The 144,179-nt window shown below is 43.6% G+C and overlaps 2 protein-coding genes across 5 annotated transcripts; both read right to left on the bottom strand.

The window, feature by feature from the left end:
* Window positions 1–49,932: 49,932 nt before the first annotated feature.
* On the bottom strand, window positions 49,933–101,299 carry CYLD (CYLD lysine 63 deubiquitinase). 3 transcript variants are annotated; one of them, XM_065898600.1, is made up of 17 exons: window positions 100,648–101,151; window positions 98,743–99,045; window positions 96,469–96,574; window positions 75,279–75,287; window positions 74,221–74,319; window positions 72,533–72,649; window positions 67,417–67,796; window positions 66,354–66,519; window positions 65,093–65,234; window positions 63,693–63,815; window positions 60,924–61,015; window positions 59,698–59,764; window positions 54,814–54,946; window positions 53,796–53,904; window positions 52,657–52,775; window positions 52,161–52,377; window positions 50,313–50,497 (listed from the first exon to the last, which is right to left on the bottom strand). In XM_065898600.1, the coding sequence occupies exons 1-17, from the start codon at window positions 101,149–101,151 to the stop codon at window positions 50,313–50,315; spliced, it is 2,871 nt and encodes a 956-aa protein (XP_065754672.1). The 3 variants fall into 3 exon arrangements, with proteins under 3 accessions (XP_065754673.1, XP_065754672.1, XP_065754674.1); XM_065898602.1 differs by lacking the exon at window positions 75,279–75,287 and adding an exon at window positions 71,562–71,563 and having other exon boundaries at window positions 67,417–67,764; XM_065898601.1 differs by lacking the exon at window positions 75,279–75,287 and having other exon boundaries at window positions 49,933–50,497; window positions 100,648–101,299.
* A 13,758-nt stretch (window positions 101,300–115,057) lies between these two features.
* Window positions 115,058–141,262, bottom strand: NOD2 (nucleotide binding oligomerization domain containing 2). Of its 2 annotated transcripts, XM_065899323.1 has the most exons (12): window positions 141,124–141,262; window positions 139,759–140,225; window positions 137,811–137,916; window positions 132,631–134,446; window positions 128,671–128,754; window positions 128,356–128,439; window positions 126,013–126,096; window positions 124,046–124,129; window positions 123,444–123,527; window positions 121,686–121,769; window positions 118,501–118,584; window positions 115,058–117,021 (listed from the first exon to the last, which is right to left on the bottom strand). In XM_065899323.1, the coding sequence occupies exons 2-12, from the start codon at window positions 140,215–140,217 to the stop codon at window positions 116,949–116,951; spliced, it is 3,042 nt and encodes a 1,013-aa protein (XP_065755395.1). In that variant the 5' UTR covers window positions 140,218–140,225; window positions 141,124–141,262; the 3' UTR covers window positions 115,058–116,948. The 2 variants fall into 2 exon arrangements, with proteins under 2 accessions (XP_065755395.1, XP_065755396.1); XM_065899324.1 differs by lacking the exon at window positions 141,124–141,262 and having other exon boundaries at window positions 116,694–117,021; window positions 139,759–140,968.
* Window positions 141,263–144,179: the final 2,917 nt, after the last annotated feature.

Below are 144,179 nucleotides of genomic sequence, written 5' to 3'. Positions count from 1 at the left end.
GGCTTAGCTTTGCAAATCCATGGGGTTGTGTAAATCCATGGGGTTGTGTAAATCCATGGGGTTGTGTAAATCTATGGGGTTGCTGCAGATGGATCCTCATTTCTCAGGCTCCAACTCAAATGGTGCATCTCTGCCTCCACGTTCTATTGCCTCCTTCCGCTGTGTCTTCCTTTCTCTCGTCTCCTCCCCTACTTTGGGGGACCACTGGAAAGAAGTAGATTAAAAGCTTGAACTACAGTGACAGACCAAGGGATGGAGAGGAGCAAGTTTAAGCAGGGGGGCTTCCCTGGTGGTGCAGTGGTTGGGAGTCCGCCTGCCGATGCAGGGGACACGGTTCATGTCCCGGTCCGGGAAGATCCCACATGCCGCAGAGCGGCTGGGCCCGTGGGCCATGGCCGCTGAGCCTGCACGTCCGGAGCCTGTGCTCCGCAACAGGAGAGGCCACAACAGTAAGAGGCCTGCGTACCGCAAAAAAAAAAAAAAAAAAAAAAGATTAGGCAGGGAGATGAACAGGAGGATGATGGGTGGATGGATGGAAGAGGAAGGGGTACCAACTGTGACTCTGCGTTAATCAAGACCCTTTGAGCTGACTCACAGAACCCGATCCAAACTGGCTCAGGTGAAAAAGAGTGTTGATTGGTTTATTTAACTGGGAGTCCAATACCATCTCCAGGCATAGCTGGATCCAGAGGTTCTATCCTCAAAAACCTGTGTCTCTCTCCAGGTCTCAGTTCTGCTCTCCTCTGTGTCAGTTAAAATATCAAGGAGGCTTGTTCCAGGTGATGGGGAGGATGGTCTTTCCTGGTCTTACAGCTTCTGATTTCACAAGATCCTCTCTCTCCCAGCACCACTACCACTTTCCCCCAGAGGAACTCTGATTGACCCTCCTTGAATCACATGCCCAACTCTGGACCAATCACTGTTTCCAGGCAGGTGAGGTCTCCTGATTAGCTGGCTGGAATCACATGATCTGCTCTGGGGCAGAGAGGCAGGACTGGAATCACGTGGTGTGGGGTGGGGTGGGGGCGGGAAGCAGTCCCCAAAAGACAGAAAAGGGGAGAGGGCAGTGAAGGATAAACACCTGAAGGCCACTACCAGCGTCAGGGTTCTTAACCTGGGAGTGAGGTTTGGGGAAGGAGGACAAGGCTGTCCCTGACGCTCCAATAGGACTCTTCCCACCACTACCCCATTCTCTGCTGCAGCTGTTCCTGCCCTTGACCTGGGGTGGAAGAGGGTCCCTACGGGCCGGTTCATTGAGCGCTCACTCTCTGCTAGGCACTTGAGCTGCATAATCTCATTAGATCCTTATTCCAAATCTGACTTATCCTTATTTTGCAGAAAAGGAGATCAAGGCTCAGAAAGGTTAAATAACCCACCTGGGAGTGCACAGTTAAGGAAATAGTGAGGATGCACCAAACTCTAAACCCTATGCTCTAACCACCAGGCTCAGCTGTGTATAAAAATCTCATATTTACTTACAAATACCTATGCAGTTCATGGTAGGGGTCAGGAACTCTCCAGTGCACTCACTCTACATGCACCACCCCATTTAATCCTCGTGTAATCCCATGAAGTAGATACTTTTGTTACTCCCATTTTACAGTTAAAGAAACAGAGGCACTGAAAACTTAAGCAAATTATACCAGTGCCTGGCCAGGCTCCTTAAGGGATGCATCCGGTTGCCCTCCAGGCCCGTGGTAGCCCAGGCAGGTACTGTGAGTTTTTGCTGAATGGCATTTCTTCTGGCAGCAGAAAGCCCCGCAGAGAATTCAGCACACCAACTGCCCCAAAGCCCTGACATCAACTTTTCTGAAGAGGCCTCTCTCCGTGCCTCAGTTTCTTCATCTGTAAAAGGGCCTCAAACCTGGGGCAGAAATATGTTATTGCCTGAGGACAGGGGCAAAGGGGATGAAAGCCATAAAGGAAAAGAGAGACACAGCACCAAAGAGAGACTCACAAAAAGGAGAGAGAACCGCGCGGAACCTGGGTGGACACACACAGCCCCACTGCCAACCCCAGAGCACAGTGGGGCGGGGGTCTCCTAGCTGAGCAGGGGAGGGAGGAAACCCCAGGCGGGCTCTCTGCAGCCCAGCTCCCGTGCCTTCCCTGATGGCCCACTGTCCAGCTGGCCTTCAGCAGGTCACTGTGGGGATAGATCTCTCTTCAGGATAGAGGAGAAGGGGCGGAGGACAGGGAGTGGTTGCTTGAAGATAAAGACCAGACTTCAGGCCAGCCAGGGGCCCAGCCTCAGTCCCTTCTCCTAAGACCGCCCCTCCAGATCAGAAAAGCCCTTCTTGCCGTCATGTCCGCTCTCACACCCACCAGAGCTCCCCAGTCCCCAGCAGAAATATACACATCCCAGCCAACCTCATGGCTCTTCACTGCTTCTCCTCAACATCCCCCATCCCCCATCTCTACCCTAGAACAAAATGCCCACACCACCCTACTCACCACGGGATGTCTGGCCTCCAGGCCTTTGATTCAGCCTGCGCCCTAAACATAGAACACCTTTCCCATCACCACTGCTGCCCCACAAAGTCTGGCTCAAGTTGGGACTGCAAGGACTTACCCAGACCCTGCCCAGCACGTTTTCTCTCCTCCACTTCCCCAAGCCTAGCTTCCATCACCAAGTCTGCTTCCTCAGAAATCCATCCACCCAAACCCAGCTATTACCTGGGCTCACTCCAGTCCCCCATCTGTGTGTCGGTTTCCACTAAAATTTCATTTCCGTGTCCATCTGCAAATGTAAATAATGACGTCAATAGTAACTGTATCCTCGGGTGATTGTGAGGACTCACATAAGATGATGCACGTGAACTGTTTAGAACAGAGCACGACATTTCGTAAGAACTCAATCAATACTACTACTGTAGCTATTACTGTTATTAGTACTGTGGTTACTACTGCTTCTATCTAGGAGGGGATGGCTGACTGCATTTTCCAAAATATTTTCGGTCCCATGTGCTCTTGAAGAACTTGTCACTTCCCATCAAGGGCTGGAGGGGAGAGAATGATGCTATATGACTAGCTAAGGCTAGGATGTAAAAACGACACAGCTTCTGTCTCTGTCTTTCTCTCTCTCTCTCTCTTCACTCACCCTTGCAACCCAGGCACCACGTTGTAAGGATGCCCAGGCCACATAGAGAGATCATATGGGGGTGTCCCAGCTGACTGCCCCAGTAACATCTCAGCCATCAGGCAGCAGACCCGTGCGTGAATGAGCCTTCAAATGAGACCAATTCCCAGCAGGAGAATGGCTCCCCAAAGATCTCTATGTGCTAATACCAGAGCCTGTGAATGTTTTCCATTCCACGGCAAAAAGAACTGCAGATGGAATTCGGGGTGTGGACCTTGAGAGGAAGAGCAGCCTGGATTACACAGGCGCACCCCCATCTAATCATATGCGCCTGTACAAGCAAAGATTCTTTCCCCAGTGGCTGGAGAGACCTTCAGGGAGAGACTGGCAGAGACATGCAACAGAGGAGGAGGTAGGAGAGATTTAAAGCAAGGCAGGGATGAGCGTGCTGGAAATACCTTTCCATACCTTTGGAAATGGAGGAAAGAGCTACCGGCCAGGAATGCAGGCTGCCTCTAGAAGTTGCAGCCCCCCAGCAAAGAAACGGGGACCTCAGTCCTACAATCACAAGGAACTGAATTCTGCCAACCACCTGAATGAGCAAGAAAACAGACACTCCCCTAGAGCCTCCAAAAGACCACAGACAGCCCTGCAGCCCCTTGATTTCAGCCTTGGGACACTCCAAGTGGAAACCTAGCTGTCCCCACCAGAATTCTGACCGGTAAGAATGTAAGAGAATAAGTTTGTGTGGTTTTAAGCCTCTACATATGGGGTACTTTGTTCTGGCAGCAGTAGAAAGTACAGCAGACTTGAAGTTTTGCTTCTGAGGCCCCAGACGTCACGGAGCAGAGGCAAACTTCCCCATTCCTGTGGGCAAATTCTTGTTCTATGGCACTGTGTTTGAGGGCAGGTTGTTATCATGCAGCCGTAGTAACTGGAACAGAATCTCCCCCACCCCCTTCCCAGAGGGGTCTGCGCTCTTCTCTGAACTCCCCAAGCTGCAGTTTCTTCATCTGAAACATGAGAATAGTGACAATAAAGAGGCAGCTGGTACGTACTGCCACAGGAAGGTACCATGCTGTGTTTCTAAGTGAACAATCGATGACCAGTTTGCATTGTATGTCACCATTTTTGTGAAATTAAAACTTATGGATGCCACAATGAGATATCTTGTCACACCCATTAGAGTGGCTATTATCCAAAAAAACAAAGCCAGAAAATGGGTTAGGAAGGATGTGGAGAAATTGGAACCCTTATGCATTGCTGGTGAGAATGTAAAATGGTGCAGCCACTGTGGGAAATGATATGGCAGTTCCTCAAAAAATTAAACATAGAACTACCAAATGATTCACCAGTTCCACTTCTGGGTAGATACCCAAGAGAACTGAAAGAGGGGTTTGAACAGATGCTTGTAGAGCCATGTTCATGGCAGCATTATTCACAAGAGCTAAAACCTGGAAGCAACCAAGGGTCCATAGGTGGATGAATGGATAAACAAGATATGGTCTATACATACAATGGAACATTACTCAGCCTTAAAACGGAAGGAAATTCTGACACACGCTACAACACGGATGAACCTCAGACATTATGCTAAGTGAAATAAGCTAGTCACAAAAATCCACATACTGTATGATTCCATTTAAATGAATTGCCTGTAATAGGTATAATATAGTAGGAATAATACTAGTCAAATTCAGAGAGACAGAAAGTAGAATGATGGTTGCCAGGGCCTAGAGGGAGGGGGCGAGGGGAGTTACCATGGAGTGGAATGGGTCTGGAATTTCTGTTTGGGATGAAAAAGTTCTGGAAATGGATGGTGGTGATAGTTGCACAGCAATGTGAAAGGATTAATGTCACTGAAGTGTACACTCAAAAATGGTTAAAATGGCAAATTTTATGTTACATATATTCTGCCAAAAAATTTTTAAACGCCCTATGTGTGTATGTTTGTACCTGTATTATGGAAAGCTTAAGAGGATGCATTCTGTATTGTCAAGGATGGGAGCATAGAATGGGAGGCATCTTTTACTTTATATACCTATATGTTGTTTAACCAAGTTATATAAGAAATAAGCATTAAATCTGCAATAATATCACAAACAAATATGCATTTTTAAAACGGTGACAGAAACACCCACTTCAAAGACATGATGTGAGGATTAACAAGCTCGCTGCAGGAAAAGCACCTGCCCTGGGCCTGGCCTGGAGTTCCCACTCAAGGAACATAAAATCCTCTCCCTTCCTTTTCCCTGTCCTGAGCCTCTCCGGGCAACCAGAACAGCCGCCAGAGGGTTGGCACTGGAGATGAAAGACTTGAGCCTGACACAGCTCCGTGCCCGTCTCATTGTCCACAGCAGCCAAGACTGAGGAAGGGTCCACCCCAGGAAGCGCACCCCAAGCCTGGTGATCCCATCTGATCACGACTCCGGGAAACCATCTCCACCTCTGGAATTTAGCAGGAGGGTTGAGTCTTGAGAATTGGAAGGAAAACATGATCCTTTCTAGGGGCCACATCATGAAGTGTAAAAGTTGCTGCCGTCTGGATCATTCTCAGAGACGGCCCTCTGGGTACCTGTTTTCTGTTAGAATCAGAGTCTGTTTCTGGGCCTGTGCAGACTCAGCCTCCCTCTGTAGCTACGTGCCCAGTGGTTGCGAGCATGGGCTCCAGAGCAGGGGGAGGTGAGGATTTGGAAGCCAGTTCTGCCACTTAACTTCTTTGTAATCTTAAGGTACTTAACCGCGCTCTACCTCAGTTTCCTTATCTATAAACTGGGAATAATAATGGTACCACGTCACAGAATGTTCTGAAAGGTCAGTGAATAATACGTGTACAGTTCTTTGGAAACTGATAAACAGCAAGGCCTGAATAAATATTTACAGAATGAATTACATTATTTTTGAAGTGGTCCTAACACGCCATAGTGGATTGGTGACTACTGACAGTTTTACATAACAAACCCAGAAGTACACTATTCCATTGATCTTTTGAACCACTCCAGAATTAAATCTAGGTGATCTTCTGAAGTCTAAAAGCCCCAAAGCTATAAAAGAAAAGTAATTTTTTAATCATCAAAATTTTTTTGATGATATGAAAATTGAAACTTGTTTTTTGGCATCAGATAAAATCAATTTAGACAAATAATAGATTTGGGGAAATATTTGCGATACAGAAAATTGAAGGTTAATATTTATAATATACCAATGAGCTGTTAAAAGGAATTATTTTTCAATTTTAAATTGGGATAAGTACATGAATAAGCAAATCACAGAAGAGCGAGTCCAAAAGGTCAACAAACATATGAAAAGATGTTCAAACTCTGGGCTATGTAAATTGAAATAACAAGAGGATATTATCTTTCAACCATCAGACTGGATTATATATTTTAAGTGATGTAACATCTACTTCCAGGAAGTTGTGAGAAAATGGGTTCTCTTGTTCAAATCTAGAAAATGAGAATTCTTTCAGGCTTTATGAGAATTATTTCCAGAAAAGCCATAATAACGTAAAAATACATATATTCTTTGATGTGGCACTCTCTCTCCAAGAAATATACCTTGTAAAATAAAAACACTGGTACCTAAGAATATATATGTATTTGTCACACAATTGTTCACCATGACAAGACACTAGTTGCCCATCAAATCATCAATGGATGGACATATCCATCTTATGGGGCCATAAAAATGAATGGATTAGAGACGTGGCAAAATTAGAGGGATTGCTTCAGGATACTGAAGAGTAAGGAAAACAAAAGCAGGAAAATACGTATAAAAATAATCCCAGGGGCTTCCCTGGTGGCGCAGTGGTTGGGAGTCCACCTGCCGATGCAAGGGACACAGGTTCGTGCCCCGGTCCGGGAAGATCCCACATGCGGTGGAGATACTGGGCCCGTGAGCTATGGCCGCTGAGCCTGTGAGTCCGGAGCCTGTGCTCTGCAACGGGAGAGGCCACAACAGTGAGAGGCCCGCGTACCACAAAAAAAAAAAAAAAACATTTTTGGTAAAATAAATACAAACTCCAAATTCATACAGCTATGTATGTGTTTATGAAATAAAAATTATTGAAAACATAAATGCAAAAAAGTATATGCTATTTTTAGATACATATTTACACATAGAAAAGTATAAACAAGTTCTGTCTAGAAGATTAACCACCAAAATAGTGAGAATCCTGGTCTCTGAGGAGTTGGGGAAGGGGCAGTTAAATGATATTTAGCTTTATTTGTAATACCTTATTTCTTTGATGAAAAGCAAACTATAAGCATATATGAGAAATGCTAACAGCTGAGTGGTGAGGGTAGGGATGTTTGTTACATCATTCTTTAAAATAAAAACAAGTGAAATAAATCTAACTGTACATTCTCAGTCGATTCAGGCTGCTGTAACAGAATATACACTGGATGACTTATTAAAAATACAAATTTATTTTTTACAGTTCGGGAGGCTGAAAGTCCAAGATCAAAGCACCAGCAGATTCAGAGTCTGGTAAAAGTCCACTTCCTGGTTCATTTACCACTGTAATCTCACGTGGCAGAGGGACATGAGAGTTCTCTGGGGCCTCTTTTATAAGGGCACGATTTCCATTCATAAGGGCTCCAATCTCGTGACCTAATCACTTCCCAAAGGCCTCACCTCCTAAAATCATTACCTTGGGAGTTAGGATTTCAACGTATAGATTTGTGGGGGACATAAACATTCAGTCCACTCCACATTCATTATATAATGAGATGTCATCAAAAGTATCTGTTATGAAGGCAGTCCATAGATCCACCACATACAGTTTCCCCATCTATACAATAGGCATAGTGATAATACGTATAACAGGTTGTTGAGAAGGTCAAATGAAAGTATACTTGTAAGAGGGCCCAGCACTCAGCCAATGTCAGTGAGCCCTGTCTCCCCAGGCACTTGTGTAGATGTTTGCAAAGATACTTTGGTGCCCCTCCCAGGGGCCAGCTGATAATTTGGCCCAAGCATGGGGGCCTTGATGGTTAATCTGAACCCTGGGGTATTCTCAGAAGGCTAGAGGAAGAAAGAACATACAGGAAAGCAAAACTACAGATATCATCTCTTACAAACACGAATCTAAAAACCCTCAATAAAGATTAGCAAACTGAACACAGTAACATATAAAAAGAATTATACACCATGACCAAGTGGGAATTATCACAGGAATGCAAGGTTGGTTCAGCATCTGAAAATCAATTAATGTAATACAGCATATCAATAGAATAAAAAACAAAAGTCACATGATCATCCCAATTGACATAAAATAAGCTTTTGACAAAATCCCATAGTTTTTCTTGGTAAAAACTTTCAACAAACTAGTAATAGACGGGAACTTCCTCAACCTATTAAAGGGGATCTACAAAAAACCCACTGTTTAACATTATACTTAATCGTAAAATATTGGATGCATTCCCTCTAAGATCAAGAACAAGGCAAGGATGTCTGTTCTCACTACTTCTATTCAGTATTGTACTGGAGGCTCTGGCCAAGGCAATTAGGCAAGTAAAAGAAATAAAAGGCATTCAGATTAGAAAGGAAGAAGTAAAAAATAACTCTATTCACTGACGACATCATCTTGAATGTAGTAAATCCTAGGGGATCCCCTAAAAACTATTAGAACTAATAAAAGAGTTCATCAGGTTGAAGGAAATAAGATCAATACATAAATATCAATTGTATTACTGTATACTTGCAATGAACAATCCAAAATGAAAATTTTAAAACAATTATATTAACAATAGCATTAAAATGAATAAATTAACAAAATAAGTACAAGACTTGCACACTGAAAACTACAAAATATTCTTGAAAGACATTTTAAAAGATCTAAATAATTGGAAAAACAACCCATGTTCATGGTTTGGAAGACTTAATATTGTTAAGACAGCAATTAACCAACCTGATCTACAGATTAAATGCAATCCCCAGCAGAATCCCAGATGACTTCTTTATAGAAATTGACAAACTGATTCTAAAATTTATATAGAATTGCAAGGGACCATGGTGGATAGCAAAAACAATCTTGAAAAAGAACAAAACAGGAAGACTCACACTTCTTGATTTCAAAACTTACTACAAAGCTACAGTAATCAGGACAGCATGGTACTGGCACAAAGATAGACACATACAAGTCAAACGGAATAGAATTGAGAGTCCAGAAATAAACCAATATATCTATGGTCAACTGATATTTAACATGGGTGCCAAGACCATCCAATGAAGAAAGAGCAGCCTTTTCCACAAATGGTGCTAGAACAACTGGACAGCCACCGGCAAAAGAATGAAGTTAGACCCTTACCTCACACTATATATATAAATTAATTCAAAATGGATCAAAATCTTAATGTAAGGGCAAAACTATCAATACAAAACTCAGAAGAAAACAAGGGGTAAATACTCATGACTTTGGATTTAGCAATTCCTGCCCTTTCTCATTCTCTCCTCTCTGATGTGCCTTGGTACAGTGTATGGCATGGGGTAAGTACCAAGAGAATTAATGTTGAATGACAGCGTTTCCCTCCAGGAGCAAGATGAATAATTAGAACCCACAGCCCCCGCCCTGACCTGTGCTCTGCATGTATGAACTCAGACAGTCTTCACAAGAGCCTCTAAGATAGGGGCTACTGTTAGACCCACTTTACAGATAAGGATACTGACGATCAGAGGAGTTCAGCAACTTGGCCTGAGTTACACAGCTTTGACAGCTGGAATTTGACTCCAGGCCATCTGGCTCTGGAGCCCCTGCTCTCCAACATCATACTCTACTACCTCTCACAAAAATATGAATCTGCACAGCCTGTCTAGATGCTTGTCCTCCAAGCAAAGAGAGGAGATCAGGGTTCTGGTCTCAGGCTGCCCTTCACACACTAGGCATTCAGAGGAAGTCCTGTCTCCTCACTGGACCTCGGTTTCCCCATCCCAACAGTGAGCAGGTTGGACTGGATAGTCTCAGAAGGCCTTTCCAACTCTGACCTTCTGTGAAGTGGACAGGAGCCCACGTGAGCCTTCAGGGCCACAAAGATCCCTGTTAGCAACACTGTCCCACCTAGATGCTGACTTAAGAGAAACAAAGCTTTGTTGGCAGGATGGCCCAAAGGGGAACAAAGAGGTGCAGGCTAGGTGGAAGTTTGGGCAAACAGGCCCTCTGGGTGTAGGAGGAAATTAGGGCAGTCTGTTTGGAGTACAGTTTTCAGCGTGTATCAAAATGCAAGACTGATTCCCCTTCTAAGTCTCCATCCTACCAGAATGCACTCATCCACCCACCAAGACACACCCAAGGATGCTCACTGCTGCGTCATCATCTGTGATCTTGACCGGCTGGAAATAGACGGAAGGTCCCTCCGTGGGGAAGTGGTTAAATCAATCACAGACATCCCTCCTCTGAAATCCTCTGCAGCATTTCACAAGAAAGGGTGGGTGTGTATGTCCTGACGTGAAAAGGAGGTCATCAACATATTGTTGAGTGAAAAAAAGGAAGAGCGATACGTTTAGTATAATCACATTTGTGTTGGGAAAAAAACTTAAAGACGTGCATGTGTCTATGGATATTGATATAAATGCAGAGAGAAAGGTTTGGAAGGACGGACACCTAACCTCTGGGGCAGGGAGCAGGTCAGAGCAGGTTGCTGGTGGACTCTTTCCTTTGATGGCCTCTACACTACTCCTGTATTGTATGAATTTCTTACTGTGCAAAGGTATTCATTTATTTCCTGTATAACATTTTTAAACAAACTAAAATGCAAAAAGAAAGCAAGGAGTGAGAGCATGGCTGGTGCCTGCTTCACTTTCTCCACAGCGTTTTTCCTCACTTCACATGCTCTGTGCAGAACTTTTTCTTGCCTTAGTTATGGTCTGTCCCCCAACAAGAACATCAGCCTCATGGGGGCTGGCATTTTTGCCTAGGATAAAGCCGGGTATGTATTACACACTTAAATAATGTTTGATGAATGAATGAATGATCTCTCTATCCAACCTCAAATGGAACTGAGACCAACACACACACACACACACACACACACACACACACACATATCCGTCAGTGCTGTGGGCTGAACAAGGTCCTTACTGAAAGCTCTTTCTCTCGTCATCGTTTCTCCATTCCATGGACTCCACCTGACAAGAACCAGTGCAGATGCCCCTCTCTCTGGAAGCCTTCTCCTCTCATCCAGTGATTTATTCTGCAATCCAGCATTGAGCATTGGCTGCAGGCCAGGCCTTGAGCTGGGTGCTGGGGACGCAGCAGACGGCAGGACTGACATGAGCCCTGTGCTCAGAGCACTCACAGCTGTGCTGGCTTCACCCTTTCCCGCCGCGATGTGGATCCTGCTCTGTACATTCAGGACAGCACCTCACACCACCTTCTACCGGAGTAAGCCACAAAGTGGCTGACTTGCCATTTGGCGGGGACACAAAGAGGCCTCCTGTGTCACCCAGCACACGGAGCAGAAGGGAGCAGAGTGAATGCCCGGCCCCCCCAGGACACTCATCCTGGTTTGCTTGCTACTCATTTACCCATACAGGCTAATTACCCATACAGGCTAATTCCAGTGAAAAGATAAAAGCTCATTTCTCCATAACAAAGAGTCCCAAGGTAAAAAGCGGCTGCGGGTGCTGGGGTGGGAATGAAGACCAAGAAGCAGTTTAAGAAAGAAAAACATGGGGGAAGTTAAAAGGCACAATGTTACATGAACCGAGCAGGAAGCAGGGTTGAGTCCACCATTGCTCCAAATGGAGATGGGAAATAGCAAATCACAAGACTCTTTGGGTGAAGGGCTCCAAAGATGGGGAAAACGCTCATCAAATAAGAAAGAAAACTTGAGGCAAAGTTTAAAAGGGGCAGAATTTGTTTCAATACCATTATTCAATCATCTGGTGACTGAGCAGTCACTGAAATGACTCCGTTATATTTTTCTTATGGGGGGTGGCATATAATGTGCTAGAATGTTGTGCTCAGATGACGCATCCTTCCTGAAGGTGTAGGGGGGGAGAGGGAAGAGCCCATAGAAAAGACGTTCATAGCACTATTGTCTGAAACCGCAAAGAATCGGAGAATGTTTAAATGTCAAAAAAAACCTAAAGCCCCTGTAAGCCACGGGGCTTCATCCACTCCATGAAATATATGCAATCTCTAGAATAAAGGTCTCATACACTGTGGAAATGTGTTCTCCTGATAGTATTCTAAACGGAGAAAAAAGCAGGATACAAAAGGCTATCTGGTTGAAAGAACAACTTTAAAAACCATACATTCACAAGGATAGACGAGAGATAGCCTGGAAAGACCCTTAAAAGTTGAGAGATTGTAAATGACTTCTTTATCTTTTATTTCTACAACTGTTGCTACAATATTGTTTGTGCAATTAGAAATGCTGAAATCAAAGTCAAGCCGGTTAAGGCTACCCATAACTCAGATTTAAACAGTCACGCACTGAACCCTGAGCAGCACGTCTCTGACTGGTCCTGAGCTAGGATTTTAGGACCCTGGAGACAGACATGGAGCCTGTGCTTGAGAAACTCACAGTCAGGGGTGGGAAGGGGGAGCTAGAACCTAAACAGATCGTCATAACATAGTAGCAAGGCTTTGAGCATGATGGGCACAAGAAATAATAATGATAATATTAAGAAGAATAATGATGGGGATGATGTCCAACATCCATGTATTAGTCAGGATAAACCAGAATATGCTGCGGTAACAAACAATCCTACAATCTCAGTGGCCAAGGTCTATTGCTGGCTCATGCTTGTTCATTGCACGTTGCCATGGGGAGGAGGGGGCGGCAAGAAGGAGGAGATGCTGCTTATTAAGTTACTAAAAGACCCAGGCAACTGAAGCAGCCTCCATCTCCAAAGCTGCTGGCCACGGGCTTCCCTGGTGGCGCAGTGGTTGAGAGTCCGCCTGCCGATGCAGGGAACACGGGTTCGTGCCCTGGTCCGGGAAGATCCCACATGCCGCGGAGCGGCTGGGTCCGTGAGCCATGGCCGCCGACCCTGTGCATCCGGAGCCTGTGCTCCGCAACGGGAGAGGCCCGCGTACCGCAAAAAAAAAAAAAAAAAAAAAAAAAGTTGCTGGTCACTGTGCTGGAGAGAAAGAGAGTTCAGGGGAGTCTTACGTCTGCAATTAAATACTCTAGCCCAGGAGGTGACACCCATCACTCCTGCAAATAATTCAATGGCCAGAGCTACTTCCATGCACTCATCTTCGGGGGCAGGGGCAGGAAGTATAATTCTACCATGCTTCCACAAGGCAGCGGCCAGAAACCTTTACTAAACTACCTTAATAACTGCCATAAACACTATTTCTGGTACTGTTCAAATGCGTTGCATATGTTAGCATATTTAATTCAGATAACAGGCATAAGAGGTATGGACTATAATCCCCATTATAAAGTCGAGGAAAGTGATGCCCAGAGAGATGCAGTAATACACCCAAGGTCACAGTGTAAACGTTAGAACTGGACTTTGAGCCCAGGACTCTGGCTCTAGAATAGGGCCTCTTAACCACATCACTCTGCTAATGAACTCAAAGGAAGAAAAGCTCTTGGGGGACAGGGGCCGGAAGGTGGTCTGGGGGAGTGACGCTTGAGACGATGATCAAAAAGCCTTGTCATTGCCAACACTCCACAGCCTTGAAGGATGCTCTCACACCATATCGGGTATCCAGCATTCTTGCCAAAAGTGCATAACCTGAACATAATCAGGAGGAAATGATCAGACAGACCCGAATGGAGGGACGTTCTACAAAGCAGCTGCCCTGAACGCCTCAATATCACCGTTGTGAAAGACAAAAAGGGGAGGGAGGGCGGGGGCTGAGGCACCGTCTGGATTAAAGGAGACACACGGGTGAGTGCAACCCTTGCTTCTCAGCCGGACACTGTATTTGGGAGGAAAATGCTTTAAAGACCTTTACCAAGACAATGGGTGAACTTCGAATATGGACAGTATGTTAGCTAACAGTATGCTGTCAGCATTAACTTTCCTAAATTTGATGATTATAGTTGGATATGTAAGGGGAAGTGCCTGGTTTTAGATGTTCCCTGAAATATGCAGGTGTGTGAAGGGTCATAATACCTGTACTTTCTCTCAAAGGAGCCAGCAGCAATCATAAGAATACTATACACACACAGAAGGAGAGAGCAAACGTAGCAACGTGCTAGCAATTGGTAAGTAAACATGGGTGACAGTAAACAGGCACTCACTGTATATTCTTACAACCTTATACAGGCAGGAAACTCTTCCCCCCAAATGTATTTTTAAATAAAAATTGCCATCTGCCTTCTGTCCTGTGCTTGCTCTGTGTGTGCGTGCATGCGTGTGTTGTGTTCACCATCCGGTTGGTGACATGGGCAATCCTCACCCACTGGCTACCCCTTTGAGGACTGACTCACCCTATCCCAGTCGGTCTGAGCAGGTGCTCAGGACTGTGACCACCCAGCTCTGACCTTGTTACTTGTTAGATTGACAGGAGGGGTTGCAAAAATCACGTTGCCCAGAATGGAGGAGAACGGGGACCAATTTTGCAAGCAATTTATCCAAAAGTGTGCGTGCCCCTGGGCCTGCCCTTACGTGCGTGTTTGAAGGCATGGGCTTATGTGAAGTGCACGTACGTGAGAAAAAAACAAACTCTTTGTACTGCATGGTGGGCTTCCCACACTCAGGAATTGTTAATGCCGCCTCTTCTGTCCTCCCAAAACCCTCTGAGAGGCAGAGTCCTGTCACTGGTGGCAGCTCTATCCGGAAACTCCTTGCCCAGACCCAGTGCTTAGCGGGGTTGTAGAATGAATTAACCTCCAGACCCTGCCTGCAGGGTTGGCTCCATAATCTCTGGAGCCCTGTGCAAAATGCAACTGCAGAGTCCCTTATTCAAGACAGTGACAGCAGAGCATTAAACCAAGCATGGAGCCCTGCTGAGCATGGGCCCTGTACAAGTCACATGCTTGTGACGGCAGCCCTACCAGCCAAGCCTCCTCACTTGGCCTGACCCTGGCCACCCCCCCCCAGTGCTGGGCCCACCTTCATTCATTCATTCATTCAGTACAGGTTTATGGAGTGTCCACTCCATCCCAGGGACTGTTCTACATGCTGGGGATGCAGCAGTGAACAGATCAGTCCCTGCCCGCATGGAGCTTACATTCCGGAGTGGGAGACGGACAAGTCAGAAAAATTAACATGTCCTATGTCAGACACTGAGCAGGGCTAAGAAGCAGAAACAAAGCTGGAAGAGACACATGAAGTATGAGGCCGGGCCGGGGAACGGGAATGTTGGTCAAGAGGCAGGATAGTAACTAGAGTGGGCAAGGAAAGCTTCACCACATAGGTGACTCCTGATTAAGGATCTGAAGGAAGTGAGGGACTGACCCAGGCCCGTGGAACTGGGGATGGGGGGACATTCCAGGGAAGGAGAACAGGCAGTGCAAAGGCCCTGAGGCAGAAGCATGGCTGGAGTATTCGAAGAACGACAGGAGGCCGTGTGATTGCGGAGGAAGGAGCCAGGTGGGTAAAGTAGGAGGTGAAGTCAGAGAGGAAAGCGGGAGTGGCACAGATGAGCAGGGCCCTGTTGGTCATGGCTAGGAGTCTGGTTTTTACTCCAAAGAGAAAAGGGAAGCCAGAGGAAGGTTTTGAGCAGAGGAATGACCTGGCCTGACTAATGTTTCAAAAGGATAGAACTCACTGCTGAGTGGAGGAGAGTGGATGGGGGCAGGGGAAGCAGGTTGGGGGGGCTGCCCTTCCCCCACCATGCAAGGTTCTAGTCCAGGCTGTTGGCTCAGTGACCACACCTGTGACTCTTTGTGGCTTCTGCAGCCAGCACTTAGAGGGCAGGAGGTACTGGGAATTACCCAAAAAGCAGCCCTAAGTCAGTGACAAATGAAGCTGTAGATAAATACGCCAGCTTCCTCATCTACGGGTGAGACACTCTGGAAGCTCCCCCTACAGCTCTGCCCCCCCTCCCCGTGCTCCAGCAGGACTGCACCCCAGGTGCCCGTGAAGGTCACCTGCTTGATAACGTACCCCTAGGGTCTTCCTTCTCGTCCCTGCCATCGCTTCCTGGGTCACCTCCCAAAGAAACCACTTGCCCCCAAACCCTTGTCTCTGGGAGACCCTTCACTAAGACGGAAGGACGGCAGGACCGTGGTGAGAGCGGAAGTTGGCCGTGGAAGGGAGGGCATCACAGATGCTGAGAAGGGGTCAGACCCCGGCTCCACCGCGGACAGATTTAAGACTAACAGGGCGTGGGTCTATAGGCGCAAGGTACCTGTCTTCACCCCTGCCTGTGTGTCTTTGCCCCCCAAAACAGGCGCCCAGGCCTGAGGGGGGCTCAGCCTCTGGGGAACCAGGAGGCCGGACTATGGCCTGGACACAGGCCCTCAGTGCCCAGCCGCCTGCCCGTGTCCTGCGGGGCGGAGGGGCTGAGGCTTCGGGAGTTAATGAGGTCCCAGGCTGCAGCACATCCCGCTGAAAATGACAAACGAACAGCATTACAGCCCGTTCCCACAATTACTATCAGTTGGCTGTAATATAAATATGCAAATTCCCTGGGCTTGAACTTTAACACCCTCTGTAGAGACCATTCATCTCTTTAAAGTATTAATTTAAGTTGTAAAAGGGCCCATACATCACCGCGTGTCATTTTGAAAACAAATATTAATCAATTTTACCCTCGGAATTGCTGCGGCGGAGGCGGTCCCCATTACTGCGGAACAAGGCGGCGGCGGGGAAAGATTTACATATTCATCCGAGCTTAAGGAAGCCGGTGATAATGCAAGAACAACCCCGAAACTTGGGCCTCCAGACCTTATCTGCCTGGCCCCGCCGGCCGGCTCCGCTCGAGCATTCGCAGCACCGCCCCGCCATGCAAATGAGGCCCCGAGCTATCTGGATAACCTTGAACGCCGGACCGCACGCAAAGGCCTCTCCCCACTTCTCTCCTCCCAGAAATGACAAAGTATTGGAAAAGGTTGGGTTCGCCCGCCCGCCCTCCCCAAACGGTAAAGGGACAACTCTGGCTTCTGGGGTCCTGAGCAGCTGCCAGCCTTCAGAACCAGGGAACAAGGGTGGCAGATCCCTGGGAGGACGCCCCAGCCTTCAGCGGTGGGGGGTATCGAAGGTGGTTCTTCTGGGGACAGAAAAGGGCTTTGGGGTCATGGAGTCCTGACTTTAAAAACTGATTCTGCATGTCCACGCTGTGTAAACTTGCACGCGTTGATTTGGCGTCTCTGAGCCTGTTAACATCATCTGAAAAATGGACCTAGGTGTTAACGATATCGACTCATAGAGTCGTTGTCAGGATTAGAAATTATCTATGGGAAGCACCTAGCACAGAAATGTATACAGTCAGTGCTCAAATTGCATTTATCCACGAGTATTATTATCCTCAATTATTGTCCCCTTGTCATCAGCCCCTGCTTCCACTTCTCCATGCTTGCCTTGGACGTGGGTTTAGAGAGACAGGAGCCCCCTCATCCCCAACCCTGCCAACTTCCACAGTCTGAGTCTAATAAAATCTCCTGCCACAAGCCTGGATATCAGCCACTTCTTTACAAAAAGACAGGTCCTCCACAAAGTCCCTGGAATGAAATGCCAGTCTCGGTGAAAGGATAATGGCCCCCAGTCCACAAGGCTCTGACCCTCCTCGGCTTCCCCAGGAAGATAACACCATTCTCAAACCAGCCTCTTGAAGTGGGGTTCGCAGGCAGGTGTGAACCCCTGTTCAGCACGAGGCCGCCACTGTTCCCTGGTCAAGCCAGCAGAGGGCACATCACACCTGTCCAGGGGGACCCTCCTCCTTTCCCAAGGTGTCCCATAGTGGCCTGCACACGTGTGTGGGCACCCACTGCATCGCGTGAGTTTACACGCACCCTCGGGCACAGAGGACACCCCCTGTGTCATCCACCTCTACATCACACCACAGAAAACCCCGCCTCCTTTCATCTGCCCTCCTACAAGGTGGGGACAGGTCTTCCCTGATGGACTCACTGCGTGGAACTGTGTACAGCCGAAGGGTTCTCCGGGAAATGTTACACCGGCTAGGAAATATTTTCCACCGCCCTCTGGGAATGCTGCATATCAGCCAACATCAGACATTCGCTGGGGGAGCCACAGATGCTGGCTCAGGTGAGGAACAGGGAGAACTCCCTACCCTCTCCCCTGTGCAAAAGAAGCTTATTGCATCACTTCTAAGCCTGGGCAGGATTCGGGATCACTCACGGATACAGTGAAACTCCCACCTCACAGGTGTCTCTGAACCGCTCCAAGCATGTAACACACATGGATGTCGAATCACATGTAAGCATGTGCACACCGACATGTTGAACCACGCGTGTGCATGTGTATATCGAACCACACACACATACGTGGATTTGCACATGTATGTGTCGGGTCACATGTAAGTGTGCACACATTTGTGTTGGACTACATGAATGTGTGCGCACGTGTATACATCCGTCCCCATGTAAGCATCGCGCATGCTAGGGTGTGTGTTGAATCACAGGTAAGTGAATGTACACGTGTACGTTGGTCTGTGAGAATAAGTGCCGAAAATGACAACCAGAGATAACGGGAAAAAATGAAGCACGGTCAGAGGCCAAAAAATAAAAAGAAAGTAATCCTTATTCAAAACACCCTACAGGGCTTCCCTGGTGGCGCAGTGGTTGAGAATCCGCCTGCCGATGCAAGGGACACGGGTTCGTGCCCCGGTCCGGGAAGATCCCACATGCCGCGGAGCGGCTGCGCCCGTGAGCCATGGCCATTGAGCCTGCGCGTCCGGAGCCTGTGCTCCGCAACGGGAGAGGCCACAACAGTGAGAGGCCCGCGTGCCGCAAAAAACCAAAAAAAAAAAAAAAAAAACACCCTACATTCACATTTTTAATTCACCAAACATCCATCCCACCCCACAAATGTTTATTAAGGATCTAATAAGTTTCAGGTAAACGTCCAGTCACGATTTCCAAGGGCTGTGTTATGAGGAGTAGAGCAGGCAACTGGAGTTTTCATCAAACCTAAGAAGGAGCTCTAGGCTATGAATAAGAGTATGTTTTGATAAAGTCAAGAAATCATAAGCACATCCTTTAGCCTCTGCCCTGCAACTTCAAAATTAACATGCTTATTCCCTGATACTTAAGGAAATCCCAGGATTCTGAAGGACAGTGATAACATAGAGGTGGAAAATTTCAGAAAAGAGGTGTTTTTTTTAAAAAGGACAGCGTGGGTCTTTTTTTCCTAAATAGAGCACTGAAATAAGTTGGCCTCTACCAGGAGATCTATCTTCAGGCACAATCCATATTTCCACACAGGCCCAGAGTCCCTTGTCAGTACATCTCCAAGTTCCAGGAAGTAAATTACCTGATAAGCTGGACGGCGAGGACAGTTACCTTGGACGAGTTACTTCCTGTGCTTCCACTTCCTCACCTGTAAAGCGGGGATGGCATCACTACCTGTCTCACAGCATTGCTGTGAGGATAAAACCTGTCTAAGACAGTCCCTGGTACGTGACAAACACTCAGCAATGTTGGCTGTCATTCACCGTCATCATCAAACGTAATCAAAGCCAGCAGACACTTTATTTTATCGACAGAGCGGGGTTTAAAAAATTTTTTTAATCCAACGCCAACACTAAAAGTTAAAACAGTTGACATAAAAGTTCAGAATTCCGGTTCCTCTTTAAAACTCTAAACCTCTAGGTCTGCCAGGCTTTCATTCACCCGTGGCAATATTCAGCTGCTGGTGAGCAGTGGGAATGCCCTCCAGCTTGCCACAATTCCCGGCCTACTCACTCATCTCCACTGCTGCCTGGCCCCAGTACCAGAGCCTTAACATCCTACTCACTCCCCTCCTAAACAGATAAGAAGACGGAGGCCACAGCTGGGCCCCAGCAGCCAAGTGCACCCACCCAACCCCTGGCTGAGAACCCTTTCCACCCTCCCCTCCTAAATTCTTCTGGGTCACAAGACCAGAGGGAGGCTGAAACCTCAGCTCCAATTTTTCCAAGCTCTAGGAGACCGATTCCCTCCCTCCGTTACTCATTATAATGGGATTTCTAAAGATGGATGGGGCCACGAGTTTAGGGTGGAGCTGGGGTTGTTGCAGGACTGTATGGCTTGTCTGGAGTTTAACGTTTTAGCCTCTCTTCCGCGTTCTTTTGCATTTAACGTATTACCAATATTAAGGCAAAGTCGACCTATTAGACGATTACACAAGGGAGCCCAGCTGCTACCATAAAGCCAATGAAGTTATGACAGCAGAGCCCGGGAGGAATCAAAGCTGAGTAAAACCTGTCGAGGTTGCTGACAAATGATGATAAAGTGATCTCTCGAGCCAGCGCTTGATGGAAATTGACAAGGTGAGCCTCCTCCCCTAATGAACAGATGCAACCCTTGCTCCCAATGAAATGCACGGCAAGTTTAATCTCCATGAGCATCAAAAGAAATTTGCTCCCACGTTTAGAAAGGGACACAGACACGTGGGCAGGAGGCGCGGCGTTCATAGAAGGGACCCTGGTGTGTGGTGTGGGGTGACAGCAAAGGTGCTGGGGGCATCCTCATATACAGTATCGCCGATGCACCTGCCTAAAAATACATCCATTGCCCACCTGTCCGGCTCCCAGAACAGAAACTGAGGCTCAGATGGCACCTACGTCACAGGGACCCAAACTGCTCAGAGAGCAACTGTCTCCAGACTCCTGTTAAACGTACGGAGCTCTGGATTCTTACAATGTCAGTTACAGAACAATACCAGCCTGCCAGACAAGACGCATTAGAGGGACAAGGCGGATGGGGTGGGGGAGGGGAGACCCCCCACACCCCTCGGAATACAATGTACCAGCTGCACATTAATAAATATGTAATGTTTGATTAGAAATATGTATAGTATTTTTCCCTCCCCAAATGCCGGCTCGCCCTTAAGCGGAAGACGGGATCTGGCCCACACTGACGGGTTTCTTTCTTGCTTGCTTTGAAAATACAAACTCAAATGTTTTCCTGTCCCAGCTGTTTCCCATTGTTGCTGTTTATCAGCTTGAAGGATGAACAGTGGAATAAAAAAAAACAGGCTTGCATTTCAAATGTGCCAGTCAGTCACTCCATTGTTCAAAGAAGAAAGCTTAATTGTCTCTGCTGGCAAACTTCTTTTTGGTGAATGTCCAGGTTTTAAGAAAAGCTATTCAGCTGTGCAATTTGTCTAATACATGCAGAGAAAAGCATATAAAATCACACGTTTTCTGGAAAAAAATTAAATAAGGGGAAAAGAGGAATTTGGGGAAAAGAACGAGTTGCACATTGAAGTTTTCCAACTTGCCTGCACTGGGCACAGTTTTCTGCTTCCTCTGGGGAAGTCTTAGCTTCCCCAGGGACACTCCAGGGAGTCCCACCCCGTGGTCAGGCTTGGTGCAGACAAGCGGCACCAGCAGAAGCTGGTCCAAAACCCCACCTTCCCTGCCGATTGCACCAACTTCTGTTTGAACGGCTTCTGCTTTCTAGGAATGAAGTGCAGACACAGCCAGCAATGCTCCTAACTTATCTGGGAACATTTATTCTGGAGCCGTCTCCAGATTTAAAACTACGGAGAGAAAAGGTTCTAGGGATAAGGTTAGTTATGCCCAAAGCAGACAAGGCCCTGTCACCACAGATCAGCCAGATCTGGGTGGACACACAGGTGCAGGCCCGGGTGCCCCCCACAGACACCCACCTAGGGGTTGGCGGAATCTGTGGTTGCCTGAGAGGGGAACCCACGCTGTCTAGAACAGAAATGCCGTTTACAAGGCGGCACGGCCTTCGGCTTGGGTTGAAATTGCTCAGCTTACCTTCCAAAGGAACCCAGCCCCGAGAGGCTTCCACGTTAAAGGAGGATGCCAGGGACAGGAGAACGATTAGAGCATCAGTATCAGTAGGAAGACCCTCTGTGTCCCTTCCAGACCCAAGTGTCTAAGAAAATGCCCTGAAGATGTAGATGACTGATCTGTAAGTGGAGGAAGGAAGAATTGGACATGATGGGGTTGAGGGGACACTAAGGAATTAGGGGAAAGTGACTCAGAGTAGGTGGAAATAAGAGTCAGTGTCACAGTTTAACCAGAGGGCAACATTATTACCCATTGCTATCTGGCTTTTCCCAGATTCAACCTCAGCAATGTTTTTTATACTAGAAAGGAATGCTACGGCTATAAGTGTCATTACAGCCCAATTCACTACAATGTCCCCCGAATTTTTGAATATGCCATGCCATGCCCTGTGTCATTCACAGCCACCCCATGAGGTCAATGTCACCATGACCTCGAAACAGCAGCGAACAAGAAGGGGGACAATGTTCCCAGTGTCTCACAGCTTCCAAGAGGTAACAGGAGGACTTGAAACCAGACCTTCTGAGTCCTGGTCCGCCTGGGTCTGTGAAGAGAAACACAGGTGGAAAAGGTTAACCAGTTCCCTCCCAAGTTCAACAGCTTCCAAACCTGCACCCTCCTCAGAGTGACTGAGGACTGAACGCGGGCAGCGCCTCTGGGCTGGACCTCCGATCCGAGGGCTAGTTCCCAGCACAATCCAGGAAGCCTGTTTCCCCATTCGACTACCTCTCACGCTCTGCACAGCGACGATTTCAAACATTCCCTTCTCCCAGAACCCCTTGGCTGCTCTCTGCAACCCTCTCCCTCTCCCCACGATAACCTCACGTCCTGGCCCTCAAGAAACGCAGAAGGAACCAATGAGAACACAGTTCATGTTCTGCCATCAAACCTGAGGGCACACCTATACCTGTGGCTGCCCTTGACCCACCCTGAGTGTCCGAAACCAACCCCGACCTTTGAGCTCAGCCCCTCAAGCTCCCCACGGGACCGCACCATATCATGTATCACCTCTCCCCTGCATCTTCATCTTTCCTTGCTCTGTCGGCCTCTGTGCCACGAAGAAAGCACATCTCAGATTCTCCTGACTTAAGAAAAACGAACACACCAAACAAGATGATTCAGAAGACAAGTTAAGCATTCCCATCTCCCTGTCCTCCTGCCCCAAATTCCTGAAAAGTCGTATTTTAAAAAGAAAGAGTGGGGCTTCCCTGGTGGCGCAGTGGTTGAGGGTCCCCCTGCCGATGCAGGTTCGTGCCCTGGTCCGGGAAGATCCCACCTGCCGCAGAGCGGCTGGGCCCGTGAGCCATGGCCGCTGAGCCTGCGCTCCGCAGAGGGAGAGGCCACGACAGTGAGAGGCCCGTGTACCGCAAAAAAAAAAAAAGAAGAAGAAGAGTGAATCCATCACCAGGCTGGAGAAACAAGAACTTGTCCACAGTTCCTGGAAGATGGGAAGCAGGTGGGGTGGGGTTGACAGGAGCCGAACAGGAGAGAACAAGAGGCTCAGAAGCAGCCGACGAAACCCCAGTGAAAACCACCAGAGCTAGAGCCACTGAGAAAGGAAAAAAGACCCCAAATAACCTAGGGTTCAGAGGAAATAAACACAGAAAGCAAGGGGTGAAGTGATCGGGAGAGAAATTAGTAAAATAACCGTGTTCAGAATTGGTCTTCACTGGAGCCAATGGAGCCTGCCTGTCCTTTTACATCAGACAGGAGGCTGCAGTGACATTTCAGGTCAAAAGCCAAGGACTGCAGGCTAAAGAAAGTGAACCCACTTCTACAGGCAATCTCACCCTCTAATTTGCCAAGTGGAGGTACAGCCCCTTTCACTCAGAGCTAGAGACATTTCACCAAACCTGAAGAATTCTGTGGTGACGTAAGTACAATCCCAGAGACCCTCCAGGTTCGTTCACAATGCAAACAAAAAATATAAAATACCTGGGAATAAACCTACCAAGAAATGTTCAGGACTATGAGAAGAAAACTATAAAAATTTACTGTGGGACATAAAAGAAGACCTGAATAAATGGAAAGGCACAACCATAGACCTGGATGGAAATGGTCAATATTGTAAAAATGTCAGATCTTCTCAAATTAAACTATAAATTCACTACCATCCCAATCACTATCCTTACAGGAATTTTTAAAGGAACTGGACAAGCCCAAGCTAAATTTCATTTGAAAAAGAAAATGCAAGAGAATAACCAGGAACAATTTGAAAAAGAAACAAAATAGTTTGGGCATTTGTTCTACCAAATATGAAAACAGACCATGACGTATTTTAAAAAGCATGAAGCAGATGGGATTACACAAAGAAACCAAAGAAACAGAATAGAAAGTCCAGAAATAGACACACGTATATAGAGAAAAGTCAGGAAAATGATGGAGTTTTCAATACATGAGATCGTGACGTCTGGCTCTTCATTTGGAAAGAAAAAAAGTCAAATCCCTACCTCACGTTGTGTATAGAAATAAACTCCTACCAGATTAAGAAGCTAAACATGAAATACAAATCTAGAAAAGTATTAGACAATGTCACGTGTCGTATTTGAAATGAATTAGAATGACGTGGTTTTGAAATCACGTAATATGAAAAACAATAACGTCTCAATGTTACATACAAAGTTTGAAACTCCCCTCGAGTAAAACAACCGTGTGGTCAGGCCACTCAAGATGACTGTTCTCTTGTTCTCCGTACATCCCCTGCTGGACCAGGCCCTGCTTCACTCACAGGACTCTCCAATCTTCTTAATTATAGGGCTTAATCAGTAACTGCCTACATGCTTGCCCCTGCCCCAGCCTCTGGTTTCCATGGTAACTGATGAGCCAACCTGATGTCAATTCCCCCTATAAATGGTAGCCTCCTTCTCCCTCATGTAGTGAAGATTGCTGCCATGTCCTGCCTGCTGTCTGCTGTACATGGTGTCACCCTGGGACCTTGCTTCAGATGCCCTGTCCAATAAACCATTGCTGCCTCTCTCACTGTTCCTGGGCTCTTTCTTAGGTCTCCAGGCTGGACAACTACAAGGCTTGCAGGCCTGCAGCCCAACAGCAACAATTAATCAAGAATTGTGGAATTTCAAGGGACTTCCCTGGTGGTCGAGTCGCCTCGCTCCCAATGCAGGGGGCCCGCGTTCTATCCCTGGTCAGGGAACGAGATTCCTCACACATGCTGCAATTAAAAAAGATCCCACACGCAACAACGAAGATCCCAGGTGCTGCAGTGAAGACCCGGGAGAACCAAATAGATAAATATTTTTTAAAAAAAGAATTGTAGAATTTCAAAACTAGGGCAAAGTGAGCTGGAACTACATTTATATTAATGCCACATGGTAATGACTCTTTAGCAGGTAGAAACAAGGGCCTGCTGTCCTTTGTTATTACTTGAGTAGTGGTTCTCCAGTCACAACTTCCAACAGTAAGTTTGATGACTACTGTGCATTACCATTGACATTAACTGATCTTATGATTCAAAATATAGTTTAATCTTTTAACAACACCCTCCAAGCATTTATTAGAGTGGTAGTGCTAGGTTTGCGCTAAAACACACCCCCCCACACACACACACATCTAAACATCAATAACTCTGGGCTAGAGAATGGAGGGGATAAAATTATTTTGAAGACCAAGCAATCACCATGGTGTGCTGTTAATTTAGGAGTGCGTGCTCTGTAAACTATCAGAAACGTTGCTGGAAAAAATTCATCATCATTATAGAGTTGTGCGTTCCAAGAATACAATAGACGCCACCTCGTGGAACAATTAGTCTTAAATGATGCTAGCTTTGAATTAGCTGAGATCTCTGGGATGCAGATTTCTGGACCCCAGCAGCCCAGAGCCCCTTTCTGGACCCCAGCTGCTATGAGGTAGGCTGGTAATGGCCCCCAGTGGCCCCATTTTCTGGAGAATTGCCTTCAGCTGATGGGAGGTCCTTGCCCTGGAAGTTGAACCCCAGCACGCGGCAAGGGCAGCCCATAGCAAATGACTGGCCAAACAGGAGGTGCAAAAGACTCTGGTCTTGAGGGAGGCCAGCTGCAGTGTGATCTATGGGCTAGAGCTCCATCGCTGTGGCTCAGACAGGACTGAGCTATACTGAGGTTACCTCCTTGTCCCGCTCCTTCTCCACAATTATCCTGCTCGATTCCCTCCCTTACAGGTTTTTCTGGAAGAGAACCCTCTTCGTTAATCCTGTGCTCCTGAATTCTCATCTCAGGCTCTGCTTCTAGCGAACCTGAGCCTGCAGAGTTGGGACCAGGAGTGGTCCTCAGAAACAGGCTCAGGGAATGGAATTCTGCAGTCGCGAGCCGACTAGCATGATGACCCCATCGTTGGCGGGAGTGGAGAATCGTCTGGAGCAGCGCGGTTACCAGGACTCCCGCCTGTGGGTCCCCTGGGGCATGGAACACATGTGGATGGGGTTCACTGCCTCACGCAAGAGCCCTGACGTTGCAGCAGTATGGGAGGAAAAGGACTTAGGCTGTGGGACCGGGAGCCCATTGATGAGCACCACTGATGCTCAAAAAGCCAGGTTCGGGGTGATCAGTCACAAGGTGGAACAAACCATGAAAGACTGGGAGCCCCCGCGACAGCATTATGGGCAGAGGAAGCTGACCACCAGGAACTGAACCGCAGAGAAATCTCAGCTCCCAGCCCAGGCAAGTTTTCTACACCAAAGTCGGGACCCTGAAAAGGAAGATTCAGGACTCCGAAACTTGGGCTAGGGTCCTCTGAGTCTATGCACTGGAGAACTTTGAAGCCTCGGCAGCTGCAGAAGTGGCCCACTCCCCCTGGTGTGGAGACTATTGGAAAAGCCTCAGATGGGGCTTATAAGACAGTGCTGGTCTTCCTAACGATCTGCTGACTGTCAGATTTGCTAGGGTCAAATCTCAGCATGACTTAACTGTGCCAGGCCTGCAAAGGGAACGTGGGGTTGAAAAGCCAGAGGAGTTGAAAGACCCCATGAACGGGTGTCAGCAGGACTGGCAAAGTGAGCCCAGGGGTGGATCCTGAGGATGTTGGTTACAACGCTGGATGACATACACAGAATACAATGCTGGTTAAGGGATCGTTTGTTGATAAGGGACGTAGGATCCTTGGGATCTAACACCCTGCGTCTGATACACAGTTGAGATGGCTCTTAAAAGCTTGGAAAAAGTGATGTCTCACATTAAATGAAGTAGAGATGCCAGAACTATCCTTGCAGGTGGTGGGGGAAAGGCCCAAGCAGGCAGTAGCTGAAGTGCAGTTCCTGGGCCAAGTGGGGTATATTTACCAGGGCAGCTTAACACAACCTTGGGTACGTGGTTTGCAGGTTCTGATCTAGCAAATCCACGCTGTGTTAGTTTCCTGGGGCTGCCCTAACAAATTATCACAAACTTGGTGGCTTAAGACAATAGAGGCGTATTCTCTCACAGTTCTGGAGGAGAGAAGTCTGAAACCAAGGTGTGCACCGGGCCGTGCTCCCTCTGTAAACTTCAGGGCAGCATCCTTCCTTGCGTCTTCCGGCTTCTGGTGCCTGCCGGCATCCTTGGCGCTCCTCGGCTTGTAGACACATCACTCCAGTCTCTGCCTCCTTCTTCACATCACCTTCTCCCCGTGTGTCTTCCCTTCTCTTCTCAGGACACTTATCATTGGATTTAGGGCCCACCTGAACCCAAGATGATCTTATCTTGAAACCTTAATTACATCTGCAAAGACCCTTATTCCAAATGGGGTCAAGTTTATAGGTTCCAAGTGAACATATCTTTTGGGCAGGGGCAAGGAGGGACCACCATTCAACCCATTACACCTACCCATCACAAAGGAGGATGCCTTTACATCCAATGAAAAAGAGCATACATTTACAGCCTGGCCCTGGAATATGGTAATTCTGATTTCCGTCATAATACAGTCTAAAGTGACCTAAATTGTCAGGACACTTCCCAGAACCTGACATTAGTTCCCTGTCTCAATGATGTCATGTCAACTGGATCAGGTAAGAAAGAAGAGGCAAGTCTTCTAGATGCCTCATAAGATACGTGCTTTCCAAAGGATGAGAAGGAAAGGATTCAGAGGTATGCATCTGCAAAGTTTTTAAGGGTTATCTGGAGCAGTGGAACATTCCCTCTAAAGTAAAGGAAAAAGGATGGTACCGTGTACCTCCTGTCACTGAGAAAGTAGCCCAATGCTTGGAGGACCTGTTTGGATATTGGAGGCAGCATACTCCCACACTTGGGAAGACGGCTCCTGCCCATCCATCGGGTTATGTGGAAGGAGGCTGGTCGTAAGTGAGGTCCAAAGCAAGAAGGGGCTCTACCCCAAGTCTGGGTTGTGCTACAAGTCCTGCATCTTGTGCCATATGACTCGATGGACCCCAGGGTGCTGACATTAGAAAAAAAGAAAGGTCTCAAATGAATGACCTTAGCTTCTACCTTAAAAAAACTAGAAAAAGGAGAGAAAATTAAACCAAAGTAGAAGAAAGGAAATAATAAAGATTAAGGCTGAAATCAATGCAATAGAAAACAGAAAAACAATTTTTAAGAAATCAAGGAAACGTAAATCTTATAAAGATCCATAAAACCAATAAACCTCTAGGCAGAACGATCAAGAAAAAAGAAACTACAAATTACCAATATTAGGAATGAAAGCAGGTACCTCGCTAGAGATCCTATAGAAATTAAAATGATAAACTGATATTAAGAGCGAATTTATGGCAATAAAGTTAATAACTCAGAGGAAATGGACAAATGCCTTAAAAGACACAAACTACCAAAGCTTATATGAAAAGAAACAGATAATATTCCATAAAGGAACTTGATTTATAGTTTTAAATCTTTCCATAAGCAAAACGCCAGGCCCAGATGGCTTCACCGGTGAATTGTGCTAAACATTTAAGGAAGAGATAATACTCCTTCAGAAAATAGAAGAGCAAACACTTTCCAATTCCTTTTCGGAAGCCAGCAGTACCCTGATACCAAAACCAGACAAAAATCTAACAAGAAGAGAAAACTATAGATCAATGTCCCTCATGAACATAACCTCAAAAATACTTTTTAAAGTATGAGCAAATAAAATTCAGCAATGTATGAAAGGAACACTGCATGATGACTGTGTGGGGTTTATCCCAGAGATTCAAGGTTTGATTAGCATTCAAAAATTCACCACATCAACAGGCTGAAAAAAGAAAAATGGTCATTTCAATCGATCTAACAACAGAGATTCAAAGAATGCCCACGCGTACCGCCTCTATTCAACATTGTACTGGAGGTCCTAGCCAGTGCAGTAAGGAAAGCAAAAGAAATAAAAAGCATATATATTGGAAAGGAAGAAATTCAATATGATCATCTACATTAAAAAAAATCTACCATAAGCTCTACCAAGTAGCTATTAGAACTAGTATGTGAGTTTAGCAGGGTCACAGGATACAAGATTGGTATACAAAAATCAATTCTATTTCTATGTGCTAGCAATGAACAATTGGAAACTGAAATTTAAAAATACCATCTACATGGGAGGGAGGGAGACGCAAGAGGGAAGAGATATGGGAACATATGTATATGTATAACTGATTCACTAAAGCGGCAAAAATTGGTTCTCAGGAGACTAAAAAACGTTTAAATATCACAATGGTATATGTCCCTCCAAAGAGCAATAGTGCATAAACAGATATGCAGTATATCTGTGGCATTAAATTTCTTGGGCAGGGGTAGTGCAGGCATTAGGGGGAAATGTCTAAAAAGGCTCAGGGGTTGGGGGAAGGGTAGTATTCAAAAATATGTCTTGATAAACACTGGATAAAAAGTTTGTATCTAGAATACATAAAAACTCTCTTACAACTCAATAATAAGACAAAGAATCCAATTTTTAAAATGGGCAAATATCAGAACAGATACTACATCAAGAAGATATACGGATGGCAAATAAACACAATGAAAAGATGCTCAACATTATTAGTCATTAAAGAAATGCAAATTAAAACCACAAGAAGATACTGATACGCCCGTACAAGAATAGCTAAAATTTTAAAAAAGACTGACAATCGAAGTGATGGTGAAAATGGGGAGCAACCAGAACTCTCTTGGAAGATATGTTGTCAGTCTTCGGTAAAGTCATAATATATACGCCTGGTTATGAGGTTTCTGCTCCAACCTTACTAGTTACAAATATGAACAAGAGACAGTCAACTAGCTAATTTCTGGGCATCCAGTTTCCTCAGCTGTAAAATGATGTTAATCATACCTGGCTCATAGAATTATTATTCCTACTAAATGAGAATTATGTCTAAAGCATTATTAATAGGGCAAAGTTTTATCTACTTACAGCTTCTTCACTGGACAGGAATCAGAGTTTCCACTTGTCTGAATCTATCCCCAACCCTTTAAACTTGCACAGCAGAAGGCGCCCCTGAAAAGCCAGAAGACACCACCCTCTAAAATGCAAACCCATCAGCTGGCAGAGGACCCAGGAAGCCAGGATCACCCGTTGACACCTCAGCAACATCAGGTTATCTGACAACCCACCATGGCCCAAGGAGGGCGGGATGCCAGTAGGGGGAGAGGGCTCTTTGGGTGGGTGGGTCTCTGATTCAGGCTCAAGAGCGAACTTGCCCACTCCACACGGTACACCCCCACCCCATGCACAGACTTCAGCCCATCTTTGATAGTCACTTGTTCAACTATCACATGATTCACACTCTCAGTCACTCAGGAATTTGTTCATTCATTCATCCTGGAAAGTATTTATTAAAGGGCCAGACATTGTGCCAGACGTCAGGTATGCAGTATTGATCTCTCTGAGCCTTTGTTTTCCCATCTGTAAAATGGGCTGTTGGCAGAATAAGTTGTGTGTCCATGAAGTGCCCTGTATGGTGCCTGGCTCAGAAAATGTCCCTCCTCTTCCCGTTAGCACACCAGGCTCTGAGATTTCCTTTCCATTAAAATGAGACCAGTGTTAGCCTTTCCTGGGAAATAGGATACGTGGACCCTGGCAACCCCTCTCTTTATGTCAGGGGTTGCAAACTCAATTATTTCTGGTGTCCAGGCCTTGGGGAAGGTGACCAGGTGCAAGCAGAGCACAGAGCTTGTCCTCGGTGGTCAGCTTCAGCCCCTGGTTGCCCTTCCAGAAAACAGCCCCCAACATGCCAGATTTCCCAGTGTTTCAAGAAAAGCTGGAGGTCCAGATTTCTTGTAAAAGCTTCTAGTTTTTAAACAAGGGCAGCTTTTCACATTTATTCCAAACACCATGCAGACTTTGAGTCTGCAACCTCTACACAGCGGAGAAAAGGCTGTGGTTCACAGCTTTCATCGCTTCCCCTCACAGGGGTAGAACTTGCAGAGACACAGACCAACCTCATCCTTAAAGGCCAGCCCATCCTCACAGCCTCCTGGGCCCACAGTCCACACCGACCAGAGCCTCTTCAGTTCTCAATATATGCTTGTTATATCCACTGCCACTCCCCATGCCCTCACTCCTGGGTAAGGAAATGTCAGATCCCAGCTCCTTCTGCCTCTGGAGTATGTTGACCAAAGTGCCCTTTCTTCGCTGCAGACACAGATGCAAGGTGCCTGCCACGTGCAGGGGCCACTTACAACAAACAGGACTCCCCTCCCTCCCTGAGGCCCCGCTGCCCTGCCAGCCACCCGCCTGCATGGCCACTGCTCTCCCAGCCACGCTCTTCCCCACCTTGGCCACCTCTGCTCAAAGCGACACACGTGTCTCCCCAGTGACAGAGCTGTGTGGCATGAAAAGACTCAGAGTTGATAAAAAAGACTTTTCCCCTTGATGACCATTTGGCCTCTGGACAGGCTTTCCAGACAGCCTGGAGAGAGCTTATTACATTATCAAACACCTAGAAAAGCAGTTCCTCTCTTGCCATATTCCAATCCTTAAAAAAAAAGAAGAAAAAGCTACAATCTGGAAACAACCTAAGTGGCTACATTAACCAGGGCGCAACCAGACAACAGAGCATTACGCAGCCGTGTGAAAAGCTAAGGAGCTCTGTTATGTGGTTACACGAAGAGAGCAAAGCACAGAACCAAGTGCAGAGTGTGTCCCATTTCCGTCCACAAAATGGTGATATTTAATTGCCTGAGTTGATTCATGAAAAGAATATTTCCGGAAGGAAATGAGAAACTGGTAAAAATGCTAAACTCTAAGGAAGGGAATTGGGAACAGGGAGGCACAGGTAGGAGGGAGGTTTGCCTTGCACTTTTACACTGTTTGACATCTTTTTAACCTTACTGTTATGTTAGTGATTTTTTCACAAACTTCTTTTGTTTGGGAATATTTTTTAGGCTTATAGAAGATTTGCAAGGATGACACAGTTCGCATGTACCCTTTATCCAGTTCCCCTTAAGGTCAGCCTAACACTGGTACATTTGTCAAAGCTAAAAAGCTGACAATGGTACCGTCTTACAGACTTTATCCAGGTCCTACTGGTTTTTACACAAATTTCCTCTTTCTGTTCCAGGCACCCATCCAGGGTCCCCTGTCACATTGAGGTATCATGTCTCCTTAGTCTAAGTCTGTGACAGTTTCTCAGACTTTCCCTGTTTTTCATGAACTTGAACACCTTTGAAGAGTAGTGGTCAGATGTTTTGTCCGGTGCCCCTCAGTTTGGGTTTCTCCTGTTTCCTCGTGGTTAGCCTGGACCGTAGGTGTCAGGCACAAACAGCCCGAAGGTGATGCGCTCTCCTTGCCACACCACATCGGGGTCCGTGCTGCCACGCTTACCCCTGGTAAGGTTAACCTAGGTCCGCTGGTTAGACTGTTTTGTCAGTTTCCCCGCTAACATGGCTGTTCTTTCCTGTCCACACTCTGTTCTTCTGACGGGAGTCCCGGAGTCCAGCCCGCAGGCAGCGAGAGGGGATGCTCCCCCTCCAGACGTGGCAACAGCTACATGTGTTATTTGTACTTTTCTAAAAGAGATATTTGTCCTTTTCCTCCATTTTTTAATGTATTCAATCATTTCTTTATATTAATATGGGTATTTGGGGTGTTACAATCCAATACTGCAGCTGTTCGTTTTGTCATCCAAATTATTCCAGCTTTGGTTACATTTTTTTGTTTAGTTTTGTTTTGTTTTGCGGTACGCGGGCTTCTCACTGCTATGGCCCCTCCCATTGCGGAGCACAGGCTCCGGACGCGCAGGCTCAGCGGCCATGGCTCACTGGCCCAGCCGCCGCTCCGCGGCATGTGGGGTCCTCCGGGACCGGGGCACGAACCCGTGTCCCCTGCATCGGCAGGCGGACTCTCAACCACTGCGCCACCAGGGAAGCCCTACCTTTGTTTTTTAATGGTTTTTGATGATAAAAACCTACAGTCATTTAAGAAGACTGTGATCAAAGATAAGGTTGCTTGAAATCATCAGAAGTTATTCCCGGGCCTCAATCTTCCATAGCAGAGGAGGAAGTACTGGGGAGGGATGACAAGCTCAGGCCCCAGAGTGAGAACCAGGGTTCAAATCCCAGCTTTGCCACTTAGGAGCTGTGCAGCTTTGGGCAAGGGGTGACCTCTCTGTGCCTTAGGTGAAACATTTAAAAATGGGATGATTATGGTACATAATAATACTTCCTACCCCCCAGTTTTTGTGAGAGACAATTACAACAGCATCTGGGAAGCATTCAGAACGCTGCTTGGCATCAGGACAGCACCCAGTAACTGTAAGCCGTGGTTGTCATTGGCATGGTGTGGGGTGCTGGGCGCCGGGTGCAGTTGGGGGCCCCTGCATACTCATCTCCCCCCATCAGTCCTGGTCGTCAGCAAGAGTGGGCAGAGGGCCAGCCACACGCAGGAGGAAGGGAAGGCTTGGCAGAGATGGAAGGGTCGGAGGCAGGAGGTCTGACTTCCAGTGCAGCCCACCTCTGGCTCGGCCGCCGCAGGGGGCTGGGGTGGAAGCTGCGTCAGCCCCGCTGGGCCTGAGTTTTCTCATCTGTGGGGAGGGGGCTCATGAAGCTGGGCTGCCTTTTTCAACAATGGATACATGAGGGCTTTGGAAACTGCCAAGTTCAGGGGACCCAAAGAAGTCGTATTTGGTTGATTCTCAAAGCTGTCTCCCCAGGCAGGGGGTCCAGATGCTTTTCCTAGCCTGTTCAGGGGGTCCTCTTTCAGGCTTCAGCAGCCTTGAAAAACTCCAGCCAGCCTGCCTCCTCTGCTCTGCCCCCAGGGTCCCAAGCAGAAGCTAAATAAACTGTGAGATCCCCATTGCCCACACCTAATTCACTTGACCTGCCAGGCCAGGGTGACAGTAGCTGGGCTGCCCTCCAGGCCCTTCCCCTGAGTGTTGAGTGGCTGGGAGCCCATTTCACAGCCCTAGAAACTGAGGCCAGAGTGAACCACCCAAGTCAACATGGTGAATAAGTTTCCGATCCAGGACTCAACCCAGGTCTAGACTTCCCCCCAGGGATTCCGCTCTGCCCACCGTCCCACCGCAGTCATCGTCCCTCTGGGCTGGGGAAGTAGCAGGAGGCCACTGGAGCGAACCATCTCTTTCCTCCACATCTGCTCTTCCTGCTCTCATCTTGTTCCCTCGGGAGTTAGCCTAGAGCATCCACTCAGTCCCCTCTGGAAATCCAAACCCTTCTCCAAGGCTCCCCACACTACCTCCTCAAGGAAGCCCTACTGACCAGATGAAAATTCCAGAAAGGGTTCTGGATTCTCTTGGACCCGAGTTTGAATTTTGGCTCCCTATTGCTTAGCTGAGACATCTTGCGAGAATTACCTACTTCCCGAGCTGAGACATCTTGGATGAATTACCTACTTCGTGAAATGGAGGTACCCACCTTGTGGGAATGTCACGAAAACTAGCTGAATATATATAAAGCGCTTGGCCTTGGTAAACGTTTAGAAAGTGGTAGACGGTACACTCTTCTCCTTGCAGCAGAACTCACGGAATAGCACCACCTCATCCTGCATCATCCATCCCTCCGTTCATCCATCAAGTCTGTTCTGGGTCAGAGTCCAGGAACCCAGGGCTAAGTAAAGCAATACGGTGGCCCCCACAGAGCTTGCAAGGAGCCAGATGCCATTAGAGTGTCACATGATGCAAAATGACGGCTGGGAGGGTGAACCTTGTTGCCCTGAGAGCCCATACTTGGGGGACTTGGTGGAGTCTGGGGTGGGTCAAGTGAGGCTCCCCCATGAGCCAGTGATGCTTAAGTGAAACCTGATGGGTGATGAGGGGTGAGGAGGTGTGGACCAGACCAAAGACCAGCATCTCAGCTCCTGGAGGAAGGCCCATGTGCCTGAGAGAGGGAAGCGGAGGGGCTGGGCCAGGTGAGCTCCAGGGAATGGGGAGCCCTGCGTTCTGGCCGGGGCAAGGGAAGCCATCGGGAGGTGAGCAGCCGCTTGTGTCCAGAACATTCTACCCCTGTCCACCCCAGCTGCCAGAGGGGAGTCCCCATGCTCCCTATTCATTACCTGACATAACTAATTGCCTGGTGACATTTCCCATATTATAGACAAATGTGAATTATGGGCCCAGCTGTTCCCCTGCTCGTCACCAAGAATCGGTTGATAAATACGCTTACTCGAGGTCAGCCCGGCCTCATCCATTAGAAATATTGTTTTTCTAAACATTACATTGATTTAATTTAACTCTAATCAATTTAAAATGGTTCTGACAATTAACAAAAGCTTCAAATATGACCTTAAAGTAATAGGATTCATTAGCTATGTTTAGGATTAAACTTACCCTAATAGGGCAATTTTTCTTCCGAGGGTATTTGGTAAGCGACTAGTGGTCAGTCAAAATGAAATCAATTATTATAAATTATACAGTTAAAGTTGATTATGTATCCCCTGCTAATTTGTATAAATAAGGGTCTCTGACAATGGGAGTAATTTATTAATAACTATCTCTACCCCAGCCCGGTATCACACTTCATGTAACAGCTGTCAGGGCATCTGTAGCCCATGAAGTATTATTTTCCATGGCTGCTCTCGATGTATGCTAATTAAACCCATAATTAATTGGAACAGTTATAGTTAAGACACAATGCTGGCGCCCTTTGCCCTATTATTCATTACAGTCAACTCATTCAAAGGCAATCTGATCAAAAATTCATATGCTAGCTCGGGCGCCCCTAAAGTAAGGCGATCTTCCTACAAAGGGTGCCTGTGATGTGACAGCTGGCGTGCTGGGGGTGGAGGAGACGTAGTCAGAATCCCAGCCCCGAGAGCTTCTGTGCTTCCCACCCCGCCAGTGCCAGCCAAAGCCCGGTGCAGAAGGAACGGAGGCTCAGAGCGGCAGAATAGAGGGCCTGGGACGGAATGCCTAGGCCAGAGCTCATGAACTGGTGGTCCATACAGTGTTTAAAAACAAACTAGCTAAAAAAAAAAACTCATGTTTTGGTCAGAATTGTACAAATTTGGGAAATCTCACATCTCCTGGAAATTCCTGACTTTGAAAAATCAGAATCCTCTGGGCCTGCTTCTCCCATTCCCTGTAACACCCCCATGCCTTTCCTTCCCTTCTTCCATTACCTGCCTGGTCCCTATAGGCAGTGAGCTTGAGAGCCAAGGTCTAGGATACCTCCCCATTTTATAGGTGAAGAAACTGAGGCCCTGAGAGACAGTCTCGTCAAGGAGAGTGTGGTGACCAGGCTCCAAGCCATCTGGGTATGGCTGGTTTCACAAGGATCTAGGTGGAGCTGGGGGCCCGAGGGGAGGTGGGCCTGTCCATGAGTGGACCCTCTCCCTGCTGTAGACTAGATGGACCAACATCACCGTGTTGGATGTTTGCAGTTGGAAACCACAGACCGAGTCCCTCTAATGGCAGATTCTTTGAGTTGGGCTGGCGAAGGATGGGGGAAATTCTTCCTTACCCCCACGTGGGCTCTCTGAGGCATGTGGCTGAAGGAGGGGACCGGAAGAGAAAAGCCCTGGCAACTAAAATGGCCTGGGCAAAAGAGAATATTCAGCTTGGAAATGCCCATGAAAATGACCTTCATGTGAACCGTCCAGTCCTCCAGTGGACATGGTGTGCTTCCCATTGGGTTGTCCTGGGATGGGTGCTGAGGCAGCAGGGACCATGCAGCTCTTGCCCTCTGGTCGCCCTCCTACCAGAGCCAGCAGATGAATATAAAGCTTTGTGGAAGTCCCAGGAGTCTTGGGAGTGCCTGGGGAGGGGTCCCCTTGAGGATAAGGGAGGCAGAAGTTCTAGAGGTGAGGCTGGGCCTTTCTCTGCACTCGAGAGGTAGGGATGATGGAGCAGGTCTGAGGCCCCAGAGGCTTTGCTGGCAAGGAAACTGGGAAGCTCCAGATGACTGTGAGAGCCCTACAGAGCCGTGAACTAGAACCACGGATATACACAAATGAGTGAAAATCACAGACACCGCACGGAGTGTACAGGAGCCTGTCCCCCTTTACATGGAGTCACAAACCTGGCAAAATGAATCATGGGACAGGAGTCAAAATAGTGGTTATTGCTGGTGGAGGGGAAGGAGCTGCCTGGGAGGGGCAGAGGGAGACGGACCAGGTGCTGGAAAAGCCCCGGAAGTTGACCTGCTGGCTGTAGGGACACGTGAAATTCACGGAACCCTGCACAGAAAACAAGTGTGCTTAAACAAGGTACATCTCAATAAGAAAGGCCGCAGCCCCACACAGTCATGCCCGCGGTGGGCGGGGCATCCCCCAGGCTCCGGGCACCTTGTGGGCCTGGACTCCCTCCCGCGGATCCCTGAATAGATCCCAGTTCAGCGCCCCTAAGCGCTGGCGCCCCTCCCTGGCCGGGGTGATGGCTTGCTGTCTGCAGGCGGGCCAGAGCATGACTCCAAATGCAGGGTCACAACCACAGAGCATCAGACTGAGACCTTACCTGGTTGGCACGGAAACCCTGCCAAGGGCCCTCTGTCAGAGGGGGACCTGGATCGGGCAGGGTCCTGCAGACGTGTCCAGAAGAATGGCAGAAACGAGTGGGACCAGAGGGAACCGTCTTGAGCGGAAGTCCCCCAACCCTACCTCCTTTTAGAGTCAATGCTAGGCCTCTGGAGCCAGGCAGCCCTGAATTTAAGTCCCACTGGCTCTGCCTGGGCCTCAGTTTCCTCATCTGGGAAGTGGGGTGAGGTTCTTGTAAGAATGGGAGAGTACATATAGGAAGCACCTAACCCAGGGCCAGATGTTCACCAGATGGGGAAACTGAGACCCAGGGGACAGACAGACATGCTTCCCTCCATGTGTCAGGACCCTGTGGCTGCAGAGCTCCGAGCTGGCTCCCCCTGCAGCCCCAGTTCCCCCCAGGCTGTTCTGCCACCAGCAGGAACACATTCAATCCTGCGGTTCCTCCCTGGTCCCCTCTTCTGGGTGTCGGGACACCCAGTCCTGCCCACCACTGTCCTTTGCGTTGGCCCCAGCTACCCCATCTCTTGGCCTCCTCCATCCTCGCGTGTCCCTGATGCCCAGCACGCCTCCGCAGCCCTGCCTGTCCAGACTCCTAGCATGCAAGGCCGGAAGAGGAGTGACATTTGGGGGCAGCAGGGCCCCCCTGGGTCTCCCCTCCCACTTTTCCGCAGTGAGCAAGCAGCAGGCTCTGTGCCCATGGCCTCTGGGGAGGAGCTCAGCCTGCCGCTTCTGGTCCTGCCTGCCCGGGAGAGGCCGGCTTATATGCTCGGGAGCACCACAGTAGAAGTCTGTTTAACCTGTAACTCCTGCCAAATCCCCAGCTCCTTCGGCCTCGGTTTCTCCAAAGCGCACCTCTCTATTCTGTGAGGTCAGAGGGTGAGGGTGAAGGCTGTGAGCTCTGGCAGTCACACGAAGGCTTGAATAGTGAGCAGAGACTGGAGCGGAAGGGGCCGGGCACAGCCGAGTCTGTTTACGCCAAACCACCCTGAACACAGCTCTCTTCCTTGGCCACCTCCTGCCTGATGGGCTGCCTCAGTCTCCCCAGTGTGATCCTGGCGGTTTCTGCTGTCCCTTCAAGACCCCCTCACCCAGAACGGTCGTCGTGGCCTGGGAACAGCTTCTGTCTTGATCGGGTCATTGACAGCACCCCCGAGCCCTCGCTGACTCACCCTTCATGCCAGCTGCAATCCCCTCCCTCCCGGGGGTCCTAAACACCCTCTGACCTCCGAGGTCCCTCCAACCTCCCTTCCCTTTCCCCAGGAGCCGTCTTTTCTCCCCAGGACTGCCAGGAGAGAACTTGAAAACCGGTGGACGTGCACCTGTCTTCATCATGCCAAATGACCTCCAAAATCACCGCCCAAACTCCCAAACATCCTAGCAGTATTTGATTTACAGCTCACAGACTTTCCCACATCCATTATCTCCTTCTGATACATGGCCCCTGCCCAGCCACCTCCCTGCATATCCCGTCATTCAGTCAAACACGGGTTTTGATTTGGATAACACTGACAAAGGGAAAAAACGAGAACATCAAAATCATTTGCCGTCACTGTAATCTCTGTAGTCAGTGTATTCACTGCAAACTTTTCAGTACACGCGTACAAACCTTTGTGTAAACAAAATCAGACAGATCTATTATGAAACGTGTTTTATAATCTGCTTTTTTCCACCTAATATATTGTGGACCTTGGCTCATGTCATTAAAAAAAAAAAAAATGATGTTCTGGAAGCATCTTCAACGGCTGCTGAGTACTCCGTAGTCTAGCTATACCAGAAATTGATCAAGGTCCTGCACCCTTAAGCCTCTCAAGTGTAGCCACGTTGTGAACAATGTTGCCTGTGGTCTTACAGCTAATCTTGGGCATCCTTGTGATCATGTCCTCAGAAAGATGTCCTAGCAATAGAATTGCCAGGTAGAAGAAAAACATCAAGGCTTTTGAAAAAATAAGCACACGTGGATTGAACCCCACATGTGGATTGACTCGCAACCTGTGTGTGATTGTTTAGGGTCAGGGGGCTGAGGAGGAACCAAAGCAAGAGGAGTCAGTGGTCTGAGGAGAGGTCTGAGCACATACCAGGCCAAAGCACCCTCAGATGTGAACATGGGGAAGGGGGTTTAGAAAGCAGTGGGGCCCCTGAGTGTCAGAGGACAGCGGAGAGGCTAGCCCCAATCCCCCTATATTAAGGGGTGGAGAAACAGGCCAGAGAGACACCACCCAGAAAGGTGGCGACCTCCAGTTCTGGAGTCTTTCCAACAGAGCCCTGTGCTTTCTGTAAAGCGAGCCCTGCCGGGGAAGAGCAGGCTGCACCTCGGTGTGGGAGTGTGGACTGGTCGTATCCAACCTGCCAAGCAGAGCCAGGGAGAGATGGTGGGTATGAGCCGGGGTCACGGACATACAGTGGCTATAACGAGCATGAGCGCCTGTGATGTGCCAGGCGCTGGTCCAGGCGTTTGGGTCTGTGATGACAAAGTGAGTGGAGGTAGGAGCTATGGCTATGCAAGAGATTCCAGCTCTCGCTCACACAGAAAGCAGTTTATGTGAGCCTTCATCCACATGCAAATCCTTCCTGGATTTTGCTGAAAAAACGTCTTTGCCACAGTGGCAGAGTCTAGGGTAGTGGTCCTCAAACACACACAAAGAGTGTACAAGACTCACTTGGTGGGGGGAGGGGGAGGGGTTCAAAGTGCAGATTCCAGGGCCCCATGCTGAGAGTATGATTCTGTAGTTTTAGGTGGGGGCACTTGAGCCTGCATTCTTTCTTTTTTTTTTAAGTGACGGATGTGTCAGCCCCATCACATATTTTTTAAAGTCTTTATTGAATTTGTTATAATATTGCTTCTGTTTTATGTTTTAGTCTCTTGGCCACGAGGCACGTGAGATCTTAGCTCCCCGACCAGGAATCGAACCCGCACGCCCGCCTGCATTGGAAGGCGAAGTTTTGACCGCTGGACGGCCAGGCAAGTCCCTGAGCCTGCATCCTGAAGGGTCCCAGACGACTCAGATGCAGGTGGGCCACAGACCACTCTTTAGAAAACACTGATGAGAGAGTGGTTGATTTTCATACGGAGACCCTGACAACTTTAGCTGTAGTAAAGTTAGTAGATATTAGGCTCACCCTGACAGTCTTTTCCCACACCCTGTTCCCACCCCGCCCCCAGAAAAGCATGCTTCTAATGAAGGGCGAAATGCATACCCGTTTAGGGGCTTGACATCAGGATCCCATGATTTACCTACTTTCTTCTCATAAAGCTAGGGATTAGTACTCTATTCTTCAGCAGATCCCCGAGAGAAGCGCTCGCACCCGCCCTTACGGCATTCACCCAGCAGATGGCACTAACTCATTTTAAATACCATTTGTAAAAGGAGACAAAGCTCAAGATAGATGGAGAGACAGAGAGAGGGCCAGACAGACAGACAGTGAGAGGACAGTCACAAGCAGAAACGTCCTGAAGTGACACAGAGGGAGCTGAAACCCTCCTGGATGTAATTTGTAATCTGGTGTGCAGCCTTGACTAATTGCCACACTTGTTTTCAAAAATCACCTGCTGCTTCCCAAACCTGGGATCTCGCTGCATAGCCTATTATCACCACAAGATGGCGATGCTGTGCCAGGAGGACCAGAAACACAGGAAAATCTGTCTTAAAAGGCAATGAGGGCTTGAGAATATGTCTTGAAAATAAGATCATGGAGGGAGAAGAGAGGGGGAAAGAGACATGTTGATTAGATTTGCAGCCTGTCTCTCAGAGTTCACGATTATGCTATTACCACGACAGCTGCTGCCACCAGCGGCTGCCATTACTGAGGGGTTACCACGTACCAGGCTGTGATACGCACTCTACATACATACACGGTTTCATTTCAAGTTCATCAAGCCTTACGAGGGAAGTTCCACGATGTCTCCACTTCTGAGAGGAAGCATTATGTGGGACACCAGAGGCTGGGACCTCTTGTATTTTCTCAAAAGAAATGGGGACAGTGATCTAATTCTGGCCACATCAACAATAGTGAATGGGGTGACTTATATGCATAAGGGTTGAGGGTTCCTTCTTTCACTGAGCAGATATTTGAGTGCCTACTCATGCCTGGCCCTGTTCAAGGTGCTAAGGAAAGAGAACTGAAGGAACTAGAGAAAAATCCCTGCTTCTAGTGCAAAGAGACCACAGTAAACCACCAGGTTCCAGGAGGGGTGCCATGGAGAAATTGAAGAACCCCAGGGCCAGAAAGTGCCTGCAGGGGCATTTTAGAGGATGTTGGTGGTGAGCTGGAGCTAGTCCCACCGACCCTCAGAACCAATTGTTTAATTTTCAGGAATTTTGTGAGCCCGGTCTTAAACACATCCATTTTTAATGTTAAATTATATGAACTTACAATTGTTATATTTAAAAGGTATCATTAAATAAGTCATATTTAAAACTTATTCCTTCCTAATTATTTTACATTTTACAATTATCCAATGAGAAGCACACTTCTTCCGTAAAGGACCGGAGAGTAAATATTTTAGGCTGTGCGGAGCATACAGTTTCTGTCATTAACTACTCAACTCTGCCCTTGTATCTTGAAAGCAGCCACAGATATGTAATATGAATGGGCGTGACTGTCTTTCAGCAAAACGTTATCTACAAAAACAGGCAAACAGGCGGTGGGCTGGGTTTGGTCCCCCAGCCGTAGTCAGCAGCCCCCGGTCTGTACTCAGCTATTCCTGTCTGTCGTATCTGGTTGGTGGATATGCTATATATTGATACTTGTGTGCTAATCCTAGCTACATCTCTTCCCGGTGCCACCTTCAGGGATGTCACACTGGCAGCTTGCAATCAGCCGCTGTGAAAGTATTTACATCTCAAAATTGGCAAACGCTGCAGATCAGGGCTTTTTTTTCCTCCCTGGAGAGCTGGCTGTTAAACATTTACCAGCACACCAGCGGCTAATGTGGTCTGAGAAGGCCTCTCTGGGGACGTGAACTCTGCACGGGAACCTGAAACTGCACTTAAGTCTTTCTGTCCTGCAGCTGCCCATCCCACCCACCAGAGGTAACATACAGGACATAGCTTGGAAACAGATCTGAACAAACAGTCTAAAGTTCGCAGAGATGGCCAGAAAGAGTAAAACACACACTTGTTTAAAACGTAGAGATTCCAGTATCATAACCCCACCACAACACACTCCACGGAGCAGCCTTGCTTGTCTGTATTCAGCCACGTAGGACGCACAGCTAAGAAGCCATGCATCGTGCCCCAAGGCCTGGCCTCATTTATTCCACAGGCTGGTGAGACTCTGCCTGCTGTCAAATGGGATTCAATAGGTACAACCTCGGAGGTCACATTCAACGTCTCACAAAGTAGGGAGGGGTGGCAGAGAGGGACTCAGGAGGCCTCCCTGGGGAAGTCAATTTCAATCCAACTCTTCAAACCTGAGTTCAAACTGCTTCGGAAAAGGCAGTATTTGAAACAGACCTGGGTGTTATTTGTAAGGGGATGGTCTGATGTATAAAATTTAAGAGTTTTCATAAACTCCTAGGAAAGGGATTAGGTCAAAGCAGTGGATGCAACTTGCAAATTTCTGTGGCGCTTTTGTAATGGAGGTCACTGCTGGGTAAATTACTCTACCTTTACGATGTCCAGTTCCGTCTTCACTCACCTAATTACTTCAATGAGACCTCAAACTACTCCCTCTTCCAATGAAATTCAGCATTGCGCAACAGCCCTCCAAAAGTGGCAGCTTGCACAAACCTGACTGTCCACAGTTCAGTGTAAAGACTGCCCCCCAAAACACTGAGCCCCTTCCTAAGAGCTTTCCCACCTTCTCACCTAATCAGCCTGGTGGGTTTTCTTTTCTGTTTATGACATCTAAGTTTCTACACACCTTGGAATATTTCCTGAACAGGATAGCATCTTCATTATGCCCCGTGAAGGATATCTTCATTCAAGCCCTCTTCAGAAGTAGTGACATTCACCCTGTTTCCAAATCCTTTCCCTGGCCTCTAGAATACATCCCACATAGATTTCCAAGGCTCTTTCTCAATAGTCTGGGCCATGAGCTTTACAACAGATTTTCTACTTCCCCTTTGGAGCCTGTCCAAGTCCATAGTCCTCTTTATCAGAGCAGAAGTTCCACCAGGGAACGACAGGTGGATTACGTTTCCCTCAGAAAACTCCATTCCCCCTGACAAGTGTCCCCCGATCCCGGCTGCATGTTGGACTAATGAAAGGAGCTGTGAAAAATGCCACGTGCCTGTGGCCCCGTTGTCACCGAGCAGGACCCTGTGGAACCTTCCTGGGACAGATGCCTACCCTATACCCTCTGCTTTAGCTCCTCTCTGAAGCACCTAGATAATAGTATCTGATGCATATTTCCTGAGTTTTTTAGATGTTAAAACCACCACCAAATGGAGGAAATGTACTACTTGATGACCAGTAGCCCCCAGACCTTCTGGCACCTATGGATTGATGACGTTAACCCCTGTGACAACACCTTGTTACCTCACCATCAACCAATCAGAATTGTGCATGAGCTGATCACATACCCTGGGACCCTCCCCCCTCACCTGGCCTTTAAAAGTGCTTTGCCGAAACTCTTTGAGGAGTTGGGGGCTTTGGGGGCACGAGCCACCAGTTCTCCTTGCATGGCCCTGCAATAAACCTTTCTCTGCTCTGAACTCTGTTTCAGTTTGTTTGGCCTCACTGTGCATCAGGCACAGGAACTTGCGTTTGGTAGCACCATCTGCAGACTCCAGTGGGTTCGGATGGGCACAGGCATGAGTTATCTTAAAAGCCTCCATCCGTGAATTCAGTGCGCGGCCAGGGTTGAGAACTGCTGCTGTAGGCAGCACAGCCCTTCTCAGGAAAGTGAGGGACAAGAGGCCGCAGCAAGTCAGGAAAGGAGCAGGGAGCCAGGACCCAGGAGAAGAGGCCTAGAGAGGCCATGGTCCTCTGCCAATCGGGTAGCCTGCCTCCAGCAAGGTCTGACTTTGACTGTCCACATCCACAGGTGGACACAAGCGTATAAACTATCACTGTCTCACTGACACACCCACAAAGAGAAAGAATGGATCTACGAAAAATCATGAAAACCCGAGTCTGAACAAAGGAAAATCTGAGTGATGTTAAAATGGCAAAGTTTCATTATCACCAATGTGTCATTCAGCTATGCATTTCTGAAACAGGAAAGTTCTGGAAGGTTCTATATTCATACGAATATTGCCAACTCAGACCATTCTGGCTTTCTGTAGAAGGCTTGTTGTATCAGTTATCTAAAAGAAGGTAAAAGTTTCGGTCCTTATAGCATCATGTAATCATGCCTCTGGATTATACAGAAAAGTAAACTGTTTAACTGCCTCCTTGGCAGCTGTGAGGGACCAGGACACACTATTCTATAGTGTGTCAACAGTTTTGTGCCCATGTTTAGAGATGAACAACTTCTGGCTGGATTAGAGACTGGTGGATCAGAGCTTGGAGGTACCAGGTTATTTCAAGAAACTACAAGGGGTCATGATGTCAGGAGGTGACCCAGAGGCCACTGGCATATCTCCCGGAACAGGAAAAGTCTGTAAGGTTTTCTAAAACAATTGTGATGATGGCAGAGACTTGAGGAAGACACAGGTGTGCCCGGTACGGCATTTTCCTAAAGCAATCTTCTTTCCCGGCACCACTGCAAAAACTTATGAAGTTGTACTCAATTCTAGTCTTCCCATAACCCAAAACCCTTCCCCAAAGAAATCAAGGAAAAGGAACCATACAAATTTAATTTTAATGATACAGAAATAGTATATAGTACATTTCTTTCCACAGCTGCACTTCAGTCATCTCTAAAAAATTTAACAAAATTAAGGCTAAATCAGAGCAATCTGATAGTAAAGGGATATTTTATGTGGTTTTATTTTTAAAGAATGTCTTCACAAATATAGAATGTTCATCAGGCCAAAAAAAAAAAATGTTGAACGAGATACCAAATATGGGAAATGCAATACAAAATGTGCTCCTTTATACCAATTTCCTAATAACCACAACTTCCCTGGGAGGTTCCAAATGGGATTTTTTTTTTTTTTTTAATGAATGTTTCTGACAGGATACTATGACTTTCTGAAGTACTATAGGCCATTTTAGAAAATAAAACCAAGGACAGTTGAGTCTCCAACACAATCTCTATTGAAAAAATGAAAAGCAAAAGTGGACAGGGTTTAAAAGTGCCGGAGAATTCCATCTGAGACTGCGATGCCCCCAAGGATGATCCCACCATACCTGGCCTTTCCCCCAACCTGTGTTAGAAAGACTTTAAAATACAGTGAAAATAACTGGCACCACTGACAAGACAGAGAGTCAGGAAAGCAAATGGGGTTCTTGAGTGACCTGCTCCAAATACTGATGTTTATTGTGAACAGGAAGAAGGAATGTCCTTCTTCCCCCCTTTTTCATTATCCTTGGCCATATTTGCTGGTTAGCTTTTTACCACCACTTTCTGACTCAAGAAAGACCCTTCGGCTGTTCCAGGATTTAGAGTAAGATGAAGAGTCTTTTTTCCTCTCTTTTCCCTCCAATAAAGCTTCTGAAAGGAAACTAGACAATGCAGTGCTGACTCCCTGCAGGAAGCCTCGCTCTGCAGTCCCAGTCTCTGAGCAGCGACGTAAGCCTGCGAGCAGAGAACCCACCTTCACAGGCTGGGTACCACACCTGGTGGCCTTCCCTCCTCCACCACCCCAACTTGTCTTGGGAAATTCCAGTATTATTTTCACTGAAGGAGAATTGTGGGTGTGTTAACATCACTGACCCCTAGAAAAGGTAGTTTTATTTCTACATTATAAGCCTTAGAGTCCCCCTACGTTAACAAGGACAGTTTACTTTATGACCAGAATCTTCTCATATAGGGTTAAAGTTTTCATTATAAAGTAGCAGCTAGTTAGTTTACTTTTTTTTTCTTTAACTTTGCATAAGAATTTTGTTTTTCCATTTCTTTGGTTCCCAGAGCCTCATTTCCCCCTAAAGAAATTAAATGAAATGCAAATAGCCAGGTAAATAACATCCAATACCCTCTTTAAGTCTTAAGTGTGTTCCAAAGATGGCTAAAACCTCTAGGAAACAGCGGGCTGAGGCATAGATACTAAAATGCATTTCTTATATAAATTCACATGTAAACACAGAGAAACAATACGACAAACATACAATTACCCACGTGAATGTAAAGTAATTAACACAATAACATTCTATGATCACACAATCACATAAGGAGAAGGTATTTGCGAGATCTTTCAGTTCAGTGCTTCCCAAATCTGGCTGATCATCAGGGTCACCTGGTTGGGCCTTTGACATTTCCTAGACCCCATCTGTGAGGAGTCAGATCCAGCATGCATAGCCAGGGACTCAGAAATTTCTTTTTTTCCTATAAAATTCAACAGTCCCACCCTCTTGCTATATAGAGGAGGACACTAAGGCCCAGAGAAGTCAAGACGTTGCCCAAGACTAACAGAGCAAGCGACAGAGAAAGGGCTAGCACCAGCTCTCTTGTCCCCTTGTCCACCACTTTTTCTGTCACACCTCACTGCGTCCCAGAGCTTTCCCCCGACCTGGTACCCTTACACTTAGGCTAAGCAGGCTTTAGTAGACATTCTGTTGTTAGAAGTAGGTGGTAAGCTGCCTGAGGGCAGGGACCATGTCTCATGTTCCTTCTGACACAATCCTAGGTTATAAGCGTCTAAGAAATACTTGTTGGCAGGCAGTCCCTCAGCTAAGGCCTCATTCTGTATTTTCCACTCACATCTCTGTCTGCGATCATCCACATAGATGCAAAATCATCTAGCTGGATATCGAGATCCACCTGAGGAGGGCAGTAACGCCTCTGAATTTATGAAGGTGCCATGTTCACACAACAGGAATTTGAACGACTGTGCAAGTTCCATAAGGATTACCATGCCTTCCCCTTGTTCCTGAATTATGTGAATTATGGAAAAAAAAATAATATTAAATGAACCCATGGGAGAGAAAGAAGTTATTTACCTATGACATTTGGCAAATATGAATTATAAAGATCCTCAGCTAGTCCAGGGAGATGATCCCTAGCAACTCTAACAACTATATTTTATCGAGTTTTGTTACTGTCTCTCTTGGTTTGCAATGTGTATCCCTAGTCTTAAAACATTCTTCTGTGGATGGAGTCAAACTCCTTCATAAAGCTGATAGCGAGGGACTGAACACATTACGGCATGGTTGCTCTCCCTCCCCACCCCACATGTATAAACTCTCACACACACACACACACACACACACACACACACACACACACACACACTTACACGTGTGTACTTAATGGAGGTGGGGGAACATGACTTGTTTTATAAATAAGATGATTCTACTATATTGCCATCTTGATTGTAGATATGATACAGAAGAAAGGATAACAAAAACATTTGAAAAGCCAACAGGAAAATATTAAAGAAAATTTAAGGCTGAAAAGTAAATAAATCAACAGGCACATGGGCCACTGGTGCCACACAGCCCAGCCCTGCCTGTGCCCACCTGACACACGGGCCTCTGCTGGACCAGGAACAAGACAGGACTGCGGGGGGGCAGGGAAGACACCCAGGGCCGGAAAGGACCCCGCTTCCCCAGGAACCACCACAGCAGGCCCTGCCTCCCTTTACTGGGTACTCCCTCCCCAGCTAATGCTAAAAGAACTGTCAGCATTCTTCAGCTAATGCTTGAAGAGTCTGTCCTTAGAAATCATTTATGGATGAGGCCCCTCACACTTGAAAGCGCCTCCACCCGCCTCGGGACACGGCACAGGCACCCTCACAAGTCCTCTTCAAGTCTTCCGCTGCGAGGGGCCGGGCACGACAGAGCTTCCTCAACTTGTACTTTGTTGTAATTTTTACAGGAAAGGCACTGTCTTCTCTTTTTTAACTGTTAAGTCCAGTCCTACCCAGATATAGAGTCCTAGTCACTCCTCCAGACAGTCTTTTCAAATCACATTGATAAGCTCCTTCATCCATTTCCTCCCCAGCACGTACTGATTACACGGTGACTGGACTTCTGGAAGGTTAGGACTGGGTGGGACCGCAGACATCCTGCGTCCCATGCTCCTCACCTGCCCCGGGGTGACAGGGTGGGGTCACCCCCACCCACCGATCTAGGAACCATCTCACCCCCCCACCCAGGCACTGAGCAAGACTTCACGCACAAGTTGCGAACTTCTTCATTCCAAAACTGAAAAAATCACGAGATGAAAGAACTTTTTGTACCTCATTATGATTTATAAAGCTAATAAATATTAGGAAAATGGAATGACAGAACCAAAAAGTAAACGTGACTTGAAAAAGAAACAATTGCAGGGTTTGCAAGGATTCTTTCCCTTTTTTTGGACATTCAATACTTTATGAAGTCATATGCTAGACACACGACAGCCTCTGCCTTTCCGCGCGGTTGGGAAGTCATTCCAGAGAGACGATGACGCCATACAACACATCCCACGACACTTACATTTACAGCCTATGCTTCTAGTCTACAACAGACACACACTACGGATATTAGCTACAAAAACATTCATCTTCTACTTATCTAATCAGGAGGAAGGCAAAGCTGCTGCTAACATTTCAGTAAAATATCTGATTCGTAATGGTCATTATCTCAAGGAAAATCAGATGGAATTTAATGCGGGTACTGATCTAAGTTCTGGACAGTCTTATCTAAAATAGTAGAGGTTTAGATATCCAATACATCTCTTCAGGGAAATTTTAATGAGTGATTCTATATGCCAAATTTATTTTCTTATGAACCATATATATTTGTGTAGGAATATATTTATCACCCCAACGCTTTAATAAAACTTACTGTGCCCTGTTGCATACAATAGAGAGCCTTAAAAAACAAGCTGTTAGCTGACAGTTACTACTATGAATGTAGAGCTTCAATTGCTGTATACGCTAATCCTCCAGGAAAACTACATCCAAAATGGACATTTTATGACAAAATCACTCATTTATATCAAAACCAGAACAAATAGAAAACACCACTAAGGGAATTTAAATACTTTTCTGACCACTACTGCAGAAACACAGAAGCTCAGCAGATTTCAGACATGCAGGAATCAGCACTATACAGGGAAGAATTAACAAATCAAACTCAGCACAACTTCAATACCTGGACTGGAAGTAGACTCTTAATAAGACCAAAATATATCCTCCTCAAGGCAACCATCAGCTACAAAGGAAAAATGATTTCATATCCTTGGTCCATAAAGAAGACACATTTATTTACATTCTTAATGGACTAAAAGAGGTTTTAAACTGTCACAATTAAAATTTTATGCTTCCAAAAATATCTTATGATCAATGCACTTAACTTAAAGCTTCAGGTATTAATAACTTCATTTAGGCATCTTAAAAAACCAACACAAACATACTTTCTAGAGTGCAAAATGCTTCTTATTAAATACTTCAGTAACACAAAAGCAATTTGTTTTTAAACGCAGGAATCCTCTTCTGAAGGATCATCACCACAAAGACATCCATTGCCGGCAATGGACGTTGAACAAATCTGCCAGCTCGCGTGAAATGCAACATTAAAATTGTGCATTGGGTTTCTGCACCTGTCCAGATGACCCCGTTTATTTGTACAAACTCATTGTTGGACTCTGGTACATGCACATGTATGCATCACAAAGAAGTCTTCGTGCACATCCTTGGATTCTTCTGGAGTCCAAGGAATGCAGATCTTCTAGAGACATTTTCAAGTACTCTCCTACTTCTGGGCATGGGGTAACCTGAGGAATGTTGAAGCCATTCTGACCACCTATGGAAAAGAGGAAGAGCTGTATTTAGGGCAGTCAAGTTCTAAACCCTTTTGCTGTCCTGCCCCACCAAAGTAATTTTACAATTCCATAATTTAGTTAAGGCTAATTCCTAGGACCTGAAAGACCTTATTTTACTTCTGATTTCTAGAAGTTAAATCCTCTGTTAACTCCTGACAGTCTCATTTCTTGGTTTCTGAAAGGATTCTGGGACCAACAGTGAATACTATTGATAAAAGGACACATATCCTGAGCAAAGTCCAAAACCTATTTCCCAGGCTTCTCTGTATTCAATCAGGGAATAATGTTACATACACATACGCACACACACTCAACTCTTCACATTCCCAAATCCCTTCCCAGATGCAAGCACCCCTCCCTGTATGCTTTACCATGAGCCTGTCCAGTTTAGGGCAGATCTAGTAAAATGAATACCATTTTATCCTGCTAACTTTAAAATATGTATTTGTGTGATTCTCGCAAGGTTTTGTTCTACATTTCGTTGGACTGAATGAAGATGCTATGAGGCGTGGTCTTAGGGATTCCAGGAAAGACTTTAGCCTCCCAGTGGCTTTTCTAAAATTGCCTGGAACCCTTGTGCTTTTGAGTTACATGGCTAAATGCAAATTTTAACTGGGGTAAGGACCTGTTTACAGCTGGGGCTGTGCTATATCCCTCAACCGTCTGAGAGCTGAGAAAACGTTGAGAACCCTTGGGGTACAGCTTGGGCATCTGATCAAGAGGCTGCCACAAGGTGGCGTCCTAGGTCACCAGAGGGCCACACCAGAAGACTCGGGGTCTGGAGCGTGACAGTGACTAAAGGAAAAATGGGGTATCAGAGAACTGGAGGTACGTGTAAGTCATACTTCACAACCTGGCCTAGGACCAGTCCTAATCTGTAAACTCTATACAGGCAGGGGTACAGCTGTTTTGACAACTGTTTCGTTTTTGAAACCTACTAGAGCCCCAGGCACTTCACACGCACTCATTAGGTATTTGTTAAATAATGACTAAACATCCTAGAAAGCAGCCTAGAAGGTGCAGTATATTCCCCACTTAAGGAAGACACATTACACACAGAATAAGCTTATTTTTCCAAAGGAGACATTTACTTCTATTCTTAGCTTTGTCATCTAGAAGACAACAGAAAAAACATAAGCACTGAGGTCAGAAAGACTGAATTAAATAGAAGCTTTGAGACCTTAGGCACCTTAAATCTCAGCTTCAGTAAGAGAAAAATAGGAATCATTCCCATCTTGCAAGGATTTAGGTATAATGACGTAAGGTACCTCCCTGACAGCTTGGCACGTAGGTATTTAGGAAATGGTGACTATGGTACAGAAAATAAGAGAAGCCTGAAAGTCAAAGACGACAAAGCTGAAAATAAAACCTTTCAGCCCTAAAGAAAGAAATTTCCAGTTCATTTTTTTTTTCTTTTTTTCAAAAGACTCTATGTCTTTTGAAATGTCAAAATATCACAACAATATTATCCCTTCGTTTAGTAGCAGGGCTGTTAATGCATTTCAAGATTTCGGACTACGTCACCAAGATATTCCTGAACGGCTTTTCCCAACACTATTTTATTACTCAGACCAGGCTAGCCCACTATGGCTATCCCACTACAAACTCAAATGTCCCCACATGTAGAAAAGGTCTGGAAAGTACCATCCCGATCAGCCATGCTGTCAAAGAAGAGCCAGGCAGAGTCGTCTTTCCCGTACTTCACAAAAGCGACATAGTGGCTTGTTTCTATGCAGAGGACAGCAAACAACTCCATCTTCTGACGGGGGATGCAGCCGTGTCTCCAATCCCAGTCAGGTAAATCTTTGGGAAGTGACACTGGGTTATATTTATGATTCAGCCTCTTGGGATGAAGGTGGACCTGAAAGGGAACATGAAGAGAATGCCATTAAGAAGCCAAACTCAATGTTTGACGGGAATGAATGCCACCTACTCTAATTGAATACATCCTCACAAAGAGAAACTGAGTACTTGACAGAAGTCCATCAAATCAGCAGAGGAGGCATAAACAATACCATTAATTATGGAATTTTTAAAGTTAATTATGATTCTGAAAACTTTTCAAAACCTGAAATCTGTTTAAACTACAAATGATTCACTGTTTATTAAGAGAATATCCATTAAGTAAAGTCAAACTTACTTGAGTGTTGCAGGTTTTACAAAACTGCTTGATTTTTCCAGCTGAGATGTCAGGGTCTTCGTAGCATTCTCTACACTCATACATTGCGAGCCCTCCACATATCCGGCACTGCCTAGGGGCTGAAAACGTTGGGGGTGGTGGGGAGTTAAGGGGTCTTTAAAACTGCATTCTTTCATTAAAAAGATTAAAAAGAAAAGTTAAGCTTTAAAAAGGATAATGCTCATGGACTCAGTGAAGTCCACCCCTCCCCATCCCCATCAACTTACTGGATTTTCTTGGATTCAGCATATCTTTAAAAACATTTTCTCTGACCAAATGACAATTTTTTAAAAATAATATACTCTAGAGTGTTTCCCCGATAATAAAATTTCTATTGATGAATATGCAAAGATACAAGAGAGTATAAATAAGAAAACCGAAAGCATCTACAATTTCAGTTAGCAAGAGACAACCACTGTCAATACAACTGTGAATTTTCTCAGATTTTATATCTGCACACTCATATAACTCGGCGCACGTGTGTGTGTGTGTGTGTGTGTGTGTAGCTCCTCTTATAGAAAATATCAGCATACTCTCCTTTTCACTTATCATTACATCATGACCACTTTCATATAACATTGATCTTCAAAAACATGAATTTTAATGGCAGTAGTTTTGTTGCAGAGATACACCATAATTCACTTAACTACTCTCATTAACATATAGAGTGCTTCTAATTTCTTACTCATGAACAATTTACATATGAAATATTGGTTTACATGTCTGATTATTTTTTCAGAATAAATTTTTTTTTTTTGCTGTACGCGGGCCTCTCACCGCTGCGGCCTCTCCCGTTGTGGAGCACAGGCTCCGGACGCGCAGGCTCAATGGCCATGGCTCACGGGCCCAGCCGCTCCGCGGCATGTGGGATCTTCCCAGACCGGGGCACGAACCCGTGTCCCCTGCATCGGCAGGCGGACTCTCAACCACTGCACCACCAGGGAAGCCCCCAGAATAAATTTTAGTGTAGTATTTCCAGGCTCTTCAGATACCAAACTGTCCTTTAGGAAACTCGTATCCTGTTAGACTCACATTCACAATTAACGTGAATGACCTGACAGACTATTTCTGAAAAACAAACAAAAAAATCTTATACTTACTGTCTTCAAGTAAATCTGTTATATTTAATTCCAGAGAAGGAAAAATTTTTTTAAATAGTTTAAAGTCTTTTCCAAATCGAGGCATCTGAATAATCAGACATGATGGTGCCTAAAAAAAAAAAACAGATACATAATTTTAGAATCAAAACGCTGAAAAAAAATTTCCCTGAAATAGTTGATTGTCAAACCAAGCAGTGGTTCCACAATAACATGGATGGCTACTCCGTGTTCACAAATGGGATCCACATGTGAAATGGACTGTGAAGGCAGAGCACCACGGAGCCACAAGCCTCAAGTAGTCCAAGATCTATGGACACGTGGACACGGAAGTCAGGCAGTTCAACAACCTTGGGTCTCAAATAATATGATGACCATGCAGAATCATCTACTTTGGGTTTTTATTTTGAAAAGGCTTTGGAAAAACCTGAAGGACACTATTCCCTATATTTCAACAAATAAATAATGGTAGCTATTAAGGTTTTACCAGAACATTCCTTCAGAGATGGATACAATGAAAATGAACCACAAGCATGTACTACTAAGATCATGAAGATACTCAGTAAACAGTAAAAGAAAAGTAATTTAAATCAGTTGTTCATTTACAGTAAGTGAATTTTGTTTTTTATTGAAGGAGGAAAAGTAAACATTTTTTTTGATATAGTTGGATAATATGCTTGGGTAAAATTTTTAATTGGGTAAAATGTTAAGCTGGGTGAAAAGACAACAACGATGAAAAAACACAAATCTTCTTTGCTTTAAGCTACTTAAAAGTTTTCAAGTTACAAATTAGAATGATATTTTCTATGGCACCAAAAATCTAAAAAGTTCAATCAATTCTAAGGTATTTTCTACATGGACAAAGTTGAAGCATGGCATGCTTTTTTAAAATTTGTGTTTTGTTAACAATTTGTGCTCCTAACTGTTCTCAGTGGGTTAAAAGTAATAGTTATAGAAGCTATAGTTGTCTGGAGAACCCTAATGACTTGCATAAAAAATACAATAAGTAATTATCACTAACCTCAGCAAATTTCAGGTTGCTGTTGATAAAAGACCATTCTAATAATTGCTGAATTGTAGGAACTCCAACTTTCTCATTTTTTTCCATAAAAATCTGATAGAAGTAACAATCTTGAACTTTCTGACCTGCTGATCTAAAAATATGCAGAAAAAAGCCAGATAATTTATTTATGAAATGCATCAAAAAGTGAAGTGGTTCCAGAGGCATTTGAGAACAGAAAAACTGTTGAGAACAGAAACCGATGGTGCAACTCTGACCATAAAACCAATGGTGCAACTCTGACACTCAGAACAACAGGGGCAGAGACAATCATTTAGATAAAATAATTAAATGTACTTATGCATAAGACCTTGCAAATGATTTCTTGTTTAAGTTCTCATATTGAAAAGCTGCCTTAGTGATTAGAAGAAAAATAATGCAATAACATCCACAGTCAAGAAGCACTGTGTGAACAATGAAAACCAGAAGCTAACGTCACTTGGTTCAACTTAACCACCGAAGCTAGAAAGGAGCAAACTGCATTTCATGCTTGAAACAGGAAAGTTAATTTGTACATGCCTGAATGGGACAGACCCTAAGAGACCTTCCAGATGCAACTTTTCATTTCTAAAATAAAGGCCCTGAGATCTGGGGAAGGATAATCCTTCCCAGTAACTCAAAATCAGAGCCAGGTATAAAACCCAGGTGTCCTAACAACTGCTTACTATTCTTTGCACTAAAGCATGCTGTCTCTTTAGATGGTCACTCACTTATTCAACAAACACCAAGTCAGGGCCCACTATATGCCAATCACAGTGTTACCCTTATATTGAACATTTTCCCTTCTAAATATTTTACTTCAGAATGCATGAAAATTCAAGACTAACTCTACTAAAAGAATCAATAATCTTTCAATTTACTATTTACCCTTTTTAGCAGAATTTCTGCATATAGAATCAGACTGTTTACAATTAGATTTATAAGTACAGTTCAAGATTTTGAGGGAAAAATATTAACATAGTTTTTCACAATAAAATCTCAGCTATTGAGAGGCCAACCTCAGAAACCCTCAGTTTCCCAAAGCAACTTATAGCCTGAAATAAACACAACTTATTTGGTAACAAAGCAACGATTCTTGAGAAGCTACAACAAAAAAAGAAAAAAATGATAACCAAAAAACCTGAAGGTTATGCTGTACCAATATTTTAATTGGTTACTGATGACAATAAAAGGCCAGCATTTTTCTGGCCAAAAAGCAAAAAAGCATTACCAAAAAAAGCCATTATAAAAGCCAAAAAGCATTAAAAAAAATTAATAGGTAACAGAAAAAATAAGACTGGAAACTAAGAAAGCAGAAAGTAGTAGAGGTCAGTAGTTGCAAAAATTAGAAATAATAATAGTGATGGGGGAGGGGATTGTGGTTGGAGGGAGCATGGAGTGGCAAACACGAGAGATGGGAACCAGAAATGAGGATGTAATACCAAAAGCTTTGGGATACTGGGACAGAAAAACTGGAGGCGGTGAGGGGGGCAGCAACCACTCAAACCTCATACTAAAGTTTTAGAAGGCTAATATCCTAGGGTAATTAGCTGGGCATTAAGACACACATATAAAAGAATCACAACAAAACTGCTGCTGTTGTACAAAACCATGAAATTTACATTGCTGTTTATCACCAAAAACATCTAAGAGCAGAAGGGTACAAATGTTGTATTAACCTTAAAAGAAAACAGACGTCTACAGAGAAGATGAAAGTATCCATGGGTTTGCATAATATTGGTCTATCTACCTTTGTAACACAGACCATAATGGGTAGTCAACTAAAACTTTTTACAGATTCTGGATTATCTAGTACTATGGAATATAGCATATCCATGAATATGCTATCCATGAATATCCAAGAATCGCCAGTTCTATTGTTCTATAATGAGAGGTACTCAGCAATACAACCTGAATATTCCCTTGTATCTGCTTCCTGATGCTGATCTTATTCCGTTATTTTTCTTGTAATGCTTTACCTCCATCCATTAGCCTCTCACATTAGTGGCTATGACTTTAGCTTCACCTTAGCACCCCATACACAGTCATTATTATTACTACTACCATCGTTGTTATTGCTTTTAAGTATGAAGGCTTGACTTACCCACATTTACCAATTTCTTGCTTGGCGTTCTTGTTTCTTGCATACCACTCCTTTATTCTAAATTCAGTTTTATGTTATTAAAGTACACCCTGTCATAAGTCTCTGACTGGTAATTTAGTCTTGGTTCTTCCAGCTCAGGAATTTTGTGCATCTTTATTCTTAGAAATTAAGTTTGTCAAAAATTCCAAAAAATCTTCAGCTATTATCTCTTGAAATATTGCTTCTTCCCTATTCTCTCTAGTGTCTCCTCCTACAATGACAATTAGAATTTGTCTTCCATGCCTCTTATCTCCTCTTTCTTGTTTTCTAACTCTTTATCGCTTTGGGCTACATTCTGGGTAATTTCTTCAGATCTATCTTTCAAGTAAGCAATTCTCTCTTTAGCTGTGCATACTGCGTTCAGTGAGGTACCCTCTCCCAGCCATATATACATATATGGCTATATATATATAACTACATATATAGTTTTTTATTCTATTTTGGGGAGTTTTATTTTTGTTTATTTTTCTTTGTTATCAAATCTGCATTTATCCTCCATAGGTATCTAAGTTCTTCTTTTTTCTCTTAAGCTATTTAAGGATATTCATATTAAGAATATCATTTTAGAATAGTCTCTTTTAGACTACTTTACTATTTCAAGGTTTTAAGGTACTTATCCTCCTATTTGTTGCATCAGCTGACGCTCCCTCAGTCAGGAAGACAGGCTCATGGAGGGGAAGAATGACACTTGGGAAAAAACTGCTAACTTTTAAAGTATTTTTTTTAATCTTTTTATAATCTTCAAACTAGTGATTCTCAATATGAAGAGGCTGCTGAATGGGGAGGAGAGGCAGAGCTTCCCAGGGCCCTCTTCAAACTCCACAAGACCTTCAGACACTGAGACATAATCCTATATGTGACTGACCCTTCTTCACCCACTCTGAGAATCACTGCAGTATTCATCCTATGTACATCCTGTGCACTGCAGTATTCATCCTATGTAACACACCAGGAGTGTATTACAACCCAAGGTGTGTTGGGCTATGCAAAAAAAGAATGAAAACTGTTTTAATCATCTGAAATTTATCTCTTCAAGATGAAAAACAGAAGTGATTTTTTTCCTCCCAAATTGCCTGGCAGATTTCCTACATCATGTATTCAATATATATTTCCTTCCTCCTTTGTGTTTGAAGGTCGACTTATAAAATACTGAACTACCACATATAGTTAATTGTATATCTGGGCTTTCTATTCAATTCTATCTATCCAATTTCTAATTGTATACCAGTATCACACGGTTTTAAGTGTCTGTTGTTTTGTCTTTATAGCTTATAATAGAGTTCTTAAAAAAAAAAACTGCAATGTTTTCACCCATTTCATCTTGTAGAGAATTCTAAAATCATTTTACTAAGTTCCAAAGGAAAAAAAAAAGTTAAGATCTTGATTATGTACAAGTTATTTTGTAAACATTAACATCCTTAAGTTATTTAATCTTCCTACCTGGAACACAATCTTTCTCACTAATTAGTTAAATCACCTTTTAGCTCTGTGCAAGTCTTCTTTAAAAACCTATCTCAGTAAAATTGATTTCTTAGCATTTTATACTTTCATGAAGTATGAAATTATCTCTTTTTCATATTTGTTTTTTCCTGCATGGTCAAATTACAAATTCTTGTGTTAATACTAGTAGTTTCTAAACAATTCTCTAGGATTTTCTGGGTATACATATAGCTATGACCTTATTTGAATAGATAATAAATATATCCTATCTTATTTCATTAGCTAGAACTTCCAAAATAATATCAAACTATAACTTCAGTACTGTCCACCCTTCCCTCCATCCTTCTTACTCATCAATTTGACACTGGCATCAAAGAACATCACTTAAGACACTGAGATGAGTAAGAATACTTGTCCGTGATTAGGTTTTAGGGAAGTAAATAGTATATAAGCAAGATTTTTCAACAAAGAAACCCAAACTAAAATGTAAAAAGGCCCAGCATTCAATCTGGAAAGTTCATCAATTTAGAACATCTCACTAAGAACTTCACTGTATTAGATTCAAGGCTTTCATTGAAGATGGGGGGAAAAAAGACCAAGTTATAAAACTGAGAACAAGAGAGCTAATTTAGGGCTAAATTAATTCTTTGACTAATGGGTAGTCAAAAACAGTGCTCCCACGGTGTTTGATAGAGTTTGAATAATATTCTCTTAAAAGGATTCATTAATTTAAATTACAAAAATATTTACAGGGCTTCCCTGGTGGCGCAGTGGTTGAGAGTCTGCCTGCCGATGCAGGGGACACGGGTTCGTGCCCCGGTACGGGCAGATCCCACATGCGGTGGAGCGGCTGGGCCCGTGAGCCATGGCCACTGGGCCTGAGTGTCCAGAGCCTACGCTCCGCAACGGGAGAGGCCACAACAGTGAGAGGCCCGCATACCGCGAAAATATATATATATATATATATATATATATATATATATATTTATATATATATATATATTTATATACAGTTTTATAAGAAAACGATTTGCAATAGTGCTTATTACTGGGGTTAAAATTAAAAGCACAAACTGACACTGGATTTGTTCCTCAAGTTAAGTATGATACTATGGCAAAGATAATGATTTAAATTAATTTGCATTGCAGGAACCTAACATATTGAGATCCCTAAATACATACAATATTAAGTAATCATTAAGGAAATCATTTCTACTGAATGATGGCAGTGGAAATGAGGACTGTCTATTTTTTCCAATGCTTCTGTAACAGTTTAAAATTACCTTATCTTTAACAATGGTTCTACCCTTAAAATATGATGAAACAGAATATTCAAGAATTCTTCAGGATCTAGGAGAAAATAAAAAATCAAATAAGTCACAGACAAGATTTTTAAATCATTCTATCTTTTCTTTATAACAGTCATATTCCTATACAGAATTCAATTTCATAATCAATATTATTTCCATTAAAAGCATAGTTCTCAAGTTTTCCTAACAAACTACAAAGGATATTTAAATGATATGATAAAGTATTACGTGACAATTTTGTTATAACTTTATTATATTTCAAAGGGTATAATAATTCACATATAGGGAAATAATTTTAATTTCTTTGGGAGGGGCTTAAGATAAGTGTAATAAAACCTGATGTATGATCTTATCTTTCCTGTTATTTAAATAATTATCAAGTCTGTAACTATTATAGCTAGTATGCTGTTAATACAGTCAAAGTCAGGAGTTGAATCTCTGAGTAAATTCATTAGCTATGAATAGATTAAAACACTGTCTCTGACCATAAACTTAATCCTAATCAGCCATTTTTAACGCCCTTTATAACAAGGAAAGCGAAGTGAGAAATGTGGATGACTCAGTGCAACACTTCACCCCTGAAAAGAAAACAACTCCAAATATCATCGCTGGACGGAAAGATCTCCTTATTTATTCATAATATACTAAAACCAGCCAGCTTCTTAAAGGGGTTCATTATTCCACATATCACTCACTTTTAGAAGAGAGAAAGCATTTACAAAAAGAAAATTGTACATCACATAGAAAAAAATTGTATTCTAAAATATAATCCCCAAAACTACACAGATATAACATTTCAGCCAACTATTTAGCATTTATGCTTTCAAGTTATTTTTAATGCCTATCCTATAAATTAAAACAGTCACCTTGGGCTTCCCTGGTGGCGCAGTGGTTGAGAATCTGCCTGCTAAGGCAGGGGACACGGGTTCGAGCCCTGGTCTGGGAGGATCCCACATGCCGTGGAGCAACTAGGCCTGTTAGCCACAACTACTGAGCCTGCGCGTCTGGAGCCTGTGCTCCGCAACAAGAGAGGCCGCGATAGTGAGAGGCCCGCGCACCGCGATGAAGAGTGGCCCCCGCTTGCCACGACTAGAGAAAGCCCTCACACAGAAACGAAGACCCAACACAGCAAAAATTAATTAATTAATTAATAAACTCCTACCCCCAACATCATCTTTTAAAAAAAAAAAAAAAGTCACCTTTTTCTTCAGAGGTAAATCCTGATGCAGCCTCAACTTTTTCAAGTATTTTCCTCAGTTTCATAATCTTTGTTGCACATACGTATCCATATCTATGTTAGTAAAAAACTATTAATATTAGCAAATATATTAAATTAATAGAACACATTTTTTATTGAAGGACAGTTGGCTTACAATGAACATAACACATTTTGATAATCAAATATTTCTTATGTAACTCCAGTGTGTCATAAATTAGTAAGCTTAATAAGTATTTCAGAAAATACAATTATAAGCTTCTTCTTGAGGTTTGAAAATTTTTAAATCTATTGTCAGAATTATCTCAGACACTATGATAACCTAAAAATAACTATCATATACTAATAAAAGAAAAAATATTTTTCATTTATGATGACTTTTTTAATACTTAAGGAATTAAAACATGTACTTTACAAAACAGGATATACAATTTTGAGAGAGAATCCTTTTAATGTTGTACTAAAGGATGAAATAGCTACCAAGGGGGATGGAAAAGGGCAGTGATAAGAAACTGAAATTCTAAAATCTGCAAACAAACCAGTCATCATAACTGTGACACTTTCTCTTATCTTTCTCTGAATACAGGATACATTCAATAAGCTTCCTGTCAATCCTTGACAAAATTCTAATTCTAAAAATGGCTTCAGAAGACAGCTTAGAGGCCACCATGGGCTTCATAAGAGCAAGTCAGAACCACCTAATCTTATATCTATTTTTCATATCGGCTGTCCACTCACTCATTAGCTCTTTGCAGCCAACATATATTGAGCATCTACCACTTACATAGTAATCTAACCTTTCAGTCACTGGGAATACAAAAATGAATAAGGTGAAAAAACAGGGTCTCTGCCTGCGAGAAGCTTGAAATGGAGAAAGCACGTGTTTCAGTACCAAGTAAAACCAGTCAGCTATAATCTAGATATGACTGCTGCAGACACAGGGAATCTTGATCAAAACAGGGCATCTGACAAGCTTCTTGCTGTGGACAGGGTGACAAAGTCTGACGAACCATGATTCTTGACTGGTTGGACAACAGTATTCAAAGAACGTTTATTAACGGACTTATGGTGTTTTGGAAGGAAAGAAGGAAGTGGTGACATGCCTTAGAGTTTTGGATTTAATCTGTCTTGTTCTAGTATCAATCACTTGGGGGGAAAATAGACAGTATGTTTAAATTTTGCATTTATACAAATATAATACAAAATAACTGATGTAAAACTCAAGATTCATAATTATCTTAAGGGGGTAAAAACTACAGTTATTTTCATCATTACAGAATTCAAAGAAAACAAAAGATACAAGTGGGAAATTTATTCACCTATAATATACTTTCCTAGTCATGTTATATAGTAGGTCATTCCAAATGCTCATTAAATTTCAGTGTTCTGCATTTTGGGGTCAAAATCTTATATCAAACTATTTTTTATTTTAATTGTTAAATAATAAAAGTATGTCACAAAATTTAAATTTATCTTAATATGGACTTTAAATTACATAGTTTGCTCCCTATATTCCTAAAAGAACAGATTTGTTTTGTGATCTATGGCCCTGACTCTTCATAGTTTAAATTTTACACTGTGACATTATCACACAATCCTCCTACCACTTAACAAAAGTCCTTACTAGATGTCTTGTACTTATACCATTACAAATTGCTTCCTGTGGCCAAAGAAAGACATACTTATAATTCTTAAACTAGGAGATAACCAAAAACATCACCTTTTTAAGAGAAGTGGAGGGAGGCCTAAATATCTTCCTTTAACCAAGAAATGTGTTAATAAATTCATCTTATTTATTTCTAACTATTTCTAACTATTAAATACTTGCTACTCTATAAATAAAAATTTCCCTTGCTGCTATTCATTCAGATAAAATTAAGTTTAAGAAGCCAGATCATACCGATTAAACTAATAAGCATGATTACATTAGGGGTAGTATTGAAGATAAGAATCCCAAATACCTTATATCAGCTTTTATAAACCTACTGTAATTGCTGAATTGTAGTACACTCTACCAAAATGGTTTAATCACTTCATGGCATACACTATGTGCTACACTTTGGCCAGATTTAAAATGTTAAAGAAGTAAAGACAGTACAACGGGACTTCCCTGGTGGTGCAGTGGTTAAGAATCCTCCTGCCAATGCAGGGGACACAGGTTCGATCTTCCCATCCGGGAAGATCCCACATGCCACGGAGCAACTAAGCCCGTGCGCCACAACTACTGAGCCTGTGGCTCTAGAGCCGGCAAGCCATAACTACTGAGCCCGCGCACTGAAACCACAGAAGCCCGTGTGCCCTAGAGCCCGTGCGCTGCAACTGCTGAGCCCACACCCCGCAACTACTGAAGCCCGTGCACCTAGAGCCTGTGCTCCGCAACAAGAGAAGCCACCGCAATGAGAAGCCCGTGCACCGCAACAAAGAGTAGTCCCTGCTCACCACAACTAGAGAAAGCCCGTGTGCAGCAATGAAGACCCAACGCAGCCAAAAAATAATTAAATAAATAAAAAAAATAAAAATTAAAAAAAAAATAAATAAAAGTAGCAACAAAGACTGAACAGAAATCTTCTTAAAAAAAAAAAAAAAAAGACAATACAAGGACCGAAAGTTAAAAAAGGTGTTAATACATCATCGAGCGAACTAATTCTCTCCCATTTCTCATTAAAGGAAAGCAGGGAATAAATTAATTACTGTACCAAAAAACAGCACCTAGGATACCACCTAAAGGCAAAAATAACTATCTTCTACTTACATTCTCAGAGGATTAACGATTTCTGTCCTCAGCAGCTCTTGAGTTTCACTATAATATTCTACATCATTCTTTTCTTTGGGTCTAAGTAACACAGTGTCCAGAACAGAACTAAAAGCAAACAAGCTGCAAAATAAAAAGAATATTTTTCCTCATGCTGTAAATGTACTAATTTTTGAGAAACCCATACTAAAAAGAATATGAAGTGAAAAATCACAAACTCTGGAGAACAAATAACATACAAATTAGTGTTTTTTATTAATACAGGTAACCAAGACCCCTGTCAAGGTTCCCATGGTTCAATCATCAGGGCCTAGAGATCCTTAAGGAGAATACTAATATCAGGAAGGCAAACTATAGATTGACAGTGTTAAAGGATTAAAAATACGCCTTCAGTACACTGGAAAACTTCTTTGCAAAAGCTGAAAGAAGGCCTACAAATCTGAGTCAAACTACAACAGAGGAGAAAGTTTGGAAACTAATTTCCCAAGGCAAACACATAGCCAATATGTAACCCACTCTAGATATTATACTTCTCTCTCTCCACAGCCCTTTGCAGAAATCTGAATTCCTTTAAATGTCAAAATCACTTATGACTAACAGCAGTGACTTGCTGATATCAAAGAAAAAGAAAATTTGGCTAAACAGATTTTTATCAGAAAATCTGAAGAATATTACATCAATTCTTGCTTTTGTCAACACCTCTGAGAGACAAAGTATTCTGCCCCAAAAATGGCCCACCACTTTTATTCTTCTCCCTTGTCTTTAAAATTTTAACATCCCATTAACTTCCTAATTCTTAAAACGTGGCTGTACAGAGCTGGCAGGTTATGCTCAGTTTAACTGGCGATGTTCTTGGTTCAAGCTTCAGAGTGTAAAAATTCTTGCCATGTTAAATTGTTCTACTTTGGAACAAACTACGTATACGAGGGCAACTGTGATTCTACTGAAAATACTTCTTTAAAATAAAGTAGTTTTATGATTGCCTCTGCCTAGTAAAACAAACACACAAGCCAGTCAATGGCTTATGACAAGTTATTTGATTTGTGCACAAAGATCCTGTACTTATTCTCTTCAGTCCTATGATTTCCCACATACCCTCAGAATATCTGTACCACCTGTAACACTATCATTCACCTCTTATCCATCATTCACTGCATTATTTTTTATATTAATTTTTTGGATACAGACACATAAGGCAACATTCAGTAGCTTCCAAGGAGTATATAGTGAAATACAAATCTCCCTTTCTCTCCTGAACCCCAGCCCCCAGTTTCTCCACTCAGAGGCAATTAGCAGTTTCTTTCTCTCTCTCTTTCTCTCTCTCTTCGACACACACACAAAGAAACACACACACCTGCCCCCATGGCACTATATTCCTACTGCATTAATTTTAAACTTACCAGAATAAGGTTGAGTCTAAGTAACAAGAATTGTAATGACCCTGGATACCTTTCTTCTTTCCAATCATTATCTCTAAACCTTCTTTTTCCATTTTTGGTGGAGTATTTTCTTCTACTACTTCACTTAAGTAGCCTCCAAATGCTGCAAAGATAAAGATAAAAATGAAAATAATTCTTTTAAACTATTATAGCTACGTATTCCCATACATATTTCTTCACTTAAAAATATCTTTTGGGGGCTTCCCTGGTGGCGCAGTGGTTGGGAGTCTGCCTGCCGATCCCACATGCCGCGGAGCGGCTGGGCCCGTGAGCCATGGCCGCTGAGCCTGCGCGTCCGGAGCCTGTGCTCCGCAATGGGAGAGGCCACAACAGTGAGAGGCCCGCGTACCACAAAAAAAAAAAAAAAAAAAAAAAAACTTTTTGTATTTTGATGCACAATTTATTACCCAACTCAAAACTAAGTTAAAGGTAGGTTTTGGTTAATTGTTATTCAGCTTGGCTTATAAAAAAATGTTAATGTTCGTTTTCAACCTTACTTCCTCCACAATTTAAAAAACATTTTAGAGTATTAAGTAACGTAAAAAAGCATCTGCCAAGTAAAATATTTTGTTCCCCAGATATCTTATTTGTCTGAAGATGTTCCATTTTCAAATTGGAAAAGAAAACAAAAAGTTCCAAAGCACTACTTCACCTGTAAGAAAAATTGTTTTTCATAAAGATGGTTTTCCTATTTATACCTGTTTAACCCTCAAGATGTTTCACCACGATTATCCAAAACTGGAAAGGAACAGTATCAGGAAACTGCCACCTGCTATAAGTGATGAGATCTGTCGCTCATCAAGCAATTAAAACTACTTCTTAAAATAATGCTGACTTCTTGATAAGACATGCTTATTGATGTACTTGAACAATACAGAGAGGAAAATCAGTGCCATAACGAAGGCCACATTTCAATCTCTACTTCCTGGGTTGTTGAAAATTAAATGTCTGTAATCAACAGGAAGGGGAAAATAAATCCCACTATTTCTCAATTTTTAAATCTCAAGCATGGTTTCCTGGCTAATACTTTTTCTAAATGTCCCCTCTTAGGACAACTGTAACTTTCTCATGCACCAAGTAATAATTTTTTTCTGATTTAAAAGCTTGATGAACACTGGCAGGAAAGAAAGAAACACTGTTTACTACCAACTACTGCAAAATGACACGAGGTTAGAGCTAGAGTCATTCCAGATTGATGAATAAATGAAAGGCACACAAATACCTAAAGAGTTACAGCGTTCGATCTGATTGGAAACTGGCTGCAGGGACGCAAACCTAGAGTCTGGCCGGCAGCTCTTCAGTTTAACAAACAGTGCCTTCTTCAGGGCACAGGTGAAATACCGAGTACCCCTAAAGGTTCCATCTGTACAGCCTGCACACTCGTCTTCCTGAAAAAGAAAGAAAAAAAAAAAGCTTAAACATGCATTATTCTCCATCTTGCAAAGATGGTATACAAAGAACTAAGACTTGTTTCAAGTTTACCCTTTCTTAGAATTCTGCTGTCACACCTGTACTGAGAACTCCATCAGGAAAAAGGGACTGACTAATCAGTGTTTCAGCCCACAGCTGACGATTTGAGAAATTAATGCCTTATTCCAGCATAAAATCCTCAATGTATTTCCCTTCAGAATACATGTTAAACCTTCCCTGGTTAACTGACTTCCCTGCATCATTTCCAAAAGCATTAAAACTAGTGGGGACAGGAGGCCAGAAGGGGCTGTTTATTTTAACAACCCAATGAGAAAAATAGCATTCACTGGCCTGTAAACCAACAAATAAAAAAGCAAGAAATATATTTAAATAAAAGCTAAATGTACTCAAATTCTCTTTCTGATTATGAAATGTCAAACAATTATGCTTTCTAATCTCCAAAATCTTTCCCTCTACCAAAGATCTCAAAAGGTCACTAAAAATGGTGATTAATCTTAAAGTCAATGATAGAAATATTAGAACTGATTGCAGGAGGGAGGCTAAAAAAAAAAAAGAAAAACTGATAACAGTTTGCTTTCCTTACTGCATTCTGTTTAATATAATGAGCCTAAACATATTAGCCTAAAAGTCTACTTTCATTCCTTGAACATAGATCAACTAACATTAAGAATAAGTGGATCAGATGCTTAATGGGTGGCAAAGGATGTCAGGCAGCGTGGTAATAAAATTTTTTTTTCTCTAGTGATGGCTTTGTGGATAAATAAAATATTTCACCAAAAAGCAAAGAATAGGGAAAGATCTGTACAAAACCCCAGACAGAAAAGAAATGCAATTTTTAGGTGAAATTAAATTACCAGTTCCAGTCCAGCCAGTACTTCATTGAGTCCTGGCGGCTGACCAATCCAACGGATTACCCCATAGAAAGGAGGATTCTCTTTAACCTCGGCCAGCGAGCCCACTTCCAGGCCGTGTGAGTTACCAGAAGATACGGCCAAGGGTGGACTCTCCTGCACAGGTGCATTGTTTAGCTCTCCCATCACAGACTGAACTGACAGAGAGAGCGGACTGTGGCTAATACTTCCATTGGTGTTGGGCATCTTTGTCAGACTAAATGGTAAAGAATGAAATCTGTTCTCGCTGGATAGTGAGTTCATGGAAGGAGGTTGCAGTGGTGGTGAAGCGTGTCCAAAGTCTGGAGAGATCTCCGTAAGCGATTTTGCAGGGTCTTCAGCAACTATAAGAAATTATTCTTAATTAGAGAAATTTATTCAAGAATATTAAATATGCCATACCTCTCTAAAGATTAATATATACATAAGCCCAACTGCCCACCTGACCTCTTCTAGTATGATTCTTACTACCTCCAAGTCAGTGTTCTTGATTCACATCCCCACCTCCAAATTTTTCTTCTTCAGTAAATGGCACCCAATTATTCAAACCAATAAAATATGTTATTGATTGGAATTGCATAGGTTATATTCTTTGTCCAAAATACAATTAAGTTACAAAAACCAATACAAAAAAGAGAGCAAAAAATTTAAGAAAGATGCTTCTAAATAACAAATGAATCAAAGAAGAAATGATAATGTAAATTTTTAAAATAAAGAAAAAAACACTTGAACACAACTAAAGTAATACTTATAAAAGAAATGTATAGTTCATTTTAGAAAAAAAGGAAAGGTAATTAATAAACTCAGCATACAACTTAGCAAGTTAGAAAAACAACAGAATAACCTCCCCAAAAGTAGTCAAGAGGAAAGAACACAAAAACAGAAATTAATGAAAGAGAAAACAAACATCCAATAAAAAGAACCAAAGCCAAAAGCTGTTTCATTAAAACAACTAATACAGTTGCCAGGCAGGTACTGCAAATCAGTGTGGAAAGAACAAACTTCTTAATAAACGGTGTTGAGATAATCAACTATCCATATTTTTAAAAAATTAAATTGGACTCCTCTGTCACACTCTACACAAAAACAATTTCCAGATGTCTTAAAGAAAAATGTCAAAGGCAAACCTACAAATTTTGCAAGAGAATATAGAAGAATGTTCTTTATGACTTTAGGGTAGAGAGAAATATCTTAAACATGAGTATACAAACCAAAAAGGAAAAGACTGACAAATATGACCACATTAAAATTAAGAGCTACTTGTCCATTAAAAGGCATCATAGCAAGAGTAGAAATATGAGCCACAAACAAAGAGAAAATACTTGTAATCCTTATTTCTGACAAAGGATTAGAATTTGAAAAAGGTCTATAAATCAATCTTTTTAAAAGACCAGAAAAAAATAGAAAAAAAAAATGGGCAAAAGACTTGAAAAGGGAGCTCACAGAAAAAGAAACCTAAATCACCAACAAATCAATGAAAAGGTTCTTGCCCTCACCAGTAAATACATAAAAGAAAGTCAAAATAAACATGAGAGAGCATTTCAAAAGGTAAAGGTCTTAGAACATTAACTGCTGGTGAGGATGAGGAGTCAATGATACCCTTACACAAAGCCGATGGGAGTGTGAAGTGGTATTAACTATTCCAGGAAACAGTTTGGCATTATTTAGTAAAGGAAAGATGTGCATATCCCATGTACATCTAGTAATTCCACTCCTAGGTACATACCCTAGGCATGGGTAAGAATGTTAATAGCAGAGCTGTTAATAATAGCAAGAAAATAAAACCAATTCAAATGTCCATCAGTGGTCGAATGGATAGTTACATTGTGGTATATTTAAATACCATATTTCACAGAAATGGAATGGAACGCAATGCTATACAGCAACGAAAACAAATAAATCATCACATACTACAACTTGGATGAATCTAGAAACATAATGTTGAGGGAGGAAATTACACAATATACATACAGTCTGATTCCTTGTATATAAAGCTCAAAACCATGCAGAACTAACAGTATGCTGTTTAGATGGACAAACTCATAAAGCGATAATGAAAACCAAGAGAGTGATAAACACTAAATTAAAGATGATGGTAGCTCAGAGGAGAGTGAAAAGAACAACACCAGGAAGAAGCGCTGAGGGGATTTCAAAGGGAATGATAATGTTCTTTGCCTTAAAGTGAGTAGTGACTCCATAGGTGTTCACTGTACTTTATACCTTATCCATTTAAGATTCTTTACTGATGATATTTAATCTAAAAATTTTTTTTTATTATTTTCTTTCCCAAACCCTCAACCCCCGCAAGCCCAACACTCAGTTCCACAGAGCAAGATCTGTTGCTTCTACTTCCAAAATATACCTCAAATTTGTCCACCCCTCTTACCCTCTACCATCATCTCCCCAGTCAAAGCCACCATCATCTTTCACCCTGCAACCAGTCTCTTACCTGGACTCTCTGTCCCTCTTCTCGCCCCCCTCCAATCTAATTACCATACCACAACTAGTGAGATCTTTTTAAAGTTTAAAGATCTTACGTGATCTTGTATCATTCCCTTGTTTAAAACCTTCAATGGCTTTCCAGTACCTTACAATAAATACTAAATTTCTTACCAACACTTACTAGGTCCTAAATGATCTGGCTCCTACCTACCCCTCCAAACTCATTTCATACACCTCTTTTCCTTGCTTACTCTGCTGCAGCCACTCTGGCCTACTTCCTGTTCCCCAAATATAATTTCTCACCTCAGGACCTCTGCCTTTACTATTTCCTCTGCCTAGAATGCTCTTCTCAAGCTCTCTTTCTGGAAGTTTCATTCACATCATCCAGATCTCAACATAAATATCATTTCCTCAAAGACTCTTTTCCAAACCACCTCTGGAGCCAGCTTCCCACCAGCTGCTATCACCTTGTTCATTTCCTTCAATGCACATGTCACAGTTACCTTGTCTGTCTATACATTTATTGTCTATCATACCAACTAGAATATAAGCTCCCTACAACGAGGAACTTTGTTAGTCTTTTCCATGGTTGGATCCATAACACTTGGTATAGCCACTAACACAAGAAAATACTCAATATTTGTAATTAAAAAAATTGAATAAATGAATCAAATGTTATAAAGAATAGCCTTTAAAATGTGTAAGTAAAACAACTACAGATATGATGTTCTTTTACAAGTAAATTGCTTCTATTTTCTAATTTAAGGATGCAGGCCTATTCCATACAAATTTCATTACTTCATATGTCTTTTTGGACCAGTTAGAAGGTCACTATATTAATCCAGACAGCAAAAAACAAAGGAAAGGATCTGAACTAAGGCAGTGGTTTCAGAAATGAAGAGAGGGGAAGGATTCTAGTGATATCAAAGAGGAGGAAATCCCTAGGACTTGGTGACATCTGGATGTGACTAATGAGAGAGAGAGAGGAGGTCCAGGATGAAGCAGAAACTTACATTTTAGGCAACTGGACTCATGTCTCCATCTCCTCGCTCCGTAAAAACATAACTCACAAGGCCATCAGCGACTGCCACTGGCTAAATCCAATGGGTTTTTGTGTGGTCTTTATCTTATTTGCCCTCTCAGAAGCATTCGACACTGGTGTCTATTAGCTCCTTGGCTTGTTGGCCCAATAACCTCTTGTTTTGCCCACATCCTCTGGTTACCTTTTCTCTGTCTCCTTTGAAGACTTCTCCTCCTCCCAGCCATTATGCTCCTCAAGGCTCAGACTTCAGCCACACCCTCCATCCCTACTTTCTCCATAGGTGATACTACTCACAGGATTTTAATCACCACATACGTGAAGGCAAACTACAAATTTATTTCTCCAGCTCTTAACATCTCTTTTAAGCTCCAGATCTGCATATGCAACTGCCCGCTTGACAAATCAACTCTGGGAAGTTTAAAAGGCTCCTCAAACTCAACATATTCAAAGCAAATCCATCACTTTCCTCCACAATCACCTAATCCATCACCTTCCTCCATCACCACCTAAGTATGCAGGCCAGAAAACTAGGAGTCATCACTCACATCTCTTTCTTCCTTACCTCTCACTTTCAATCTATCTGTGAATCCTGTCAATTCACTTCTGATATCTCATAGCCATCCACCTCTCCCCATCCCTTCCCCAACAAGTCTAGCCCCAGCAACTATAATCTACGGCTGAGCCTATCAGCAGCCTTCAACGGTGTTCTTGCATTCACACAGCCCCTGCTTCAGTCCACTGTCCACCCTGCAGCCACAATCATCTTTTCAAAAGGCAAACCCTGCAAACCCCTTGCTGAAAATCCTTCAGTGGCTTGCCATTTCCTTTTAATAGGACACACCAGGCTCCACGTGCCCTGGCCTTGTTTGCCATTCCATTCTCATCTCATAAAATGTTCTATCTCTCTGTTCTGGCTACTCTGGTTCTCTTTAGTCCTTGGCAAACACCAGCTCCATTTTACCACAAGGCCTTTACATATGCTGCTCTTTCTGCCTAAAACATTCTTCTGCCCCATTTCAATTTGTTATCTATCACTCCCCTGGTAAATCTAAGCTCATGTCACTTCCTCCTAGAAATATCCCTGAGCCCCTCAAGTAAAAGCATCCCTTAATATACTCTCAAAGCATCATATGCCTTCATTATACCCATCAAGACTGCAATTCTTCATTTGTTTCTGGCACACAGTAAGCATTCGATATATACTTGTTGAACAGATGAACAAAAGAAAAAGAATAAACCAGAAGAAAGTGATGTCCCAGAACCAAGGGAAGGTAGAGTTTTTTAAAAGTGGTATCAAAAAAAAGGATATCAAGATAGTAAAGTCTTTAAATGATTCAACTGATTCTAGAGATCTTGTACCTTAAACAGATCAATGAAGTGCAGAGAACAAGCTGCTAATACATTTTCTAAATATTATATTAAACTTAACAGCAGTGTAGCTCAAATTGTGTATAATATTTTAATTCAGCAATATTAATAAAGGATGGTCTACTCATTCTGTTTCCAAAAACTATCTATATTGGTGAAAAAGCCATTTTTTCTCTAGTGAGTTAAAAGGAGAGAAACATTATAAAGAACACTAAAATTATAGATTACCTTCATCAATATACCATGAATTTTTTGATTTGGATTGTGGTTGTGAGTCAACAGAAGACCCATTTAAGGTATAAAATAATTCAGATCTGTTTCTATTTCCAGGGTCTGAGGTAGATCCTATGGAACAAGAAAAGTTCCTTTTAAAAATAAAGTCAATATGATGTGAAAGTTTTTCCGTAAGAGAAAATAATATGTATATGGTGTTAACAATTATTTACACAACCAACAGATGTATACAAACACAATATATTTTATTAGTGCCTTCAGCTTTTAAAATTTTGGTAACCATTTCTGCAGTGTCAAAAAGATTCTTCAGCCCAAGAAACAATACAAGAGGAGAACAGGAGTTAAGTTAAAAGAAAAGCCTGCTTTTTTTTTTTTTTTTTAAACAAACTGCTTTAAAAAATCATTTCACGTACTATGGCTTATTTCCAAATGTCAAAATCACCATTCCCCAATTTCATTTAACGAAGCTCTTGGTTCACAAACTTAACATATTATTTTAAAACGGTTGCCCTCAAAAGAAGGCAGTCTTTGAATGTATATAAATAGATGCATAAACTAAGTTTAAAAGATTTAAGGTTTAAACATTTTGGAATTGTTAGTCAACAAATCCCTTGCTGAATTTCTTCATGTCTCTGAAAAAGTGAAGCAGTATTATTTCTTATACATTAGATTTATTAAATGTAAGAAAATTTAGTGTAGCTATGCCACAGACACATCAAGACATTCCCCTGCCTCATTACTAAAAGGACATGCTATCGTTGAGAGCAGTGGGGTCTCAAGAACCTACAACAAAATCTGATTTCTTTTTCAATTTAAAGCAGATAACTTTACACTTCATACCTATAACTAAGATCTGCTACAACATAAGTAGTACACATATCTTAAGAAAATCTTTAGGCTATTCATATTTAAGTGAGAGTAGCAAATTGGTGCTAACCTATCTAGATCCATAGGTTAACATAAAAAATACTATCTATCACTTATATATTCTATTTAATTCTACATCTCCCAGGGTCCAATGTCACATAAAATATTTCTTAAAGTACAATTTCCTTTTAAATAAGCTTGAAAAAGTTTTCTTCACTAGATAATTGAGGAAAAAATATTCTTTTCTTAACCTACATCTGAGTTGAAAATTCTTGCAGCTTTTTAAATTAGCTGTTTAGCTTGTATAACTACCACCCTATACATCTATGAAATATGTGGAAGCTAACCAAAAAACAACTAAAAACTCCACATGTATTGTAAGGGAGTCTCTGGAAGAAAGACGAAAATTTTTGCTTAGTGGTTTGGAATTTAATTTGTGCCACCTCTGTTAGCAAAATCCACATAATCTCTAGTATATTTTATCCTACAAACATTATCCATAAATGATTATTTTGTACAGTGTGACTCTAAACTATATATACAAATGTTACAAGTAGGGAATTCCAAAAACCAGCGTATATGGACCAGAAAAAGACACAGGTCCCCACAGGAAACTTTTCAACATTTAGAAAAGGTTGCGAACCCTTGGCTTAAGCAACACCATCTATAAACATTTTTTAGTAAAATACTAAAAATGTTTGCAAGAAGAAAGTCTACATATACATTAAGGAGTAATACCTTTTAACCTTTTTTCAATGCTATGGCAAATAAAAAATCATGTAAATAACTAAGAACTGTATTCTATTAATCCATACCTGTAGCCTTTGGTTTATTATGACTGGATGAACCTTTGTCCCCAACACCTCTTGACATAAAGGCTAGTTTGGGAGGCCTCCTTTCCTGTGTAACGCTATCTGAAACAGTAAACATGTTTTTTAAAGATAAAAGCAAATTCTTATAGAAGAGAAACAACTGAGCAAATAATGACAATAACAACAACAATCCCTTTCCAATGAAAAAACAGCATTTTCAGAGTAGTTTTACAAATTCGTCAAGGCCATAAAAAGTACTGAAAAAGATCATACCAAAAAAAATCATTGCTGTATTTCAAAACATAATTTCTACAAGATAATACACCCCAAGTACAATTCAGCTATGTGCTTTAACTTCTTGAAAATTTAACCACTTTTAATCAATTTTATTTGATATGTTGAAACACCACCAAGAAAACCTTACTCAGTTTTTTGCAGGATTTCCCAAATCGGTATCCCCAGAACACCCCTGTGTGTTATGAAGTGTCCCACTCTCAAGTATCTCTAGAAGATGCTGAGATAAACAGACTTCTTTACTGCATAACCCCAGAACCTTTAATATGCTAATATGCATTGTGAATCTCTCAAAAAGGGATATAATAAACTTATTTGATAATGTTTTTTTGTGCCACTCTACTTAGCATCTCAGATTAATATATTTCATGGGACACAGATTGGAAAAAGTCTGGTTAGGTATATGTATCAGTTTTTAAAAATATATATATATGTTAAGAATAACACAAACACATATACATATAAGAGAAAAAAACACAGAGAAATACATGAATGAAATGTGAATGTATTGAAATGAAATGAATAATGCAGAAAGCCAGAGATAAATGACAACAATATTTCTGAAGAAAACACTTAAACTTTTTTGAAAAATTGGTGCAGTAATTTTGTTTTTGATACAAAGACTACCTTAAACCTTAAAGGCCAGTGATTTTCATAAGATATTCACAAAAACTGATCAAGCAAATGTAGAAAAGTCAGTCTGGAAAGTTTTCCCCTGGAAAGTTCAACATATCCGTGGAGTCCAACATGACACTTAAGAGTCCTACCTGATAAAGCTATGTATCAGCAAAAACAATATCACCCACAGTGGATTTTTGAGAACAGAAAGAGAAAAAGAGGGAAAGTTTTACATTTTAAACACAAGGGCTATTTTTTTTTAAGAAAAAGGAAATAATATTGAATTAATTATATATAAATGATGCTTGGTAACTTTTTTCCACAGTTGGAGGGGGAGAAGAATGCATTATTGAACAATATCTTAACTGTCTCATAATGTGATCAAATGGAATATTATTTTAGTTCAAAAATTATACTGAATAACCATGTGTTTAACCAAGTGATATAGTAAATGAAAGGCTATTTATCAATATTTTTATGATGTTACCATTCCAATATCTCTAAATACCACATGTGACAGCTACTGTGAAAGTAAAACTTCTTAGTCACTGGCAAAAGTTTCCAAATTACAGCATACAAATTGACTACAGAAAACTAACTCCCACTATTAACTGTAATTAATTGCATGTAAGTACATTTTGAAAAGATATTCACATGTATACCATAATCTATATACATTATACAGTTAGTGGTGATTATAATAAAGGCAGAAAATGGTCTTAACTAAGGCTGCCTGGCAGTACCAGAAGGCCAAATGGATGAGCTGGTGGTGACAACTCTGATGGTGATGCTAGGGGAGAGCTCCAAGGGTTAGGAATATGCAGGGCACTGGAGTTGGAAATGGTGGTTATCTTCTGCCAAAGACTTTGTCATGGGGGAGGTAGGGGCTCAAATATCAACTCTGAGGAATAGGACAGTCCTGCAGCATTCTATGCAGATAAAGGGTCACATGCCATATCTAACTTGCCCTCCAGCAGTTACATACCAACTAATTCTTCCCTTATCACAACTGTATTCATGATCCAAAATCAAAGTCTTCCATCTTAAATGAATTTTAAGAGATTACCATCTCAGGAAAAGGCAAGTATGAGAAAGTAAACAAAGTAAGGAATAAATTTGGCAGGCAATTTTGTGAGATTAAAACAATCCTGCTTAAAAGATATTAAAAGAGATAGCAAGACATGTCCACCAAACGGCAAGTATAAAATGTTCATAGCAGCCTTATTTGTAATAACCAAAAGCTGGAACAATGCATTCTACAGGAGAATGGATAAACAAACTGTGATCTGTTCATGCAACGGAATATTACATAGCAATAAAAAAAGAATAAACAACTGATATACAAAACACCATGGACACTGTGTTGAGCAAAGAAATGAAGCCAAAAGTACCCATTATATATACACAGCAGGAGTGCATTCAAAATGGTAAAATTAGAAGCCTGCCCATCACTCTTATTGATCTAATCAGAAAAAGAAAGATCCCTGGAAGAAACCTGGGTTGGAAATCATAACAATAAGCCAGTGAACAATAACAACCACAAGGGATGTGTGTGGATTTGAATGACCACTAAATTGAGAAGATTGCTTAACTGGTGTGCTGCTTAACGTCACCGGCCACAAGAGCATAATCCAAACCCAGATGAGAAGTTAATATCCATGGAGAAATCTACTGAAGAAAATGTAAGTTCACTTGGGCAGAATGAAGAATTGTAAGACCCAATACCAAACATACTATACACAACAACACAGCAAAAACCTCCTTACAGTGAGACTGCTGATCAGAGCAAATATCTTCCTTAGATTTTAGACAATTTTATATGAAAAACTGTTCAAGAAATCCTGGAAGGTCCATAGAGATAACATCAGGGTTGCATACTGTGATCTAGTGCTTCAAAATAACCTTTTGGGCTCTAATTGTCTCATATGAGAGGAGTCCTGCATATACAGACAACATTCAGGGTGATTCAGACTGACAATCTCTACAGAAGGTCACTTGGCATTATCTATCAAAATGTAAAGTACACATACCCTTTGACCCAGCAAGTCCACTTCCAGGAAGTTATCTTTTTTTTAAGATCTTATAAATATTTTAATGTAAATATGAGTATAATATATCCCATTTAAATACTCAGAAAAGTATATTGATGGCACACAAGAAAAATCTACAGATGACATGATATTGAGAGAGACAAAACATGAAAGGACAGAATTAGTATCCAAAATGATCTGAAAATGGAAGACTGGATAGCTCTAACGACATGAAGTTAAACAGGGACAAATGTAAAGTCCTGCCATGTGTCCCCCAAATCAACCATACAAATATAGATCAGAAGCAGAAGTACATGTGAACAAAATTGGGGATTTAAGTCAAGCGTAAGTTCAGGAATCATTAATTCATTCGTTTATAAGTGCATTCATTTAGTCAAGAAATACTACCAACTCCATGCAAGGAAGGCATTACCATGTCTCTGGGAATATAATTCAAACTGTGACAGGGCAGTCCCAAAATCTTTTCTTCCAAAGTCCTGTTCTATTGCAATAATTAGTCTACATACAGACTACGGTATTCTGTTCCCCTCTAGGTGTCCAAGTGTGAAGGTGTCTTTAACAAACCAGGTCTTATTCAGAATATCTGGAAGGCATGCCATATGAGAAATGGCTAAAATGACTCAAACTATTTAGGCTGGAGGACAGAAGATGTAGGTGTCAAGGACACTCATCTTTGAATATCTGAGGGTTGCTACAAGGAAGAGGGGCTAGATTTGTCCTAACTTCATCCCCAGTTAGAACTAGAATCAATGAGGGAAGTTATAGGAAGGTAGAGGTAAGCACGTATCCAAGGAGAGACTTTTTCACAATTAGATCTTTCTAAAATGAAATACTCTAATTTTCTTCAGGACCAAGTGACTCTTCTATCAAATGAACACATAAGTAATCTTTTAGCTATACTGGATACATGCAAACGGGAACATACATATGACATTACTCACTGAAGCATTGTTTATAATAGCAAAAGACTGAAAACAGCCTTAATGCCCATCAGTAGGGGACTGGTTTCAAAATACTGATACATTTTGGGGCTTCCCTGGTGGCGCAGAGGTTGAGAATCTGCCTGCTAATTCAGGGGACACGGGTTCGAGCCCTGGTCTGGGAGGATCCCACATGCCGCGGAGCAACTAGGCCCGTGAGCCACAACTACTGAGCCTGCGCGTCTGGAGCCTGTGCTCCGCAACAAGAGAGGCTGCGACAGTGAGAGGCCCACGCACCGTGATGAGGAGTGGACCCTGCTTGCCACAACTAGAGAAAGCCCTCGCACAGAAACGAAGACCCAACACAGCAAAAATAAATTAATAAATTAATAAACTCCTACCCCCAACATCTAAAAAAAAATGATATTTATAAAATGAAATACAATGCAATAATTTAAGCAAAAGATTAAGTATGCAATTTATGTACTAATATAAAATGATCCCTATGATCCATCTACTGTTAGCTTTTTTAAAAAGGTGCAACTTACTCTTCTGGGAAGATAAGTTGGTGTACTTTTTCCTATTCCTCCTGATAAGTACAGCTAAAAACTCTGGATGTAACATATAAAACAAAACTGAGACGCCTCTAAAAGGCAAAGAGGAGAAGGCAGATGAGCTAGGGAGCACGGAACCTAAGGAGTGACACGAGATTTCCCTGGGTTTTCTTATTGCCTCATATATCCCAGACTTAGAGCTGAAGAAGGCAGCAACCTGGAAATGCCAATGGGGAGAGACAAAAGAAACTCCCAACAAAGGTATCCTCTCATTAGTCAAAGAATGAGAAAAGACAAACCCTAGTTAGACAGAAACTTTTAGACAATAATCACTCTATTGCAACCAAACACAGCGGCCACACCCACTCCAACAAAGGCCAAGCGGGGAATCTGGACTTCTGCCTCCACCTGACCATAATGAGGTGACACACACCCCTTGACGCGGCAAAAACAAAGTTTAAACATGATCTAGACTCTCAGAATATAATACCCAACTGTCCAAGTTTCAAATAAAAATCACTCATTATACCAAGAGCCAGGAAGATGCCAGAAAGAATTTAAAAAGACAGTCAATAAATGCCAACACTGAGATGACAGAGATGTTAGAATCATCTGACAAAGATCTGTAAAGCAATCATGGTAAAAATGCTTCAATAAGCAATTACAAACACACTTAGGAAAAAATGAAAAATAGAAAACTTTTTACATAAAAGATAAAGAGAAAGGAATATTAGCATACCACTAAACAAAGTCATCAAACCACAGAGGAAGAGAGCAAGAGAAGGGAACAGAGAGGAAATACAAAAACAGCCAGAAACACTGGACTCCATAAAAATCAAAATCTTTGATGAAGAGATAAGCTACAGACTGGGAAAAAAATATTTGCAAAGGACTAGCGTCTAGGATATATAAAGAATTCTCAAAATTCAACAGTAAAAAAGCAAAAAATCCAATGAAAACATGGGCAAAAGAGATGAAAACAAAATTCACTAAAGAAGATACATAAATGGCAATCAGTACATGAAAATAGATATTCAACATCATGAGCTATCAGGGAAATTCAATGAAAACCATAGTGAGATGTGACTACACACATCTCAGAATGGCTCAAATAAAAAATAGTGACAATACCAAATGGTGGTGAGGATGTGGAAAAACTGGATCACTCACAGATTGTTGATGGTAATGCAGAATGGTACAGCCACTCTGGGAAAGTGTGGCAGTTTCTTAAAAAGCATGCAAATACCACATGACCAGAAGTTGCACACCTGGATATTTACACCAGAGAAATGAAGACTTATGTTCACTTGTGTTCACTCTACACAAATGTTTATAAGCATTAGTTATAACAGCTAAAAACTGGAAACAAATCAGATGTCCTTCAATGGGTAAACTGTTAAACAAATAGTGGAACAGCCTTAACATGGACTGTAACTCAGCAATAAAAAGGAACAGACCAGTGACACACACAGCATGGATGAATCCCTAGAGGATTATGCTGAGTGAAAAAAGCCAAGCTCAAAAGGATTCTTGAAATGACAGAACTGTAGAAATGAAGAACAAATTAGTGGATGCCAGGGTTAAGGAGAGGCTGGGGACAAGACGGGCAGTGTGACAATAAAAAGGCCACATGAAGTATCCTTGTGGTAATGGGAATGTTCTGTATATTGACCATATCAATGTCAACACCCTGGCTGTGATCTTACACCGTAGTTGTATAAGATGTTCCTTTGGGGAAAACTGTGTAAGGGGTACACAAGATCTCTCTGTATTATTTCTTACAACTGCATGCAAATATATAATAATCTCAAATATTTTTAAATCATATATCTGACAAAGGGCTTATATTCAGACTTATAAGAATTCTCAAAACCCAATAATAAAAATAAATTAACAAGAAATTGGCCAAAGATCTGCACAGATACTCCACAAGGAAGATATACAGATGACAAATAAGTACATAAAAAGATGTTCAACATCACTGGCCATCAGGAAAATGAAAATTAAAGCTACAACTAGATGCCACTATATAGCTATTAGAATAGCTAAAATTTATAAGATTGACCATACCAAGCGCTGGCAAGGACATGCAAAAACTGGGATTCTCACACACTGCTGCTGGGAATGTAAAATAGCATAACCACTTTGGAAAGACCATTTGGCAGGTTGCTGTTGTTTTGTTTTGTTTTTAAAGTTCAACAATCACCTACAATAGTACCAGCCATTCCACATCTGGGTATTTACCCAAGAGAAACGAATACCTATGTCCATACGAAGACTTATACATGAATTTTCATAGCAGCATTATTCATAATAGACACAAACTAAGTAGAAACAAGCCAAATATCCACCAACAAGTGAATGAAAAAACAAAATGGTATATCCTTACGCCTATAGGGAAAACACGCTGTCTTTCCCTTTGTTCTCATGCCCACAACAATTTTGACGCTTCTGGCCACCAAATGTGTGAGGAGTTTTCCCACACTAAGCTGTGACACCAGCTGGGTGTCCTACAATTCAGCTTGGTTCTGACGCTATCTACCTGGGGTTAGCGGCAAATCCCACAAGTTAAGGGCTCAGTCCCAAAAGACCGTAAGCTTTGCGGTAACCTGCAAGCTCTCAAAACCCCATACTATGGGAATGCTTATGGAGACTTCATCAGATAGGCATGCTTGATTATTAACTCAATTTCCAGCTCCTCTCCCCTCTCCAGGGGATGGGGCTGTGGCTGAAAGTTCTAATCATGGCTTGGTCTCTGTAGTGACCAGCCCTCCATCCAGGAGCCCACTAAGAATCACCTCATAAGAACAAAAGACACTTCTATCACCCAGAAAATTCCAAAGGATTTTAGGAGCTCTGTGTCAGGAACCTGGGTCAAAGACCAAACATTAGCAAGACTCAGGGGCAGACACACATATACATTACACATTTATATATATTATATATACATTATACACACGTATAATATATATAATGCATATATATATATTATACATATATAATATGTATTATTCATATATAATATATATATATTATTTCTCACTACAGAATGGAATACTTCTCAGCAACAAAAGGGACACGTGGATGAGTCAACAAATAATTACGTTGAATGAAATAAATCAGACCAAAAAAAAAAAGAATACATCCTGAGTTACTCCATTTATATAAAATTCTAGGAAAATGTGAACAAATGTATACTGACAGAAAAAAGATCAATGGTTGCCTAGATTTTGGAGGATGGGACACGCAGATGGAAGGAAGCAAACACAAGGGGCATACCTCGGGGTGATGGACATGCTCACTATCTCGACTGCGGTAAAGGTCTCACTGGTCTACACATTCGTTAAAACATAACAAACTATATACTTACAATATGTGCAGTTTACTGTATGTCACTAAAATTGTTAAGATTATACAAAGAAGGTACAAAAAAGTGTATAAAATATGCAAACACTGAACAACAAAGAAACGAATTAATCAAGAAGGATGCAGAAGATAATTAGGTAGTTGGGGGGCAATGCTAGGAGGAAAAGGTCTCATACACCCTTTGAAAATTCTGTGCGAACATGAATGTACTACATAATCTGAAAAACAAAATTAGTATTACATTCCTAACCCCCAAAACTAAAAGAGACAACACAGACTGGACTAAAAAAAGCAGAAATTTAGGGGAGGCACCAATTGATATGCTTTATCACAACAGGTTTAAGAACCTGAATATAATGTCAAATTAGATATGTTTGAGGTTTTTAACATTTAAAACAGTAACAAACGGGACTTCCCTGATGGCACAGTGGTTGAGAATCTGCTCGCCAATGCAGGGGACACAGGTTCCATCTCTGGTCCAGGAAGATCCCACATGCCGCGAAGCAACTATGCCAGTGTGCCACAACTACTGAGCCTGCACCCTAGAGCCCACGCGCCACAACTACTGAAAGCCGGAGCACCCTAGAGCCTGCGCACCACAACTACTGAGCCCACACGCCACGACTACTGAAGCCCGCACTCTCTAGGGCCCGTGTGCTGCAACTACTGAAGCCCGCATGCCTGGAGTCCATACTCCACCACAAGAGAAGACACCGCAATGAGAAGTCCAGGCACCACAATGAACAGCAGCCCCGGCTCGCCACAACTAGAGAAAGGCCGTGCACAGCAACGAAGACCCAACGCAGCCAAAAACAAATAAATTAATTAAAAAATTAAAAAAAAACAGTAATGAAGAGATGAAAAACTCTTAACAGGTTGAAGACTCCTGCATTTTTAGTCAATGGTATTCTTCAGAAGCCTACTGTAACAAGCAACTGAATAGGATGAATTCTTTCCTAATCTCATCAACTGTTCAACCACTTGCAAAAAAATGTTTAATGCTGTAAATAATTTTGTCCTACGAGTGAAGGTAATAGGGCAAGAAAAAAACTAAGAAACTAAATGAGATTATGACTATTTTCTTCTTTCTCAAGAAATGGGTGTTAATGATGACATGAAATATAGATGAAGACCTATTTAAATAAATGAAATTAATTTTTGTTTAGACAACTTTGCTTTTTAAAGTCTATTTGCAGGCTTTATTTTGTTGGCAAAAAAGTATAATTGGTGTATTATGTAATAAAAGCTGGTATCATTCCTAATTATCTTCTATTCATGGTTTATGAAAATCAAGGTTTAAAAGAAAAAAAAAAGCATTCTTTGCCTTGCCTGTCACACTGCTCTGAGAGCCAGTAACAATGACAATGATTGCCACTGATCTATAAGATCAAAGTTTGCCTGACAAGTGATTCCTAAGAGATTCATGTAACTAATTTTGATTATTTTAATCTTACATCACTACTTAAATAAAATGTAATTGTAAATGTTTTTGAAGATAAATACTACTAAAGATGAATTCTTTGTGAGGTTATATATAATTCCATCACATGAAAAATAGAAATGGTAGCTTTTTCTTTTCTTTTCTTTTTAAGTGCTATGTAGAACCCAAGATCATTTACATTTCAAACCAAATCGAGATATGGAAAAAGTATACAGAAAGAAATACAGCTCTGGAGTTGGAAAAAAGGGGGGTGGGGGCATTTCAAATCTTTATTCTATGGCAAACTGAGAAAAACACAATTAATTATACATAAGCCAACCTCATATTTCAGGTATCTTTTTCTTTCTTAAATTATAATACTGAACTAATGATTTCCCCAGCCTCCCAACTTACTTGATATAATGAATTATATTTAGTTGTAAAATGGAAAATTCAAAGAAATTCAATTAAGGTACGTAAAAAGGATGGTTATACTAATAAGGTTTTGAGCTTTCAAAAGTACCCTTTGGACATTTAAAACAAAAAAAAAAAAAAGGTAAGAAAGAAAGAAAAAGAAATACCCACAGAGATATTTATTTGATTTGGTAAGACAAGTTAAATTACATTTATCCATGTGGTTCTGGTGAGACACTATTAGCATAGAGTTGATTATTCCTGTAAGAATAAATAATGAAAGAAAATTGATTTTACAAGGGATTCCCCTTAGCTATCCAGCAAGTTAACATTATACAATTAGCATAACTCACAGAATTTGCTTATTAGGACAGGGCTTCTCAACCTCAGCAAGGCTAACATTTCAGACCAGATCTTTTTTTGTGGAGGGCTGCCTGCTGCATTGTAGGATGTCTAGCAGCATCTCTGTCTCTATCCCCTAGATTCAAGCAGTACTCCTACCCCAGATGCGTTGATCAAAAATGTCTCCAGACATTGCAAAATGTCTTCTGTGGGCAAAATCACCACAGGTGGAGAACTACTACTGGCTTACAACTAAAATGACCTTCTTATGAAGGTTTTGTACTAATGCTAAAAGTAAAAGTAAGGGCTTCCCTGGTGGCGCAGTGGTTGAGAGTCCGCCTGCCGATGCAGGGGACACGGGTTCGTGCCCCGGTCCGGGAAGATCCCACATGCCGCAGAGCGGTTAGGCCCGTGAGCCATGGCCGCTGAGCCTGCGCATCTGGAACCAGTGCTCCACAACGGGAGAGGCCACAACAGTGAGAGGCCCGCGTACCGCAAAAAAAAAAAAAAAGTAAAAGTAAAACAAAACAAAAAACTGAAAAAATTGCTTAACATACCAAAAAAAAAAAAAACAAACAGTAAACTGTGACCGTCTAAAAAGAAAAAACTGCAATGGATACCAATGCATGGATGATTCTGATGTTGTAACTGGCAGATAAGAATTGTAAAGAGGCTATTATAACTGTGCTTAATGAAGTAAAGAAAAATATGCTTACAGGGAAGGAGAAGATAGGAATATCTCATCAGAGAAATAAAAACTAGAGAAACAAAAAAAGGAACTGGATGGAAAGTCTTAAAATACTTTTAAAAACTTAAAAATACAATATCTCAAAACATAATGTATTGGATGTGTTAAAAGCACAATGTGGATAAAAGAGGGGGAAGTGAATAAAATTGAAGGTACAACAATAGAATTATCTAAAGAACAGAGGGACTAAAATTTGAAAAAAATTAACAGAACCTTAAGGATAAGGGACAATACCAAAAATTTTGACATATATCAAATTGAAGGTACAGAAAGAGAGAACACTGAAAGGAACAGAAAAAACATTTGAAGGAAAAATGACTAGATGTTTCCTACTTTGTTAAAAATATAAATTTACAAATCCAAGAAGTTTAGCAAATGCCAACCAGGATAAAGATGAAGAAAATCATTCTAGGCACATCATAGTTAAATGCTGTAAGCCAAATATAAAGTCTTCAAAGCACACAGAGAAAAACAACATATTACATTACATACAGGGTCACAATGATTCAGGCTACTGATGACTTTTCATCAGAAACTATGAAGGCCAGAAAATCACAGAAAACCAACTTTATAGCAGAGTTCTATATATACCCAAAATATCCTTCAAATATGAAGGCAAGATAAAGACATTCTCAGACCAAGAAAATTAAGAGAAATTCATTTCTAGAAGACTTCACTTCAACAAACACCACAAGAAGTTCTTCAGGATGAAGGAAAATGATAAACAGATGCACAGATTTTTAAATGCTTTAAAATATAAATGATTATTTCAACAAAAAATACAACATTTTCTTGTGCATTTTTAAAGTACATAGATGTAATGTACGTGACAATTAATAGCATAAATAATGAGGAAGAGGTAACTAGATTTACATGGTTACAAGGTTTCTACACCTTATACTGATGTATATAATTGGCACAATATTAACCCGAACTAAACTAAAACATTAAGGATATATACTATAATCCCTGGAGAAACCACTAAAAGCAATATTACAATGAAATATAGCTTAAAAACCAATAGATTAATTAACATATAATTCTTAAAAGTTTTCAAATAATCTACCAAAAAGGTAGAAAATGACTATAAGAAGAATGAAAAACAGAGGGACAAATAGAAAACATAAAAAACAAAAATTACTTTAAGTGTTAATAGATTAAACACAACAACAAAAAGACAGAGATCATCAGAATGGATTTTTTTAAAACATGACATGCTGTCTAAAAGAAAACAAGTGGGATAGAGTGGGAAAATGGAGTAAAGAAGGTGGGGCGGGGGGAAACATCTCAATCCAAAAAAACACATTGGGGATAGGGCAGATAAAGTAGGACAAATAGAAAACACACAAGATGGTAGAAATAAATCCAACTGTCAGCAATGATAACTATTAATAGATTAAAATCTTCAGTTAAAATATAAAAATTGTCAAACTATATTAAGAAACCAACTATATGTGATTATAAGAGACATAACTAAAACATAAATGATGAAAAAGAGACATACCTGGAAAATACCAACCAAAAGAAAACCTATCTATATCATACAAAACAGAATTTAAGGCAAAAAAAAAAAAAAAAAGAAAAAATTACTGGAGATGGAGGCAGTCACCACATAATGAGAAATCACTTAGAAGATACAACAATTCTAAATTCTAGGTACATAAAAATTCTAAACTTGTATGTAGCAAATAACAATTTCAAAATTAAAGGAAACACTTATAGATTAAGAAGAAATTAACAAATCCATCATCATATGAGGATGTTTTAATATCCCTTGTTCAGTAACTGTTAGACCTCACAATTAAAAACTCAGTAATGGTACATAAAATTTGAATAGCATAATAAATTAGCTTGACCTAAGGGACATATAAAATATGCATGAACTACATGCAACTACAATTGAAGAAAACACATTCTCTTCAAGTACACACAGAACATTTCTGAAAATTGATCACGTACTAGGCCATAAAGCCAGCCTCAACAAATGTCAAAGGATTAGTATCATATTCTCTCACCATATCAATCAAATTGAAAATTAATAACGATAAAAACAGACACCTGAAAATTTTTAAAGTAATTTTAAAATAGTTGATGAATTACATTAAAAAACTCATGAAGGAAATTACAAAACACTTCAAATTTAATGGTAACAAGATAACTATATATCAAATTTTATGGAATGTAGGTAGTTGGGTACACAGAGAGAATCTATAGCCTTAGATGCTTTACACTAGAAAAAAAGACTAAAAATTAACAAGCTAATAAGCATTCAAACTAAACAGTTTAGAAAAAAATAGAATAAATCCACAAAAAGTCAAAGAAAAAATAATTTTTAAAATTACTGAGACAGAAAATCAATATATCTAGAAAGGATTAAGAAATCCAAAAGATGGTTTTTTGAATAAATGAAAGTGAGAATCCTCTGGCAAGATTGTTTTTCTCTGTCTGCCTGATTTCACTTAGCATAATGCCCGCATAGTCCAACCACATTGTCATACATGGCAGGATTTCCTTCTTTCTCATGGCCAAATAATATTCCACAGCATCTTCTTTATCCATTTATCCGTTGATGGACATTTTGGTTGTTTCCATACCTTGGCTACTGTAAATAATGTTGTAATGCACATGGGAGTGCAGACATCTTTTTGAGATCCTGTTTTCATTTCCTTTGGATATACATCCAGAAGTGGGCTTGTTGGATTGTAGGGTAATTCTATTTTTAATTTTTTGAAGAAAAAGGCAAATACTGTATGATCTCATTTATATGTGGAATCTGAAAAGGACAAACTCAGAAAAACAGAGAGTAGAGTGGTGGTTACCATGGAGTGGCGGGGTGGAGTGGCTAATCATTAAAAAAGAAACAGTGTACGATTCCACTTAAATGAAGTACTTAGAGTAATCCAAATCATAGAGACAGGAAATAGAACAGCAGTTGCCAGAGGCTGAGGGTAGGGGAGAGATGGGCGTTTACTGCTTAATGGATACAGAGTTTTACAAGATGAAAAGCATTAAGGAGGCAGATGGTGATGACTGTTATACAAAATTATGAATGTGTTTAATACCACTGAACTGTACATGTAAAAATGGTTAAGATGGTAAGTTTATGCCATATGTACTTTACCAAACAAAAATGTTTTTTTAATTTAAACACATGCATTTTTAATTTTTTTTTTTTTTAAATTTTACTCCAACACTTTCCAAGGAACAGGCCGTTCCTGAGGCAAGCCCATTCCAGGGCACTATGTAAAAAAATTTTTAAACATGCAATGCAAATTTGTTCTTTAATTTTGAAACATGTAAAAATTAGCAAACTGGACCAAGCAATGCATGACTCATGATAAAAGTGGACTTATATCAGGAATGTAAGGCTAATTTAATATCAGAAAATTAGCAGATTAAAAGAAAAGAAACATAGGACTATCTCAATATATAAAGAAAAAAGTTTGATAAAATTTAGGGACTTCCCTGGTGGCGCAGTGGTTAAGAATCCGCCTGCCAACGCAGGGGATATGGGTTCAAGCCCTGGTCTGGGAAGATCCCACATGCCGTGGACCAGCTAAACCCACGCACCAGAGCTACTGAGCCTGCGCTCTAGAGCCCGTGAGCCACAACTCCTGAGCCCATGCATCTAGAGACTGTGCTCTGCAACGAGAGAAGCCACCGCAATGAGAAGCCCATGCACCGCAACGAATAGTAGCCCCGCTCGCTGCAACTTCTAGAGAAAGCCCGCGTGCAGCAACAAAGACCCAACCCAACACAGCCAAAAAAAAAAAAAATTCGATATCCACTCATGATAAAACTCTTTGAAAATGGGGAAGAGTGGGTAACTTCTATAACCTGATAAATGACAGCAACAACAATAAAATCCTATGATGAACATCATACTTCATAGTGCAATGCTGAAAGCATTCACTTTAAGATCAGGAGCAAGGCCAAGATGCCTCCTATCACCACGTCTATCCAATATTATATTTACAGGGACACTAGGATAACAAAACCATATTTTAAAAATGAAAGATATAAGGATTAGAAGGAAGAGGTAAAACAATATTTGCAGATGATAATGACTTGCTACTAAAAAAGTAATCTACAGATAAACTGTGAATAAAAGATTTTAATAAGATTGTTTATAACAAAACTCAGCATGCAAAAGTCAACTGAGATACTACTTCACACCCACTAGAATGGCTAGAATCAGAAAGTCAAATAACAACAAAGAAATGAAGAAATCAGAATTCTCATACATTGCTGTAAAATGCGAAATGGTGCAGCCACTTTGGAAAACAGTCTGGCAGTTCCATAAATGATTAAACATGAGCTACCATATGACCCAGCAATTCGATTCCTAGATATATACCCAGGAGAAATGAAAGCATACATCCACACAAAAACCTGTACACGAATGTTTGTAGCAGCATTATACATTATAGCCAAAAGATGGAGGGAACCCAAGTGTCATCAACAGATGAATGGATAAACAAAATGTGATATATTACGACAATGGAGTATTATTCAGGCATAAAAAAGAATGAAGTACTGATATATGCTATAACATGGATGAACCTTGAAAACATTATGCTAAGTGAAAGAAGTCAGTCACAAAAGAGCACAGATTATATTATTCTATTCATATGAAATGTCTACAATAGGCAAACATACAGAGACAGAAAGTAGACTGATGGTTGCCTAGGACTGAGGAGGATGAAGGGATAATGGAGTTATAGCTAAAAGGTACAGGGTTCCTTTTTGAGTTGATGAAAATGTTCTCCAATTGACTGTTGTGATAACTATACATATCTGTAAATACACTACAAGACACTGAATTGTATGGCTTAAACTAGTGAATTATATGGTATGTGAATTAGATCTCAATACAACTGTTTTTATAAGTAGACTATATTTCTACTTATCACCAAAAAACTATTAGAAAATATGTTTTACTTTATAATGTATCAGAATACATGCAAGAAATGGAGAAAATTATAAAATTTTACTAAAAAGACATTAAACAAATGAAAGGCTATACATTGTTCATGTATTAGAAGTTTCAATATAATAGAAATGTCAATTTTCCTCAAATTCTTCCACAGCTTAACTGCAATTCCAATCAAAATCCCAACAGAACTCTCATAGTATTTGAGAAGCTGACTGTTAAATTTACAGTGAAGAATCAAAGGCCAATCACAGCCAAGACACTCATTAAGAAAAAGAACAAGCTCAGGGTTTATTGTTTTGCTCTTCTGATGTCAATTAAAACACCTGGTTATTAATTTTAATAAACCTTTTTAGTTATAAAAAAAAAAAAAAGAACAAGAAGGGAAATGTACTCTTACAGCTGTAAGACTTCTGCTAAAGCTATGATGATAAAGGCCTAGAGGTCTTAATGTAGAAAAAGAGTAGAGCACAGAAAGAGATCCATATATACATATGTTAAAACTTGATTTATACCCAGCAAGCATGGTAGAGAAAATTGGGTATATGTACCTCATATCCTACACAAAATAAAATCTAGGTGTATTATACACTTAAATGTGAAAAGCAAAACTATTAAACTTTTAGAAGACAATACAGAATAACAGGAAAACTCAGAAGAGCAATGAGACAGGACTAGGGCTCTTATTAAAACATATTATAAAGAATCATTAAAAACAATGTGGTGCTGAAACATGAACAGACAGAATAGAAAGTCCAGAAATAACTGAAGTATATGTGGGAGTTCAGTATGATGAAAGTGGCATCTCAAAGGAGGAAGAAAAAGATGGACTTTTTAATAAATGGTGTTGGGACAAGTGGGTAACTATCTGGGCAGGGGGGTGGAAACTAAATTAGATCCATATTTCACATCATACACCATATAAAATAAAAATGGATCAAAGAAATAAATGTAAAAAATAAAACCACAAGAGTACTAGAAGAAAACATGGAGAAATTCCTTTATAACCTTGAAATGACAAAATCCAGAAGCCTCTAACAAATTTGATAAATTCAGCTATGTAAAAATTTTAAATCCTGCCATGACAAAGATCACCTAAAGCAAAGTCAAAAGACATTAAACTAAGTGAAATAAGCTATATACAAAGGACAAATATTGTATGGCTTCCACTTACATGAGGTATCTAGAATAGGCAAACATAAAGACAGAAAGTAGAGAACAGAAGTTACCAGGGGCTGAGGGAAGAGAGAAATGAGGAGCTATTTCTAAATAGGTATAGAGTTTCTGTTTGAGATTATGAGAAAGGTCTGGAAACGGCAGTGATGGTTGCACATCATTGTAAATATACTTAATGCCATTGACTGTACACTTAAAAATGGTTAAAATGGTAAATCTTATTACATAAATTTTATCACAATGTTTAAAAATGAGGACAATCAGATAAGCAAACAATTAAAAACACTAATGACAAATGAGGGTTAGGGACAAATGAAACAGGAACATTCGCATCTCATATCACAAAAGAGTTTACAACCCTAACACATAAAGAAGAAATTGGTAAGAAACAAAACGATAATCCAACTTTTTAAAATAGACAATAAATATGTATAAACAGTCCACAGAAAGAGAAATACAAATTTCTCTTAATCATACAAAAGGATGCTCAACCACATTCATCATAGACATGCAAATTAAAACTATACTGAAATATAGCCTTCACCTATCAGATTGGAAAAAAAATCTATGACAGGGCTATAAAAAAATCCCCCTTATGAAACCCTCCTATGCCGTTGGTGAGAATGTAAACTGTCGCAGCCACTACGGAAAACAGTGTGGAGGTTCCTTAAAAAACTAAAAATAGAGGGACTTCCCTGGCACTGCAGTGGATAAGTCTCCACGCTCCCAATGCAGGGGGCCCGGGTTCGATCCCTGGTCAGGGAACTAGATCCCACATGCATGCCGCAACTAAGAGTTTGCATGCCACAACTAAGGAGCCCACGTGCTGCCTCCCACAACTAAGACCTGGTGCAACCAAATAAATAAATAAATATTTTTTTAAAAAAACTAAAAATAGTGCTACCGTATGATCCAGCAATCCCACTCGTAAGCATGTATCTGAAGAAAACTCTAATTCAAAAAGATACATGCACTCCAATATTCACAGCAGCACTATTTACAATAGCCAAGACATGGAAGCAACCCAAATGTCCATCGACAGGTGAAAGGATAAAGAAGATGCAGTATATGTATACAATGGAATATTATTCAGCCATAAAAAAGAATGAAATAATGCCATTTGCAGCAACACAGATGGACCTAGAGATTATCATACTAAGTGAAGTAAGCCACTTAGTATGATAATCTCTAGGTCTCAGACAAAGACAAATATCATATGATATCACTTATTTGTAGAATCTAAAATATTATACAAATGAATTTATTTGCAAAACAGAAACAGACTCACAAGATATAGAAAACAAACTTATGGTTACCAAAGGGGAAAGGGGGTGGGGAAGGGGTAAATTAGGAGTTTGGGATTAGCAGAAACAAACTACTATATAAAATAGATAAACAACAAGGTCCTACTGTATAGCACAGGGAACTATATTCAGTATCCTGTAATAAACCATAATGGAAAAGAATTTGAGTGTGTGTACACACACACAAACACACACACACGTGTGTATATATATATATATATATATATATATGTAAAACTGAATCACCTTGCTGTACACCAGAAACACAACACTGTAAATCAACTATATACTTCAATAAAAAAATAAAAAATGAAATAAAAAAAAATCACCTTCACACTCTGCTGGTAGGAAATAAATTGTTATATCCACTACTGAAAGCAGTTTAGCAGTATCTAGAACGATACAAATGTATGCAGCTTTTCACCAAACAATCCCACTTCTGGGAATTTATCCTATAGATAAGTTAAGCACATGTGGAAAATATATATGTACAAGGCTATGCAGCATTGTTTGTAATAGTAAAAAATTAGAAACAATCCAAATATCCATCAATATGAATCAATAAATTATGGAACCACAACGCAATGGAAAAATAAACACTGTAAATAATGAGAAGAACCTCTCTATTCAGATATACAAAGAGCTCCAAGATATAGAGTGAAGAGAATAAAGCACGTTCAGAACAGCGTAAATACTAAGCTTCATGCCTAAAAAGGGAAGAAAGACTATGTATTTATATTGTGTAAAGAAACTCTGGAAAGATATACAAGAAACTTAAAAAAAATAGTTACTAATGGGAGGCAAGGAGAGGAGTGAGGGGGCAACTGGAGCAGAGGGAATAGAAATGGAAACAAGATACCCTCCTATACTGTTTCATTATTTTGACTTGAGCTATGTGAATGCATTTCTTATTAAAAATTATTTTAGTAACTTGATAGTTACTAAACTCAAGGGTATTTGTACTGGTCAAAACTCAAATGATACAATGTATATTTCATTACATGTATGTCTTTTATCTCAAAAGGAAAAAAAACCCTAAATACTTATCTCTAGCTAATTATATGCACGCTGAAGTATTTAGGAGGAAGTGTACTGATGTCTGTAACTTATTTTGAAATGCATTAAAAAAATGGTGGATCAGTGCATGGATAGAGGGATGGATAAATAGATGATAAAGCAAGTACAAAAATATTAAGTGTAGACTCTAGGTCATAGGAATAGGGATGTTCAGTATAAAATTCTTTCAACTTTTCCATATGTTTGAAATTTCATAATAAAATGTTGAAAAAATATTTTATTAAAAGTTTAAAATAGAGAACTCATAAATTAATAAATAGACAAACAAATCAACAGAAAACTGAGCAAAGACACAAACAGGTGTTTAACAGAAGACACAAATGTTCCATAAACATATGAAAAGTTATTCAACCCTACTTGTAATCAGGAAACTACAAATTAAAACCACCTTGAGATACCATTTCCCAAAGGCATCAGACTGGCAAAAATATTAATCAGTACCAGGTGGTGAAGAGGATACGGAAATACGCAAAACCCAAACATCCATTCACATTAGAATGGGTTATTAAATCACGAAGTATTCACACAATGAAATATACTATGAAGCAGTGAGGGTGAACAGACTACTAATACCATCATCTACAGGAAAGACTCTCAAAATACACTTTAAGTAAATGATGCAAGCATTAAAGAATACAATCACTGTGACTCTGTTTATACTAAGCTTAAAAACAGGCTAAACAATATATTATATACCACCCCAATATACCACCTCAATCCAAGCCACCATCCTCTATCTCTCCTATGGATAATTGCAACAGTCCTCCTCCTGATTTCCGTTTCTGCCTTCTAACACGCAGCCAAAGCGATCATTTAAAAATGTAAGTTAGGGTTAAGTTGTCCTTCACTCAAAACCCACCTGAGCTCCCCATCTCCCTCAGAGTAAAGCCAAGAATCCATACACCAGCCCACTTGGCCCTGCCTGGTCCAGCTCCACTACCTCTCCTATCACTCTCCCTCATTCAAGCCACAATGAACCCCTTGCTATTCCTCAAGCTGGCCAAGCCCTCAAATCTCCTTCATGTCAAGAGCTCAAATGTCACATTAGAGAGACTCACTAGGACTACCCTAGATAAAGTAGAAAAATCCCACCCCTCACAACCCAGCACTCCCCTTCCACCTTGCCTTGTCATTCTCCATGCAATCACCATCTAATTGACCATATGTCTTATTTATTGTCTGTCTTCACTCACTAGCATAAAACCTCCATGTGGGAAGACCTTTTACCTGTTTTGCTTCCTACTATATCCTCAACACCTAAAAGAAGCCTAAGTAAGTCTTTAATAATATTTGATGAAGGAACAACCTTTTACAAAACTGCTTTTTAAACAATAAGCATTCATTGTAACATTAAAAAGTATTTTGATTTATAAGATCACAAATTGTGTTTTTCCATAAGCAGTCATGAAAAGGTAAATTAAATATTACAAGGTAAAATATAAAGCACGTGTATACTTTCCACTGAATGTAAACCATTTGTTTCCAAAGGGAAGCAAAGAAACAGCCAAGAATCCAATGTGTAAGAAATTAAAAACTGATTTTAAAGAAGTCAAGGAAAACCAAGTATGTCAGAGTTTACAAAGCAAAATCAACGTAAGGCTATCATTTGAATCCCATACCTCCAACTAAATTAATGTACTCTTGCTGTAAGGCTAAAAGCTAACATAGAAAGCATTTCCTAACTCAGCAAAACAAGCATTTATTACTTGCCAAGCCAACAGGGAAACAGGAAGGACAAAGAGGGCAGGCTAGAAGGAATCTCAAGGATCACCTAGTATTAGCCCCTTCATTTTTACAAAAAAAGAAACTGAGGACCTGAAATTACCTTTTGAGTTTTGGGGATCTCAAAAGTGCTATGTGTCAAAATCAACAATAATGAAATAACACTGGAAGCAAAAAAAAACATTTTGTTCATTTGTGATCTTTGCTATAGTAAAATTCAGCTTTTAAAGAATTAAAGACAAAATACATCTCCATGGAAACAATATTCCCAAGTACACATGTGAGGCTGAGAATCATGTTCTTCTATGCAGGGCTTCATATCCTAAGTACACACACAGGATTTGGGGTGAGGAGGTACTGAAAAGGTCAGAGCTTTATAATCAGACAAGTCTGGATTTGAATTTTGGCTCTACCAGAATCAACTAGGATGTTACTTGATCCTAGTCCATCTTACCTCTATCTAATCCTCAGTTCTTTATCAGCAAAATGGGGATAATTAAGACCTACCTTATAAGTTTGTCAAGAATATAGAAACTAATTAAGAATTAATGTCCAATCTAATTAAGAGATTCATAATTTGTGGCTACTGAATGCAGACTTTCAATGCTCGATAAGAATCACCACCTCTGATTGCCTCTGTTAGTTCCATGACTACCAACAGACTAGCTGATAATTGGAATTCTACTAGGAGCAGGGAGAAGGTGATGTTGATGCTGCTATCACTAGGAATTTATCAATTAGTTGACAGCAGCCATTAGGTGCTACTTGTTTAGGGTAAAATAATAGGTTGCTTAAGATTATTTTTAAGATGTAAAAGTTGAGTGATCTGTTTCTGACTACAGAGTCATGAAGCCTGATCAATTACGCCATTCTCAAAACTGGAAGGGACATCGTAGGGCATCCAGCAAGAAGCCTCTCCACAGTATATTAGATTATATTAAATGACCAACTTCTGCTTAAAGGCTTCTAGTTTAAACCAGGCTCTCACTCAAACAGGTAGCAGTTTATTACATTTTCTGACCCTTGCAATTATCAGGAAGGGTTTTTTTTTCACCCACTTAGAAGGGAAACGTAATGAAAAAGTGAACAATAATGGATAAATGCTACCCCACACTCACATACTTTTAGAAATGCAAATCTTTAAATATTGTTTTTATTTGGGGGTAAGGAAGGATATTCTATGTAATAACAATTCCATAATATAAAAGTCAAGTTCCAAAAATGCATCTTGAAGCTTATATTTACATCCTCATAACTAAATATGTCTTAGAAGCTCTGCCTTCATAATATTTAAAACACAAAGAAAACATACCTGGGATGATATCATTGATATGCAAGAGAATTGTACTTTCAACACTTGCAAAACTACAAAGCTGTACTCCATCAAATCTTCCATCCCAGTTGCCAATAGGATTATCCTAGAAATTAAATAATAGAATAAACTTTAAAACCCTCCTCAACAAAACATAAATATGAAAGTCTGTATTTTCCATAAAAAGATCCTCCAACAAATGAGATCCAAGAACAATCAAGCCATAGTAAACCCATGGATGAGCAAGGGATCAAAAGCATTTGTCATATTTCACTGGACAATACTTATCTATATAATAACAATCTATCTACATAGGTAGATGTATTAATCATACACTGTTTCAGCCAGAAATCTGCCCCTAATTAACCCTAGCTTGCTCTAGTCACTTCACATTCCCTGAGCATTTAAATATTCGATTTGAATTCCTGTGTGCCTTTCTGTAGACAGAAAGTCTATTTTTTTTAACTGTTCTTTTGTCATTTTATGGGTATGCAAGAATTCCCTCCAAAATGGAGATTTTTATATTAATTATAAAAATGTACTCCATGAACAGCACTGTACAAGTGCTGTTCATGGAGCTAGATTAAGAGATGGCCCAGTCAGACAGCTGCCCTGAGCACCAATATGGACAGCATGCGAAATGTCATCAGAAATAGGAGATGAACACTATTGCATTTGCCAGAACTTTCCTTTCAAGGAGTGCACTAGAGGGGTTTGGAATGAATGCTTGCACAAGCCAACTGGAAGACAGACAGAGGCAGGGGGAGAAGCTGGCGGTGCAATCACTAGGCAGCCTGCCCCAAGTAAACAAGATGCTCCCTAGACTGCCATCTAAGGAGCGACAGGCCTAAATGACTTTTGCCAAGTTTAAGGCCCAAATGACCTAAAGCAAGAGGAAACTAACCCCAATGACCAGTGGCCCTCTTTCTCCAACCTTCCCTCCACTCAGCCCACAACCTCTTCTCTAAACAAGTTCTGAATATTTAAAGAATAATGGTTTAAAGATGTGCTTTATTTCTAGCTATCCCGAGGGACCCACATGTTTTACACTGGCTCTAACTTCTCACATGGTAAATGTTCAGTAAGTGTTTGTCTAAACAACATAGTAACGTTTGTCTAACTAATGGATATCAAATAGAATTTCCCAGAATTTACAAGCACAGCGTAAGAGAAACTTATGCTAGAACATTCATATCCTACTAAAAAGTGTACCTGAATTGATAAAAATAATCACAAAAAACACCGTGAGTACAAGTCTATTACTCACATCCTCTCCCAACTCTTTCTAGTATTTAATAATTCCGTACGAATTTCCTTCATTATACCTAACAAATTCCTGTCCGTATTTTCAATCTGTGAGCAAAATGTTCTCAAGACTTTTTCTCCTTCTCTTAATCTCACAGGTATCGTCCAATTTGCCATATTGGGATGTAACCATAATTAACAAATATGATTGTAAGGTAACATTAAAAATAAGTGACACAAACAAAAGGACAAATATTGTATGATTCCACTTAATGAAGCACCTAGAATAAGCAAATTCACAGAGACAGAAAGAATTCTGGTTACCAGTAGAATACTGGCTGAAAGGAGTGAGTAATAGGGAGTTATCATTTAATAGGTACAGAGTTTCATTTTGGGCTGGAGATGAATAGGGGTGATGGGTGCACAAAAATGTGAATGTACTCAGTGTCACTTTAAGGTGGTTAAATTGGTAAATTTTATGTCACATATATTTTATCACAGTAAAAAAAAAAAACCTCTTTTGAGTGAATTATATCCTAAGAAGACACTCTAATTGTCTTTTCCTCTAAAGCAATGTGCCTTTCCTCGATTCAGGTTATTGATATTTTCCAGGAATGACTTTTACACACTACTCATTAAAATCAGATCAGCCAATTAAATTCAGCAAAATATTACAAAAAGAGAAAGATTACAGAAAAAAACCCTTTTCAAACTAAAGAAAAATAAGACATCATGCAATATATTTCAGTGGGGTTTTTTTCTGCTTATTGGTCAGCTATTATAGAGCAAATTTAAAGACTGAAAACATTATTCCAGTTTATTCAAACTGGAAAAACGAGTAAGTGTAAATCTACAGCTAGACTCCTGTCCCCTATCAATGTTCCTCTACCAAAGACAAATTATAAAGTGTTCTTTAAATTGCTACAAATTAGTCCATTTTAGATATTCAAAGTGTTTAATTTGTACCTAAATTGGTCATAAAGCTAATAGATATATTCATAAAGATAACATAATTCAAAAGTTTCTTACCATGTCCACACCTACAAAATATCCTAAGCTTTCTTTGCCTGGCAAAACATCACAGAATATAACTGTTCCAGATTCTATAGTTTCTCCAAGCTTCAAAGAAACTCTGGAGTTTATTTCCAGAGGGGGAAGCTCAACTTGCATTGTGTCCACTGGACCTGCATAATCACTTTCCAATCCAGTGTCATCATCTTCTATGAGTTCTAGCTTGTCCAATGCAACAAATACTCCACAATCTTCATCACACTGAAAAAGCTGTTTCCCTTGATATATCCCATCAGTGAAACCTTGGCCACGACCTTCTTCCTAGTTTTTAAATGAGAGAAAAAAAAAACGATTGACTGATAGAGAAAGATGATCCCTAAGGAAAAAGATCCACTCTGGGGACTTCAGAGAAATCACTGAACAAATTCTAAATGACACATATAAGAAATATATTAGAAGTTGATATTGAATTTAGGGTGCTTAAAAAATAAGGAAGAGGGGCTTCCCTGGTGGCGCAGTGGTTGAGAGTCCGCCTGCCGATGCAGGGGACACGGGTTCGTGCCCCGGTCCGGGAGGATCCCACATGCCGCGGAGCGGCTGGGCCCGTGAGCCATGGCCGCTGAGCCTGCGCGTCCGGAGCCTGTGCTCCGCAACGGGAGAGGCCGCGGCAGTGGGAGGCCCGCGTACCGCAAAAAAAAAAAAAAAAAAAAAAAAAAAAAATAAGGAAGAAACTGTATCTGATGCTGAAATAAAATTACTTGATCATTTCAAATCATTACTGTGAGAGAGCTTGGGCTAGATTCTACATTGTGATTTTAACAAAAATTTTGTCATAAAAAGAATACTTTAATATGACAGTAATGCTAGCTCCATTTATTGAGCACTTACTGTATGCCAGCCACTGTGCTAAATCCTGAATCAATATATCACAAAAACACTGCAAGTTGTGTATAATATTACTATTTTACAGAAGAGGAAGCAGATTTAGAGAAGTGGCTTGCTTAAATAACCTGGTAACCCAGCTAGCAAATGGCATAGTTAGGATTCAAATCTCCAATTGTTTTACAATTGCTGCTTTAAAAAATTAAATAAAAAAGCAAACAAGGGCTTCCCTGGTGGCGCAGTGGTTGAGAGTCCGCCTGCTGATGCAGGGGACACGGGCTCGTGCCCCGGTCCGGGAGGATCCCGCATGCCGCGGAGCGGCTGGGCCTGTGAGCCATGGCCGCTGAGCCTGCGCGTCCGGAGCCTGTGCTCCGCGGCGGGAGAGGCCATGGCAGTGAGAGGCCCACGTACCGCAAAAACAAAAACAAAAACAAAAAGCAAACAAGGCATGAAATTCTACTTGCAAGAATGTCAAAATATAACTGACATTTAAGTTCTTGAGAATTAATATTAATTTTGGAAACATTATCACAGAGTTCTTCGTTCTCTTTTCAGTAGAAACAAATTCCAAGATGATTTTCACGTACATTATCAGGGACAACTATAAGCAAGTCGAAACTGCTGCAACTTATATGACCAAAATTCACTACTTAATAGTACACTTTAAGAAAAAGTGAGAAACCTACAGATGATAATATCACAGGATAAGTAACAATTTTAAGTAAAGAATTCGCTTACAATCGATAGAGTTCATTTTTAACATTCAATGTTAAAATTTCTAAGATATGAAAGTCTTCAATAATTACATCATCTACTTGCATTTCCTACTATAGTAGGTAGTTTTTAAAAGTTTTCAATGCAGCATCTTTGCATCATCTCAATTTACCATTAGAAAGTAAATCCTAAGGATTATGAATATTAAAAATTACAGAAGATTTCTGGGAAAACTTATTTTGTATTTAAAAGGGGAAAAAACACGTGTGCACACACAGACACAGACACACATACACACAGCCCACTAAAATGGCTTATCAAACTTACCAGTAATTCTACTCCAAAGAATATTCCCGATACTGTCCTCTCTGCTAATAAGGGTCCTCTGAAGCGTACAACTCCAGGAAATTTTTCTTCCCCAGATCTCAGCTGGACTTTCACAGGGCAGCCCACATCTATTTGGAGGCCTTTACTTAGTCTGTTTCTGTTTTTAAACAGGCTGAACCTCTCTTCACAATTGGTAATTGCCAAAAGTAACTCTGTGAATTTTTCATTTATTTCTACAACATCCTTTTCATCAACAAACAGAACTGCATGTGGTTGCTCTAAAATTTTTAATCCAATCTGATTTTTCTTGCCTTTTGTAGAAGGAAGCCTTGAATGCCCCACAGAACGGTCTTGGATATACTGTCCTATACTCCCCTTTGGTACTTTAAGGAGTTTTTGTGTTTGTTTGTCTGTAACACTGCATTCTTGAAGAAGCAAATAAAAAATCCGCTCTTCCCAGTAGGGTGAAGTAACTTTTTCTTGGCTCCATAAGCCCGAACTCATTGTGATATTAACTCCAAAACATTAACTCAAAAAAAAGGGAACTACTAAGTGTGTAGTAAAACTGCAAAAGATAAATTCACTGGCAGTCCCAAAGCATGTTTTTAGCAATCTGGTGTCCATGCTGTAAAAAGACAGCAAATCAAAACGCCTGGAGGACAAGCAAAAAGAAACTTTACATTTCACTCTACCGTGAGCTAAAATTATGGTCAAAGACTTTTTAAATTCTTCATTGGACTAGTAAAAACACACACTAATGACATACTTCCAAAAATATCTTAAAAGGTTAAAAGATATACTATATTACTTGTTTCTACTGTAATCTCACATATTTAATTAAGGAGATTCAATTGTAAATTATCTCCAAAGACAATACGATAATGTTTGTTTCCAAGGCATGAAATTTATGAATTCAAATTCTAGTAACAGATAACCTTATATACATATTCTGACATTTTCAAACTTTCAGAAGTAGAAGTTTTAATAGATCCTGCCTAACTTAAATGGATAAGCTGCTATATTTGGGCAACACACACAAATCAAAAAGGCTATTTATATATATATCTGTACAGGTAGTTTAAGTAAAAAGTTACCCACCACAATTATTATATTGAACATTTTTATCAATAAAAATACCATAAAATCACATTCTGAAACTTCAACCACAATTCATTTATCTGTGTACCACAGTTTAATAATGGAACATTTTTTCTAACTCAGTTTCATTTCCTTAATCTTGAACATTTTGTCCTTAGGCAAATGTTAATAGTATTAATCATAGCTATCATTTAATTTCTCTCAATCATAAATATCAGATATTATAAATCTGCTTACTATTAAATATATCTTAAAAATCAATTTTATAGCCATCAAAACTTGGACTACATAAGGAAGAAATATAACTGCAGTACAGCATCAAATATAAAATGTTTTTATACCACAAGTTTAACTATGTATACTAGAAAGGAATACATGAAAGATTATTTCTTTTCCAGTTTCAATTTTTCATTAAAAATTTTTACAAGAATACTAATCTTTTGCAATTAAAATAGCCTTCTCAACCCTACTGGAATCACGGGTTTAAAACTACACAATTTCATCAATTCAAGTAAAGACTTTAATTCATTATGTTAATTAATTATCTTACTGAAAACAATAGTTCTTAGGTATTCTCTGTCACATGCATGTGGCTATTCGGTTTCTGAATACGGTATTTATTCCATCCTTCTCTGAGGTAGCCATAGCCATTTCCATTATTCTGGGTAACAGCAGCAGATGATAGCACTATCATATTTATCTATTTTATTCTTGGAATTAAAAGATAAATACTCCTAAAACTTAAGAGCCAAATTTTAAGTTTAACCATTTAGCTTAATGATTAAATGTGTAATCTGGCAAATCTACACACGGAATAACATTTCTTTTAGAACGCACTGGTAGATAGTGAGGTTCTCTATAACGGTAAAGTTTTCAAAGTCTGTCCCTCTGCAAGCCAGAATGAGACATGAAGATCACCCAAGACAGGGTAAAGGGCTTGGCACCTCCTCAAGCCAACATTATCGAAATATATGCACAATATTTAGTGAGGGCAAGCAGCATAAAGTGGTTCTCTCTCTTTTTTTTTCTTTTCTTTTTTTTATAATGTGTTTGTCTTAATTCCACTTGAGGGCACTGTCTCTTCAGCAGGAATAGGATCAATTTATGTTTGCTACTTATATAAGACACCTGTGGAAACCCCATATAAACAAGACCCCTTAGGAAGGCGACCCAAACCATAATTTGGCTCTATTCCTTAAAAGTCCTCAAATGAAGTATTTGTTATTGCTGACTAAAATTCTTTTTAAATGTCAGCACTTTTCAACAAGGAAATAGCCTCATTTTTATCTTGATCACTGAATTATCAACATGAATATAAATTATTAGGTGTGACCCTCAATATGCAAGCGTGTTCGTTACTTTGTAATGAGGCTTTACGTCACGCTTTCTGAGTTCTTCGTCTGCCTTCTGTAGATTTACAGTCTATGGTTTTCCCCTGCCATCAGCCATTTTCTGTGGTTTCCTGCAACATGCATTTGACTTATTTTACAGCCTTGCTGCTTTCCAACTTATTGCTTCTAATGAGTTCTGGGAAGCCAGGTGATGAAATACGGTTGTGTGTTTTAAAAAAAACAAACAAAACAATAAAAAAAGAGGAATGCATAAATTCTGAACGGGTCTTTTAGGAGTAAAGTGCATAGGCTTTATTGCATAGACATTATTTCGGTTGCTCCCGGAAGGATGAGACGGTCAAAAAGCAACTCCTAAAAAAGTGAAGTTGTTTTGTTCTCTTTAGAATATATTTAAATATTTTTGGCCAAAAATTGTTTTCAAAGTATGGCAATTCTATTTTGAAAAGAAATCTTTTAAGTTCCTACAAATTATATCTTCAAATATTAAAATTAAGAAATTCCTTGAATCTTAATAATTAGTATATGCCAACAACTTCTGCTGTATTGATGCTCTAGCTTAACAATCCATGTCATGATTTAAAATAAAAACCACCAGTGCTAGTGGAATATTACCAAGACAAAACTAAATCACTGTATGGAAGGCATTAGGACACCCTATTTTAGATGAATTTGATTACAAGATTGGTATTTTGCAAATCATTTAAGAGACAGTCCACAGTAAAATATAACTACTTTGGTTTATAAAAAGGTTGAGGGCAATTTAATAATAGTTAATAAGAACTGTATTTTAAAGTTAACTACACAACTAGTAGTAACTTTTTTCTGACTTGCATTAGCACAAGTCAGAGTGAGCTTAACTCATTAACAGCATGGGTCATGTTAGACAACTAGAACAGCCAAAGCAAAAGTTATGAAATATTTAAAAAGCGTTATCCAAAAAGTAAAAAGGATGTGGTTTTTCCTCTTTGAAAAAGAATACATGAAGAAAGAATAGGTTTGGAATTATCATATTAAAACTTGATTCCCCTCATTGCAACTGATAGAGAAAGTTGAACAGGGAACTTTATGGCTCTATTAGAGGTATATAAGACAAATTTAATGAACATTAATATCTCAACTTACTGGCATTACAGCAGAATATGCTAATACAGACTTTCTTCCCTGTAGAAATGAATAGGATGCCCACATTCTCCTTTCACTGGGATATGCACAACACTAAAATTAAGTCTTAAAGAGCCCCAAGCAGTAAAAACTGACTCAAGACCACATGGGAAGGATTTAAATCACATTGTCAGTGAGTTCTTTATCAATCAAGCTTTGTTAGTTTAGTATTTTTATGGACTCAGCACAGTGTTAGACACTGAAAAATACAGAAGATTTAAGGTTGATGGCTGCCATCATTTGTGTTCTTTTATTACCTTCCAGGTCTAATTGTTTAACAATTGCCTCTAACAATATACTGTACTTCACTTTGAGTGTAAATGTATCACAAACGATTCATCTAAAATACCATCATACTTATTTCAGGCCGAAAAACTGAGTAATTATGAATATCCTGATAAATACTATAAGTACTGAATGAAGATTATCAAAGAGTTGGAATACAATAATATTTTTAACGCTAAAACCATACTGAACAGGACTTTCTTTTGACAACACTTCAGATGAGATTCAGGGTCAGATAGATTTGAAAATATATCTGGTTATCTAAGCTTGTTGATGGTCTGGATTCTGAGTAAAGGAGAATTTAATTGTATTACAATAAAGTCATTAAACCAAGTGAGGGTGGGAAGGCACAAATATCAGTTTCCTATCAAATGCAATGAAAAGAAGATGACTGAGAAATAAGTTTCATATGAAAATATTAAAGGTCCAAATTAGTTCTAAAAGATAATAATAGTACAGATGAACAGCACTAGCTACATGAAAGTGACAATGGTTAACTTATCTAGAAGAAACAATGTCGTTTTGATTCTCAAGTTATCAGGTTATTGTTCAAAGAACTTCACCAAAGAAAACAAAAACAGATGCAATTCAGTAAGATTTTGCATCTCCTGAGATATCGTGACTTGTTCTAAAAACCACAGGGGTCTATGTATATCAGAATAAACATTACAACACTAAAAAATTGCCCATAATTATAAATGACAAACAGGTAGGGAGGTCAGTGTGCATACCCAAAAAAAAAGAAGATACACAGGACTTTTTCCAAATGCTTCTAGATGGCTAGAATAATTACCATTTTAAGAAAGAATATTTCCCATTAAAAGAACAAGGTTGTATATTCCCAAACAGCAGAGATTCCAGAAAAGAGACCAGACCAGAAAAAAGTCCGTTTTCCTCATAGATTAATTTGTGACCCAAGTACACACTTATTCAGTACCTAAACAAGTGGGTTTTATGAGGTTTTGAAGAAAGTCTGGCTCCCACATCCGCATATTCACGTCCTCCGAAGAACCTGAAACACTCCTGTCTCACTGGAGTTAAACCTGGCCACTGCACTTCCAAACTGTAAACTCTCTAAGTCCTTCATCTTTATATTTCCACTGCCCAAACAAGAGCCTGACAGTATGTTAGACAATCAGTACATAAGAAATGAATGAATGACTTGGTTAACTCAGGTGATAACAGTGAAAGCCAAACTTCCATTTCCTCATCCTAATCGTTTAAGTGATTAAAAGCTTCTTTTAGGTTAAAAGAAGAAAAAGAGAAAAGACTCAGGAGTTGAGAGTAATTAGGTTTTTACCTAATTCCCTAAATAAATGCTAATTCTAATTCTCTAGCTCAATGAAGGAACGGTCAGTCTTTATATCACTTCATTGTTACACACAGAAGAGGAAACAAATAAGGAATATTTCACAATTACGAAAAGTTGTTTTGAGGTTCATTTGAAACTGGGTTCCTAGATTCTCACACCATGTCTGATGCCTAGAAATTCTGCGCAACCAATGAAAATACCCTGACAAATTTAAGATCACAGTGTGAAAATCAGGAGCAAAATACTAAAAGTTTGATGAATAGGATAATTTACTCCTTTCTTCTGTGTTAAAGACTTCCTTGAACAAAATCACAGTTTAGGCATGCCAGATCACAAGAAATCATTCCTGCTGCATGTCTGTTGTTTTATATAACAAGTGCCCTGGTCTTATCAGCTCTTCACTAAAGTTACCCTCCAAAGGAAGGCTTCTTCGAAAGAGTACTGTAAAATTTTGTAGCAGAACCTTAGAGAATGTTCTAGGCGTTATCAACATTCACAGTACATGAACTTCAACAAGAATTTCCGGCAAATCATTTTCACCTAATATTGTGCTAGTTCAAATCCACCCACTACTCAGTAGGGAATTAGCAAGCTAAATTCTTAGACCATTCAATCTACTTGGGGCGTGAGGGGGTGCGCAGAAAACCAACGCTTGAATGAACACCCTCTCTCAAGGCCTGGATTTTTCTCCTGGAGCCAATGACTGCAAAAGGAACAGTCTTACTAAGATCCCTATTAGCCCGAAATCAAAAGCCAAGCAGGGAATGCTCCTTAGCTAAGCTAAGCTAAGCATACAACTTTCCAGGGAACCTGAGGAGAGGAAGGGGTCAGGCATGATGGGGACTGAAAAGCTTGGTGGCTGGAAGGTGACAACCATCCTAAAACATGCAAATGCCATAGGGTGGAACAGAAAAGATGCCAAGTAAATGAATAACTGGGCAGTTGAGCCGGCTGAAAAACAAACTCAGGAACACCATCTTCCGTCAAGACTTCACGATTTCCCCAGAGATCGTTAATATGACAATAAAGAAAGAAAAGAATAAATACCTTGCTTCAACAGAGCGCACCTTTCAACTAAAGAACTCCGGGTTGTTGTGTAAAACCATCCTCACCCTGGAAAGGGAGAAACTGAAAGAAAAACACAACACGCCATTAACGAGGCCAGAACCCCGACTGCTCTTCCTGGACAGGAGTCACAAACACTCCAAAACCCAAGGAACCGATGTGACAGTATTACAGCCCGGGGCTCTCGATGCCAACCCGGGCTGTCGGGAGCCAGCCAGCGGCCCGTGCCTCAGTTTCCCCATCTGTAAATGGGGGGCCCAAGGGGCAGACGGTTTCCTGCGCTGCTCCCACCCCCAAGTCCTCTCTTCTGAACCGGGGTCCTGGCGGTGGTGACCACGCTCCCACGACTCGGGAGCCCTCTCAGGAAGGCCGGGGGGGGCTGAGGTGTCGGTGGGGAAGCCCCGGGGAGTGGATAAGTCCAGGCTGACGTCAGCGGGATCAGCACCCCGCGGTCCCGGCCGGCTAAGGGCCGGGGCAAGTAACGGGCCGGCGCCGAGGCCCGACGGCCGCCGCGGTAGCTTGAGACGCCCAGAGGCCGGGTAGGGGCGCCCGAGGGACCGGGCCGCCAGTCGCTCGCCCGCTCGGCCGCCAGCTCATTCACTCACCTCGGGCGGCGGGGCATCGCCCCTTCCCCAGTCTCGCTAGCCCGCCTACCGGGTCGGCCCCGGCGCCCCACACCCGCCGCCCTAGTATTTACCTCCAACGCGCTAGCCCCAGTGCAGCCGAACCTGCTACCTGGGCCCGCCCCCACCTGCCCCGCCTCCGAACCGCCCAGGGATAGAGGGAGGGAGAGGGGTAGGCGGAGGCAATCCCGACACTAACCAATCGCAGCCCTAGCTGCGTTCCTAAGCACGCTCTGATTGGGCCGTTCTGTGACAGACCTTCCTCCAATGGCTGCCGGCCCGGAGCGGACTGAAGGGACTTTCCGCTCCGTCAAGCTCGGTCGAACCAAAGGGAAAGCGAAGGGGAGGGGAGGAGAACTGGAGATATGGGGGGCGGGGGGCTCTGGCTGATTGGACGAAATATTGCGGGTGCTACGGCCCCATTGGCTAAGAACAGAGCCGGGGCGGGGCGCTGTGCTTCTCCCGGCTCCACCCGGGTCTTGGCTTTTGGCTTAGCTGTCAAAACTGCTGTAGACTGAGAGTTCGGAGCTGGGGTGGGGAGAAGCCCAGACGCAAGCTAGGAATAGGATTTTAGGATTCCACGAAAAAGCAAAGCTTTAGAATAAGACCTAAGTTTGAATCCTTTGCGCTTTCAATTAGTAGCCGCGTGACACAGGGAACTCAATGGCTCTGAGCCTCAATTTCCCCATCTGTAAAATGGAGATAATCGGATCGCCTGTGTTACAGGATTGTCGTGAAAAATCGTATGTAAAGTCCTGACACGCAGCAAGAGCTCAGTAATGTTAAGTCTTTTCCTCTTCCTCACATTCTGTGTGGGACCCCTGCTGTTTCTGAACCTCCGTTGCCACCTATCCCAGTTTGGAGAGACGTCTCCCTAGGGTGATGGAGAAGGGATTTCCACACAAGGCCTCCCACAGATCTGCACCCCTGGCCACCAGCCAGGACTTGGGGTGTAGTTAAGGATCTTTCAATTAGAAGGGAGATTTCTGATTCCCAAAAGTGCTCACAATATTTAAGGAAGTGCTTTTTATAATCAGTGTCAGAGCCTTGCAGCATGCCTTGCTGCACCGGATACTCCTGTTAATTAATTCCTTCTCCTTTGACATTTTAACTACCAATTATAGGAGAAGGTGATTAATACTGAGGAAGGAAGATGTGGTGTGTGTGTGTGTGTGTGTGTCTGTGTGTGTGTGTTTAACCATGAGAGGGAAAATTTCCTCAGTGGAAAGTGACATTTCTGAAAATCTGGAGAATTTAAACCAGTGAGTCCATAAAATAAGTCACAGGAGTGATTATTAACATTACTGGTAAACAGGCCACCCATCTCCTTTGCCATAAGAGCCCAGAATGAAATGGACATCTTTTGAAAACCTCAATCCATTCTTGTCCCTCTTTAGTCCATCCTTAGCCATCTTCATGATCACAATGCAGGAGAAAGCAATCAAATGAGACTCAACAGGCCTAACTCTAAGTGTGGCCTTAGGCAACACTGTTCCCTTCTAGATCTAGGTTCTCCAAAAAAAGTCAATAGGACTCCGAAGTCACAGTCTGGCTGTTGGGAAGAAAAATTCAGCCTGAGGACTGTTTTTGCTTGACCCATACAGTGAGGAGGAAGAAGTGGGAAGAGGGAGAAAGATTTTGAATCCTTTTAGACAGGGCAAGCCCACTCCCTTTCTCCAGTTTGCCACACTCCTCACCATTCCCTATTTTATCCTGCTGGAACACGTCTCTCATTTACATTATCTGCTGGCTCCTGAAGGCATTTGAATTTGCCACCCCTGGCACAGAACATCCTCGGGTCCTTTGGGTGCTGCTAAGCCCTAGGCTTCAGGAGGGCTTTCTTCCCTACCAGCGGTGGTCAGCCCTCCTGTCACAGGTTCCCTGAATCAGTGTCAGGGCCCAAATTCATCCAACAGATATTCTTCCAAGCCAGATGGGATAAACGGGGCTTATCTCAATTACCATCTCCTATCAATTGGTAATGACCGCCTAGAACATTGTGTTGAAAACAATCCTCAAGCTGTATTCAGGCTCACAGGGAAGAGAGATGCCTGCCAGGGGATGAAATGGGAAACGGTGTCATGGTGCTATTACTTACAGTCCTTAGTAAGCTAGCCTTTCATTTTACAGATGGGAGATTAAGGTCCAGAGAGGGAAAACAGTTTGTCAACAGTCACCCAGGAGATGAGCTGGGGCCCTGATTCTCCTAATTGCAAGCCAGGGCTCTTTCTACCTCTGTTTAAATGGATTCTCCAACTGAAATGCCCATCCTCTCTGCCTTCCAAATCCTCCTTCATTTAAGGCTCAGCCAGAGTCCACCCACTTCCCGGGGTCTTTGCTGACGGCTCCAGGCCCCATTGATCCCCTCTGTCTACCCACCACCCCGCAGCCTCTTCCACTCAGCCTGGCCCTGGCTTCACATGACCGGTGGTTCTGTTACTGTGCGAGCAGCAGGAAACACGGCAGCGTATGAGAGAGATGCCACCCTCGTCCTTTGGCAAGGAAGGCAGACCTTAAACGAATAATTACACCATCACTTAACTGGGGCGGTTAGAGGGAGCCCCAGAAGGAGAACTGCTCTGAGCACACATCAAAGGTGGCTGGGTACCCAGGGAAGGCCTATTTGAGGAAGTCATCTTTAAGATGAGGTAGGAAATATCCTGATATTTCACACTTCCACTCCCCCATCTCAGTAAATGGCAGCTACCAGTTTTTCATCCAGCCTCCCGTGGGTCCAGTCCTAGGAACGTGTGCACTCATGAACTCTAAACCACGAGGCTAAATGGACCAGGCGTCCCCACAGACAAGGACACCATACCACTGCTCTCTCCATGATAGACCGGTGTGGTGTTTCAGTCAATGGCTGAGTCGAGAGCCCTCCATCTCGGGGATGTGCTTCTCTCTTAGCGAGGGCAAACGCTAAACACAACTGAACATTCTGTCTGAGGGCTTGTACTCCGGTCACCTAAAAGCTCTTTTTAATCAGATAAAAGAGATTATTTTAATCATCTTTAAACTAATCCAACTGAACTATAAATCCATGTTCTCCTGTTTGAGCTATTTGCTGTTATCAATGACAAATGATTTCTGTGTGATTTAGAAAACACACGCAGAGAGAAAAAGGGTTTCGTGCTCTCCATTGGGATCTTTGTGCTACATCTAGAATCTCATTTTGAGCAGTAGATACATTAGGAATGATCCCATGGCCCAGGAAGCCTTCCTCCCTAAGGAAGGAGACACTAACAGTGTCAGAAAAAAGTGACTCATTATCAGAATCTACCCCAGGGGCAGAAACTTCTATTTCTGCCCCTTTTAAGTAGGTGGATTCTCCCTTCATTCAACAAATATTTGGGCACCTAGTATGTGCCAGGCACCGTTCTAGATTCTGAGGATGCTGCAGTGAGCTTAGCCCATGTTCTCATGGAGTTGACATTCTAGGGGAAGGAAGAAACAAGGGTGCATCAGGTGGTCATGCTGAGAAGAGAGGACTAAGCAGGGCAGGGGCGAAGAGGTGGTTGGGGACTGCTATTTTAGGTAGATTGTTCAGGGAACGGCTCCCTTGATGTGGTAGCATGTGAACAAAGACCCGAAGGAAACTAGGAAGCCAGCCATGCCGCGTCTAGGGAAGAGTGTCCCAGTGGGAGGAGACAGGCAAGTGCGAGGGTCTGGAAGCAGTGGTGTGCTTGGCGTTGCCAAGGAAGAGCCAAGAAGCCAGTGTGGCTTGAGTTCAGAGAATGGGGGTGTGAGTGACAAGGGTGAGGCCAGAGAAAACACAGGGGTGGTCCAGGCCAGCAGCAGACCTCGCCTTTTACCCGGCACCGGATGGGAAGTCCTGAGGTGTTTAAATCAGAGCCCTGGCTCATCTGACTTATGTTTTAATGGGCTCACTCAGAGGGACAAGGGCCAAAGCAGAGAGACCAGTCAGTAATCAGGCAAGGGTGGGCCCCAAAGGAGCCCCTTGTTTCTTGGGGCGTGGGAGAGAGCAGGTGGGAGGAGGGGAATGTGGAACTGAAGATGTCAAGAAAGAAGGTCCAGATAAAGAAGAGATGCAGCCTTTCCTGAGAGGAAGGATTTTCAGGTGATTGACGGGGCAGGGGTAGCACTTAGGGGATTGGATTTGTGGATTTTTCTGGAAGTGATGATAGGTGGGATTACATTTAGAGAGAAAAAAAAAAAAAGGAAATCTTGGGGAATCCAAAGAGCTTGGATTGCCAGTCTGCACAGCTACAGTCTCCCCTTATGTAGTTCTCCAAGGGCAACTGCCCAGGCCAGTCCTCGATGTTGTTCATGACCTTCCTGCCCACTGGAACCTGCCACCCAGGGCCCGAGGCCCTGTGTCCCCTCCCGTAAGGCCTTGCCAGGGAGTGTGCCCTGAGCGCTGTGTGTTGCACCAATCTCCCGAGCGGGAAAGGAGGCGTGAAGGTGTTGGTGCAATAATGAAATGATGCCGCATGTAGTCTCAACGCAGCCCGCTTGGAATGGGATTCCGCCTCCCACATTTCCGTGGGGTGTATTCATTTCAGCATCTGGGTTTGGCACTCTAGGTTTTGGGAAAAAAAAAACACTCAGATTGACATTTTTTTTTCTTCTAAGATGATGGTGAATCTAATTAAAGTCTCAAGCTCTTTAAAAATTCTTCTGCTCTGGTACCTTTTTTTTCTGTGTGGAAGAATTAAATATTCTGAGCTACAGATCTGGAATCTGCCTGCTCCTGGATAAGCCACTGGCCACCAGCACACATCTTTCAGGTAACCTCCCTGTTGGAGAATTTTAAGAGTCCTAATTCACAAGTTACCAGCAGATACCTAGAATGCCTTTGGTGGGCCTACTGGCCTTTCGCAAGGTAGGAAACATCCACTCTGAGCTCTGACAGTAATCACATGTCAAGATCTCAGTTCCACCCTTACCTGGGCCCTCTTAAATTTTTTTTTAAAATAAATCTATTTATTTATTTTTGGCTGTGCTGGGTCTTCGTTGCTGCGCGTGGGCTTTCTCTAGTTGTTGCAAGCAGGGGCTACTCTTCGTTGCAGTGCACAGGCTTCTCAGTGTGGTGGCTTCTCTTTGTTGCAGAATACGGACTCTAGGCGCGCGGGCTTCAGTAGCTGTGGCACGCGGGTTCAGTAGTTGTGGCTCGCGGGCTCTAGAGTGCAGGCTCAGTAGTTGTGGCACACGGGCTTAGCTGCTCCACAGCACGTGGGATCCTCCCGGACCAGGGTTCGAACCCGTGTCCCCTGCTTTGGCAGGCGGATTCTTAACCACTGCGCCACCAGAGTAGTCCCACCTGGGCCCTCTTGAGCTCTTTGTTCTCCATAATCTATCCCTGGGTTATATCATCCAGGCCCAAGTACCCCATTCCCCTTTTGATGCTGAGGTTGCCCATGGTGTTATATCTGGTGGTGACCTCTCCCACAGGCTCCAGACCCACGCCAGAACGTGGCGTCTCCATTTGACCTTTCTACTTAGATACCTCAAACTTGAAAATCCAAAACAGAAGTCTCTCCTGCTTCCGAACTTGTTTCCTCCCCAGTTACTCAAGTCAAAAATCTAGCAGATATCTTGAGTCTTCACTTTCCCTCATCCCTCTCATCCATTCCATTTGTAAACCTTTGGGAATTGACCTCTAGAATATCTCTGGAATCCATCCTTTTCTCTCCACCTCCACTGGTACCCCCTGATGCTGCCCAGCTGCCTCTCCCCTGCAATGGCTCCTAGATGGTCTACTTCTTCTTCTCCTCACCCTTACCTTTATGCATTCCAGTCGCTTCTCCACCCCAGAACAAGAGAGATCTTCTTTAAATGGGTTGCATTGCACTGCTTAGAACTCTCCAATGGCCTGCCATGATTCTTTCCCATGGCCAACTAGTCCCTTCATGAACTGGCCCTACCTACCTCTGCAGACCCATGTGGTGGACTCTCCCCTTAGCTTGCCTCAAACACACTGTATTAGTTTCCTGGATGCTGTAACAAATTATCACAAACTTGGTGCCTTAAAACAACACAAAGTAATTCTCTTACAGTCCCGGAGGCCAGAAGTCCAAAATGGGGCTAGAACAAAGGTAGCTGCAGGACTACACTCCCTTCAGAGGTTCTAGGGGAAAATGTGTGTCCTTGCCCTTTCCAGCTTCTCAAGCTGCATTCCTTGGCCCATGAGGCCCCTTCCTCCACCTTCAAAGCCAGGAGTATAGCCTCTTACTTCAATGGTCACCTTGCCTTCTTCTTCTGTGTCAAGTCTCCCTTTGCCTCTCTCTTATAAAGACACTTGTGGTTGCATTTAGGGTCTACCCAGATAATCTAGGATAATATCCCTATCTCAAGATCCTTAACTTAATGACATCTTTAAGTCCCTTTTGCCATGTAAAGCAACGTTTTCAGGTTCCGGGGATCAGGACCTGGCTATTTGGGGGGGGTGGATTATTCAGCCTACCACACCCACCAAGCTCTTGTCCATGACAGGGTCTTTGTAAAGCTTGTTCCCTGTGACTGGAATGCTCCCCCAGGTCCCCCTCCCTCTTTGCATGGCCAGTTCCTTCTCATCTGGGGGCCTGTCACCTCACCTGTCACCTCCTCGCAGAACCTGTCTCTGAACAGCCTCCAATCCAAAGGTTTCCCTCTATCTTGAAACTTTATTCCCTTCCTAGCACTTGACACAGTGGACCTTATTTTATATATTTTCAAGTTTACTTGTTTTCTGCCTGCCTCTCCCTCTGCCCTCCCCACCAGTGCCTTGATGACAGGGCTGGTGTCTGTTCTGTTCAGATGAATTTGCAATGCAAGATGGCGCCATGCAAACAGGCTGCTCTGTCTACTCCTCTGAGAAAGCAGCCCCCCCCCCCCATCTTCCTCCTGATCTTCTCTATTTGAAAGAATGGTCAGACAGAACCTGATGCCACCAACAAAGAGAACCCACCCCTATGTTCATAGCATCATTGTTTATAATAGCCAAGACATGGAAACAACCTAAATGTCCATCAACAGATGAATGGATAAAGAAGATACAGTATATATATATATATATACACACACACACACACACACACACATATATATGCAATGGAATATTACTCAACCATGAAAAAGAATGAAATAATGCCATCTGCAGCAACATGGATGGACCTAGGGATTATCATACTAAGTGAAGAAAGATAAATACCATATGATATCAGTTATATGTGGAATCTAGAATAGGATACAAATGAACTTATCTATGAAACAGAAACAGACTCACAGGGCTTCCCTGGTGGCACAGTGGTTGAGAGTCTGTCTACCGATGCAGGGGACGTGGGTTTGTGCCCCGGTCCGGGAGGATCCCACAAGCCGCGGAGCGGCTGGGCCCGTGAGCCATGGCCGCTGAGCCTGTGTGTCCGGAGCCTGTGCTCCGCAACGGGAGAGGCCACAACAGTGAGAGGCCCGCGTACTGCAAAAAAAAAAAGAGAGAGAGAGAAAAGAAACAGACACAGAGACTTGTGGTTGCCAAGGGGGAGGGGTGGTGGGGCAGGGATGGAGTGGGAGGCTGGGGTGAGCAGACATAAGATCTATAGAATGGATAAGCAACAGGGTCCTACTGTACAGCACAAGGAACTATTTCAATATCCTGTGATAAACCATAATGCAAAAGAATATGTACCTATATATGTAACTGAATCATTTTGCTATATAGCAGAAGTTAACACAACATTGTAAATCAACTATGCATCAGTAAAATAAACTAAAATGAACAAAGAGAACCCACACACATGCTCTCCCTGGGCAAGGGCCCAGGGAGATGTCACAACATTTAACCAACCAGACACACACGAAACCATTCAAGGAAGCAGATTTCACCTTGATGAGCAGCCACGTGAGTCCTTGCTAATTAAATGCAGCTAAGAATTATTTCGCCAAGGCCCACTCCGGAGGCTGCTTGCCGAGGAGAACTGTTCTCAAACCTTCTCCTGTTAGAGACTCCCGGAGCCACTTGGAGAGAATGGAGGGAGGCCCAGGGGTCCTTCTCGCATTTCTCACATTTGCCGCAGCCTGAAGTTCATGCTGGATTAGACTCTTCTAAACCAAAGCCAAATGTGTTTTGATTGCAAGCCTATTTCTAAAACTTGCTTGTGCCTTAAGCAATCAACTCTCTGGTTGAAACATTATGTTTCCCCCCTTCAAGTAGAAAATTGTGCTTTAATAATTGACAATGTTCAGGAATATTTTTAAGTGTTTGGTCTCAACAAAGATAGCTTCGGTGACTCAATGGTTTTCTCCTCTGCGATTATGTGCGGCATAAGATTCATGGCCCTATTTTGTTATAAACACATAAACTTGGGAGAAAAAAACCAAGCGGTTTATAAATATTAACCAGTTTTTCACAGATAACAGTGTTTAAAATAATAACACTTGCACAGCACCTGACAGTTTAGAAAAGCTTCAACACGCATCATTTTGAAAAATTCAGAATAAACATTTGCTTTATAAGGAAGGGCCTTTGATTTCGCCCTGTAAACTTTGGATCCATAACTTTATATCCTAAAGCACCCTGGCACAAATAAAACGGAACGGTCTCTTATGAATATATTTTGGAAGTCTGCTACCAGAGTTCAGTTCACAGGCATCAGAGTGGGGCTGTTCAAAATTCTGGCCCAGATTAATTTTAAAAAGCTGCATTTGGATGGGGAGTGGTTTCCAAAGGTTTAACTGAAGAGTAATTGATTTCACTGGAAATAAAGGTCCAGGTGTGATACCAGCTGTAGTGTGGTCATATTTTTCTTGAAAATCTAGAATGTCTTGAGGAACACATGGCTGTCATGTGTCCCCTTTCTAAAATGTCTTAAGTACCAGAAGGAGAGCAGGGTAAATTAAAGCCCTTCCAATCCGGGATGTGTGGGGTGCTGAGCGGAATGGGAGGGCGGGAGGAGGGCTGGGCTGTAACGGAAGGAGCAAAGATGAGAACGCCGGTATTCTGAATCCTCAACCACAGAGGAAGTGCCATGTACGGGGGTCCAGGATGAGCATAGAGAACAACCTAATGGGTGACCATGAGTTGAAACACAGCAGAAAGTTGCTTCCTGAATACCCCTCCTCACGTGGAGCTCTCTGCACCAATAAGCACGCAGTGGCATCCGTGGCTCCACTGACCCGTGTCAGGTTGGCCCGAGACCAGCCCCATCATGTAGAGGGGGACTGCCCCTCTTCTACATCCCAGGATTGAATCTTGGGAAGAACTTGACAGGAAAAATAGGCTTTGGGAAAGTCTGCTCTGCGGGGCACTGATGCGCCTTCCTCTGCCAGAACAAAGGTGACCTATTGGGCTGGCCCTGGGCAGGACCAGGTTCCATCTGAGTGGACTGCTGTCAGAGGTCATCCCGTTTCTGGGATCCAAACCCACGGCCTGCTCCCAAACAAACTGAGATGAACGTTGACCTGGAGACATCAAAGCAAGAGTCTGGTGTCCCTGTGGCTGAGCTTCTCAGTTTCCTCTGGAGAGAAAGTGTTTCCTCGGAGCCTGAAGGGGATAAAGCAAAGAGGTTTGAATAAGACCAGGACCAGAGCAGTGTTTTCAACCGGGAAGCTGCCGCTTTATGAACTCATGCCTGGATGGCCTGGCCCTCCGGCCCAGCTGCAGCTCTCCTGGGAGAGAAGTCTATGCAGGTTTTACCTTCTGTCAGCCAGGATGGCTCATGAATCACTGGGCACGATTTAACAAGCCTTCATGGCTCTGCAGAGTCCACGCTGGGCCCAGCCAGCCCTGACTCCCAAGGCTGGCCATTCTTTTTAAGGCAACAGCAGAATCTGTCAAGAATGCAATGAGCAAATCCCAATGTCCTCCCGAGCTCTGCCAATAACACCAGAACCCTTAAAATATCAACCTGATGCTAGCTTGCTCCCCCTGGACACAGAATGCGACATTTCTCAGAACTGTGCGATGGTTTAAGAAAAAAATAAAGCCCACGCTCTACCCAGGACCCGAGGACCTCACAGGCTACAGGGATTACACAATCGCACAGAAAGGAAAATTCTCTCCATCGTAGGACAGATTTTTACAAGTCTTTATTTTTAACTTCATCATTTGATAGCTACAGTTGCTACTGCCTTGATGTGCTTTTTGAGGGAGGGACAAATCTGCATATGTAAAGCAGGGTTCACGAGCTTTCAGGGATGAGGCATGTAATATACAGCAGCCGAAGGGGCCTGGTCCAAGCCAATCGGCATGGTGGAGTTTAGGGTCAGCCTGAGCCGGTTTGCCCAGCTGAGTGGGGTCAGCCTGTCCTCTGCTCTGCTTAACTACTGGCATTCTAAATGGAGTTCCAGAGTGGCCAGCTTTTTTTGAGAAACCGCTGAAAGATAGATTTTTATAGGGAATGTCCTCATTTTAAAATATTGGTTTCTAGCCCAGTGCCTGAAACATATGTAGTGTCATTCACTCATAACATGTTAAATCAGGAGAAACCTTTCTACCTATAATCTGAGTGATAAATATGTATTTATCCAGGGGGAAAGAAGGAGAAATCTTTGAAGTTGTGATGCACTGCTCTTTTCAAATACATAAAGGAACATGGCTTTTCATTACGTATAAGACTTGGAAACACTGGCCAACAGTTCCCATCCTGTGTAACAGCCCCCAGAACTGCAGAGGGTCTAATATAAGAGCATTGACCTGTGAAGGCAGATGTGATACCCCGGGAAGGCAAGAGCTGAGTTCTTTTCTCTGTTTCCCTCTTCAACCACACCCCAAATCCCACACGATTGCCTAGAACAGAGACATTCCTGAATAAACGCTCATGATTTAAAAATGAGAGAGTTGGTCCCAGCTTAGAAACATGATGACATCTTTCCCAGGGAACCAGATCCATCACATGCAGAATGGGACTAAATGTCAGGGTCATAAGGGATCTTAGAAATTCTCAAGTTTCTCTCTCCCTTCACCCCAATTTATAGATTGGAAAACTGAGGGAGGTTAAAGAGGCCTGCCCAGGGACCTTACCAGACTTCCAGGATGGTGTCATTCTTTTCAAGGGCCTGCAGGAGGGCTTCTGCCCCAAGGGAGGTGATGCGGTTGTTAGACAGCCTGGAGAGGAAGATGGAATGGTGAGCTTTGAGGATGCTTGCTTCTCTTCTTGAGCCTGTTTAATTAAAGGAGGCTTTGGGAGCTGGCCAGCCTCCTGAAGCCCGCCTGCCCCCTCAGCATGTCCCTCTCCTGCCAGAGACTGCCCAAAGTGAAATGCACCCCTCTCTCCTCCATTCACCAGATGAGTATTAAGTAGCTGCTCCCTTAGGAAGGAGCATGGTGGTTAACTATGTGTATTTTAGGGCCAGACCTCCTGGGTTCAAATCCACCTTACGCTACTCCCTTTTTGATCTCAAGCAAATGAGTCCCAATTTCCTCATCTGTAAAAAGGACCTAGAAGAGTACCCACCTCATGGAGTACAAGAATTAAACAAAGAATGGCATATTCTCAGGCACTGGGCACTGTACTTAACTGACAGAAAATAATCAACGAACAGTAATATTGTCATTTAAGAGCCTTGGGGGCACAAGGACACAGACTAAAGAAAATACGAGGTTGGAAATGGGGAGGGAAGATGGCATACAGTCAGGGACAGCAGGGGGAGAGCCAAGTGGTCCCCACACTGCTCTTTTGTTCACAGCTGGCCTTCTATAATCTCCACTACCTGGCTTCCCCCTCAACAATTTCAGGAACTTCTGAGAAGCTGACCCTAAGGCAGTGCTAAAAATAACAGCAGGCAATATTTTTAGAGCTCTTACTATGTGCCACGTCATAACCTACATCACCTGGGCTCACGCTCAGAACCCTACGTGGAGGGTTCAGTTTTTACCCCATTTATACTTGAGGCAACTGAGGGACAAATCCAAGCAGGAACGGCTGGTAATGGTGGAGTTGGGGCGCAAACCCCAGCTGTCAGTCTCCAGAGCCTGCAGTCTTAACCAAGGCTTGGCACAGACCACGTCTGGAAGAAGGATGTAAGCTTTGCTTTTCTTTTTTAAGATATGTGAGAAGCTTGATTTTTATGGGGAAACAGTGGAGGAGGATACAGTTCAGTGGTGCTGAATTATAAGACTCTCGACAGAGCAGCGTGGGACATCGGCGGCTCCCACTGCCTGGCATCTGTGGGGTTCGAGTGGGGTAAGTCTATGACAATGAGGGAGGACAAATGCGCCTCATCCGCACACGGTCGATAATAAACCAGGTATTGCCAAGAGCCGCCCTGCGTGCAAAGCCCGGGATCCCAGCGCAGACAAACCCAAGCTTCACCAGGGCCTCCGAGCCCGAGCTTCATCCATGTGACGAGTGGAAGTGTTTTCCCCAAACACTTGGCAACTTCCTAGCCCCTGTGAAGCAACACAAACCAGTGTTGCCAGGGTGGATGGCGGGTTGGCAGCAAAGCAGACGTTCTCCCAGCTGCAGCTGTCTGCTGGTCTCGGAAGGTGAGTGTTTTCCCCGGGCCACGCTTGCCAGGGCAGAGGCCAGTCTCCTCTAGCAAAAAGGGCCATCTGCTGGTGCCCTGACATACCTGGGAAATGAGACCTTTGGCACCATGGCTGGTGTGGCGCCAGCCTCAGAGAGCACCGTTCCACAAGCCTGTGGTGACTACTGGCTGGGCCCCTGCTCATACCTGCCATCCCTCTCCTTGTGGCATGGGTCCCTGGCCACCGAGTGCGCCTCTAGTCGTCCCCTGATCACCTCCCCGGCAACACCACTGCTGCCCAGCCCTCCAGCTCTGGACCCGCAGGACCTCCATGAGCTGCCATCCCCTTTCACCAGCTTCCTCCACTGCCCTCAGCCTGATCCACTTTGCATCTCTCACCTGGAAGGGTGCAAGAGCCTCCTGCCTGGTCTCCCTGCTTCCATCTTACCCTCCTTCCACCTGTTCTGCACAAAGCAATAAGCACGATCTTTGGATGATATAAATCAGATCACATGACTGCCCTCATTAAAACCCTCCGAAGCCTTCTCAATGTCCTTAGAATAAACTCCCGAATCTTTCCCAGAGCTCTGAGACTGCTGTGGCCAGCTCCTTCCCACTCCACCATCCACTACAGTCCAAGCTCACAGGCCCTCCTTCTGTTCTCAAAACCACCAAGCTCATTTCTGCCACAGGGCCTTTGTACTTGCTGTTCTGCCCACCTGGATTGCACGTCCCTAAGACCTCAGCATGGCGGGAACCTTCTTGTTATTCAGGTTTCAACTCAGATGTCACCTTCTTAGAGAGGCCTTACCCAGCAGCAAATCCCCTACCCTCTCCAGTCACTCCCTGTCATCTCTCTCTGGAATTTTCTTGAGAGCACTTATTACTAACAGAAATGGTCTCATTTGTTTACTTGTTCATCATCTGTCTCTCCTGCTCAAATTTAAGAGCTATGTGAGCAGGGGCCTTTTTACCACCCTATCCTCAGTGCCTCAAAGAGAGCCTGGCATGGACTGGGTGCTCCAGAAACATTTCTTGCATCAATACATAAATGGATGAAGGCACACATAAGTAAAAGCAAGCATGCCCGCCTGCATAACACACCAAGAGGAGCCACTGGGAATGACCATCAGGATTCTCCTGCCTGAGTCAAAGAGGACCCCTGGAGGGGGGGAAGGGCCCAGCCTGTAAGTCACTATAGCAGATGCTGTGGGCAACCCACCCATATTGCCTTAGCTCTCACCTCTACCTCTGAGGGCTGCTTGCCGGGAAGACCCCCATTCTCTGCCTGAGGCCTTTCTGCTGACCCCAGGAACATGCTCAGCCATGTTCGGGGCAAGCCAGATGTGCCAGAAAACAAATATCCCCACAAGCACACTTCAATATGTGAAGGACAGCAGCTGGTGGATAAACACCCCCGCTGCCTCTCGCCCACAGGATTGTACCCCAGAGGTCCCCAGTGATAACCGGCTTGATAACACACCTTTTTTGGGTTACTGTCCCTCCCCGGCCTCATTTCACTACCCTCTCGCCAGTGTTTGCGGGGACTACCTCCCAAGTAAACAATGTACACTGGAACCCCTGCCTGGGATTGGGGGAACACAGAAAAAACAGCAGTTTTCTACCAGGCCACCTCCTGTGAGTTAGTCAGGTTGGGAAGCCTTCCAGATCTCTGATTCAGAAACACCCCCTCCCAAGGCCAGTCATTACTGGCCCAGCTCCTGCTTACAGGTTCCTTACTTCAGGACTTTCAAACTTGAATTTTTCTCAAGTCCTTTCGCGAGACAGCACACACCTTCATCCTGGACATGGTTCTCCTCCAGGCTGGCAAGAACAAGGGAGAAAACCCAGTTGATATGGTAATGTTTATTACGGAAGATGACGCCAATAAAAATGAATGCATGTGACCCCCCCCCCCCAATTAAGAATATCCAACATCTGAAAACCCACATTTACCAGTAAAGTAAGAACAGACCAAGCAGGGTATGAGGGTTCTCAATTCCTGGGACATCTCTGGGAGAGAATTTGCCCCAGGGCTCCTTCACATAAGAAGTTCCCTCATGTCCCAGTGACTCAATACCCATTTTCCCTTTCTTTCTCATTAATGGAAGGCTAATGTCATTGGGAGCAGCCATGTGCTTGGTGGAAAAACTATGTTGCCTGCTCTCCACTGCAGCCAGGGTTGGCCAAGTGACATCCACATGGCCACCAACACATAAGGAGAAACTGACAGATGGGACCTCTGGGAATGTTCTTTAAAGGGGAGAGACCCAGCCTTTTGCCCTTCCTGGATATAGAGACTGAACCTGGACTACAGAAGGAGTGCTGTGGGTGCTGCAGCAGCCACCTTGTGACCATGAGGAAACCAACCATGAGGATGAAACCACACGCTAAGGATGTGAAGGATTAGAGAGATAGAGTCCAGACCCTGCTGGCCTCATGTAGCTGCCATACCAGCCCTATGCTGCCTACCTCCAAACCGCACGTACATGAAAACATCAATCCTTTACAAGTTTAAGCCACTGTAAATAAAGGTATTCCATCACTTGCAGCCTAATGCAGTCATAACCGATACACTCACAGTGAGGCACTCCTCTAACAAGAAATTCCAATCAGGATATACTCAATGGTACAATGGCAGTGCTAGTGAGCCCTGGGCCCTGCTAGTGGGCCCTGCCAAGGCCCATTGGCAATATTCATTTTGTGGTCATGCTCATAGGTTTCAGTGCCTTTATGCTTCCTGGAAAAATCAAACATTCAGCATTTTATCTCCCTGATATAATTTGGAACTGCCCAGAATATGTCAGAAGAAGGCTAGACAAGTGGCAGCTAAAGGATGGAAAGCTTGGAATCAGGATAAATAGGATTCATGGTTCATCTTTTAACTTCCGCCAAACTCCACTCCACCTTGCACGTGACCCTGACTTTAATATCCAGCGTCCTTAGGCACTCACATTCACCTCGAAAAGACAAAACAGCAGTCACTGGAGCAGCAGCAGCAGCGAGAGTAGTAGAAATACTGTCACTACTACAATTTCACATTTATGCTTTACATACACTCCAGACACTGTACAAAGCTCCTCACAAGCATTACCTCATTTAATTCTTACAGAAGTGTTTTATAGTGGAAAGCATCCATACTCTCATTTTACAGGTGAGAAACTTAAGATTCAGAGATTGTTACTTAACTTGCCTAAGATCACAGCAGGCCTTGAAGGTCAGCTGGCTGGATTCCAGAGTCTGTTCTCTTAACCGTTATGCCCCAGGGAGGCAGTAAACAAACCAACAAACCAATCAATATAATTAAATGAAAAGAATTAGCACCTATATGCCAGGCTCTATAAGCTTCATGTCACCCAGGACAAAGACAAACACAATCACCCAATCATTCAGACATCCGTCTTTGTCTTACACACACAATGGCTTCCCCAGGTGAGGCCAGAGAATGAAGAAAGGCTGATGTCTGCCTCTCTAGAGCAATGAATCTCCCAAACTCACCAGAGTTCTTCCAGGGCCATGTTCTTTTCCAACATCAATGCTAAGGCTTGAGCGCCCACACTGCCAATGTTGTTCCCCACCAGGCTGGATGTAATCAAGGAACAAAAATATGTCAGAGCAGGGAGGGACCTCAGAGATAAGATAACCCATGAAGTGCAAAATGCATGGCACACATTGCCCCATGTCCTAGTCTGCTCCGTGTCAGACATCACTAATTGATTACAGTGCCAGACATCACTAATTGATTACAGTGCTCTTTTTCATTAAGCCCAGAAGTAGCTTTAGAATCCTTCCCAACATAGTGTACTGGGCAGCCCCCACTAACAGACTGGAGTTGGCCCTTGAGCTAAAGTGTATCTGATCTAGCCCAAGACCTTCAGTGTACAGATAGGGAATCAAGACCCCCGAGAGGAGAAGTGACCCAAAGTCACCCAGAAAGACTCAAGTGTCCTGATTCCAAATCTAGTGGTTTCTCTTTATCATCCAATTATCTAATACAGGGGGCTAAAAATGAAGTTCAAAGGTCTTCAGAACTGGCCCAAGCTCCTCCCTCCTCCTATTGGCTCCCCCATGACAATTTCAGGACAAACACTGAGGCATACCTGAGCCACCTCAAGCTCTGGTGATCACCCAAGGCTTCAGCCAAGGCCTGGGCTCCCCTGTCACCCACCTTGTTGCCCCAGAGCCTGAAAAGTCCAACAGATAGTGTCAGTGAGAACCTGCCATGTGTTCTAGACACGTGCCTTTCCTCTCTGTGGCCCCAATCAGAGGGGCAGGACCACCCAATCCCAGAAAGTTCTCAGGGGGACTCCTAGGTCCCAGCAAAGTGAATTTGCCTCCATTTTTTGGAGGGATGGCCAAACTTCACTCAGGTTTTTTTAGCTTCTTTAAATCAGGCTTACAAAATAGTTACAGACCCACCCAGTGTACACCCTCAGGGACGAGGAACTCATTCTCAATGCCAATTCATGGTAGTGATATTTTTCCTGACATTAGATCAGACGTGCTTGTGCTAACTGCCACTCACGAGTCCCTAACTACCTCTGGGACCACCCAGAACAAGGCTAACTCTTCTTCCACAAGCCAGCTCTTCATTTCTTCCTCCTTCTTCACATCCCCGGGCCCTTCACGGCATCTAACTCCACCTTTTGGCTCATACACCTCAGACACACCCTAATTTGGACACACCCCCTTTCAAAGGTGAAGCCCCGGTCACACCTTGGGACCTGGCCATTTTATGTGTGGGAAGTTAGGCTGGACCTGTAGGTGCCCACGTGAGCAGAGACAGTGGCCCTGAGATGCTCACTGCACTTTCACTCATTAGGTGAATAGTTATTGAGCTCCGGCCCTGTGCCAGCACTGCTCTGTGCTCCGGGGATGTGACACTGTAATAGCAAAAACCCTGCAAACAACCTAAAGTGTGCAGCGACATGCAACCAGCCAAACGCATCACGACATCCACCAGAACACTAAGGCAGCTATTCTTTAAAAGATGAGATCATGTCATATGAAAAAAATGCCTATAAGAAAAACAAAATCCAAGCTACAGAACAGTTTGTATCATATGATAGTGTTTGGGATCTTAGCACAGGGCCAGGCCCAGACAGGTACCTTAATAAATAACGTGTTGAAAGATAAACATCCCCCGATGTGCAAGATGTGATCTCAAGCAGGAAGGAACTCGGTGGGGCTGTGGCCACCCTTTCCTAGACCCTGTGCTGCTACCAATGCATCCTGGAAAAGGTGCTGATGTCTCCAGCAACGCGGTCCCACTCGGGGCTCAAACCGAGCTGGAGGGCAACTTGCCTGACTATAAAATGGGTTGGAACACCCAGCCCTAAGGTCATTCTCTCTTCCTACAGTCTTGGGTTCTAAAGCCCCCAGTTATTATCAAATGGATCCTAGTTTACACCAGGAGAAGATAGGACAGGAGAGGGTCTGCAGGGAACTGTACAGGTACAACACTGGAGGGTATCGCTCTGCCCAGCAAACAGAGGAAGCCCCACTCAGGGGCCCTGAGGTCTGCAGGACTGCCCTCCCTGCCTGCGTCTGACCCCTCTCCCCTCCCTGGCAGGCCTGGCATGACCCTACGGGTGGCAAGGGCTCTGCAGGACTTGGTGCAGCCCCTCCCATCCTGGGTTCAGTGTCCAAACTTCCCCACTTCCTTCTCTTTCCTTGGCTCTCACCCCAGGCTGCGCATCACCTGGGGAGCTTTTTAAAATTACTGATTCCTGGACCTTGTATCTGGATATTTCATTTAATTGGTCTGGGGCAGGCAGTGGCATTCTTCAGGAGCTCCCAAGTGGTTCCAACCTATAGACAAAGGTGAGAAGCACAGCCCTAGCACCCTCGAGGACTTCCTGCCACCTCTCATGGGCTCTGCCCTCCCCCAACCCTGACATCCTGAACTTCCTGTTTATTGAGCTCGAGGCAAGGTAGAGGCAGCCTAGGGCCGCCCACGCTCTCCCTGCCTCGCCCTCCCCACTGCAGCCTGGGTGGCCTCTGGGGCCTTTTGGCTTCGCCTGCCCCTGAATCCTCACAAGCCCCTCCGCCCCAGAATCCCACCTACCCCAGGAACTGCAGGGAGGCATTGGCTCTGAGCCCCTGGGCCAGCACCTCGGCTCCCGCGGCTGTGATGTGGTTGTTCCCCAGCCTGGAAGGAAAAGACAGAGGAGGCTGAGAAAGAGAGCAGGATGGGAGGCCCGGGTCTGGTGGGGGAAGTGCGGCCTGGACAGAGAAACAGGGAAGAAAGCTTTGAGGACTTCTCTGCAGGATGCAGGAACCAGCCCTCCAGTTCCAGCTGGGCAGACGCAGTGCGTGCTGTTCACGCCGGGGGAGCTCCCTCAAGGCTCCTGCGGACTTCATTTTCCACCAGCAAAGGGAAAGGAGTGGAAGGGCCTGTTTTGCAAAGCGATGGGACAGGTTTGAGCAGGAACCACAACAGGCAGCCAGCCGCCCAGGAAGGAGGCTTCTCCCAGGGAGCAAGGGTGACTCACTTTTCCCCTCTCTCCTCGCTAGACCCTGCCTCCCCCCTGCAGCCTTCCCAGGTTCATTGTGGCTGCCCGGTAGCCTCCACCTGTTTGGAAAGGGCCTGGAGCGGGCCAAGGTGGCTGAAAGAAAGAAAGGGATCCTGCTAAGCCTTCGGGCAGGGGTCAAGGAGGGGGTTTCAGCAAAATCCAGACACCTCAGAGAGTTTCAGGGAGGTTCCCAGAACTCTCGCCCACAGCTCGAGGCTTCCTGGAATAATAATACAGTTTCATCTTTCAAAAAACTTTCATACACTTTAAGCCACTCTGGCTGACAACAATCCTGTAGGGCAGGTATTATTATTCCCTTCCGGAAGGGGTGTGGCAGCCTCTCAAACCTCTGAGCTTCCTGGATAATGAAAGGCCCCAGCTGCCGTGCTGGGAAGTCCAATGTCCCCTCTGCACCAAGGCCTGTTTCCAACGGGCTGCTCCCAGCCAAGGACTGGGAGACCTGAGACTCCTCTGCTGGGCACACTGGCTGGAGGACTCCCCAACAGCCTTCTGTCCTCTCCCCGATCTGCACTGGGGTCTAAGATGCTTCCTCCCACCCCTCCTTCCTTCCCTTTCTCCCTCACTCAGGGTCAGACCTACACTGCAGTCGGCCAACTCTCCCAGCCTCCCCCAGCTTCCTTCCCCAATTTTCCCTTATAGGCATTTTCCCCAATAAACGTGTTGCACATCTTATCCCTCCTGGGAGCACTGGATGAACAGAATAAACGTGCTGAGAGCTTACGTGATTTACCCACCATCTTTCAGGCACTAAGCTCCCTATAGAAAGCACTCACTATATTGTACCAGCTCTTGATGTATGTTGACTCACTTAACCATCACAACAACCTATGAGGTAGCTACAACCATTATCTCCATTTTATACAAGGGAAAACAGAGACACAGCGATAGCGGGCTGACCCAAGGTCACACAGCTAACGAGAATTCAAATCTCAGGGATGCTGGACCCAAACCTTGGTTGGTCTGGCTCCAGAGCCCTGTGCTCTCAACTATGATGCCATATCGACCAAAAACACAGGTCTCAAGTTCTGGGTGCAGCACCTTTCTGCTGCCCTACAGCCCTCCCTGGAGGTTGGGCCAGCCCAGCTCTGGCCACAGCTGCTCTCGGGTTCCAGAGTTGGGAGGAGCAGGTGATGGCAGCAAAAGAGAGTCCTGGGTACAGAATGACACCTCTGGTGTTGGCCTCAGCAGCCCCGCCTGAGACTGAGTCAGCAATTTCAAAATGGCAGCTCCTATCCCTAAACCCAGCCCAGCAGGTAGAAAGAAAGGACGGAGGCAACTCCTCACTTTGTCTTCTTTTACTGCCTCATAAATCCAGGAGGCAAGAATATCCCAGAGAGAAAGAGAAGCCAGGCCAACCCAGGGACTAGCTGGAGGGGCGACACAACAGTGTCAGGTGGGAGGGAGACTCCAGTCGAGGCCAAGAGGGCTGGGAGCAGCAGAAACGCAGACTTCCCAGACTGGACCCCCCCCAAGCAGTAAAAGGACCTTCTGAGAACTTTTTGGCAACTGGCTGCCTCACTGTGGTGACAAGTGACGGCTGCATTCCGCCCCCTGCCAAGCACGTGCTCAATGTACATCAGGGAACTCGGGCACCCCAGAGAGCTGGTGACACTCTTAGACACAGGGAAGAAAAAGGTCCTGGAAGCCCTCTTCAGTCCTGGGAGATAAAGGTCAAAGGGCAGGAAGCCTCAGCGGAATTGGTCCAGAGTTTGCTGGGGAGGTCACAGCATTAGTGAAACCCTGCTCTCAACGAGACACTGCCCCTGTATTCAGCGAGGAGATCACGCGCCCCATTATGAGCCGAGACCAGACCAAACTGATTTAGTTGTGGGGATGAGAAACAGTCTCCAGGGGTAGGGAAGCCCCAGGCTCACCTCAAAGCCAAGAAATTCTGCTTGCATGCGAGGAGCTTGGCCATGGAGTGTGCACAGCCGTCGGTCAATTTGTTGTTGAAAAGACTGGAAAGTTCCGAGAGAGAAGAGACGTGGAGATGAGATGAGGCACGGTGGACAGCGGCCACCCAAAGCCCGGGTAGCCGGGTCCCTCAGGACAGGAGTCCCCTGTGCCCTCCGGCCACACAAACGTCCCTGACCCAGCCTGTCCCTTGCTCACAGCTGTTGCCCAGGCGGCATGGCCTGGAGTGAGGCTGGGGACACGGGGCCAAACGTCCACGGCCCAGCCTGACTTACGCTAACTTCTGCAGCTGCTCACAGCGAAGAGCATGTTCAGTGAGCTTGCAGATGCCTCGGTCTGAGACGTTGTTATCTCGCAAGCTGAAAAAAGACAAAATAAATAAATTTGAAGACAGAGCCGATGAGAGAGGGGAAAAAACGAACAAAACCCCAAAAGAGACCTTTGCTCAAGCCAGAAGTGCCAGCATCTGTGCTTCTGGGAAACGCTGCAAGGAAAGAGCACCCCAGAAAAGCGGAGACTCCCCCATGCCTGGCCAGGGTGCTGACGTCACTCACTCTGTAGGGTGGGGGGCTTCGGAAGTGGGGACCCAGAGCCCACGCAAATAAATAAATAAATAAATACAGACTCTCGGGCCCTCCCCTGGGGCTGGTGAGTCTGCAAGTGTGGGGAGGGGCTCAGGGATCTCTGTATTTTAATAACTGTGTCCATGATTCTGCATCTTCAGGCCAACTTGGGAGGCCCCGACTTAAAGGTTAACACCTCAAGCTCTCTGGAGTCCCTCAAAGGAAGTTCTGATCCTGGCAGCCACTTACTAGCTATTTGCTGGTCCCTTTATCTGTAGAAAAGGAAGGATGGTAATGCCGACCTCACTGGGCTCTTGGTGAGGATTTAAAGAGATAGCGCACATAAAGCCCTGTGCGCACCTGGCACATAGTAAAAACTACCTGTAATATGATCACTGGCACGTATGGAGCCCTTCCCGATAGTAACAATATTTAATCTTCCTTAACCTTTTTCTTTTGTTTTTGTTCATTTTTTTTTCTTCTTTAATCTTTAATGAAGTAGGTACTATTCTGTCCACCAGAGAGAAGGAAACCGAGGCCCAGCAAGTGAAACGCCTTCACTGAGGTTGCACAGCACCTAAAGGATTGCCGCCTAGGTTTTCTGGCTCCGAAGGCCACTCTAAACGATGCCGTTGTGCAGCCTCTCCCTTCCGGCCTGCTCTGGGCTCTTAACGTCAGATTCATGCATTGGCGGCATGAATCAACTCAGAAGGTTTAGAGCAGCATTTTTAAATTGGAAAAAGAAGAGAAAGGAAAAAGAGAGCAGAGTGCATCACGGTTAATAAGTCATTTTGTGAAATTTCAACCTGACATGCCCGCGTGCTTGCTTACACCCTCTCTCGCTGTGGGTCACAGTCAAAAAACTTCGAAAGCCATCGCCCTAGAGTCAGAATCGGGGTCTACAGAAACCTACACGCATTGGGGCACTTTGTGTATGGGGCTTCTTGAAGCCTGAGGGTTTTGGTTGGCATGGAAACAGCTTCAAGTGGGAGAGATGCAGCTTGGCACTGTGGGAGAGAAACCTCTCTCTCTTTCCCTTTCTCTCTCTTCCCCCCTTCCCGCCTGCCCTCCCTGTCTCTGTCTCTTTCCCTCTGTCCCTCTGCCCCGCTCCCTCATTCACTATCTGTCTCTGTCTGTCTCTTTCTCTGTCACACACAGGAAATGCCCACGCAGCAACCTCATGGTTTCTGCCCGTCCCCTGTAGCAATGGCGGTTTCAATACCAAGTGTGTGGGGGGTAAATCTCGGTGGAACTTGGTCAGGGACTTTCACTGTTAATGGAAAATCAGGCTGGTTCCCACAGAGCAGCAGTCTTCACAGTGTGGCCTCTGAACCGCTTGTAGCAGCATCACTGAGTTAAAAACCTAGATTCTGGGGCCCTCACCTCAGACCTACAGAATGGAAACCACTGGGAACAGGCCCAAGAATCTGCATTTCCACAAGTCCCTCTGCACACTCCGGTCTGAGCATTAGAACCAGACCATCCTGGTCTTTCTCTGAAAATCGAGGCAGGGCCCCAGCCTCCACCCAACCCTTCCGCACACCGTGGCAGTCACGTGGGCCTTCCCAGCCCAGGAGAAGGGGAGCCACTCATTCTAGGGATCCATCTATGAGGATTATCCAGACCAGAGTCCTTGGCACTGGTCTTGAACCCCCTGGGGTTCAAGGACCCTTTGGAGAACTACTTTGGAGGTCCATTATCCAGAAAAACACACATTCATATTTCTATCAGAACAGCTCCCACAGACAGGTCTCAAAATTCCTGAGTGAATATATCATGATTCCTACTTCCTGGGGAACTAGGGTATTGGGCTGCCATCTTCCGTCTACCCGGCCAGATCCACTCTCCCCCTTCTCTGCCTGGCTCTCGGTGGGGAGCTGATTCCAGTGGACTACATCGCAGACACCCTGCTCCAGCTCCCTGTGGGTTAAGGCGACAGTGGGGAGGACAGGAAGGCCAGGGTTTACCCCCAGCTCTCGCCCTTCCAGGCTGCTGCAGCCTCGGTCCTTCCAGACAGACCTCTTGCTCCTCTCAGCCAAGAGCCACTCCTCCCATCCCCCACCCCTTCAGGTCTAAGAAGGCCAACAGCCCTGTCCCTACCCCATCTCCACTGTCAGTGGCCCCAGGACCCTGCACCATCTCTACCTGCTCTTCCTAACTCCTGCCCAAGCTTTTGTAAGCTGTCCCTTTATTAAACTCTCCTCAAATCATCCAAATCAGCTTCCTCCCTATATATACATGTTTATCACATACATTAACTATGTATCATATACATATTAACTCTCTATGATATGTTATATATTACATTATTATTGCATTGTATTTATAAATCTATGACCACGGTCCTGATAACAAAGGCCACCACACAGTTTCTAGTAGAGATCCATGTGTTTGGCTCCGTGCAGAAAAAAAAATCTCGCTGCTTTGGCCCAGAGAAGGTAGGTCACCCTAATAAAGTCAAGGAGAGGTTTCTTCTCTGCTCAGGGTCAATCTAAGGTCACCTGGGGTAGACCAAAAGCCCTGGAGAGGCTGTGAGTCAATTTCAAGCTATAACTTCTGCATTCTCAGAGGTTTAAAGCAGGGAGCAGGAAGGCTGGAAGGGAAGCTGGGGAGCCTGCAGCATGCTGGCCACCTGACCTGGGCACACCCTCTGCCCTCATCCGGCCCAAGATGTGAAGAGAGGCCCACGGGGGCTGGGGCAGAAACATGGGAACGCTCACACCTTCAGACAGGGGCTGAGAGCGGTAAGGGCCAGGCCCAAATCTCTCCACTACATAAGGAATAAAAAAGCAGGTGAAACTCTGTGGCCACTTTCTATCTCTTGGGTCTCGAAATTTCCATCTCATTGGGATTTTAAAGACTCTCATGGGACTATGGGATTAACAGATGTACCCTACCATATATAAAATAGATAAACGACAAGGATTTACTGTATGTCACAGGGAACTATATTCAATATCTTGTAACAATCTATAATGGAAAAGAATAGAAAAACTATACAGACATAGACATATATATGTATAACTGAATCACTTTGCTGTACACCTGAAACTGATACACTATTGTAAATCAACTATATGTCAATTAAAAATAAATAAATAAATACATTTTAAAAAATAAAAGAAAATCTCTCGTGGGGTGCAAGTCACCTTTGATTTGGAGGTGGTTCCTAATACAAACACATATTACACCCAACTTTGCCTGTGACTTAAAGGTTGCCCTGGTGCCTCTGAAGCCCGTCCACACACAGGTTGCTTGTGGAGAACAGAGACTGGTAACCAGAAAGATGTGATTTGTGAATCCTAGCTCTGCCATCTCCTATGTGACCCTGGACAAGTTACCTCATTTCTGGGAGCCTCTAATTGAGGATAATGGGGAAAATAATGTCCCTGCCTATAGCCCAGGGTGGTCATGGGGATTAAAGGAGGTATTTCTGGGAAGAGCGTAACACTGTGCCTGGCACGTGGACCATTTCATGAATTACGACTATCGCTATCATAAGTCGAAACTAAGGCCCAGACTGGGGAGGGGACTCGGCTGGGGTTGCACCAAAGGGGTGGCAGGGCCTGGGGCTGGGCCTGGATTCCTGGCTCCCAGCACGGGGTTCCCCTACCTGCACCCCGATGGTGGCATTCCCCCTGTGCCCGGCCAGCATCGCCCAGCAACACTCACTAAAGAGCCTTGCAGACGCCGAGGCAAGGCAGCAGCTGCTCCACGCCCATGTCGCCCACAGAGTTGTGGTCCAGCTGCAGGGCCACAGGCTGCTGGAGGTGCCGCAGCACAAAGGCCAGGGCAGCACACTCGGCCGGGCCCACGCTGCAGAATGTCAGCTTGAGATGCCCGACGTCCAGCCTACGCACAGCCTCCCGCACCAGCCGCTCCTCCTGCATCTCATACAGGCTCCGGATGAGCCAGATGAAGCTGGGCATGGCATGCACGCTCTTGGCCTCGCCCGGCACGGCCGGTGGGATGGAGCGAAAGTGCTTGCGGAGGCTGCGGGCCAGACACCGCCGGGTGCAGGCCTGGCGCCAGAGCAGGGCCTTCTCAGACACCTGGCACTCGGCCAGCAGGCCCCGGCACTCCTGGGACAACAGCCCCGCCAGGAAGGCCGCTGTGATCTGGAGGTTGTGTGGCTCGGCCCCCTGCAGCAAAGCGGCCACGCTGCCTTCTTTGCACCCGGAACCCCGTATGCGCAGTTTGGACAGCACCCCGGCCAGCGGCGAGCAGCCAGGCCCGTGACAGTTGAAGAGGTGTCTGAGCGAGGATGGCGGCGTGTCGGCGCTGAGAGCGAGGTAGAATGCAGCAAAGAAGCACTGGAAAGTGATGTGCAGGAATTCCAGGGGGGCTGTACTCCCAGGCACGACCGTCTTGGCACGCACCAGGAAGCCAAGAGAAACCTCCTCACTGTCGACGTGTGCTGCCTGCAGCTGCTTGGGGGAAAACACGTAGCAGCACGTGCCCAGGCCCCACAGAGCCAGGCGGCCGAGGCGCAGGAGGGTGAGGAGACTGCCCCGAAGCGGGCCGGCTCCCAGCCCGCGGGCAGCTGGGTCTGGCGGGGAGGCATGCAGCAGGAAGTGCTGCAGGATGAGCAGGTACATATCTGTGGTGGTCCTCGGGGACCCCCCGCCCTGCAGCAGCAGTTCCTGGTGGCATTTGGACACCATCCAGGAGAAGACGGGCAGGTGGCACAGACTGTGCAGGGCCAAGGTGGCTCTGAGCCAGCAGATGAGGCGGTCGGCCACCCCAGGCTCGCGATGGCGCTTCCTCAGGTACAGTTCGATGCCCTCTTCCGAGAAGCCCTTGAGGTTGAGCTCCGTGCGCACGTGCTTCCTGAGGCTCGCCGACACCGCGTCCGGACGGCTGGTCAACACCTTGCGGGCATTCTTTAGCAGGTTGCCCTGCAGAAGGTTGAAGAGCAGACTCTGGACAGACGTGGGGGCGGTCGGACAGCAGTGACGGTCTCGATCCGTGAATCTGAACCTGAACTCGTCAAAGCCGTCGAAGGTTAAGAGGATGCGCTCGGGGTGGTCGAGGAGGACCTGGAAGACGTCCTGCTGGCCAAGGTCGGGCCAACAGCAGTGTTCAAATAGCAGTGTCCACACCGACAGCGGTTTCGCCAGGCGCTGCAGCTGCCGGCAGCTGAATGGGAAGACGAAGGTAAATTCCTGGAAGGCCCTCCCTGAAGCCCAGAGCAGGTGCAACTGCTGCAGAAGTGTGCTCTTGCCGCTGCCCGCCTCGCCCACCACCAGCACAGTGTCCGCGTCTTCGTTGAGGTGGCCGCGGGTGCTGAAAAGCTCCTCCAGGCCCAGGGTGGCGGGGCTCTGCTGCAGAGGCCCAGCCATGCCCGCCTCCGTCCGGATCTCTAGAACGTTCTCTGTATATATTTCCTCCAGGCAAAGGTTCTCTGTCCCATCGTAGGTGCTCAGGAAGCGAGACTGAGCTGATACCATGGTCCTCAGCTTGGACAGGTACCTCTTACAGGCGGCATCTGGAAGACAGAAGAAACAAATGAGGTGGCACCATGATGAAGATGGGACCTGACCAGAGGGTGGGCTGCCTGGGGGAATGGGATGTGGCACACGGGCGGTGCTCATCCTGGCTCTCCACTCACAAGCTAGGGACTTTGAGGTTGGTCACGTAATCTTCCCAAGACTCAGTTTTCTCCCCTGTGAAATGGGAGAAGCAGTGGTTCCTACCTTACAGGGATAGGGACCCATGTAAGAAACCATGGCCCAATGACGATCATGCATGGCGGTTCTTTGTTCAGTGTCCCACACAAAGTGGTCAAAAGACATTGCCTAGCGCCATTATTATTACTGACATTGGAAAGAGCTGTAGAAGATTAGAAGGAGCACCAGGTTGGGGTCAGAAGACCCACATTCTGATGCCTGTCCCACCATATTGGTTCAGGAGCTTTAGACAAGTCCCCTCACCACTCAGCCTCAGTTGTTCTTTCTAAAGGCAAACAGAAGGTTTAAGCACTTAGGAGCCCGGTTTCTGAAGTCAGATACACCTAAGTTTGAAATCTGGGGCCAGGGACTTCCCTGGTGGTCCAGTGGTAAAGAATCCGCCTTCCAATGCAGGGAATGTGGGTTCGATCCCTAGTCAGGGAACTAAAATTCCACATGCAGCGGGGCAACTAAGCCCACGCCACAACTACTGAGCTCGCGCACCTCAACCAGAGAGCCTGGGTGCGGCAAACTACAGAGCCCACGCACTCTGGAGCCTGCGCGCCACAACTAGAGAGAAGGCCACGCGGCGCAACGAAAGATCCCGCATGCCTCAACGAAGATCCCGCGTGCCGCAACTAAGACCCGATGTGGCCAAAAATAAATAAATAAATCTAAAAAAAAAAAAGAAAGAAAGAAATCTGGGTCCACCATCAGCTTGGGCAAGCCTCTCATCCTTTCTGGCCTCAGTATTCTTGTCTCTAAAATTGGAGACAATTCACACCTTGAAGGATTGTTTTAGAAAGAAATGAGATAAAATAGAGTTTAGAAGAATGTTGACATATGGTTAACTCTCACAAAATGGTGTTGATTATCATTATTATTATTGGGTATGATAGGCACAACAGTGGCCCACATCTTAATCCTCAGGATCTGTGAATGTTAAATTACTTGCAAAAAGGACTAGACCACTGATTAAACTAAAGACCTTGAGATGGGAAGATTATCCTGGATTACGTGGGTGGAGCTAGCACTGGATTGTGTCAGGGTCACTGGGATGCTCCAGGCAAGGACTTAGACAAGATTCCCTAATAAATATACACTTCCCCATCCTCCTCATACAACCCTCTGCAGTAAAAATTCTCATGTCTAGGATGTGTCCACAGAGCTGCTGTTTTTCCTTTATCATCCTAATACCAGCATGAGCAAACCACTCCCTGTGTCAGGGGTTAGTTCTTTTTATAGGAAATGGGGAAATTATGATCCAGAATCCCAGGGCGGTGGGACCTCAGAGCATCACAGCCTCACTGCCCCCAACCAGGTACTGACCCATTTGTTCTCAGCTCAAAGACTAACAGGTAATTCTCACAGAGCGCTCTGAGCACACTGAAGCTGTACTTACGGTCGTCCAAAGGACACGCCTTGTGATCGTGCTCCCTGTTCTGTTCCCAAAGCTGATGATTGTCATTGCTTTTTTTTTTTTTTAAATATTTATTTATTTATTTACTTACTTACTTACTTGTTTGTTTGGCTGTGCCAGGTCTTAGCTGTGGCAAGCGGGATCTTCATTGCCACATGCGGGATCTTTAGTTGCAGCATGTGGGATCTTTTAGTTGCAGCATGCAGGCTCTTAGTTGCGGCACGTGACATCTAGTTCCCTGACCAGGGATCAAACCCAGGTCCCCTGCATTGGGAGCGTGGAGTCTTAACCACTGGACCACCAGGGAAGTCCCTGTCATGGCTCTTAATGCCATCTGGATAAACTAGGAGCACTGAACGGAGACCGAAATATATACATTTTCTCAATACTCTGATTTCCCATGCAGGTTTTCCAGCTGCTATCAAAATTCTCCAGGAAAAAAAATGTATCTCTCATTTTTTTTTTTTTTTTTTCAGTACGCGGGCCTCTCACTGCTGTGGCCTACTCCCTTTGCGGAGCACACGCTCCGGACGCGCAGGCCCAGCGGCCATGGCTCACGGACCCAGCCGCTCTGCGGCATGTGGGATCTTCCCGGACCGGGGCACGAACCCGTGTCCCCCGCATCGGCAGGCGGACTCTCAACCACTGCGCCACCGGGGAAGCCCCTATATCTCTCATTTTAAAAACAAACACATGTCGGTCATCACCTTTGGAATCAACACCCTGGGGAATCTGGCACCATGGCACGGTGTTACAATGCGTGAAGAGCCAGCTGTGCTTGATGATATCAACACTAAACATTAACCAAGGGTCAAGCCAGGTACCACGCTCTGGGCAGCATCCCCTGTCACAAACCGACGTCTGTGTTCTGTTCTCAGGTGAGAGGGTACACACCCAGGTGCCAAGCACAGGCTTCCGACATCCTCCCCACAAGCACGCTCACTGCCCAGGGGGCAGGGCCCAGGGTGATAAATCCATCTGTCAGCACCAGGCACAGTTCAGGGACCCTGGGTGCTGCTGAGGCTTCCTGACGGCAATGTGGGAATAAGACACACCAGGCTTGCATCCTCTCTTTACAACCGACAAGCTCTTCTCCCAGAAAAAGAGGAAGTGTAGGTGCAGACGGCCTAAAACCAGATCCATCCTCCCCTACCTTGTCACTCCATCTCCCTGTCCCCGTTTCCACACCTGTAAAGTGGAAAAAACAATACCTACTTCTCAAGTTTGTTGCCAAGGACAGACATCGTAAATTAATCACCTGGCAGGATGCCTAGGATGTTCGAGCTGGGCCATCCAAGCCTCTCCCGTTCCTGAACTGGGTCGGTGACCATGTGAAATGAGAGATATCACATTATCTAAATCCATTTGGCTCCTGAGTTTCTGATAATGAGTAGCTAAACTGCAGAGATCAAGAGATACCAGCCATTAAAAAGTGTACCCACATCTTTCCAATAAAAGAGTATGGCTAGTAAGGAACAGCTGTATTAGCTCTCAGGACAAGGTACCTCCAGTGATCACTCCCCAGTACAGGAGGAAATAAAAGCAAGCCCTAATACTACACACATTAATCCAGTTAATCCTCCCGATAGCCCAGTGAGACAGTGGTGATGCTGCCCTTAAAATGAGGAAACTGAGTCTTAGGGGGGTTTGCACAGCCAGTAAGTGGGATTCTGACAAGTCTCATGCTGGAGTTTTTGCTCTTAAGCACGAATCTGAAAGTCTTTCTTTCCCTTTCTGATGAACTGAGAAGAACACATATATACCTTCAAAAGGCAGGGCCAAGGGGACAGGTAATTCCTGAACACATTGTAGAAGGAAGGCAGCCAACCCATTCGCCTTCACTGTGGCAAGATCAAGGAGCCTTCTTGCCTGTGGGGAAAGCAAAAGTCATTATTTCTCCAGAAAGGCGGATGGAGAATTGTGGGAAGGTTTCTACTGATTACGACAATACCATGGGCATCTCTCTCCCACCACAATAAAAGACCAGAAAGACATCCCTAAACAAGATGCGTTTAAAGAAGTCAATACAGTATCGGGTAGTGAAATGAACAGTTGAATATACACATCCAATCTGGTTCCCGCTCAGGACCCACTGAAAGAGTGAATAACCGAAAATAGGGGGACAAAAAGAGCCATAACCCTATAAAGGATAGGAAAAACAATTCTGGAAGATGTAAATCACTTGGATGAGAGGTGATTTCATTGAGTCTCTATAAGCCCTCCAGGGCCAGCCTCAAGGAGCTAGTGCTCAGGGTACAATTGTAGGTTTCAGGTGCACTAGTGAGAGAGGACCAGAACATGTCTGCTCTACAAATACTTGAACATAAATACTACAAATACTTTAAACCAGCCTTGAACGGACTTATTCCATCAGTCTCAACCAGGCTTACCTAAACTCACGTGGACACCAAATACATATTTTAAAAAATAGACAAAAACGGTAACTAGAAAGTCCCTCAACCCAGCCCATCCTAACACTGCAATGTAATTCCAATTCATTCATTCAATAATTCATTATTTCTTCAACAAGTATTTCTTGAGTGCCTACCATGTACAAGGCTCTCAACACAATAAGCTTTAGACAGAGCCTGGCACATAGTAGGCATCAAAATAGATTCTGGATGAATAAATTAATGGTGAATGAATTAGTCAAAGCACTGTGTCCAGCACTGGCCCTCTCATGAACTACTGTGAGCTTTTTTTTTTTTAACAGTACGCGGGCCTCTCACTGCTGTGGCCTCTCCCGTTGCAGAGCACAGGCTCCGGACGCGCAGGCTCAGCGGCCATGGCTCACGGGCCCAGCCGCTCTGCGGCATGTGGGATCTTCCCAGACCGGGGCACGAACCCGTGTCCCCTGCATCGGCAGGCGGACTCTCAACCACTGTGCCACCAGGGAAGCCCCTACTGTGTGCTTTTTCAAACCACTTTTCTGGGACTCAAATTTCCCAATCCATAAAGTGAGGTGTTAAAAAATCCATAAAGTGAGTCTGCATCATGGGAGGCCTGAGGTTCACTATTTGGGGGAAAATAAAACAAAGAGTTTCAAAAATACCCAAAAGACACTCTTCTGTTCTTGCAGAATGTCACATTCAGAGGCAGTTATCCCAACTCCAAACGTCTATGATCTAATGCAATTTCCTATTAGAAATCCTATGTGGGCATTTAAACTATATTAGTACATAGTATGCTATATTCATTATTAAATACAGGTTTAATTTAATGAATTTTTATCATCTGTTGAGCTATTAATTTAAAGCAGACAGCACTAAAAGTGTACAAGTACAGAATATCACTGATAACAGAATTGATAGTAGCCAACGGTAATGTTAAGGAGTGCTTACTACGTGCTAGACACCGTGCTAAGAGTCACGTAGCTCACCTCATTGAATGCTCCCATCTGTGTTTCACAGATGAGGAATCCGAGACAGGAGAGATGAAGGATGGTGAGTTTCCATAGAGAAGCCTAAAGTCACAGGCCTTGAGCCTGCATCGTCCTGACTCCAGAAACCAAGATGCTCGCCACATATAACGCTGCCTCTCGTCAGAAGCGGCATGGTACCAAAACTCCAGAGCAACTGTTACCTGCTTGGCTACCCTTAAAGGGGAAGCGCCACGACCCATGTCTCCCCACAGGGCTGACTTCACAAACCAGTCTCGGTAACTAAGCACGCTTTTCCTTTGAATTCTGATGAGCAGAGGGAAGAGCCTTACCCGCTGGGATGACGTGAAGATGGGCCGCCTGATTTCATCACATTCGTACTGGCTGATGAAACCCCGCGCCTGTGTCAGGTCCAGCACGCCCTCCACGTGGCCGTAGAGTCTCCTGACGATGGCTGGCCGGTGACTCTGCAGGTCACGGGCTGGGTGGGGTGAGTGGGGCTCCCAGCAGCCGGGAAGCTCGGGGGGCTGTCTGTCAGCCTGGGTCTCCTCTACAGCCGCAGTCAGTAGTTCACAGCCCCAAGCACCCTTATTCCAGACAGTGTCCAGGAGGCGCCTGGCCAAGTGAGAGACAGGCTGGCCCAAGAGGTTGAGTCCCTCGTAGTCCTCCCAGGAGAGGACTTCCCAGGAAAGCAGCCAGTCCAGAACGCTCTCAAAGCCCTCCAGGGACCCCGAAACCAGCAGCTCCACCAGCTGGCTCCTCTGTGCCTGGAAAGCGTCCTGCGTGTACATTTCACAATCTGTGGAGGAGAAGGAGGTCCAGTGCAGGACTTCTCAGGAAGCAGGCAGGCGGCAGTGGAGAGGGCAAGTCAGCCCCACCCTGAGACCAAGATGGCCACAGTTCTGCCCTCAGACATTACCAGTGCAAGCTCCCCATTGTATGGATGTACAAACTGAGGCCCAGAGAAGGCAAGAAACTGGCTCGAGATCCCACAGAGGGTTTGAAGCAGCCAGGAGTTAAATCAAGGCCCCTGGCTCCCACATCCATGCTTCATCCCTGCTTTACGAAGTTTTAAAAGGCTTGAGTTAATACTAGGAGCAATGTCTCCCAAGGGATCAGGGAATCAATTCTCTTTGAGGCCATATGAGAGGGCCCTTACATGCTGGTTGGACTCACGCTACCGCAGCTCTCTTTTCAACAGTGGCTAACATTTATTAACCACATACAATGTGCCAAGCACTATTCTAAGTGCTTTCATTAACCCTCCCAACCACTCTGAAGTGGGTACTAGGATCAGCCCCATTATACAGGTGAAGAAACTGAGGCACAGAGAGGCCTGAGTACAACTGAGGCTTGTACAAGGGTACAAGGTAGACGAGGTAGAGCTAGGATTTGAACCCAAGCAGTGCAACTCCAGAAGACGTGTCTTTAATTCCCTTATATTTGGGTTCCCCACAGGGGCCCAAGCCCAGGCCTGTGTAGGTAACCCACTGCTACCGCCAGGGACAGACCCAGAACATTGCTATAAAGATGCCAACCCAGGTGAAGCGAAACTCATGGTACAAACTAAGACGTTTCAAAGCTTATGGGTGTACTGACCCCAGTCCACTGCCCCCTCCCCAAATGCCCAGGCCCTTACCACCTCCCCACTCCCTTCCACCACACACTATGTGCCGTCACCTCTGTCGATGGCTTGCTCTGGGCTCAGCCTTCAGACTCTGGATCCTGGGAATCTGTGGGGAAGCGATCTCACGGAGCTTCAGGCCCTGGGAGTGTCCCCACGCGGCAGAGAAAATCTCTCAGCAGGGTCCCTTCTGCAACAGTCACAGGATCTAGGGCTGTGAGCTGGGGCAGTGCCCGCAGAAAATGAAAGTGAAAGGAGGTAGGCATGGAAAAAGAAGAGGAACGCCAGCTTCTTTCTACAAAAACGGGACATTCCAGGATACTCAAAGGAGCAGATGCCAAGGGGCTTGGAAAGTCTGTGTATTTCCTATTGGTTGTTTATGCGTCTAACTCCCTTCTTGGCCCAAGTGGAAGCCTGGGTTTTACTCATCCTGGCATCACTAAGCTTGGCATGGGGCTGGGCCAAGGGGAAGTACAGTGGGAATGTTCACGAATCAAAAACCCACTGAGGGAAGGGGTGGGGCTGGAACTTCCTGCGCCTGTCCTCATATGCCATCCAAAGTAAGGGAAAGGAGAAATCACCAGCTCGGAATGCTGCCAACACTTAGGCTGGAAGCCTTGCGCTGGCCAGATGAGGAAACTGAGGCAGCGAGCTTACCCATGTGTCTGGCAGCTTGGGAGGGAGGGCATCCTCAGTGCAGAGGCCACCGTAAACCAGAAAGGAAAATAGTTCTCTCTGGCCAAGCAGGCCTCCTCCTTGCGCCCACGGCCAAGCAGAGGAGTCAAGCGGGTAGAGGTTGGGAGAGGGGAGAGGAGAGAACAGGACGGGGTAGGAAGAGCTCTGGGCTTGACCCTGAAGTGGTTCTCAGCCCCGTCACCACCCCCTGCCCAGGTCCTGGGGAAAAGAACTACCACCCACCCCTCCGCAAACAGCCCAGAAATGTGGTCAGCACTCTCTTTCCGACCCAATGCCTGGAGGGCATGTGTGTAGCCAGAAATTAAAGAAGTTGAAGAGTTAAGATGAGCTAGGACATTCCCTGCCCCTTTTACTCAGAGGATGCCTAAGGACGGACAGCTGCTGTCTCCTCAGCATCAGGGGAGCCTGGACCACCCTACAGCCCCACCCCCCCGTCAAAGATCATTAGGCTTAGATTAGGCATGGCCAAGTCATCTGCAGGCAAGCCTTGAGCAGGAAGGCAAGGCTGAGTGGCACAGGACTGGCAGGGCTAGATTTGCCCACAGATCCCACGTCTCTCCCGGGGAAAGCCCCAAAACGATGGGCTGAAGCCAGAGGTGGCCAACCTGCTGTGAAGAGCTACACAGTTCTCAGCAGTTCTGGCACAGAGCCTTCACCCTCCACCATTAGCTGCACTGGGAGACCCCACCAAGCCCAGTGATCTCTGACACACCCGCAGACGTGCTAGGCCACAAGTGGACAAGCTACAGGTAAGCAGGGGCCCTTCCCAAACACTCCGAGTCTGGGTCAGCCGATGGATGCTTGAGCCACACATATCCAATTCGTGATGTCAGGGCACCTGGAGAAAGAGGCAGGCCCAAGCCAGAAGGTTTGCTGCTCTATCTCCCCACCAGTAGCTGGGAAGTCCCAACTCTGTCCTGGCCTTCTTCCAGAAACCTCAGAGGTGGGAGAATCCCCAAGGGCCAATCCGGCCAGCACCCTGTCTCTAAGAAGGCATTGTTCTTTCCCATCTTAAACATCCAGGGCAGAGGACCTGGCCTGCTGCTGTCCTCATTAACCAGCACAGGAAGTTCCTCATTATGTTGAACCAAAGTTTTTCCTGCTTCAGTTTAAATTGGGAATGGGAGAAAACAGATGTCCATTCATCACCTATCTCATAAAAACTGTCCCTAAAATCCTACCTCTTGCCCCTTTACTCCCTGCTCAGACTTCCCCTCTTCAGACTAAATCAGGCTCTCTCCGTTGCCTTTTCTTCTCTGCTTCAATTACTGCAACTTTGGAGTCATTGTAGTCTTTTCTCGAGGAAGGTGAGGTCTGTGCAAAGAAAAGGGCACTTCTTTGCTGAAGCAGAGGGTCAAGTGGAAGGGGTAACCCACGTGGGCACCCCCTTATCCCCAAGCCCAGGCCAAGCCCTGACATCTACCTCCCTCCTGAGACACAGCCAGTCTGGTTTCTCTGGAGCCCTGAGCCAGTTGATTTCCTTAAGTGCTGAAATCTCAGCCTGCTGGGCCACTGCAGACAGAAGAGAGGGAGGCCCTGGAAGCTCAACCGAACTGTCCTGCTCTCAGCTGGGGCCACGCCCCTGCTGGGGCAGTGGACCCATCCCTCTCACTTCCCGCGGCATCCTCCATTCTTGCCCCCTTCACCGGGCTTCTCTCTGGGAGAGCAGTTCTCACCAGCACATACACATACTATAATTTCTCCATCTGACCCCATTTCTCTGCCCCCTTCACAGCAGGACTCCTTAGCTGTTGTCTATACTGCTGTCCTGAAGTTCTCCCCTCCTATCCCCTCTGATCGTGTCCCCTTTGGCCCCCAGCTACTTCTGTCATGGTCACCAGTGACTTCCAGGTTGCTGGATTCTCAGCCCTCACCTCGCTGGCTCTGCCAAAGGCATCTGTCATAATCACTCCCTCTTTCCTCCTTGAAGCACCTGCCTCATTGCTGTCCAGAACACCCCAACTCTCTGCTTTTTCCTCCCATCTCACTGGCCACTCTTTCTGTCTCCTTGGCTAGTTCCTAATGCTGGGAGCCCCAGAACTCTCTGGTGGGACCTCTTTTCTCTGTATCACTCTCTCCTTAAGTGAGCTTACCTGCTGTTATGGCTTTAAATACCAGCTATATGGTGATGAAGCCCCAAATTTTATTTCCAGCTCCAACCTCCCCACTAAACTTTTTTTTTTTTTTTGCGGTACGCGGGCCTCTCACTGTTGTGGCCTCTCCCGTTGCGGAGCAAAGGCTCCGGACGCGCAGGCTCAGCGGCCATGGCTCACGGGCCCAGCCGCTCCGCGGCACGTGGGATCTTCCCAGACCGGGGCACGAACCCGCGTCCCCTGCATCGGCAGGCGGACTCTCAACCACTGCGCCACCAGGGAAGCCCCCCACTAAACTTTTGCAACTGCCTAATGGACATCTTCATGTGGATGCCCAATA

Source organism: Phocoena phocoena, chromosome 20 (assembly GCF_963924675.1).
Source record: "Phocoena phocoena chromosome 20, mPhoPho1.1, whole genome shotgun sequence".
NCBI classification, from domain to species: Eukaryota; Metazoa; Chordata; class Mammalia; order Artiodactyla; family Phocoenidae; genus Phocoena; species Phocoena phocoena.
Note: the sequence above shows the minus strand (reverse complement) of the source record. Positions and strands in the feature narration are given on the sequence as shown.

What these genes read in the sequence shown, in the direction of transcription:
- NOD2 (XM_065899323.1), bottom strand. Translation starts at nt 140,217, where the DNA reads ATGTACACGCAGGACGCTTTCCAGGCACAGAGGAGCCAGCTGGTGGAG. An exon ending in CAGAGCTTGAGGTGGCTCAG is followed by an intron (nt 123,528 to 124,045) that starts GTATGCCTCAGT and finishes GATTACATCCAG; the next exon opens with CCTGGTGGGGAACAACATTG. An exon ending in GACACCATCCTGGAAGTCTG is followed by an intron (nt 117,022 to 118,500) that starts GTAAGGTCCCTG and finishes TATCCCCTTCAG; the next exon opens with GCTCCGAGGAAACACTTTCT.
- CYLD (XM_065898600.1), bottom strand. Translation starts at nt 101,151, where the DNA reads ATGAGTTCGGGCTTATGGAGCCAAGAAAAAGTTACTTCACCCTACTGG. An exon ending in TACTGGCTGGACTGGAACTG is followed by an intron (nt 66,520 to 67,416) that starts GTAATTTAATTT and finishes TTTCTTTTTCAG; the next exon opens with GAAGACGAGTGTGCAGGCTG. An exon ending in GCAACCTGAAATTTGCTGAG is followed by an intron (nt 53,905 to 54,813) that starts GTTAGTGATAAT and finishes TTTTTTTTTTAG; the next exon opens with GCACCATCATGTCTGATTAT.